Source organism: Biomphalaria glabrata, chromosome 8 (assembly GCF_947242115.1).
Source record: "Biomphalaria glabrata chromosome 8, xgBioGlab47.1, whole genome shotgun sequence".
In the NCBI taxonomy this organism is placed as follows: Eukaryota; Metazoa; Mollusca; class Gastropoda; family Planorbidae; genus Biomphalaria; species Biomphalaria glabrata.
The window spans coordinates 2233542-2355680 of NC_074718.1; the positions used below are offsets into that span (position 1 = coordinate 2233542).

General features: G+C 36.9%; 3 protein-coding genes and 1 long non-coding RNA gene across 5 annotated transcripts; 2 read left to right on the forward strand and 2 right to left on the reverse strand.

Annotated features, from left to right (window-relative positions):
• Positions 1–18647: 18647 nt before the first annotated feature.
• On the reverse strand, positions 18648–20075 carry LOC129927702 (uncharacterized). The gene is made up of 2 exons (XM_056038021.1): positions 20032–20075; positions 18648–19473 (listed from the first exon to the last, which is right to left on the reverse strand). The coding sequence occupies exons 1-2, from the start codon at positions 20073–20075 to the stop codon at positions 18648–18650; spliced, it is 870 nt and encodes a 289-aa protein (XP_055893996.1).
• A 22046-nt stretch (positions 20076–42121) lies between these two features.
• On the forward strand, positions 42122–96455 carry LOC106053768 (potassium channel subfamily T member 2-like). 2 transcript variants are annotated; one of them, XM_056038989.1, is made up of 30 exons: positions 42122–42232; positions 42433–42653; positions 48329–48397; positions 51187–51266; positions 52853–52949; positions 54965–55045; positions 55597–55705; positions 55828–55902; positions 64080–64166; positions 65296–65399; positions 65860–66046; positions 67461–67625; positions 68189–68389; positions 68942–69050; positions 69673–69775; positions 70925–71074; positions 71655–71742; positions 73331–73436; positions 74720–75070; positions 75718–75778; positions 76995–77100; positions 77727–77893; positions 78282–78353; positions 79254–79391; positions 80374–80470; positions 80961–81149; positions 82595–82774; positions 88431–88590; positions 89800–89881; positions 92308–96455. In XM_056038989.1, the coding sequence occupies exons 2-30, from the start codon at positions 42481–42483 to the stop codon at positions 92435–92437; spliced, it is 3717 nt and encodes a 1238-aa protein (XP_055894964.1). In that variant the 5' UTR covers positions 42122–42232; positions 42433–42480; the 3' UTR covers positions 92438–96455. The 2 variants fall into 2 exon arrangements, with proteins under 2 accessions (XP_055894964.1, XP_055894965.1); XM_056038990.1 differs by lacking the exon at positions 48329–48397.
• Positions 81143–87272, reverse strand: LOC129927786 (uncharacterized). Its single transcript, XR_008779462.1, has 3 exons — positions 85735–87272; positions 82643–85334; positions 81143–81685 (listed from the first exon to the last, which is right to left on the reverse strand). It is a non-coding gene; the product is annotated as an uncharacterized LOC129927786 (long non-coding RNA).
• Positions 96456–99239: 2784 nt separating the features above from the next.
• Positions 99240–118254, forward strand: LOC106052546 (uncharacterized). Its single transcript, XM_056039557.1, has 4 exons — positions 99240–99499; positions 102047–102747; positions 110806–110992; positions 115525–118254. The coding sequence occupies exons 2-4, from the start codon at positions 102137–102139 to the stop codon at positions 116299–116301; spliced, it is 1575 nt and encodes a 524-aa protein (XP_055895532.1). The 5' UTR covers positions 99240–99499; positions 102047–102136; the 3' UTR covers positions 116302–118254.
• The last annotated feature ends 3885 nt before the right edge of the window (positions 118255–122139 follow it).

The window sequence follows — 122139 nt, forward strand, 5'->3', positions numbered from 1 at the left end:
AATTTAATGGTACATTTATGCACACAATTTCCTGTAACATAGTACCAAAGACATTGAATGTCCTGGTAACCAAAGCCTATAAAAAGAAGGGTTAGAGTTGGAAAAAATCTCCCCCCCCCTCCACTCCAAAGTTCTGGATCCGCTAGTGTAGGGAAGAAGGAGCATTTGTACGTATTTGTCCTAGCATATGGGACGAGGAATGTGCCTTTATCTTTGTGTCTTTCTGAGTATTTTATTAAATTTTGTTCTTGTATTTGAAGATTATGGTTCAGTGTTTTATGTATAATTGCTGCTTTACTTTTGAGTCTTCTGTCCTGAAGGTTTTCTAAATGTAATGATTTTACTAAAGGTGTTACTCTGGTTAAGTGTGAATATTCGTTTGTTATGAATCTCACTGCTCTATTTTGTGTCTGTTCCAGTTTCTTAATGTTTTTTTGAGTTGAGGGGTCCCAAACGGAGGATGCCTATTCTATTATTGGCCTAACCAAGGCTTAATAACATTTTAATTTGATGTTCTTATTTGATTTTTAGAAATATCTTTCAAACTTTTAAGGATAATCGCAAAGCGACTATGGATCAGCTCATTTAGATGATATGTCTGTCTAGATATCAGCTATGGTCGCCAACATTTGAGACAAAAGAAAATCCACTGCCAAGGACACCGATGTCGAAAAGAAAATCTTAATTAACAGCCGACGGACAATTGTTATGCTTGTCCTGGATGTGACGAAATATCTAGGTCACAGATGGGCTGTGTAGCCACGAAAAATACTGCATGGCTCATTAATCTTTGGAAAAGCCGTATAATTATTGTTAGCTAGGGTCGCCCACACAGACGTTCCTCCTTCTCCACGCAGCCGAAGTGACGACAAAGTTTGGAAATAAGCAGAGTCGTCACTCAATGATCTTCTCGGTGTCTTGTGTCTTTGTGTTTGTGTGTCTCTGTGTCTTGTGTATTTTTGTCTTGTGTCTTCGTATCATCACTCAAAGAACTTCTCGGTGTCTTTGTGTCTTGTGTCTTTGTGTCGTCACTCAAGGAACTTCTCGGTGTCTTTGTGTCTTGTGTCGTCACTCAAGTAACTACTCCGGGTCTTTGTGTCTTGTGTCTTTGTGTCGTCACTCAAGGAACTTCTCGGTGTCTTTGTGTCTTGTGTCTTTGTGTCGTCACTCAAGGAACTTCTCGGTGTCTTTGTGTCTTGTGTCTTTGTGTCGTCACTCAAGGAACTTCTCGGTGTCTTTGTGTCTTTGTGTCGTCACTCAAGGAACTTCTCGGTGTCTTTGTGTCTTGTGTCGTCACTCAAGGAACTACTCGGTGTCTTTGTGTCTTGTGTCTTTGTGTCGTCACTCAAGGAACTAATCGGTGTCTTTGTGTCTTGTGTCTTTGTGTCGTCACTCAAGGAACTTCTCGGTGTCTTTGTGTCTTGTGTCTTTGTGTCGTAACTCAAGGAACTTCTCGGTGTCTTTGTGTCTTGTGTCTTTGTGTCGTAACTCAAGGAACTTCTCGGTGTCTTTGTGTCTTGTGTCGTCACTCAAGGAACTTCTCGATGTCTTTGTGTCTTGTGTCTTTGTGTCGTCACTCAAGGAGCTTCGCGGTGTCTTGTGTCTTGTGTCTTTGTGTCGTCACTCAAGGAACTTCTCGGTGTCTTGTGTCTGTTCACTTTTGTTTGAATGTTGATGGTGTTGTTGTGTATAAACGAAAGTAGAGTGCTTATAATCACAAAACTTCCAATAAGCATCAAACAAAGCAGACTTAGTCTTAGTCTTCTGAACTATCATTGCATTATACACCAAGAACAAATTCGTACAGGTGCTCTTTCTTCCCTAGTGCCTTTCTTGCGTAATTTTGGGAACCTTGTTTAAAAGCATCGCAACATTTACATCCACAACTGGTTCACTATTAGCATCTAGCAGACGTTTTCACCTTAGAAAACAACGAACAATCTATGAACAAATGCTTCTCTTCCACTTCCACTGACATGTGACATATTTAAATTATAAATTATAGTTTTTATATATAGCGCTACTTTCATGCTTATAACATGCTCAGAGCGCTTTGGTCCAATCTCATTAGTGGGGGAGGGGGGTGTCTGTGAGATGGTTTTCCGTTTTGCCTTTAGGCGCTCAGTAACCACAACTCTGCCCGAGTCGGGTGTCGAATCTCGGGTCCCCTTCATAGGTAGCCAAATCAAGTCAAGCTCAAGCGTACTTTTAGCCACTCGACCACGCTTCACACATCTTCCATGGGCAACAGATTTCTAAATTATTCACCGTTTTTGCACTTAAAAGGTGTCATCCCCAAAATGAGCCCATAAGTTATTTCCCAAGCCTTGGGCGCAATGTGCTTATTATAAAGATTTATGAAGGAATCCCAAAACGCAGTTAAAACTTTTACCTGTCCTGATTCATATTCTTTGAATGAAGATAATAATTCCTCATTAACCCTTATAAGTGCCAATATTATATTAAAAATTAATTTCAATTTTGAAAATATTTAATTCTCAGAAGCTTGTTAACAAATTGTTTGTTTTTATATGTATAAAAAAACATACAGAAATACAGTCATTCATATACAGACGTTTACTGTAGTATTATTGTTTTGATATATTTGTCATTATTATGTAATTGAATTTTCAGAATTCTGTGCACTTTTCTTTTAACGAAGGCTAAGAAACTGAAGCGTTAGTTCATTTTGGGGGGCGGAGTGGCTGAGAGGTATAACGCTTGGCTTCTGAACCTGGGGTCCTGGGTTCGAATCTCGATAAAGGCTGGAAATGTGAAAGGCGAGATATATACCGGCGTCCCTGAGCTAACACAGCGCTAATGGATACTTGACTTTAGTTTTGGGAAACTAAATACATTTGGTCGTTGTGCTGGCCACGTAACGCCCTTCTCGTTAACCGTTGGCTAAAGGAACACACGACCTTGACACAACCGAGAATTTACTCGTTCTGGTCAGCTGGTCAGCCAGTAATTTTCTAATATGCTTGCTCGTCTCAGGTTCCTCCTCCGGTTCCGCAAATTGTCTGCGTGTAGGATCTGTACACACAACAGACAATACAAACATAATAAGTCAGTCGCGAGAAATTCAACCATCCTGACGCAGAAAAGACGCACAGACTCCGCAATTGCATATTTTGCAAGCCGTTGTTGAAATTATTTGCATGTATTCGTAGGGACGTTTTGAATTAAAATGATCAGACGCCTCTGGAGAAAACACTTTTAAATGGCCCCAACTAAAGACAGACGCCTCTAGCGAAAACACTTTTAAATGGCCCCAACTAAAGACAGACGCCTCTAGCGAAAACACTTTTAAATGGCCCCAACTAAAGACAGACGCCTCTGGAGAAAACACTTTTAAATGGCCCCAACTAAAGACAGACGCCTCTGGAGAAAACACTTTTAAATGGCCCCAACTAAAGACAGACGCCTCTGGAGAAGGCACCTTTAAATGGCCCCAACTATAAGATATTTTATTTAATTATTTTTTCTACAATGATAGTTATTTAGAATTCTTCTTGAATAATTAAAAAATATCTATATAAAAACTGTGTAAAAAAAAATTGATATTTGGGTTTTTAAGCCCCCCCCCCCGCCCCCCCCCCCCCGTTTTTTTTTTTTTTTTTTTTTTTTAAATAAAAAAAAAATAAAAAAAGCAGTCAAAATGTGAACTATTGTAAACCCCCCACTATTGGCAAGGGAGATAACTGATAAATTACCAAGACAATATTCGTCGACTAAAAATTTATGTCCCCTTGTTGCACCCTGCTGTCTGCGTAGGCCTGCTCCGTTTTGTAACGTTGAAACTGTTAATGTTTGTTGAAGAAATAGTGGCTCTATGATACTTTGAATAAAACTTATAGTCATGCTATATTATACTTTTATACAATTTTTAAAATGCTATAATAGAATATGCATCCTCTATTTGGAGTCCTCTAACTCAGGCATGTCAAACTCATTAGGGCGTATGGGCCGCATAAAAACTTACTATGACCTGAGGGGCCGCAGCCAAAAATCAGTTGCAAAACAGCCTATTAGTTTTGTGTAAATTAGAAACAATACAATAGAATGCAATAATTAATGTCATACCGGTCCCTTAGTTAGCTAAATTTGTAGTACCATTTGGTAATTAAAAGTTAATATGATTACGCATTATTTTCTTTGTTCTGATGCTTGACATCTTTTATGGGATACAACTTCATCAATGTCATGTTGAAGTTTGTTTTCCACTGACACTTTCATCACTGATGACAAATTTTGATGACATAATCTCGAACGGTGAGGTGATTTGTAGCTTTCATTATGGAAAAGAACTGCTCACAGAGATCAGTGCTTGCAAACATAGCAAGAATTCTGGCTGCAAACTTCCGCAATTCAACGTACCGTTCAGGGTAAATAACTGTACAATTTTGGCACAGCTAATTCTATATACTTCAACAAAGAATCTGACTGCAATTCTATCAGCTCTAGTTGCACATTACCAGCAATTTCAGAATCAAATGAGAATGGAGATACAAACAACGAAAATTCTTGCTCGTATGAAACGAAGTCACGAAAACGGTCATTGAAAGCATCTACTAACGATTCCAGGAATATTTACCAAATGTTGTAGCCGTATTTAATCTTTTTAGTTCCTGACACGTTGAGAAGTGAACAAGATCTCCTCTTCATATTTGGTTTATCCACAGTCGTAATTTTGCTTGAAAGCATTTTACATGATTACACGCAGTTGTCACAATTTTGTCTTTACTTTGAAGTTTCAAATTCAAGTCTTGCAGGTGACCAGTGAGATCAACTGCAAATGCCAAATCCCGAACCCATTCGTCAGTTTGGAAATGTTCCACAGGTTCACCTTTCATGTTCAGAAACAATACAATTTTCTCACGCAGTGCAAAAAATCTCTTCAATACTTTATCACAGTAGAGCCAGCGGACTTCTGTGTAGTAGCGAACACAATCAAATTCGTGTCCAAATATGTCATCCAGAAACATTGAAAATTAGCGATGATTTAAACTACGGGCACGAATAAAACTGAGAGCGACTAATACCGGTCTTGGATTTGAGCCTCTCAAGCCCTCACTCTAATGGAGTTTGATGATGATGATGACGATATCGGTCTTATGACATGTTGGAGCTGTAATGTTTCTTGGTGAATGATGCACTGAAAATGAGCAAATTTAAACTTAGCATCAGTCTTATTTTTGCAAGTAGCTTTGCATCAAACCATTTCATTTTATGGTTGGTGGGCCAACATTTGTTAGACTAGCTAGCTTTACCAAAAGATAAATTGTACTGCAATATCCCCTCCTCTAATTTCTCAAAAACATCCTCGCTTGTTGTGGCGTTATGCATAGTACAGAACTGTAGTAGTTCCTCGTGTATGTCAAAATTCCTGTCACAGGTCTTTATGAATATAGCCAACTGTGCTACACCCGTTACATCAGTTGACTCATGGAGAGCCAAGGACAATAATTCAAAATCTTTAATTGCTCACATAAGCTGACTGACATGTCATTTATTCTATCTGCCACAGTGTTGCTAGTTAACGCTATTTCTGTGAATGATTTCACCATTTCTGGACAATAAACTTCGGCAGCTTTAACGACACACTCCTTCATAAAATCACATTCACTAAATGATTTGTTATGGCTTGCAAATAAGTTTGAACAAAATGTAGCTGGCTTTCACTGCAGACTCAATCTCGTTGTTCAGTTTAACAAATACTATTTTTAATTCAAGCAGCTTGTCATCTCTTATTTTCCAGCGTAACAGTTTAACATTATTTTGATAATTTTTAGGTGGCTAAGCGGGCCGCATGCAAGGTGGTCGCGGGCCGCGTGCGGCCCCCGAACGCCGTGTTTGACATGCCTGCTTTAACTCAAGAAAACACAAAGAAACTCGAACAAATACAAAACAGAGCACTGAGATTTATAACAAATGAATGCTCCAATTTGATTAGTGCGACACCATTAGTAAAAGACACTCCAAAAGATGAAAAAGTATAAGAGCTAAACATTAGTGACTCAACTCAAAGAGTCTGAACTATAAATTACAAATAGAAAATCAAAACCTAATAAAATACTCAGAAAGACACAATGACATTTATCCAAGTGACAATATTGATAAAACAATGAAAAATAACGTATCACGTGACAGCCTTTATAAATTGCGTAAATTGTATAGATGAGATAGAGAACCACGTGGCTAGATGTTGTTTGTTTCCGATTGGTGAATGAGGTCCAATCCATCGCCATTTTAGTTTCAATGACAACCTTAAGGAAATAGTGGCGTCGACAATAACAAAATTACGACAATAACAACATTACGACAATAACAATATTACGACAATAACAATATAACGACAATAACAATATTACCACAATAACAACATTACGACAATAACAACATTACGACAATAACAACATTACGACAATAACAACATTACGACAATAACAACATTACGACAATAACAACATTACGACAATAACAATATTACCACAATAACAACATTACATGAATAACAACCTTACGGAACTAATTGTGATTATAAGCACCCTTCTTTCATTTATACACAACAACACCATCAACATTCTACAAAAGACACAAGACACCGAGAAGTTCCTTGAGTGACGACACAAAGACACAAGACAAAAATACACAAGACACAGAGACAAACAAACACAAAGACACAAAGACACAACACACGTAAACACAAGGCACTAGACACATAGACATTGAGAGGTTCCTCAAGCGACGACACAAAGACAGAAGACATCGAGAAGTTCCTGGAGTGAGAGTGTATGGTGTATCTAGGAGGTGTAGCACCTCTAGCGGACAGGCAGTCGTACCCTCTTTTTGAGTATAGCTTGGCTCACTCTTGGGCCCCACTCGGTACCCAACTCTCACCTGTGGCTCCCAGAAGCTGTAGCATGCGCAGCGGCCACACCCAGGAAACGGCTTTGACTGGCCGGCTAAACCAGGTAGAGGGTATCTGACGTGTCCATGGCACTCAGTATATTGAGGGACTGTCAAACCTAGCATGTGAAGTCTGGACTTGGCGGCCTGTGCGTAAGGTCACAAAACTAGACTAATTGGACAGAAAGGCAAGTACCAGCACATTGCTGTGGAGCACTCAAGAGCAGGATAAGACACACAGAAAGTCTCTGGTCATCCACTGCACCCAAGCTTGTCCCCCGGACGTCTTGACCAAATCTTGCTTTCGGAAAAGGACGGGCTTTAGGGCGAGAGAGTGAGGTCGACGTGTTGCGCGAATCCTCCTCACTTTAATCCAAATTCCAGCACAAGTCACTTGTCATCCCCCCCCAGCCTATAGAAGATCCCAATCACAAACTAGCACAAGAGCAAGAGCATGTCATTGAAATAACCTTCAACGAGGAACTTTAACCAACGTCTGAAAAAGAATACCGAAAATCCTCGTTTGAAAAATAGATTTAAAATTTTATATCTAGCATTATGGGTGCAGAAGTTGTTGACTACTTTCGCGTCTTCTTGTGTAGTGAGATCTGGATTTATAGCAGTAATGAACTTCATCACAAATCAAAGACATAGACTGTAAATGTTGAGAATTGCGTTTGCTAACTACAAACATTGTGCCGGATATAACACACTCATACAGTCTCATCAATCACATCCAAGTCATTCATTTTTGTAAATTTTATTTTAAACAAGAGTTAATATGTCAATACATTCTCCTTCAATTCCATTTAGTTTTTGTTAACATTCCATTTGTAACCTATGTACTATATATTTATGAGACGCGGTGGCCTAGCGGTAGAGCGCTTGACTTGTGAACCAGAAGTCCCGGGTTCGAATCCTGGTAAGACTGGAAAGTTTTAATTTCGTGATTTTTGGGCGCCTCTGAGTCCACCCAGGTCGTTGCGCTGTCACTAGCCGTAGACTACAGATGAAACCTTTACATCACATATCTCTATAGGTCATGGAGACCAAAAGATTTGAAAGGGTAAATTTACTTGTTTACTTTAAGTTGCGTTTATGTTTTGTTTTGTTTTTTCACTTAGAGGTCCTCGGGCAAGTTTAGACTACATAAAGATGTCCCCTTGTCAAAAAAAAAGAACCACTGTCATAGTGCATTGATAAAGCTAAAAACCTGAAATTACCCTAAACAGTAGCTCTATAGTCTATTCGGTACCAATTAGTTAATTAAACAGTGGTTATTAATTGTTATGGTATGATAATAGAAATCTTCAGTTAGAGTAGCAGTGTTAAAACGGAAGCTCTATAGTCTAATGATTTAAATAATACACTTGTAAGCTTAATATTACACCAAGGAACACTGAACTATATACGCGACGCCAACACTAGACGCTGGATACATCAGACTATTTAACAACACACTCTCACATAATACAGGTTACACACAACACTATATAAGCTTTCATGCCAAGTGGAATAACTCTACATTCAAACAACAACCACAAACAAAGAAACATAATGTCGGGAAAGAGAGAACGAGGGCAAAAGAGATTAAAAGAGAGATAAAGAGATACAGGGAAATAGATAAAGAAAATAGAAAGAGAGATAAAGGAGAAACACACACACACACACATATATATATATATATATATATATATATATATATATATATATATATATATATATATATATATATATATGATTTTTTGTTCTTGTAGAACTGCTATCTTTCAGTTTGTTTTTCCAATGGTGTAGAAGCAAAGGGAGAGAACTAGGATCAATCCACAGAAATGGTTAATTCGTGGATTATTTACCTTGTCTATTTACCGTGTTTAACTAATCTTCATCGTTTGAAGATCAACATGTTGAAGAGCGTCTACTCCCTTTATCTAACAAGGGAAATGTAAAATATCTCAATTTTGAGAATAACTTTGTTTCACATCTTACTTTATGACGCTGGTGTTGCTATTGATGTCTAGATGACACTCTGTACAGTAACTGTTAATAATTATTGTTTAAATTAAGAAAACAAAAATAAAACTCTGACATTTTTATAAATGATGTCACGCATTTTTAATTATTTCTTTTCGTTGAATGAAAAATAAAGAGTAAAATAATTAGACAGTACGAGGATCGAACCCACACGCTACAGCATGACGCTTGAACAAATTAGTAAATTTCCCGTTTCAAACAATGCGGTCTATAGGGCAGATGATGTTAAGTTCATCTGTATCTTAGGCGAACGGTTAACGAGCAGGGTGTCATGCGGCTAGCACAACGACCAACCGCCTTTACTTTCTCTCAACTAAAGTCATTAGAGTTAGGTGGACTCTGAGTGCAGAACTAGAGAGGAGGATCTTATCTATTATTATTATAGCTTTTATATAGCGCTACTTTCATGCGTATAGCATGCTCAGAGCGCTTTGGTCCAATCTCATTTGTGGACAAGTGGGGGGGAGGGAGTATCTAGGAGTTGGTTTTCCGTGCTGCCTTTACGCGTTCAGTAAACACAACTCTGCCCGAGTCGGGTGTCGAACCTCGAGCCCCCGTCCATTCTTTTATGTTGCCTTCTCACCACTGTCTCTGTCTTCCTCTTCTTCTTTTTCCTGGTACTGTTCCTTGAAGGAAGGTCTTTGCAAGCCCTGCGACCAAGGGATCAGTTGAAGAAACCGACAAGACTCAATGACTATGTGTCTTAATGAACTATTGAATGTTGAGTTTTAAATGTGATATGTTTCATATTCATTGAAGCGTATACATGTATGTTATGTTTTGTTGTTTATGTTGTGGTTTTTGTTTAATTTTTTTTTTATGATAATCACCTGAAATGTTTTATTTTTCTTATATTTTTTTTTAAAGAAAAGGGAATGTTGATATGGTGCGCAAAGGTGCACGCGTTCAATATAATAAAGTATCATTCTCCGCCAAGACATTAACGGTTGTTGTTTGTTTATTGCTGACTGTGAACTTAGATCTTAATTAACAGCCCCCATTTTAGACCTTGCAATCTATCTAAGGCAGATAGTGTAAAGATCGTCTGTTTCTAAGGCAAACTGTTATCGAGAATGTCATATGGCCAGGTCAACGACCAACTGCTTTTACTTTCGCGAGCTAATGTCAGGTACCTATTAGAGATAGATAGATAGATAGATAGATAGATAGATAGATAGATAGATAGTTAGATAGATAGATAGATAGATACATAGATGATAGATAGATAGATAGATAGATAGATAGATAGATAGATGATAGATAGATAGATAGATAGATAGATAGATAGATGATAGATAGATAGATAGATAGATAGATAGATAGATAGATAGATAGATGATAGATAGATAGTTAGATAGATAGATAGATAGATACATAGATGATAGATAGATAGATAGATAGATAGATAGATAGATAGATAGATAGATAGTTAGATAGATAGATAGATAGATACATAGATGATAGATAGATAGATAGATAGATAGATAGATAGATAGATAGATAGATAGATAGATAGATGATAGATAGGTAGATAGATAGATAGATAGATGATAGATAGATAGATAGATAGATAGATAGATGATAGATAGATAGTTAGATAGATAGATAGATAGATACATAGATGATAGATAGATAGATAGATAGATAGATAGATGATAGATAGATAGATAGATAGATAGATAGATAGATAGATAGATAGATAGATAGATAGATAGATAGATAGATAGATAGATAGATGATAGATAGATAGATAGATAGATAGATAGATAGATAGATAGATAGATAGATAGATAGATAGATAGACAGATAGATAGATAGATGATAGATAGATAGATAGATAGATAGATAGATAGATAGATAGATAGATAGATGATAGATAGATATATAGATGATAGATAGATAGATAGATAGATGATAGATAGATAGATACATAGATGATAGATAGATAGATAGATAGATACATAGATGATAGATAGATAGATAGATAGATGATAGATAGATAGATAGATAGATAGATAGATAGATAGATAGATAGATAGATAGATAGATAGATGATAGATAGATAGATAGATAGTTAGATAGATAGATAGATAGATAGACAGATAGATAGATAGATGATAGATAGATAGATAGATAGATAGATAGATAGATAGATAGATAGATAGATAGATGATAGATAGATATATAGATGATAGATAGATAGATAGATAGATGATAGATAGATAGATAGATAGATAGATAGATAGATAGATAGATAGATAGATGATAGATAGATAGATAGATAGATAGATAGATAGATAGATAGATAGATAGATGATAGATAGATAGATAGATAGATAGATAGATAGATAGATAGATAGATAGATAGATAGATAGATGATAGATAGATAGATAGATAGATGATAGATAGATAGATAGATAGATGATAGATAGATAGATAGATAGATGATAGATAGATAGATAGATAGATAGATGATAGATAGATAGATAGATAGATAGATAGATAGATAGATAGATAGATAGATAGATAGATGATAGATAGATAGATAGATAGATAGATAGATAGATAGATAGATAGATAGATAGATAGATGATAGATAGATAGATAGATAGATAGATGATAGATAGATAGATAGATAGATAGATAGATAGATAGATAGATGATAGATAGATAGATAGATGATAGATAAATAGATAGATAGATAGATAGATAGATAGATAGATGATAGATATATAGATAGATAGATAGATAGATAGATAGATAGATAGATAGATGATAGATAGATAGATAGATAGATAGATAGATAGATAGATAGATAGATAGATAGATGATAGATAGATAGATAGATAGATAGATAGATAGATAGATAGATAGATAGATAGATAGATAGATAGATAGATAGATAGATAGATAAACAGATAGATAGATAGATGATAGATAGATAGATAGATAGATAGATAGATAGATGATAGATAGATATATAGATGATAGATAGACAGAAAAAATAAAGCACTCTTTTTAGACATTGCAATCTATAAGGCAGATAATGTAAAGATCATCTGTTTCTATGGCCGACGGCTAACTAGAGTGTCATGTGGCCAGCACAACGACCAACCACTTTTACTTTCGCGAGCTAATGTCAGGTACCCATTAGAGCTGGGTGAACTCAGGAGCATCCTAAAATCCCGAAATTCCTAACTGACTCTTCACCGAGATTCGAACCCAAGACCCATAGGTGCGGAAGCCAAACCGCCAAGCCCCCTCGGGCAAACATCAGGCATTTTTTTTTAATTCAATTTTCCAGATTGGCCTAAATTGATGGTATGCAATCTCCCATAACAAATATTGTTCTATTACTTTGATACTGTCATCTGTGTCTAAAAAAAAAAGTATAGTTTCCCTTTCAGACCTTGCGGTCTATGGCGCAGATGGTGTTAATTAATGTCATCTGTTTCTGTGGCTAACAGTTAACGAGCAGGGTGTCATGTGGCCAGCACAATGACCAACCGGCTTTACTTTCCCCAACTAAAGTCAGGTACCCATTAGAGGTTGGATGGAATCAGGTGCGCCCTAAAAATCCCGAAATTCAAAATCCAAGTCTTCACCGAGATTCGAACCCAAGACCCATAGGGAAGCCAAACCACCAAGCCCCCTCGGGCAAACATCAGGCATTTTTTTTAAATATAATTTTCCAGATTGGCCTAAATTGATTGTATGTAATCTTCCATAACAAATATTGTTCTATTACTTTGATATTGTCCTTGTAAACTTTAGAGGTAAGAAAGCACAGACCTATATATGTCTGTGGTAAGAAATATAAACTTTAGTAATAGTTTCGTTCCCCTAAGACTTGAAACATAAAACTCGGCATGACTCGGCCACATTTATGTCTACAACATAAAAGCTACTTCAAATTCCTTTCTCCAAAATCTTGTACAAAAATAACTGCTGTTTAAAACACAAGAGACTATAAAATTCAGGAGCTCGGGGTTCTTATAAATATTTATTCAGGAACTAATTATGCATACATTTTGTCTCCCTTTATTTAATAAACAAAAAAAGGGCTATGTGTAATCTAAGTTTCTCTAGTAAATTTGAAAAAAAATAAAAAAAATCAACTTTCGATTTCGATTGGATCTATTATAGTCTAAGGGAGGAATTTTTTTTTTTTTTTGAGTACTGGAGGAGTGTAGAGTGGATCGTAATCTTGTAACACTGATCACTATAGAACATTGCGATAAACCAGGAAAAAAAAAGCACGAAATTTTCCCGCGACTAACATAAAAGCATTTTAAAGGGGTGCTTAGAAACAATAAACACTCCACCATCTTTACATCAACAACGCATATTTAGACTTGAATTTGTCGTCTTCTAAAGACACAGGGCTATAAAAGTAGGGAGCATTTATTGATTACATTAGTCCAGATTTTGGTAAATGAAGAAGTCGCGAGCACGCTACTCTGCCTCATCGTGGCGCTCGTGTGGAAACGATCATTAGAGGAAGTGGTTAGGCTAAATGGGTAGCAACACAAGACTCCCGTGGGGATGTCCACGGGTAGACGAGAGTCCACCTCTTGCAAGGGCGGGGTTGTAAAAAAGTCCCCACAAACCTGTCACACATCCATGCGCTGTTCCTCAAAGGGATGGTTACATAAAATGGCGGGTCCCGCACAGTTAGCTTGGTACAATGAAGGAAAATGGAAGAAGATCCCGGTGCATTCTCGGCCTTCGGCCGTGTCTAGTCCACGCGTTGGGGGCCAAATGCATCGGTCAACAGCAATGCTTTACATAGGCATTGTCTAGGGTCTCTCCCAAACAGAACTGTGTTCACACAGGTTTTTGTTTTTACTATTTGGCGTCCAAGCAGGTTTTTTTTTCAAACTTAGGGCTCGAAGAGCCTTCGGCTCAGCCCTTAGACATCAACAAGGTTGCGTCGGTTGAGAGGTCAAAGGTAAAGGTTCAGGCCTTAGACATCAACAAGGTAAGGTAAAAGACTTATCGAGGTCAAGCGTTGTAGAAGGCTTCGCAACCTATGGGCAGTTTGGACCAATAGCTTGTTGCCACGTCAGACACAAGGCATCTAAAGCTACTCGAATGCTTCCATTAAGGGTGCCTTCGCTCTATAAATGGGCTTGTGCTGGTACAATACCTTACTAATAGCCATGTTCTGCTGGAGGCCGGTGTGGACAGTATAGAAGCACTACTTAACATTCGATAGCTGCGAAGAGCTGGACACTTATCCACTATGCCAAAAGGCGATTTTTTTTTGTTTGTTGGCGAACTTAAAGGAAGACGGCATAAAAGAGGCGCCCTGCCATCTGAATAGCTATAAAGACCAACTCTGGCGCCATTTTGCCCTCACTGGCAAAACAGCTGGCAGCAGATGGTCTCTGAAAAAGTAGGTCAGGTTAGACACATTTGAGACGAATCATAGACACAAAATAAACCACTCATCCTTAATCTTTGAAATGGAAAAACAAATTTTTAGTTTCGCTTTTGGTAGGGAGCATTCATTATTTAATCCATCCCAAAGATGTGCAAAGCTATAAATAGGACACATGAAGTAAATTAACAATATGTGTTACGCTTTTGATAATTATTAACATTAACAAAAAGTAAAGTTCCACTTTTTAGACCTTGCGATGTATGGGGCAGATGATATAAAGGTCATCTGTGTCTTTGTAAAACAAAAGGTAAAGTTTCCCTTCCAGACATTGCGAGCCATGGGGCAGATGGTGTTAAGGTCATCAAGTTTAAAAGGACAATATCAAAGTAATAGAACAATATTTGTTATGGGAGATTGGGTGTCATGTGGCCAGCACAATGACCAACCGGCTTTACTTTCCCCAACTAAAGTCAGGTACCCATTAGAGGTGGGTGGACTCAGGGGCGCCCTAAAAATCCCGAAATTCAAAATCCAAGTCTTCACCGAGATTCGACCCCAGGACCTCAGGTTCGGAAGCCGAGCGCTTAACCGCTAACCCATCGCGCCCCCTATCTGTTTCTGTGGCCCTCGGTTAACTAGGGTGCTATGTGGCCAGCACATTGACCAACCCAGGACCTAATGCATAAAAAGAAATGAGAAAAATGGAGTGGGCGAAGTGCAGAAATGTAGGACTGGTCTATCGGTGGCAAAATGAATCCACTGCGTAAAAGAAAGTCTCATGAGTTTTCACGTGATCGTAAAGTTATGTTTGAAAGAATCATAAAAACATTGATCCAATCATTTCCGAAACTAATAATAGTTGGATTAAAAAAAACCCATAAATACTGAGGCAAAGGATAATGTTATGATATAAAAAAATGAGGCAACAGATAATATGATGAGAAAGACTGAGGCAACTAATAGTTTCTAGTGAATTATGACTATGACCAGCAGCGATTAAGTCATGCTGATCATTAATTCCATATGCTAGGACAAATTCGTACAAATACCCCTTCTTCCCTGGTGCTGTAAGAGCATGGAATGGGTTGCCTGAATCAGCCGAAAAAAAAATGGGCTGATCAGGATGGCTGCCTGGTCTCGCGAAAAGCGCTCTGGACTGTCGTCTCTAGGGTCATGTCCCACCGCCATTCCCAGTAGTCAACTGGAGGTTTTGGTCAGGATGTTATAATCTTCAATTCTGAAGGAACAACGGGGGCGCGGCGGCTGAGTGGTTAAGCAATCGGTTTCTGAACCTGAGATCCTGGGTTCGAATCTCCGTGAAGGCTGGGATTTTGAATTTCGGGATTTTTAGGGCGTCCCCGATTCCACACCATTTTAATGGGTATCTGACTTTAGCTGGGGAAAGTAAAGGCGGTTGGTCGTTGTGCTGGCCACATGACACCCTGCTCGATAACCGTTGGCCATAGAAACAGATGACCTTAACATCATCTGCCCCATAGATCGTAAAGTCTGAAAGGGAAAACGTTACGTTGCTGAAGGACAACAAATCATGTAAAACAAAGAAACATGCTCTGGTGCTTGCGGTATGCGCACTGGACTGTCGTACAGTCGACTCGATGCTCCCGGGGTCAAAGCCTGCTCTCTGCCTTCCCCCTTCGTCTTTCAAGGGGCTTTGGACAAGGAAGTAGAGCTTGGACTAGGAAGTAGAGCTTGGACTAGGGAGTAGAGCTTGGACTAGGAAGTAGAGCTTGGACTAGGAAGTAGAGCTTGGACTAGGGAGTAGAGCTTGGACTAGGGAGTAGAGCTTGGACTAGGAAGTAGAGCTTGGACTAGGGAGTAGAGCTTGGACTAGGCAGTAGAGCTTGGACTAGGGAGTAGAGCTTGGACTAGGGAGTAGAGCTTTCAACTAGGGAGTAGATTATCTTCAACTCTGAAAGAGCATCAAAAACACGTGAAACAGTTTACAAACTAATTTGTGGGGGGAAAAAAAATAGGCTAAAAACAAGACTTCTTTTGGGGCAACAGCGACTTTAAAAAAATATAAATAAAACTAAAACCTCACCACCCAGTTCAGTTAGATTGCAAGATTGAAAAACAAAATCTGCAGTTTGAAAAGATTCATGAAGTTTTGAGCTTTCGCCTTAGTCTGTTGGACCAATTGAACAATTGTATTTGTTTTGCCACAAAGTACAAGTACTACAAAGGCAGTCATTACACATAATTACAGCGTATAAAGAACATACTCAAAATAATCAAAATGAAGACACAAGAAAAGTAATAAGGTTGTAACTGGTACATAATATTAGAAATACTACAACTAAACAAAGGGCTATCTGGCTTGATATACTGAGATAATCTCTAGGTCTAGTTAGGACTGTTGAATGGTTCATTTTGAGATTTGGGGCACCACACAGGATCAGTTGACCGTCGTTCTCCATTTCTCTCTGTTCAAAACACACACACGGAAGACACAAAGATAATTCTGCCGATCACGCTCCACTGCACACTTAGTCCAGACAACAAAGTAGGTCAGAAAAAAATAACTCGTTAAGACCTTGACCAGTTGCAGTGAAAACAAATTTACTGACCAGCAGAAACAAAATATTAAAAAGAAAGTTTAAAGAAATAAGGTCAAGAATTATTTCAGTTTTTGATAAGTTTTCTTTAAGTTTCTAAGAAGGACAGAGCAAGATATTGGGGTTTTAGTGTTCATTGTTGGTCAGTGTTGATCAGTTCGTACTTTAAGTCCAGTTACTGTATTATTGCATGAATACTCAAGTCTGCTTATCACATTCGAGGCCCTATGTTCCACGAGGAACGCAAAGGGAAGATGGTGATGACTTATTACATTCACCTATCAAGGCACATTCCTGATCAGAGGGTGGCGTTGATAAAGTCTGACAGAGTAAAGTACCAACAAGTTTGTTTTTTTGTACCGCTCTGTTCTAGTCTTGAAATGTGGTAATGTTGTGCGTGTGATTTTTGATGCCCTTTTTATGATGTTTTCTAGGCGGCGCAACTGTTTAGATGAAGCGTTACCTTGCCAACAAGTTATTCCGTACGTTAGCATAGTCGGTATGGAGAGTATAGATGGACTTCTTATAGTCCGACACTTACTCTGGGCAGGACATGTAGCCCGTATGGGGGACGAACGTATTCCAAAGCCAGTCCAATTTGTTGAGCTGAAAGTGGTCGGCGTAACAGCGCTTCCCCACGGAAGCGTTTTGAAGATCGTATTAGGCGCCAACTTGCTATAACTGATATAGAAGAGAGCACCTGGCTGAATGCCAGCTGGAGATCACTCACGAAGGCCGCAGGATACACATTAGAGACCAAAAGAAATTCCGCTGCCGGAGGACAGGCGTAGACTGCAAAAAAAATCTTAACCAACCAACAGCGGACATTGATTATGCCTGCGCTAGTGTGGCAAAATATGTAGGTCACAGCTGGGCCTGCGTATCCACGGAAAAACTGCATTCCTCATTAATCTTCAGACTTGAAGACAATCTTTATATTTAATGTCATGTGCATGTAATATAAAGCGGATTTGAAATAAACCCAACATTTTGCAAATGCATTTTGCATTTCATCTACTAGATTTTTATAAATTCCTAATTGTTATCAATACTTTTTAAAATCTACTTTTTGTTTTCATTTGCAATGTGAATATATTGTTTATTAAAACTCTTTTTAGTTTTTTTATTCAACATGGACTTTTTTTTTTAAATGGGTGTCATATCAGTGGCACTAATATTCGTACAGTGGCCTGACAGGAACAAAGTATTCTCTCTCAAAGCGCAGGGCCCCTTCTAAGTCAGCTCTATTCTGCTTTGGGATCATGCTAGAACGGTGCATTTATTTTTTTTGGTGCCGATAAAAATTTATCCCACTGAGACATGGATTAACACATTATTTACTTTGTATTTCCTGTCTTTTCCGTTTGTCATTTATCTACGTTACAATTTCAATTCCCCCTCCCTTTTTCCCCTACTCACCCTGTATTATCTTAGAACTTGAATAGATTCTAGTTCTTATTTGCATAGTTTTATGTTTTAAATGGCCTTCCATAGCTTGGCTAAATCTGCACACGTCACCGAGTTATGTAACGCTTCAGCCGCCACCACCCTCCCCTCCTATAAACAGCTGTTTACAACTATCGGGTATTCGCGATAGGTTTACATTGTTTGAATAATTAGTTTCTTTTCCTCCTCTACTGGTAATGAAACTCCCCCTCCCCTTCCCAGTTTCCTCTCTATAAGTTTTTTTTTTTGGTTGCGAACAAAGGTGCCCACATTTGGTGGGCAAAATAGGGTAATATTAGTGCTGGATTTGAATAAGTGGAGGTCCCGAGATTTTAATTAGTGGAGGTCCAGAGATTTGAATAAGTGGAGGTCCCGAAATTTGAATAAGTGGAGGTCCAAAGATTTGAATAAGTGGAGGTCCCGAAATTTGAGTAAGTGAAGGTCCAGAGATTTTAATGAGTGGAGGTCCAGAGATTTGAATAGGTGGAGGTCCAGAGATTTTAATAAGTGGAGGTCCAGAGATTTTAATAAGTGGAGGTCCAGAGATTTGAATAGGTGGAGGTCCTGAGATTTGAATGAGTGGAGGTCCAGAGATTTGAATGAGTGGAGGTCCCAAGATTTGAATAAGTGGAGGTCCCGAGATTTGAATAAGTGGAGGTCCCGAGATTTTAATAAGTGGAGGTCCAGATATTTTAATAAGTGGAGGTCCCGAGATTTTAATAAGTGGAGGTCCCAAGATTTGAATAAGTGGAGGTCCCAAGATTTGAATAAGTGAAGGTCCAGAGATTTGAATAAGTGGAGGTCCAGAGATTTGAATAAGTGGAGGTCCCGAGATTTGAATAAGTGGAGGTCCAGAGATTTGAATAAGTGGAGGTCCCGAGCTTTGAATAAGTGGAGGTCCCGAGATTTGAATAAGTGGAGGTCCCGAGCTTTGAATAAGTGGAGGTCCAGAGATTTGAATAAGTGGAGGTCCAGAGATTTCAATAAGTGGAGGTCCAGAGATTTGAATAAGTGGAGGTCCCGAGCTTTGAATAAGTGGAGGTCCCGAGCTTTGAATAAGTCGAGGCCCCGAGCTTTGAATAAGTGGAGGCCCCGAGCTTTGAATAAGTGGAGGTCCCGAGCTGGAGTTTTGTGAAGCTCCTCATCTCGTCAAGCTTTAATGTAAATTAACTTAATAAGTTGCTAAAAACTTATCTTATTTTATAAAATACAGAAGATGATTACGCGTCATGCATCATGCTTGTTAACCAATGACTTAAATTCTGCCAAGGTTTTCCTGGCAACCCATTCCATGCTTTAATAGCACTAGGGAAAAAGGAGCATTTGTAGGCCTACAAATTTGTCCTAGTTTATGGAACGAGGGGTATGCCTTTATCTTTGTGTCTTTCTGAGTATTGTTATAAATTTTGTTTTTGTATTTGAAGATTATGGTTCTGTGTTTATGTATAATTGCTACTTTACTTTTAAGTCTTCTGTCCTGAAGGCTTTCTAAATTTAGTGATTTTACTAAAGGTGTTACTCTAGTCAAATGTGAATATTCGTTTGTTATGAATCTCACTGCTCTATTTTGTATCTGTTCCAGTTTCTTAATGTTTTCTTGAGTTGAGGGGTCCCAAAAAGAGGAGGCATATTCTATTATTGACCTAACCAAGGTTAAATCTTTAACAATAATGCCTTACAATTCGAAAATTCTCAAAAGCGATATTCCTTTCAAGAACGACATAGTCCTTTCAACACCGATGTTGGATCTAGGGCTATTTACTTGAAAAATGATACGGTTAAACTTGAGTTTTTCCCCGTGTGTCCAACGAGCTAGTAATGGACCTCATTCACCAATCGTAAACAAACAACATTTAGCACGTGTTGCTCTATCTCTTCTATATAATTTACGATCTCATGTTTAATTCATGATGGTTGTTACGTGACAGTTTTTTTGCGTTCTTTTATCAATAAGATCACGTGACTAAATGTTGTTTGTTTACGATTGGTGAATGAGGTCCATTCTTTTCTCAGCGGTATACATCAACTGTTAAATTTCTAGAAAAATAGTTAGAGCCGTTTTTGAGATCAGTGTCCAGGTTTCACCCACCATCCATGAATTTCTGACTTGAATAAAGGTATTGTAAGAAAATAATAATTGTAACTATTGAGGCCCTGGGCGGCTTCACGGTTATGAACTGTCACATTGTGATACTTTATGTCTAGAATACGATCTGCATCGTAGATATGTTGAGAGAAAGAGCGCTTTGCTGTCAAGATCGAATCCTCAAGGATGATATTTCCATTCTAGAATTACAGTCAGTGCCGGATTTAAGTATGTAGAAACCCCGGGCTGCAGCTTAACTTGCACTAAATTAAATCCGGCCTTTGAACTAAACGTTTTGTAGATCTCTGACAGTGGTGTTCAAAACTATGGCCCGCGGTATTATCCGACCCCTTGAGACTTCTATCCACATTACATAAAGAAGCCTCAGTAACTTACGACTCTTTTAGGTCTACAACATACGTCCGGAAAAAGAAGGATATGTCCTCCTTTTTGGGGTCGTGTCCTCCGTCTGGGAAGGTTTTGGCCTAACATATGAAATTTGAGTCTTTTAAAATATTTATTTTGTTGTTTACAGCACTCAGCTATTATTTTTCACTCTGTCTGTCTGTCTGTCTGGTAAAGAGTTTGAACGTGTTTTTTTCTCCCACTTCCCATTCTCAGATCAAGTTGAAACTTTGCACCTTGACAAACCATGAATCCGTCAAAAAAAAAATTAAGTTATTTTATTGTCGGTGATTAATTATTTTGTTTGATTTTGAAATAAGGAGAATAAATACTATTTAATGAGAGATGTGGATGGTGCACTTTTTTGAATTTTTTTTTCGGAACAAAATATCTTTCTAGGATTTAAATCTACAGTTGTTATTTTTAAAGGTAACCTTGCAATATTTGTAGGACCCCAAATTTGGACCGCCTGCATGCGATTCACACATTACACAATAAGTCACGCTTGCCCCTGAGTGCAAGTCTAGTTTTTAAGTTTACTTTGTCATTGCGTGTGTGTGTGTGTCCTCCTTTGTAGGCCGTGTCCTCCTTTTTGTCCTCCTCTGGGTAATGCAGGTGTCTGGTAACCCTAAACCTCTGTCCAAGGCTGAGTTCATCTGTAAAGCTAAGCAAACAGGCCTGCAGACGAAAGGTGTCCTTGTTGGGGGTTTCGTCTGTACATTGCGAGAGAAAACAATGCGGACATTTGCATTCTATTTGCATACACATTAAAAGATTGAAGTGTTAGGAAACAAACAATATAACGGAAATTTGTGTCAGAAAAAAGTGTCAAAGGTCATGAGTTCAATATGTTTTCAAAGCGCTCCCTACTTGAATGTAAACAATGCTATCAGGAAGTTCTATTGTGGACCCTAATGGTTAGCCCCCCTTTATTCCTTTGCACCTATTTTTTTTTAGCGCCATGTTTTTAATCTTCGAATTAAAAAAAAAAAGGCTTTTGCCAAAATTGTGTAAATAATGGGCTCCACCCACCATGAACTTTTAAATTATGTCACAGCTTCATTCAAACTCGCATATTAATGTTGACATTATTAATGTCATCTGGAATCAGCTCGCTTTATTAAAATCCAAGATCCAAACACCCGAGGAAAAAAACAACCCGAACTCATTCATTCATTCATTCATTCATTCATTCACTCATTCATTCATTCATTCCAACATTTTCTTGTGGTGCGCTAGGTCAGCACGACACAGCAACAACAAGCTTTATGTTAAGAACATTAATACATGTATAGGACACAGAGGAGAGTCTCCAATCATAGAGTTGCGTCCCTTATCTGTTCCATTCGTCGAGTTGCGTCCCTTAGCTGTTCCAATCGTCGAGTTAAGTCCCTTAGCTGATTGTTTGGCACTGACTCCATCAAGGCCGGTCTTAGGCCACTGCAACCTATGCGGCCGCAGTGGGCCCCGCACTTCCATAGGCCCCGTGTAAATTATTAGAATATACCATTTTAACTTATTATTAAAGGGTTCCTGAAATTCTCCTGAAATAGCAAATTATACGAAAAAGTCATAAAAATCTCCTGAACACTCATGCAAATCTCCTTAAAAACAGACAAAATTGTCATTTCGAGGTGTCATTCAATATGGTAAACAACAATCCTGCTCATTTAAAAAAAAAAAAAACGGCATTGTCGTTTAATAATGTGGCGAATTTTTTACGAAAACTAAAGTTCAAATATTTGATTTACTTTTATAGTCACTGGCATACAAATATAGATCTAAATCTATCTCGACCTCTTAAAAAAAAAAAAAAAAGTGATAGGCCTATTTTGCTAGTCGATAGTAAATCTAAAAGGCAGATCTGAATGTTTATCGGCTTTTTTTTTTGTTGGAAAACTACTATCTACTGTAGAAGGCTCGTAAAGTTAATTTGACAGTGATTTTGTACTTAGTAAAGTATGAATAAAATGCAAAGACGAATTTATTTTCTAAAACAAAATCTTAATTTTCACTTATTATCCTTATCCCTACCCAGACTGCGCCCCGCGCAATCCGTTTCGCATAGGGCCCCGCAATCTGTAGGACCGGCCCTGGACTCCATAGTCGTGTAATCTGTCATTAATGTACACGCTTAATGAAGTTCAGGAGCGTCTAACATGCCTTTCCGACACCCATGTCCACCCTTGTCATGGAGCAAAGGAATTCTCTCGGTAGACTAAATGTCATGAGCATAATAAAATAGAGTCGACAATCATGTCCGCTAAGTATGGCTTTAACTCTTTCTCTCCGTTATTATTTAACACGTTCTGATAGAATCAACGTTGGTATCGTCAGTTGGGAGAGAAAGAGTTAATACACTGCATGACTACATGGCTACATCTCTAACGATTCATGAACACATTCTTACGGACAGGTTACAAGCTCATGTACATATAAGAACGACAACCGACACAGTTTATAATTTTCAGATCACTAAACAATGTCAAGGACGCTAAAACAATGTTGCCAACTAAAAAAACAACAACTGAGCTTCAAACAGAAGAGCATAAGAAAACTAGATTCTGCAGTGCTAAAATAGTGCATCAAAGTAATTGCATACCGGTACCTTTAAAAAAAAAAACCCCACATTTCTTGTTAGAACTTTCTTACAGGGCCGGCCTTAGATAATCGGAGGCCTTAAGCGAAGTGAATAGGGTGTCCCCAAATGAAATAGAAAAAAAAACAACAGAAAATTAAGACCGATAAATACGCAATGAATAAAAAGAAAAACCTCCCTGTATCTACATCTAAATCAAGAATTCATATAACGACGATAGCACAATAGCACAAAAAACTTTTCGAAATTTCACCAAAAGAAAGAAAGAATGGTCTTCTAACATATGAAGTCTAACAAGTAGATCTAAATATTCATGAACAAAGCTTGAATCGTAGTGGAGACTTAGAGCGAGGCTAGTAGACATAGAGACACAGAGTTCTGCTATTTTTGAGAACGAGGCTAGTAGACATAGAGTTCTGCTATTTTTGAGAACGAGGCTAGTAGACACAGAGTTCTGCTATTTTTGAGAACGAGGCTAGTAGACATAGAGTTCTGCTATTTTTGAGAACGAGGCTAGTAGACATAGAGTTCTGCTATTTTTGAGAACGAGGCTAGTAGACATAGAGTTCTGCTATTTTTGAGAACGAGGCTAGTAGACATAGAGTTCTGCTATTTTTGAGAACGAGGCTAGTAGACATAGAGTTCTGCTATTTTTGAGAACGAGGCTAGTAGACATAGAGTTCTGCTATTTTTGAGAACGAGGCTAGTAGACATAGAGTTCTGCTATTTTTGAGAACGAGGCTAGTAGATATAGAGTTCTGCTATTTTTGAGAACGAGGCTAGTAGACATAGAGTTCTACTATTTTTGAGAACGAGGCTAGTAGACATAGAGTTCTGCTATTTTTTCCCAATTTTTTTCTCTAAAAAATGTTCTTTGAGTCCTGTTCAAGCCCCCACCAATTGGGCGGCTGCCTAGTTTGACTATGCCTAAGGTCTGCCCTGTACTTTATTTCTTATTCCATATGCTAGGATAAATTTGTACAAATGTTTCTTTTTCCCTAATGCTATTATAGCATGGGATGGGTTGCCTGAGTCAGCCAGGATAAGAAATGACCTGGAAGAGTTTAAGTCTATAATTAACGTGCATGACTATATTAACAAAGGATTCGCGTAGGACGTAATTATCTTTTTTAAAGTAACGTCTGTAATTTATAAGATAAGATTCCTTTATTCTATACTCCGGATACACCACGACAAAAGTTGTTTTTTTTTCTGCGTTGATGAAAATCTCCAACAGATGTCAAATGATGTATTTTATTCATTTCTACGTTTAAATTGAGAAACACTTAACTGGCCCTTCTGAAGGAGGCCTTCCTGGCATAATTTTGTCGCTAGCGTTTTCCTACATGACCTATTATGTGGCGCTCAATCTGGCCACTTCACTAGGTTTCGTAAGGAATATGCTGCTACTTCAATACACAATCAATTGATAGGTACGAGTTCTCCAATTGAAACCCTCGTGCAATAGAGTAGGATCAAATGGAAAATGTGCACAATTATTCATTGTCATGAACACCACATGAACCAATAAAAAAAATAATATATAAAGTTGTGTTGTTTAGTTTTTCAGATGTGAGCAAATGAACGGATGGCAATGTAAAAGTCATTGTTTCTGTGGCCCACGGTTGACGACGGTGTCATGTGGACAGCGCAACGACCTACCGCATTTACTTTTCCCCAACAAATGTGAGGTACCCATTAGAGCTGGGTGGATTTAATATAGAAAACAGATAATAAATCTTGCATTTGCCTAGATATGACAGTAACTGTGTGGTTATTTCTCTTATGTAGACTTTTTAAAAAAAAAAGTATTTTGTTTAATTTGTCTTAGCAACAGGAAGTATGCCTAATATATATATATATATATATATATATATATATATATATATATATATATATATATATATATATATATCTGTGGCATTTTACGTCTCGTGAGACGATCTTTTCCCTTTGCAACTTCTTGTGTGACTAAAGAGGCCAATCCTTGATACACAGCTGCGATCACAGGTTGGGCATATAAAATCACCAGGCGCCATTGCATTTTCACCCTTCTTTCTGCTTCTGTTGTGTATGACATCTGCAATCTGTGACCCTTCCTTTATGCTCTCTCTCCATGTGGATCTGTCCAGTGCCACCTCTTCCCAGTTGCCAGTGTCAATTTTGAAGAGCTTCATGTCGCGTTTGCATACATCCGTATAACGTAAAAGTGGGCGACCAGCGGCTCTCCTGCCTTCAATTAGATCGCCATACAGGATGTCCTGTGGAAGTCGACCTACTGGCATTCTACGAACGTGGCCAAGCCAGCCAAGGCGTCTGCTGCTGATAACAGAGCGGATGTCCTGGCATCCTGCTCTATGTAGCACTTCCTCATTTGTTATCTTATCTTGCCACCTTATTTTAAAGATCCGCCTTAGGCATCGGAGGTGGAAGACATTCAGCTTTTTTTCCTGCCATGAGTAGGTTGACCATGTTTCACTTCCGTACAGCAAGGTGCTCAACACACAGGTCCGGTAGACTAGGGCTTTAGTACTGCTAGTCAGCAATATGTTGTCCCAGACTCTTTTCTGCAACCGTGACATGGTTGCCATTGCCTTGGCTATCCTGTTGTTTATGTCTTTATCCAGTAGAGTGTTGTTGGATATGATGGAGCCAAGGTAACAAAAGTGATCAACAATTTCTAGTGGTTGGCCATTAATGCTTACTTGAGGTGCAGTGTTTGTGTTTTGGACAAGTATCTTAGTCTTGCTTTGACTGATGTTTAAGCCGAACTTCTGGCAAGCAGCAGATAGTTTGTCAACCATGGACTGTAGCTGAATATCAGAATCAGCCACAATAGCTGCATCATCAGCATACAGGAGTTCCCTGACGAGTAGCTTCCTAACCTTGGTTTTTGCCCGCAGCCTTGATACATTAAATAGTTTTCCAGAGGATCTTGTATGGAGAAACACACCTTCGTTTATGTCGCTGTACGCATAATGCAGTAGACAGGAGAAGAATATGCCAAACAGAGTAGGTGCGAGCACACATCCCTGCTTGACACCACTGCAAACCTCTAAAGGTGCTGATTGGGCTCCATTGAATTTGACAGTACATTTAGTTTCCTCGTGAAAACATTCAATTAACTTCAGTAGTTTGGGAGGGCAACCTATTTTCCTCAGGAGTTTGAAAAGGCCACTTCTGCTGACCATGTCAAAAGCTTTAGTCAGATCGACAAAAACAATGTAAAGGGGTCTGTCTCTCTCTCTAAATTTCTCCTGCAGTAGTCGTAGAGAAGATATCATGTCTATAGTGGACCTACCACTCCTGAATCCACACTGAGACTCTGGGTAGACTCTAGAAGCTATCACTTGCAGCCTGGATAGTGCCACTCTAGCAAAGATCTTGCCCACTATACTGAGGAGAGAGATACCCCTATAGTTGTTGCAATCACTCCGATCCCCTTTGTTCTTGTATATTGTGACTATAGTTGCGTCACGCATGTCCTGTGGGACATGACCTGATTCCCAACAGCGGCAGAGGAGAATATAGAGTTCAGGGAGCAGGAGTGATTCGTTGACTTTCACTACTTCCACTGGGATACCATCACTCCCAGGAGATTTTCTATTTTTTAAGCAGTTAATGGCTTTTTTGAGGTCACTAAGGCTCGGAAGCTCATCTAGGCATTCCAGTACTGGAAGATCTGGTAGAGAAGCCAGGGCGACATCGTCTACTGTATTCTGTGTGGCATAGACTTCGAGGTAGTGTTCTGTCCATCGTTCTAGCTGCTTGGTTTGATCTGTAATTTTTTCTCCTGATTTGGATAGAAGGGGGGCAGGCTTAGACACTGCTGGACCCAGGGCCGCTTTAATGACATCAAATAGAGCTTTGCTATTTCCTGAGTGGAGACTGTCTTGGATTCTGTTGCAGGTATCCCTCCAGAAGTTGTTAGCACATTTTCTAGCCATTTGTTTTGCCTCTTTATTAGCACTTTTGAAGGCCTCCAGAGATTTTGGATTAGGCTTTGTCTTGTGAGCGAGGTGTGCAGATCGTTTTTTCTCGATGCAAGGTTCCATATGTGCTAGATTCGCCTCAAACCAGTCTACATTTTTGTGTTTTTGAGGCCCAAAGGCGGTGATTGCCGAACTGGCTAGCATTTGTGAAAGGGGAGCAACTTTGTAAGTCTCTCTTGCCAGTACATAGCCTCTCCACAGCAAGTCCTATGCAGTACCTCCTCGTGGTGGCAGATGGAAACTGAGGCTGCGAAGCCTCAGGCTAAACTGCAAGGGTCTCGGAGGAGGTTTGGCCCCAAGATGTGAGGCAGGCATGGCCCGTCGGCGTGCGGACACGCCCTGCTGCCCACAAACCAAACCCCTAGCTATAGGTCAATAGCCGCACTGCCTTGTGTGTGTGTCCCTGTAAGGTCTAAGGCTAAGGGAGTAAACCCTAACAGAAAATCCGGTCCTGGAGCCCCGTAGGCGGGGGGACAGAAGTAAGACTACTGCTCTCTGGCAAACTCCTGCAGCCACCTGTCCCCAAATTGTGATGGCTCGCCATCCCTTTGGACCCGGTCAGTATGGAAGAGAGGCGGGTGCTGACGTGTGGGCAGCCCAGCACTCGCAAATTTACCGCCCAGGCTTTCCCCCAGCAATGGAGAGGTCACTCCATCTCTGACAGTAATGTCTTTGAAAAAACACGGAGAGTGGTAGTTACCGGTGATAAGTTCCTAGCTGATTGGCGTAAGCTGGAACGCCAGGGACCACTCTTGACGGTAGGAGGGGCTTTTTAGCCTCACTGGATAGCTACTGCCTGCCTTAAGCCGAGCAGCCCTCGGACAATAAAGTGCTATCCCGCCACAGCTTGCCGCACCACTGGGTGCTTGGTGCTAAGACAAAATCAAAAAGCAAGCTGCTCACCCGCACCTGCAAATAAAATGAAAAGAAAACCCTCAACATTAATGCGTTTAGCAAGCTGGAACATACGGACAATGTGTCCTGGCTTCAATACTGACCCTGAACTCGTCACCGACATGCGACAAACAGCTATCATCGACAGAGAACTCAGCAGACTAAACATTGATGTGGCCTGCCTGCAAGAAACCAGACTGGCAGACAGTGGATCTCTTACAGAAAGCAACTATACATTCTACTGGCAAGGAAAACCAGAACAAAGCCCTAGAATACATGGCGTCGGCTTTGCAATAAGAAACAGTCTCGTCCCCTGCATTGCAATGTTTCCCATTGGCAATGAAAGAGTAGCACACATGAAATTTGCATCACCGCAAGGCAAAGTTAATATAATCTGTGCTTACTCACCAACCCTTGCTGCACCAGAAGAGGACAAAGACAGATTCTTTCAAGCTCTAGAGGACGTAATTAAAAGTATTCCAAAGTCCGAGCACCTCTATATAAATGGAGACTTTAATGCCCGTGTTGGTGATGGAAATGATGCATGGCCAAAATGCTTGGGACCTCATGGTGTTGGCAAAATAAATGACAATGGCCAAAGGCTACTTGAGTTCTGTAGCTCTCATGAACTGTGTGTAACAAATACATTCTTCTCTGGCAAGGAACGCCATAAAGTCTCTTGGCAGCACCCACGCTCAAAAAGGTGGCACCAGCTTGACCTCTGCATCACCCGAAGGATGGATCTGAAAAGTGTCATCCACACCCGTTCATACCATAGTGCGGACTGCAACTCAGACCACTTACTAGTGCTAAGCAAAATCAAACTACTTCTCAAGAAGGCTTACACTTCCACTCAACCCAGAACTAGGCGAATTAACGTCAACCATGTAGGTGACCCAGAGAAGTGTGCACTCTTTGGCGAGCTCCTGAACAGTTCAATCCCCTCGTTAAGCGATGAAGAAGACATCTCGATCAGATGGGAGAAATTAAGATATATATATATATATATATATATATATATATATATATATATATATATATATATAGATAGATAGATAGATAGATAGATAGATAGATAGATAGATAGATAGATAGATAGATAGATAGATAGATAGATTATTGGTTCACAATTTATTTCGGTCTTTTTACCTTTACCTATCCCTTAGTCTGTTGGACCGTTGGGGCACCAGGGAAGATTTGTCGACCGTCTTTCTCCATTCCTCCTTTTTTTTTGCCTTGTTCAGAACCTCTCTCAATGGCAGGCCTGTCCATTCTTTAATGTTGTCCTCCCATCGCTTTTTCTGTCTGCCTCTTCTTTTTTCCCTGGCACTGTTCCCTGAAGAAAGGTCTTTGCGAGCCCCGTAGATCTCGTAATGTGGCCAAAGGTTTTAAGCTTTCGTTTTTTCACAATAGTAAGCAGGTCGTCATGAGCTCCGATCGCTACAGTAACCCTGTCTCTGATTTCTTGGTTTGTGATGCGGTCTTTGAATGTGATGCTTAGGATCCTTCTGTCTAGGGGGCCATATAAAAATTAACCCACGAGTCATGGGCCCTATCACAAAAAAAAAAAAAGTAAAAGTTCCCCTTTCAGATCTTTGCAGATGACGTCATCTGTTTCTCATGGGACGACGTCACAACTTTCTCGCTCTCCCCAGCTGCTGTCAGGTCGTGACCTATATCGAAGGAGTAGGTCAGGTACCCGTTAGAGCTGGGTAGACTCAAGGCGAGGCCAAACGTCCTAGAAGGCTTAAACACTGACTTGCAACGTCGCAGCCTATGGGCAACGGAGACCAATAGCTCGATGCCACGTCGTACAAACCTATCTCGTGGCCACAAGCTATTGGTCTCCAATGACCTTCACATTGCGAGGTCGCAGGTCAGTGTTGAGGCCTTCTATAACAAATGGCCTCGCTTAAGGGCGACCTTTTAATCGTGAAATTTAAAAAAAAAACCGCCCTTCGCCAAGATTCGAACCCGAGACCCCTAGTCAAGCGCATTACAACTCAGCCCCCCCACGCCCGCCTCACATCAAAAAAAATCATTGTAACTCAATGGAACCGATTCTCTGCATGGAACCGATTCTCTGCATGGAACCGATCCTCTGCATGGAACCGATTCTCTGCATGGAAATTCTCTGCATGGAACCGATTCTCTGCATGGAACCGATTCTCTGCATGGAACCGATTACCTGCATGGAACCGATTCTCTGCATGGAACCGATTCTCTGCATGGAACCGATTCTCTGCATGGAACCGATTCTCTGCAGATTCATTATGCGTTGTGGGGAGAAGTTTGAGGGACCGAATTGCACAGTCATGGCCGGAAATGACCCTCGGGTCGTAGTTTCGGCATTGCTGTATTCCCATCATTATTATTTTTTTTATTATTTTTATTCTTGTTCTTATATAACACAGTGTTTCCCAGACCTTTTCCTTAAAACTTCGCACTTTTTGAGTATTTAGCGGAACACTTTGCACTTTCTGAGTATTTAGCGGAACACTTTGCACCTTCTGAGTATTTAACGGAACACTTTGTTTAATTTTTAGAGAGATTGATTCACGTGGTGGCCTGGTAGTGAATTATTCCAGTAGCTCGTGGAACACCTATTCAGGCCTAGCGGAACACCTATTCAGGCCTAGCGGAACACCTATTCAGGCCTAGCGGAACATCTATTCAGGCCTATCGGAACATCTATTCAGGCCTAGCGGAACACCTATTCAGGCCTAGCGGAACACCTATTCAGGCCTAGCGGAACATCTATTCAGGCCTAGCGGAACATCTATTCAGGCCTAGCGGAACATCTATTCAGGCCTAGCGGAACATCTATTCAGGTCTATCGGAACATCTATTCAGGCCTAGCGGAACATCTATTCAGGCCTATCGGAACATCTATTCAGGCCTATCGGAACATCTATTCAGGCCTAGCGGAACACCTATTCAGGCCTAGCGGAACACCTATTCAGGCCTATCGGAACATCTATTCAGGCCTAGCGGAATATCTATTCAGGCCTATCGGAACATCTATTCAGGTCTATCGGAACATCTATTCAGGTCTAGCGGAACATCTATTCAGGCCTATCGGAACATCTATTCAGGCCTAGCGGAACATCTATTCAGGCCTATCGGAACATCTATTCAGGCCTAGCGGAACATCTATTCAGGCCTAGCGGAACATCTATTCAGGCCTATCGGAACATCTATTCAGGCCTAGCGGAACACCTATTCAGGCCTAGCGGAACATCTATTCAGGCCTAGCGGAACACCTATTCAGGCCTAGCGGAACACCGGTGTTCCGCGGTACACAGTTTGGGAACCACGGATGTAACGGAAACGATTTTTTTTTTTTAAAAGCCTACTTGAACTAGCATTATACTCAGATGTTGGCTGGTCAGCTTTAATCTGTGAATGTCGCTAGGTTACTTTGAGTCTTTTCTTTGCCATGAGACTAAACAATGATAGGAGCAGACGGTAAATCTGATTGGTTCGTTTCCCTTTGTTCTCTGACATTGATAAATACAATGACTTGTGCGAAGATGCCAGTCCGATTTTTCGGTTGCCCTGACATTGACAGGAAATAAACACCCCAGACGATCACCCGTGACCTTCACATTTCTTCTAACTGTCGGAAATAAAAGTCAAAATTTTACGACATTCAATCATTTGCTTTGTTTCGGATACTGACAAGGAATAACGGCTAGGGGGATGATGCAGGGGTGGGTGACTTAAAAAGTGGAATTTCCACCGGAGGCTTTGAAAGTAAATAATCAATTGAGCTCAAGTGACAAGAGTTGAATAGTTTCGGTAACCAAAGGCGATTGATTGTTAAGAAACAGAAACTCAGAGGTAGACAAAAGCGAGCTGTACCACGTAATCACACGAAAGTCAAATTTTAAAAAAAAGCTTATATCAACTCACTCTGTCTGTATGTCTGGTAAAAAGTTTGTACACGTTATTTCTCCGACACCCAATCTCGGATCAAGCTGAAATTTGAACAATTATTTCTTTTACCTGACAACAAAGAATTTAAAAAAAAATAGGTAATTATTTTGTTTGGTATCTCGAACAAGGGAAAGAAATTGTACTTGACTGAGGTGGTGGTATAAGCTGAATTAATCCCCTTTATAGGTAGTCGTTTTAAAGTAGGCCTTAAGTTAGAAACAAATAAGTGATCTTCTATTTTCATAAACAACTCACTAGCATAGTGGTTAGTATGTCGGCTTTAGAAGGCTTGAGTCCCACTTTTTTAAATATATATATAAATACTCTCAAAAAAGAAATTACGTTAAAATTTCCCCATATATCCTTTTCTGTCCCCCCCCCCCTTTTTCCCAATTTTCATAACTGGTCCCGATAAGTGATAGGATCATAGCGTATTGAGAAAGCTAAAAGCATGACATAGCGCTAAAACAATGTGTAAAAATATTTCTCATGGTAAAGATTTATTGTTATTGGTCTAGACCTATCTCAAATTTAATGACACGACATGAAAAGTATTTTTAAAACATTTTTTTTTTGTTTATATCGTATGTTTTCATGTTTCGAATGTGCCATCAAACCACTCAACGGACGGCGGGGGAACTGCGTCGAGCAGGATTCGAATCCGGGTATATCGAGAAGACAGTCCAGAGTGCACATCGCACGACCAGGTAGTCAATCGTATTAGCAACAGATAATGTATGTCCATATTAATATTGGATAAATTTAAGAAATTCGGAAGATAGATAGATAGAGATAAAGATAGAGAGAGACAGAGAGATTAAGATAGAGAGAGATGTATAGTGATAGAGAGAGACAGAGACAGAGAAAGAGAGACAGACAGAGAGATAGAGAGAAAGAGAGAGAGAGAAAGAAAAGCTAAATGGCTCAAATGTAACTAATGGACACTGGTAAATGCAGACGATGATACAAGCCTCTAATCCAAAATATCCCCTCATTTGATTCTAATTTGTAACTGATAGAGAGAGATGTATAGTGATAGAGAGAGACAGACAGAGACAGAGAAAGAGAGACAGACAGAGAGATAGAGAGAAAGAGAGAGAGAGAGAAAGAAAAGCTAAATGGCTCAAATGTAACTAATGGACACTGGTAAATGCAGACGATGGTAAAAGCCTCTAATCCAAAATATCCCCTCATTTGATTCTAATTTGTAACTGATAGAGAGAGATGTATAGTGATAGAGAGAGACAGACAGGGACAGAGAAAGAGAGACAGACAGAGAGATAGAGAGAAAGAGAGAGAGAGAGAAAGAAAAGCTAAATGGCTCAAATGTAACTAATGGACACTGGTAAATGCAGACAATGATAAAAGCCTCTAATAAAAAATATCCCCTCATTTGATTCTAATCTGTAACTGATAGAGAGAGATGTATAGTGATAGAGAGAGACAGACAGAGACAGAGAAAGAGAGACAGACAGAGAGATAGAGAGAAAGAGAGAGAGAGAGAAAGAAAAGCTAAATGGCTCAAATGTAACTAATGGACACTGGTAAATGCAGACGATGATAAAAGCCTCTAATCCAAAATATCCCCTCATTTGATTCTAATCTGTAACTGATAGAGAGAGAGATGTATAGTGATAGAGAGAGACAGACAGAGACAGAGAAAGAGAGACAGAGAGATAGAGAGAAAGAGAGAGAGAGAGAGAGAAAGAAAAGCTAAATGGCTCAAATGTAACTAATGGACACTGGTAAATGCAGACGATGATAAAAGCCTCTAATCCAAAATATCCCCTCATTTGATTCTAATCTGTAACTGATAGAGAGAGAGATGTATAGTGATAGAGAGAGACAGACAGAGACAGAGAAAGAGAGACAGAGAGATAGAGAGAAAGAGAGAGAGAGAGAGAGAAAGAAAAGCTAAATGGCTCAAATGTAACTAATGGACACTGGTAAATGCAGACGATGATAAAGCCTCTAATCCAAAATATCCCCTCATTTGATTCTAATCTGTAAGTGGCCATGTTAGCCTTGACCTTCCTTATTTTTAAAAACTAGAAAAAAAAAAGAAGTTTTGAAGTTTTTGTGCTTGAAGTACACTTCAGGAAGTGACCCATACAACGTCACAGCTTTGAAACGCATCACTGCATTCTTCTCAACGTTAGAGACCGTGTGCAAAACAACACAGCGAGTGTGCTTCCTTCTCTCTTATTGAATAAGGTTTGTCTTTGAGACCGTGTGCAAAACAACACAGCAAGTGTGCTTCCTTCTCTCTTATTGAATAAGGCTTGTCTTTGAGACCGTGTGCAAAACAACACAGCGAGCGTGCTTCCTTCATCCCTTATTGAATAAGGCTTGTCTTCGAGTCCGAAGATCAGTGAGGAATGCAGTATTTCCCGTGGCTGCGCAGCCCCAGCTGGGACCTACATACTTTGCCACATCCAGGGCAAGCATAACCATTGTCCGCAAGTGGTCGATTTAGATTTTCTTTTCGCCGACTGCGTCTGTCCTCGGCAGCGGATTTTCTTTTGGTCTCAAATGTGTATCGTGCGGCCTTTGTGAGTGACCTCCAGCTGTCTCGTTCCGAGGCGCATGCAGCCAGGTGCTCTCTTCTATGTCAGCCAAGGAAAGTTGGCGCCTAAGCTGGTCTTTAAAGCGTTTCCGTGGGGCACCTCTGTTACGTCGACCACCTTTTAGCTCACAAAAAAAAAATGCCTTTGGCATACGTTCGTCTCCCATACGGGATACGTGCCCTGCCCAGCGTAACTGTCGGACCATAAGAAGTCCTGTCCATACCGGCGTTCGCCAAGACATCGTTGTTTGTAGTGCGGTCTTGCCACCGTGTGTCCACGATGGAGCGCAAGCATCTTTGGTGAAAGCGCTCAAGTAGTCTTGGTTGCTTTCTGTATAGTATCCATGTCTCAGATCCATATAGAAGGTTTGAGAGAACCACCGCCTGGTAGACATTGATTTTTGTAGGTAGGCGGAGTGATTTATTCAGCCAAACTATCGCTTGAAGGATTCCATAAGCGATACTGGCCCTGGCCAGACGGTTATCAACTTCCCTTGAAAGTGAGGCGTCATTTGACACTATTCTATACACTATGTAAAGTGGTCTACCATGTTAAGGGGCTGTCCATTTACTTATTGAAAAAGTAAAATTTATTTATGCACACCTATTCGGATCCGATCCGAGACTATCACCAGTTTCATAATAGAATTTTATTCTATTTTAAACCACTTGCTTTCTGTTATAGATAGGCTATTATCATCCCTAAGACATATTTATTATCATCGCAAAGACATATCTATTATCATCGCAAAGACATATCTATTATCATCGCAAAGACATAACTATTATCATCGCAAAGACATATCTATTATCATCGCAAAGACATACCTATTATCATCGCAAAAACATACCTATTATCATCGCAAAGACATATCTATTATCATCGCAAAGACATACCTATTATCATCGCAAAGACATATCTAATATCATCGCAAAGACATATCTATTGTTGCAAAATAAAAAAAAAACTTGACGGGAACATTCTCCCTGATTGGCAAAGATCTAAATTCAATACAGTATCTTATCTTATCTTATATAATACAGAAGTTACTTCAAAAAAGAAGATGATTACGTCCTACGCGTCATGCATTTAGTCATGCATATTAACCAATGACTTAAATTCTGCCAAGTCACTGGTTTTCCTGGCTAGCTCAGGCAACCCATTCCATGCTCTAATAGCACTAGGGAAGAAGGAGTATTTGTACAAATTTGTCCTAGCATATGGGACGAGGAATATGCCTTTATCTTTGTGTCTTTCAGAGTATTTTATTAAATTTTGTTTTTGTATTTGAAGATTATGGTTCAGTGTTTTATGTATTATTGCTACTTTACTTTTGAGCCTTCTGTCCTGAAGGCTTTCTAAATTTAGTGATTTTACTAAAGGTGTTACTCTAGTCAAATGTGAATATTCGTTTGTTATGAATCGCACTGCTCTATTTTGTGTCTGTTCTAGTTTCTTAATGTTTTCTTGAGTTGAGGGGTCCCAAACGGAGGATGCATATTCTATTATTGGCCTAACCAAGGTTAAATAACATTTTAGTTTTATTTTCTTATTTGATTTATAGAAATTTCTTTTAATAAATCCTAATGCTTTGTTTGATTTTTTTGTAGTTTCATCAATATGTGGATTCCATGACAGTTTTTCATTTATTATAACACCTAGGTATTTTGCGTTTTTAGTCTGTGTTACTGGTTTGCCAGTAGATCAGTAATACCCAATCTAAGGCCCGCGGGCCGCAGGTCATATCAGACAAGTAATTAAAAAAAAAATAATTTTCTTGTACATTTAAGAAACAGTATAGATAGTAGATCCATGAACACCAACCTCCCGGCCTCTCCCAGAGTTTGTAGACATTACAACAATTTCGCTTTTAGTTTAGCAGCAGCGGTTAACATGTGAATGATTTTTTCCACCTCGAAAGTTGAACGTTTTATATTGACAATTTTGTGTGTGTGTGTGTGTGTGTACAGCTACAGACCTTGACCTTTCCGAATCTTTTTGCAATATCGACATCCATGTGAACTTGTAACTTATGTGGGTCAATTATTAAAAAAAAAAAGTTTTCTGGAAAATAACTGTTCCAATGTCCTACCCCGTGTGTGTTTGTCCTACCATCGTGCGTGTATTTGTCCCATACGTCGTGTGCTTGTCCTAGCGTCTATTTATTGTGTCCTATACTTTATATTTTGTCCTATACTCTGTTTTGTCCTGCTCTCTGTGGACTAAAAAAATTCTTTCTGGGGTTTTAAGTGAATATTCTGTCTATTGGCCGAGTGGTAAAAGTGCTTCACTTTCAAACGGAGAAGGTCACAGGCTCGAATCCAATTTCATGATTTTTATGGGTACCGTAATTAGTTGGGGGGAAGCAAAGTGACTGGTCGATGTGCTAGTCACGTGATACCGTCGTTAACCTTTGACATAAAAACGGAAAAGCTTTGCATTATCTGCCCAATGGGTCTGAAGCGAAAGGTCTGAAAGAAAACAGTCATGAGTTGGCCCAGCGGACAAGTTCACAATCAAAGGAGGACAGAAAAGCGGACGAAGTATTAAAAAGGAGGACAGAAAAGAGGACGAAGTATTAAAAAGGCGGACAGAAAAGAGGACGAAGTATTAAAAAGGAGGACAGAAAAGAGGACGAAGTATTAAAAAGGAGGACAGAAAAGAGGACGAAGTATTAAAAAGGAGGACAGAAAAGAGGACGCAGTATTAAAAAGGAGGACAGAAAAGCGGACGAAGTATTAAAAAGGAGGACAGAAAAGAGGACGAAGTATTAAAAAGGAGGACAGAAAAGCGGACGAAGTATTAAAAAGGAGGACAGAAAAGAGGACGAAGTCTTAAAAAGGAGGACAGAAAAGAGGACGAAGTATTAAAAAGGAGGAGAAAAACAAAGTAGAAAAAAAAAACAAAAACGTCGTTTTATTATTTAATTAATGAAGCTTGTCAGTAAACCAAAGGCCGTCTACAGCTTTTAGTTAAGATAAGACAATTGTTATTGGTCCAATGAAATGGAAATTCTAATTCTGACTCCAACGGACCTCATTCACCAATCGTAAACAAACAACATTTAGCCACGAGATTCTATATATCTACTATACAAATTATGTAATACATAGTGGCTGTCACGTGATACGTATTTTTCATTGTTTTATCAATATTATGACGTGGCTAAATGTGTTTATTTACGATTGGTGAATGAGGTCCATTGACCACCCCAGCGTAACTACTGTAACAATAACAATATAAATGCAAATACGAACAACATTCACACACGAAACTTATACACACTCACAACCAGCGCTTTATGAATTAGTCTTCTATGTTCTTCTCGGTAACGACAGCTGATCTTGTAACACTCTGACCAAAAGTGGGACAAAGGAGTTTTAAAATCTTTTTGTTTTGGTCCTAATGGAAAGGAGACGACCACTTCGTTCAGATCTGATGTAACAGTGGTTTAATGGATGCAGGTTATTTTTGAGAATCGTGAGTGTTTTGGAAAAGCATCTCTCGTGAAAAAGTTCCTCTGGAGAAAATAGGTAGCCGAACACATTGACCTGATTTAATAGAAAGGCTCTCCGCGCTATATAAAAATATTTCAGACTCACTTATCTTGAGGAACTCTTGAGTAAAAGGAAATTAGGAACATCACTGAACCGCCTAAGTAGGTCGTCATGCTGGCCACCACACCGTGGATTACAGAAACAGATGAAGACGTTATCTTTCTGTTCTACAAATAATTTCAAATTAGAGGTCACGTGGTCAAACAACGGAACATCGTTCAAATCAATCGCCCATTTATTATCTGCATGATCTGTCTCTCTAATGGAACAGGGCCTTGGTTAAAGCACGACACTCTCCACGGTCTCTTGCTAGTTTTTCCAGATTTTTCCTGTCTTCCTCTAGTACACTGGGTCGCCATGTTCTTTTTTTTTGTCTTGCTCTGTGTCTGTCCTCTGTTCCCTGGGAGCAGGGCCGGTCTTAGGCCACTGCAACCTATGCGGCCGCAGTGGGCCCCGCACTTTCATAGGCCCCCCGCGAATTCTAGGTGTAAATTATTAAATTAAACCATTTTAACTTATTATTGAAGGGTTCCTGGAATACTCCTGAAATTCTTAAAATCTTCTGAAAACTGATGAAAATCTCCATAAAAACAGACAAAATTGTCATTTCGAGGTGTCGGACGCGATTAAAAAAAAACAACGTCATTTTCAGCTTTCATTTAATAAAAATGTAATTGTAACCAAAACAAGAAGTTCAAATACTTAATTTACTTTAATAGTCACTGGCATATAAATATAGATCTAAATCTATCTCGACCTCTTAAAAAAAAACAAAGGCGATATTTGGCCAGTCGATAGTAAATCTAAAAAGCAGAATGTTTATTGGCTTTTTGTTGGAAAACTACTATCTACTGTTATTTGACAGTGATTTTGTACTAAGTAAATGATGAATAAAATGCAAAGACGAATTTATTTTCACTTATTATCCTTATCACAATCTATAAAAGGCCCCGCGCAATCCGTTTCGCATAGGGCCCCGCAATCTGTAGGACAGGCCCTGCCTGGGAATTCTAATCTAAGGTTGGTCTAGCTCTGTTGTTGGCATCTTTTCTTAGGGTGTGACCAATCCATTGGTTGTTGAAGATCGTTGACTTGTAGCACCAAACTGCTGGTAGACAACTAAACCGCTGTAGGCGTATTATACCTTAACTCGTAAAACTTGACTATAACTTCTTTGTGAAAAAAACTAAATATAATTTTTTAATAAAATATAGACAAACTCAACTTCCAATAAATATAGTAGACTTTAGTTATAATATAAAATGGTATTGTTATAACCCTAGTGGCGGACTGAAAGGGTTAATGTATGTGCGGCCTACTGACATACATGATTCAGGCCAATCACACAGGTCAAGGGCTGGTGAACAAGGGACATTACTACTAATGCACGCAATATGACCAATGTTATGGTCATGTGACCACAAAGCCTTTACAGACGAGAGTGTGTTAGAAAGGACAGTAGAGTCCAGGACAGCAAGCAGTAAGGACTGTGTGCTACGAAGTGAGTCCTCGAAAATGTAGCTGTACGAGCTAGAGAGACTTGTAGTGATTAGTTAGGCAGTTCTGTAGTGTAGCAAAGCATTTGAAGTTACTGTAGCCAATTGTGTTTATTGGCTGTTGTTGATGTAATTGTAAATAAACCGCCACTTTTGTTTATTGAAGCTCTTGTTGTCAAGTTGATGTTTTAGATGTGTTGTGTTGTTGGGCAGTGTTCGCAGAAGGCTTGATAGAGAAGATTGTAACAGTATTTTAAACAAAGTCTAACTCACTACAACAACTGGTCTTTTCAGTTTCACGTTCTGGAGTCGTCTGTCCTAACTAAGACCGCTGACGACAATGCTACTTATCTTGCATCATTCACCTCTTCCCACCGTCACCATAGAAACCCCCCCCCCCCCCACACACACACAACAATACCCCAATCCAGCGATGCCCGACCTGATTCGACGTGCGGGCCATTTTAATTTCCGACACTCGTGTCTCGGGGCACATGACGAATAGATACGAATACGAAACGAACTGACCTGAAACATTTCTTTTTAGAAACTTGTGGATCTAGCACTTAACCCTTAAAGTGCTGAGCTGTTTTACAATGAGTGCATACCAAAAGGAATTACAATTCTGATGTTCTGGATGGCTGCCTGGTCGTGCGGTTTGAGCGCTGGACTGTCGTTCAGATTTATCGATGGTCCAGGGCTCAAACCCTGCCCGTTCCCATCCCCCCGTCGTCCTGCGGGAGGTTTGGACTAGGAAGTAATTATCTTCAACTCTGAAGGAACATCCGAAACATGTAAAACATTTTACAACAAACAAACAATTTTAGAGACTAATATACCACACGCATTTTAAGGGTTAACATTAATTAATGAAATATCTCAAAGTTGTCTGTTTTTATACGTCGGAAATGGGCCTCATTTCTCTACTTATAATGTGAGCAGCTTTGGACTAGCTACTTCTCTTTTTTTTTTTTTTGTGTGTGCCTCTTTTAGCTAAATATTCCCCCCATCTATCCTCCAAAGTCTAGTTTAACAATCTTTTTTTTTTTCGCCAAGAATTTGGCAGAATTTAAGTTTTTGCAGAATTTTAGTCATTGGTTAATATGCATGACTAAATGCAAGACGCGTAGGACGTAATCATCTTCTTTTTTTTTTTTTTGAAGTAACGTCTGTATTATATAAGATAAGATAAGAATGACGTCATATTGTTTTTAAAAGTGCCGTTTATTTCTTGTTCAAGTTTCTTTAGAAATAAAATATTTTGGCTAAACAGGACTTAGTAGAGCATGTTCCACACAAAAGAAATAAAAAAAGGAAAGATCCGTTCACTTTTCATGGTAGTTCTAAGTTCAGAATTCACTTGTAGTTTCTTCAGCTCTCTCATTTCAAAAACGTACGAATGGTAAAGGTTATAGTTATAGTACCAATCCACCAAAGTGAAAGTGAGTACCCTAACGTTGGTAAGATACATTTAAATTACCCTTTTTCTTCTGGAAAAAAAAAGGGGGGGGGAGTGAGTTCTACACTCTGTGCCGACGTCTCGGCGGGCCGGATGGAACCACGTCGCGGGCCGCGCGGGCCGTATTTTGGGCATCACTGCCCCAATGTAATACCTACCTAATTCTGTTGTTGGCATCTTTTCTTAGAGTGTGGGGCAATCTATCTCCACTTTCTTTTTAAGGACCTGCGCTTCTATATTCACTGTCCACTTGTTCTATTCTCTGTGTTTTGATGGTAGAGATGCACAAGTCATTAACTAGATACTATGGTAGTCGTACAGGAAACGACAGCAGAGAACAAGATGAACAATTTTACATTTTAAAACTTCTCCTGGCGTCTGATAATCCCAGCAGTAATGCGACAACAATAAGGTTTGTGTGAGAGTGGCTCATGTCCCAATTTCTATATTTTGAGATCACTCTGAATTTTAATTCCCCTCTCTCTTCACATCCCTCTTTCCAAACACTTTCTCCCTCTCTCTCATAATAATAGATAATTATCTCCCCTCCATTAAAAAACAAAACAAAACTAGACGCACTTTCTTTCTATAAATAGCTTTAAGTAGTTAGGTTTTAAAACTTGAACCACTACTATCCTTCTATATTTCTGCTAAAGATAGTTAGGTTTTTAAACTCAATGCAAAGTTACCCGAGATTACATCATTATTTGTATTTTTTAACCAAGCTTTTTCTTTTAAATTTATGGGCCTGCCTGTTTGGCGTTTTAGAATTGTGCTATATGCCTACATTTCTATCGACATTCTGCCCGTCGTTACGCAAGCCACGTTGTGATAATTCGCTTAGGTTCCAAGCTTTTAAGAACTCTGGTCAGATTTTTCCCATAATGTAAGTTTCATTCGATTAAGTTTAAAAAATATAACAGGAATGAGCTTGGCAGAGAAATATCAACTATTATAATTGTTCTTTTGGTCACCACATCATTAAATGTGACTGATTTTGTTCTTAAAGAGATTTCCCCCCCCCCTCTTGTACTTTCAATATAAGATTTATCTTCATTACGTGTTCCTACAATTGTCATGCACTAGAGTGACAAGACTGGATGAATCATTGCTGAGAGATCGTCAAGTCGTGCAATGACTACACATCGTGCCAGGAGTTCCGAGGTGCGAAGAGCTTCACTGACCAGCATACACTCATCAGACTCTTCCTTCGTGGAAGAAATCTTCGCCAACGACGACACGGATGAGGACGACTACGAGGCATCTGGAGACGGCAAGGAGAAGTCCATTTTTACCGTAGGCAATGGGTAAGTTTATGTTTACCGTAGGCAATGGGTAAGTTTGTGTTTACCGTAGGCAATGGGTAAGTTTATGTTTATCGTGGGCAATGGGTAAGTTTATGTTTACGGAAGGCAATGGATAAGTTTATGTTTACCGTAGGCAATGGGTAAGTTTATGTTTACCGTAGGCGATGGGTAAGTTTATGTTTACCGTAGGCAATGGGTAAGTTTATGTTTACGGAAGGCAATGGATAAGTTTATGTTTACCGTAGGAATGGGTAAGTTTATGTTTACCGTAGGCAATGGGTAAGTTTATGTTTACCGTAGGCAATGGGTAAGTTTATGTTTACCGTAGGCAATGTGTAAGTTTATGTTTACCGTAGGCAATGGGTAAGTTTATGTTTACCGTAGGCAATGGGTAAGTTTATGTTTACCGTAGGCAATGGGTAAGTTTATGTTTACCGTAGGCAATGGATAAGTTTATGTTTACCGTAGGCAATGGGTAAGTTTATGTTTACCGTATGAATTGGTAAGTTTATGTTTACCGTAGGCAATGGGTAAGTTTATGTTTACCGTAGGCAATGGGTAAGTTTATGTTTACGGAAGGCAATGGATAAGTTTATGTTTACCGTAGGAATGGGTAAGTTTATGTTTACCGTAGGCAATGGGTAAGTTTATGTTTACCGTAGGCAATGGGTAAGTTTATGTTTACCGTAGGCAATGGGTAAGTTTATGTTTACCGTAGGCAATGTGTAAGTTTATGTTTACCGTAGGCAATGGGTAAGTTTATGTTTACCGTAGGCAATGGGTAAGTTTATGTTTACGGAAGGCAATGGATAAGTTTATGTTTACCGTAGGAATGGGTAAGTTTATGTTTACCGTAGGCAATGGGTAAGTTTATGTTTACCGTAGGCAATGGGTAAGTTTATGTTTACCGTAGGCAATGTGTAAGTTTATGTTTACCGTAGGCAATGTGTAAGTTTATGTTTACCGTAGGCAATGGGTAAGTTTATGTTTGCCGTAGGCAATGGGTAAGTTTATGTTTACCGTAGGCAATGGGTAAGTTTATGTTTACCGTAGGAATGGGTAAGTTTATGTTTACCGTAGGCAATGGGTAAGTTTATGTTTACCGTAGGCAATGGGTAAGTTTATGTTTACCGTAGGTAATGGGTAAGTTTATGTTTACCGTAGGCAATGGGTAAGTTTGTGTTTACCGTAGGCAATGGTTGAGTTATGTTTACTGTAGGCAATGAGTTTATGCTTAGTGTAGGACTTGGGTGAGTTATGTTTCCAGTAGGCAATGAGATTATGCCTACTGTAGGCAATTAGTGAGTTTATATTTACTGTAGTCAAAGGGTGAGTTTATCTTTACTGTATGCAATGAGTTTATGTTTGCCATAGGCATTGTGTGGTTTATGTTTATTGTAGACAATTTGTGAGTTTATGTTTACTGTAGGCAATGAGTTTATGTTTGCCATAGGCATTGTGTGGTTTATGTTTATTGTAGACAATTTGTGAGTTTATCTTTACTGTATGCAATGAGTTTATGTTTGCCATAGGCATTGTGTGGTTTATGTTTATTGTAGACAATTTGTGAGTTTATGTTTACTGTAGGCAATGAGTTTATGTTTACTGTAGGCAATGAGTGAGTTTACGTTTACTTTGGGCAATAAGTTCATGGTTACTGTAGGCAATAGGTGGGTTCTCTGTTTGCTGTAGGCAATGGGTGAGTTCTCTGTTAAGCTTATCTATTATTATAGATTTTGTATATACCGCTACTTTCATGCTTATAGCATGCTCAGAGCGCTTTTGGTCCAATCTCCTTTGTGGACCAGTGGGGGGGGGGGGGGGGGGGAGGGGGTATCTAGGAGTTTCCGTGCTGCCTTTAGACGCTCAGTAAACACAACTCTGCCCGAGTCGGGTGTCGAACCTCGAGCCCCCTTCTAGGTAGCCAAGCCAAGCTAACTTCAAGCGCACTTGGCCAGTCGATCTTCAATGTATTGCTGTAACTTATCCAACAGCTAAACATAATAACCTCAAATAAGGCTGTACAACAATACTTGTTTACTAATAATAAATCATAGTGAAACATAATATAAATACTATTGCTTCCATGTTTACAGCCTCAAGAGATCCTTAAGAACAGAAGAAATAAAAAGTAAAGTGGCACTAATCCATTTATATACATAATTTTCTTCATGGCCCACGTTAAAGTCATAGAAAGATCACGCTCTTATTTCTGCAAGTCGGACTAGAGTTACCCCATTATAACTTTTGCCTCGACTCAGCTCAGAAAAAAGAAGGGGGGGGGGGCGTATGCTACGCCGCGGCTGGCCGGCTCGTACTGTTATAATCCTGCTTGCACACTGCCATCCAAGCAATGCAAGCAGTGCCCTATAATAAACATTCATTATTCTTGCACACTGGCCTAGAGAGAACCAATGGAGTTAGCCCACGTCTATGGAACTGAGAATCAACTGTGCTAAAGGCCCACTTTTATTATATGTTTATCTAAAAAAAAAAAAACACATGACCTCGTTGAATTGCCTCCCTTAGATTTATACCAACAAATGTTGTTATAAATCTTAATGAAGGCAGCTTGTCGAGGACATTTACAAGGTATCACTAACACTAATCAAAACAGTCTGTCTTTAAGCTCGGCTTATTTTAGGCCCCTGTCGTGAATTTTTTTTTTTTTTTTTGTCGATTTTCACCGATTACATTTGTAAACTCATGCGAGATGGTGTGTCTATTGCTACCCGTGTCTTGACCTTTGCTATGTGTGTAGTTATATTCGTCATTAGAGTAAAAAAGCTTTAGTTATTAAAAAAAAGGATATTTTGTAAAAAAAAAAAAAAAACACTATTATTACGACATAAATAACGAGGAGTTGAAGCTTATTAGACATCTCTAATCACTACTCTTAGCTACGCTTGCCATGACCTGCAATCATCTTTACTTCAATCTTATTTCGAGACACCGACACATTATTTGTCTCTTTTGCTTACCGCCCTTGTTTTCTAATATACCTCAGAAAAGAAATCTGTCTATCTAAGTTTAAGTTTAAGTTATAAAATGGTTTAATTTAATAATTTATACAACTTGAATTAGCGCGGGTCCTATGAAAGTGCGGGTCTTATGAAAGTGCGGGGCCCACTGCGGTCGCATAGGTTGCAGTGGCCTGTAAAATAACGGCGTATGCCATGCCGCCGGTCGACTAGTATATATATAATTCTCTTCGTGGCCAAACCATGCGGGACACCACGCTAGCACGCCGAGTCTTTAACCCTCGATGAAAAAGTCATGGAAAGATAACTCTTTTATTTCTGCAAGTCGGACTAGAGTTACCCCACGAAACTTTCGTGGTGAGAGCGAGGCTTATGGATAAAAAAAAAAAGGGGGGGGGGGGAGAACCAGTAATCTTTCTCTTTATACATGCTATATTTGACTACATTTATGTGTGTATTTTATACACACGTAAATATCTGGTGGCATTAAAATATTTGCATGTTTTTTCTGTAGCTTTGTTTTGATTTTGCCCCTTCGTATTGCCCTTCGTTTCCTAACCATGGCCACCGCTTCACATAAATTTCGTGGAGTCAACAGGTCTTTCAATGTAGTCGAAATTCCTGCATCGGGTAACTGTTTATTTCTATCAGTCGCATAGTTCTGGAAAAAAATCTCATCGACGAAACTGTTGCTCTCGAATTTCGCAAGATGGCTATAAGTTGTTTGCAAACATCAGGAAAACTAGGCGACGCCCTGTCCGTTGTTCTTATTCACGGAAATACAGTCATACACTCTGCTCGACAATACACTGCGTCGCTGCCTATATGAATACTTCCGGCGTTTATGAGGGCGAGGCTAAACTGGTGTGGATGTCTCAAATACTTCCCGCTACTATCACTATTCACTTCCGAAAACGTCAGGAAATGTTCACCCGTCACTAAATAGTGGTGTATGCTACGCCGCGGGTTGATAAGTTATTTAATAAATAGTGATCAGTTTAAAGCCAAAATAGACCCTGAACTCTTCTTAAAAGCCAATCTTTTATTCAAATTTAACGTTGGAATTTACTAACTTAAGCCATGCAAATTATTATACAAGAAACACGGTCTTCTCAAATTCTTTTGGTCACGCGATATATAGTTACTTCCGAGATGGGGATAATATGAAAAATTACTTGTTAATTGTTTTTTAAAATTATGTCCAACTTATATGCATACTTAATAGAATTTTTCTCTTTAAAAAAAGTAAAAAAAATTTTTGTGTGTAAATGTAGTAGTTAGTATAACAGAACTTACTAAACTTAGCAATAAAAATGTAAAAAATAAAAATAAATCTTTTGACAAATAATCTAAAACCGTTTGCATAAATGTGTTTAAAATATGGTAAATAGTTAGCTCCCCTACTTAAGAACCTCCGGTGTTTGTTACTATTAATAGTGAATAGTTGTAAAAGTAGTGTATTTTTTATGAAATAACTGCTTGCATAAGTGATTTAAAAGCAGCCGTTGTATCAGTACTTTGAATGGTCTACTCTAACATATTATGATGTCGGATTTTCAATATCTTTTCTAGTTTACGAGATCTAAACGGGACGTACGGACGGACGGACAAAGGGGCGGACAGACATTCCGCACAAAAATAATAGTGTCTTTTCCCTTTTCGGTGGCCACTAAAATATACTCCGTACAGTTGAGATCAACAGGGGGCGCTGTTATCATTAAATGCTTTCATTTTTTTTTTAATATTAATTACTGGTCACGTTCCTGAATCACTGGCGGACCCTGAAATCGACATTATCTATTATTATCTTATTATTTATATTATTTTTATTTTTATTTTGCCCGCATACGTTATCAGTGGTTCTCAAGTCTTATACAACAAAGAGCTGCTAACTCAAAACAATGTATCAATGTATCAGGAATCAGTTAAGTTGAAGACCGTTGAGATTGCTAGCTATATATAACAATCTTTTTTATTAAAGGATGCGCGGTGGCAGAGTGTTAAAGCTTTTTGGCCTTCGGACCAAAGGACCCGGATTCAAATACTTATCTCTAATGGGTACTTGACATGTTGGGGTAAAGTGAAGGCGGTTGTCAACATGGCACCCTCGTTAACCGTGGATCTTGACATCCTCTGTCCTGTCGATCACAAGGTCTGAAAGGAGAACTCTACTTTAGCGTTTTAAACATTTCCTATTCCATACGCTGGGACAAAGTCATAGAAGTGCTATGCCTTCCCTAGAACATGGAGTGGGATGTCTGAAATCAACAAGTAAACCAATGATTTAGCAGAGTGGATCAAGCACGATTAGATTGACACACAGATACTCATAGAATGCAATTTACCTTCTTAGAAGAGACGTCTGTCAATTAAAAGAAGAAGCGGTCTTAGCAGTTCGCGGGGCGAGCGTCATATCAAAGCCACGACAAAGTGTACGAAGGGCTGGCGGTTCCCTTTATCGCGGGGTCCCCTAAGGCACGGGGCCTGGGGCTTTTTACCCCACTCGCCCACTTTCTTAAGGCCGCCTCTGACAGGAATGTGTGCTGCTGGCTGTCACCATCTTCCAGCAAGGGAAGACACCGGTGGTCATCAAGATATGACATTTGCTTCCCTTCTGTAAAAAAAAATAGTAAATATCCAAATACTTTTCCTAACTAATAATCATTTTTTTTAAACAAATATTTGTTCCATTAGATATGGCCTGTCCGACGAAGAGAGAAATAACTTGGCCTCGAGACCGTCACAAGGCTACAGAGATGACAGGTTAGTTATATCAATCAATCGATAAACCATTACGCGGGCCAATCAACCGATACGATTGACCGATTAGCAAACGTTGGCTAGTCGACCATTGCGATAGTAAATCGCTATTGTTTTGTCTAACCTTTAATTTTATTGTAATTTTGAGGCCCATGTTGCTGAAATGTCTAATAAAGGCGCTAGTTAACAAAAAAGGGGAATAATGAAATTCTTGAAGGCATATTATTATTATTATTGTAGCTTTTATATACCGCTACTTTCATGCTTATAGCATGCTCAGAGCGCTTTTGGTCCGATCTCATTTGTGGACCAGTGGAGGGGGGGGGGGGAGGGGGGTGCCTTTAGGCAGCTCAGTAAACACAACTCTGCCCGAGTCGGGTGTCGAACCTCGAGCCCCCTTCTAGGTAGCCAAGCCAATTAGTCTTCGAAATCGAGGACAGTGTCATAAGTATGAAACAAAAGTGTTGTTTTTTAAATGAGTATAGTAGCCTACTATTACATACAACCAAACTGGTCAACTAGTGTGTAGAGAAGTCAAACATTACTTTACATTCTAGTCTCACGATAAAGGAAAATGCAGCGTTAGACGCTAATACTGTTACATAAACAATTCATCTCACCATTCAATTACTCATTCAATCAAATGATAGTAAAAATTAACACTGCATAATGACACGAGAGAATTTACATAATAGATGTTTCCAACGTCCTATAATTCAATAGTTATCTAACCTCAGTGCCGTATTTATACTTGAAAAGGCCCTAATTTATTTGAGATATGGGGTCCTTTTATGGGAGGAGATGCCAGAGGGCCGTAAGCTAGGCATCAGTGCCTTAATTAATATCTCCAGCCACCCCCCCCCCCATTCTCACGCCCAATGAACTAGTAAAGTTCCACTTTCAGACCTTGCAATCTATAGGGCAGATCGATGTAATGGTCATCTGTTTCTGTAGCCCACGATTAACGAGGGTGTCATGCGGCCAACACAACGACCAACCGCATTTACTTTTCCCCAACTAATGTCAGGTACCCATTAGAGCTGGGTGGACTCAGGGGCGCCCTTGGGATCCCGAAATAAAAAAAAATCCCAGTCCTCACCAGGATTCGAACCCGGGACGGAAACCAAGCGCTCTACCACTCAGCACGCCACCTCCGAATGAACTTACAGTAAAATAAACTATTGAAGCTACAGAATTTGAACATTCTGGATTCTTTCTCGTGGCGGTGCTGCAATTGAATGTCCTTTCACTTATATTATCTTATATAATACAGACGTTACTTCAAAAAAGAAGATGATTACGTCCTACGCGTCATGCATTTAGTCATGCATATTAACCAATGACTTGAATTCTGCCAAGTCACTGGTTTTCCGCTTCGCGTCATGTACATATGATTATGAAGATAACATGTCAGACCACTGATTATTTCCCCCTGTCTTCTGCTTGACTGATGTAGGCCTATAGATATATAGGGTCACATGTCAGAAATCATGTAAATATATTCCACATTGATATTAGTATTCAATACAAGCGTCGGGCATAATAATTAAAATATCGAAATTTCCCGATGTCACGTCTGAGGGAGGCGGGGTGGGTATTAGAAAAAAAAATATCACGCGAGATTCAACACATCTTAAACACAGACCTATTCTATAGTTATAGTTTTGACACTCTCTGACGCAGAATTATTATTATGAAGGGTGATTGAAAAGTTAGGCCAATATGTAGGTCTAGATTGTTATACACGGTTGTGGACAAGATAGTTCACCTATTAGACCCTGCGATCTATAGGACAGGTAATGTAAAGGCAATCTGTTAACGAGGGTGTCATGTGGCCAGCACAACTCTCTACTATACTGCAACAGTCGAATAATTAAAGGGATCCCTCCATGTTTGGCCTCATTCGAAAGCTCGTCCTTTTGTCTGTAAAGTCATAGGCCTACTATAAAATGACATCCAACGAAACAAATAAATTGTTGAAAAGAATTTATCTTTAAACTTTATAAATGCTTTTCTTGGCCAAAAAATTTAAAATCTGTCTTCACCTGGATTCAAACCCGATACCCCTTGCTTCGGAAGTCAAGAGGCTTAGAGTTCAGCTACTCCGCCCCATAGTACACAAGATTACATAATTTACTTTCAAAAAATTACAGTTATCGCATCGTTCAATTTCCTCAATTTCGATAGCAATTTGGGCAGAAGTTTTGAGGGGTCGGTCCTCAACTTGTTACGGGTCGCAGCATTTTGAACAAAGAAATGTGAATTAATTCTGTATCTTTGTGCTTTGCTGAGTATTTTAGTAGGTTTATGTTTCTGTATTTGTTAGTTAATGATTTAGGCAGTGCTCTAGGCAACAATCTAATGCTTAGGACTTATTAGGACCCCCACTTACTTGGGGCCCTTCAAATAGTTTCCAGAGATATTTTTAATCATTTTGAAGAAATGGACAACTTTGGCGTAATGTTGATTATAAGGGGCCCCCTATCTCAAATAGCCTAGTGTCCTATTTAAGTTTAAAATCCGGTCCTGATTTAGGCCTATATTAGTGCTACTTTGCTTTTAGATATAGATCAAGTACTGGTTATGACTGGATACGGCAAAATATGTAGGTCGCAGCGGGGGCTGCGTATCCACGTGAAATATTAATCTTATTAATCTACTGACGAGAAGTCAAGCATTTTTATTATAATATCTAGTAATTATTAAAAGTGCATATATTTGTTTCATTTTTATATAGATCTAGGCCTACATTATTTTTAACAATGTTTTTTCTTTCATGACATTAAATTCAGACGAGCACTGAATAATCTGGGGCGAAGAGTCTCCTTCCGGGGTCAACTTCGAAAGTTCTTCATTCGAAACCCAAACACGCGTAAGTTGATGACGTCATTTGTTCACTTTGATAATACGAGCTAAATTTAACCTTCTAATCATTTGTCTCTTCAAAGGATGTTGTTTGTGTGTTTTAATCAATTAGAATGACAATACATAATTAAGCTCTTGGTGGCCAGATAACAGTTGTTCTGATAAGTCTTAAATATGATGGAATGATTGTATTAACTTTTTACTATCGATGTGCTTAAGAAGAAATACATAGAAATGATTTAGGAAAGAATGTATTCCCCTTGAAAAAATCTGGCCACATGAGTTAAACTAAGAGACCAGTAGGCCTAAGAGTTGGATATTTTCAGTCATGTGACTATAAAACCTGTAGAGCCATATTCTGAAACATTATCTACCACATATGCAGGTTGATGTGGCGCTCGCTTTGGTGGTAGCGGGCCAACCGTTTTATATTTGGCAAGCTTTTGTTCCAGAGCCAAAGACGGCCTTAGGGGGTGTCGAGTGGGAAAACATTCCCAGGCCCGGCGCATTTGATGGGCCCCGCGATAAAGAAAATATTTAGTCACTGTACCAGCCCAACGTAAAAATATTAATATCCCAGATATGACACTCTCTTTATAACAGGGAAAGAACCCCACATTTACTGTCATATAGCTAAATACTGCAAGATTAATCTCCTCCATTCAATATATAAAACAAAATTAATTTGTTATCCCTATTTAATTAATTAATTAATTAATTTGTTTATGTTTTGACTTCGAAACTGAATAATTGTGCAAAGTTTCAACTTGATCCTAGAATGGGATCTTATCTTATATAATACAGACGTTAGTTCAAAAAAGAAATTTAAATGATTACGTCCTACGCGTCATGCATTTAGTCATGCATTCTGCCAAGTCACTGGTTTTCCTAGCTAGCTCAGGCAACCCATTCCATGCTCTAATAGCACTAGGGAAGAAGGAGTATTTGTACAAATTTGTCCTAGCATGTGGGACGAAGAATGTGCCTTTATCTTTGTGTCTTTCTGAGTATTTTATTAAATTTTGTTTATGTAGGGGATGTAGGGGAAAACCTGTACAAGATTTGTACCAGACAGACAGACAAACAGACAAAATGAGTTGATGCTAAGCCTTGTGAAAAAGTAAATAATTGTAGGCCTAAGCATGCAAGAAGTCTCACAAAGAATTTAGAGCCATATGTAGATCTAGATTTATGTAGGACTTTCGGGGAGTCGGAGAGGCATGGCGTCCCATAATCCCTTTTGGTCACTTTGAAATATTTATCTCAACAGAGGTGGGGACTGAGTCACCCGTCACAGCTAGTCCTGTCTGGAGATTCCACAATGACATCGACTATTATTTTGGGCTATGAAGGAGCAGAACTATTCAAGTTTTACAGCTATAGACCTATTTAAAAATCGCAAACAGTTTCTTGATTTTACGTCTAAACGTTATAAAAGCGTTTGTTTCCCCCTCTTGTTATTATTCATCCTCTTTGGTTAAGAAAAAGAAAGGTTGAAGGTCATGGTCGCTTTAGTTTTTTTTAAGTGTTCCAGTTTAAAAAAAAAAACAACATTTCAAACTTTGTCAATTTTTGTGTTTTATTGTATTGCAGGTTTGACCTGCAGTTTTCTTGACCTCGCTGTTCGCCTTGTGTTGTGTGTGAACTACGTCACCAGAGTGTGTTTGGATGACGTCAGCCAATACGAATGGTAAGGAGTTACATGACAGTCGCATCGGGTTAAAAACATGTGTACACACTTCCGGCGTGTCGACTTTAACATCTTTGTATGATTTGAACTCATTTACATTTTCTTTGAACTTGATATTGTCCATGAATCGGAATGTGGGTTGTTGTGATGTAGGCTACTACTTCTACTACTAATAGGGGGGCTTGGTGGCTGAATGGTGAAACTCTTAACTTCCGAACCGAGAGTCTTGGATTCGAATCTCAATGAAAATTTTTAGATTAGGTATTTTTAGGATGCCCCTGAGTTCACCCAACTCTAATTATAATTAGTGCAAAGAAAATGAAAGTAGACCCCAATTAAAATTATTATGATTTTTAAGTTTATCTAGTATGCAAAACTTTAGGCACTTAGAAAACAGATCTTGAGTCAGATCTCTAGTTAACATAGGGATTCGAGCTCGAAAAGTTTTCTTTGGGGGGGGGGGGGCAGTAGAGCGACACATCCCAAGTTTTTTTTTTTGGCTTTACCTTGACCAATCCCTTAGTCTGTTGGACCGTTGGGGCACCAAGCAAGATTTGTCGACGTCTTTCTCCATTCCTCCCTGTCTTTTGCCTTGTTTAAAATCTCTATCAATGGTAGGCCCGTCTATAGTTAGCAGGTCATCATGGGGTCCGATCGCTGTCCGATCGTCATCTGTCTTGTTTGTAGTCACCATGTGCTCTCTTCAATGTCATTTAAAGCAAGCTGACCTTTAAAGCGTTTCTGGGAGAGGGATGGGGGCTTAATTTGACCACCTGTCAGCTCACTAAAAAAAAAGATTGCCTTTGGCATACGGTCGTTCCGCATACGGGTTTCGTATCTATCTATCTATCTATCTATCTATCTATCTATCTATCTATCTATCTATCTATCTATCTATCTGTCTATCTATCTATCTATCTATCTATCTGTCTGTCTGTCTGTCTGTCTGTCTGTCTGTCTGTCTGTCTGTCTATCTATCTATCTATCTATCTATCTATCTATCTATCTATCTATCTATCTATCTATCTATCTATCTATCATCTATCTATCTATCTATCTATCTATCTATCTATCTATCTATCTATCTATCTATCTATCTATCTATCTATCAGTCTGTCTGTCTGTCTATATTTAATCATGTTTATTTAGGCTACCGTTTCCCTGGTAGTCAACTAAAGAGACTTTAATTTAGGGGTGTGGCTGGGTGATAGTATAAAAAATGACGTGCATAATTTCTAGTATTTTGTAATCAAGGAAAGAAGAATTACTTCCCCTTCTAGAACTTGCCATTCTAAGGGCAGATAATATATGAAGCTTATCTTTTTCTATGGCCGACGGTTAACGAGGGTGTCATGTGGACAGCACATCGACCAGCCGCCTTTACTTTCTCAAACTAATATGTCATCGATCTCTTGCACCAAGAGCTATATCGTTATTATAGGCCTGAGTGCTGACCTGTGACGAAGCAACGAGCTATTGGTCTCGACTGACCACTTGTTGTCACTGACCCCGCTAGTATTTTCAAATCACATGAATTGATAACGCATTCGTTGAGAGAACTTTTGAGAGTATCGATGTATGAGCACTTTTCAAAGCTCCCTGTAGAAATAATCCTGAATTAGAAAACCAACCAACTAGCAGAGTTTAAGTCTCAACATGAACCGGGGGTCCTGGGTTCCAATCCTGGTGAAGGCTGTGCTTTTTTAACTTCGGGATGCTGTAATCATTTTCTCTTTTGAAAGAACGTCTGTAATGCATTTAGATCTTATCTTATAAAATACAGACGTTACTACAAAAAAAAGAAGATGATTACGTCCTACGCGTCATTCATCTATTTATAAGAAAAGAAATGTTCCCATTCGGGCTGGGTGGATTCAGGGAGATCCTAAAATCTCCACGTTCAGAATCACTGTCTTCACCCGGTTCCGAGCACGCAGACATTGATTCATAAGCCAAGGGGTTAACAATTCGGCCGTACGACTAAAATAAAAAGGTTTCTATTTTGTCTTCAACAGTTATGGATCTTCCTGTGGTCAAGTTGGCAACACGTCGACTAATGAAAGAGAGGCTCTATTCGCTAAGACTGACATCAACTGGTTTGTTGACACACTGATCTATTTATACAAAGCTTATATTAACCCACTGCGTCTGTCTGTCTGGGTGGTTTCTTTAATATTTTTTTTTCACTAATTTATTTTCGAATCAAGTGGAAATTTCGCACTATTATTTATTATCTTATATAATACAGACGTTACTTCAAAAAAGAAGATGATTACGTCCTACGCGTCATTTATTGTCAATCATAACACATGAATTAATAAAACACTTTAACAATTAGTTAATCAATTGATTAATTTGGTTGTTTATAGAAAAAGAAGAGATAAACCTTGCAATATTGAGAATTATGGCCGCGATTAAAAGGGAATCTCCTTTCTCTCACTGAAAGCTTTTTTTTTTTTTTTTTTAAATAGGCCTTTTTGTTTTTGCTTGTTTTAACTTTTTAATTCCGCCATTTAACATCTCTAGCCAAATGTTGCTTGCTTGCTGTTGTCTAAGGTTATCATGTTTTGTATTCTTAAACCATTTACTTACAAGCTTTACATAGAAAATACAAACTACAACAACGCCTTTGATTTCTCTTTGACAGGTATGTTTTACTTTGGGTCCATCGGACTTTGGCCATTAGGATCTTAGAAATATCATTGACACTAATTTGTCTTTTTAAAGCTTTCTTGTTGATCGCTATTTCCAGAAGAGTAAGTTTTTTTTTTACTTTCTCTAGCTTCGTGTAATTTGATTTAGCACATAGACATAGTCTGTGGATTAATCTCTCGTTATTCTCATTAAGTGTAATTGTTTTAATTTCCCTTGTCAACAGGGTCATCGATTGGAACAAATTCTAACACTCAATTTTGTTTTGGAACTCTTCTGCGATTTGCCAATATTAGTCATAGTAAGTAAAATGATCTTGTGGTGACTTGGCTAGTGTTGACTATTATGTTATAGAGAACTACAAATTATTATAAATTATTTAAAAAAATTCTTTATTCTTGTTCAAGTCCCGTAAAGAATATTTGATATTCCCAGATATTTTAAATCTTCAATCCTATTATGTTTTTTCTTACAAGTAGACTATAGCTATTATATTGTTGTTATTTTCTACGAATGACCAAAATGCATAATGTACAACATGCATAACTAACTAAAATACCTAATTGCCCAAATACCTAAATTCATAACAGTTCACAACACAAGTCACAACACCAATTTACCCAGCATGCATTTCAGACTAGATGGCTAACTGGCCAGGCCAATGCACCTCCGTTGAGAATGATTCCACGCTAAAAAAAATAAACAAAAAACAACAAAATGTATGTTACTGTTGTTGGCGGCGCGATAGGGTTAACTGTGTCTGATCAGCTGACATACGTGACACAGGTCAGTAATACAGTTTAACGAGCTATATCGAAGGCCAAGGGACAGTACTGCTATGAACTTTGCACGTGAATATCACCCGTGTTAAGGCAGTGCAGTTCAAGACAGGACAGCGAGGAGACCGGTACTGTGAGTCGGCTATGAAGTCGGTCCTGGCGGAGTCCTCAAGTGATTGTAGGAGTCCAGGAAGAGAAAGAGACAGTAGAGTTTTGTATTGTTGTGTACAGTGTAACATTTTAGTAGTTGATTGTGTTGCCAATTGTCTAGTATTGGCTGTTATCTATTTGACCATTATTAAAGGACCAGGATTATTTGGAGCTCTTGTTGTCAGGGTCTTGTGTTGTGTTGTTGAGCAGTTGTTTACAGAAGGCCTGATTAGAAGAGATCATAACATTACTAAATAGTAAAGTTCCCCTTTCAGACCTTGAGGTCTATAGGGCAGATGATGTAAAGGTCATCTGTTTCTGTGGCCCACGGTTAACAAGGGTGTCATGTGGCCAGCACAACGAACAACCGCCTTTACTTTTCCCTAACTAATGTCAGGTACCCATTAGAGCTGGGTAGACTCAGAGGCGCCGGAAGATCTAGAAATTAAAAATCCCAGTCTTCACCAGGATTCGAACCCCGGTTCCCAGTTCGAAAGCCAAGCGCTTTATCGCTCAGACACCGCGCCTCTATTGCTAAATAGGCAGCCACCCAAAAGACCAGACAGCCTTGCCAGTTTGCCTTTGTATCTGTCTGCTATGTTTGCTAAGTGCCTTGAGCCTACATTATGTTTGTCAACGCCGCTATATAAATGAAAGACATACACCGCAGCTTATATAGACTTCTACAACAAAATAATACTAATAAAGGCTATTGAGCCCAAAGATTAATGAGGAATGGAAGTGTGGTCGAGAGGCCAAGTGCGCTTGAACTTGGCTTGTCTTGGCTACCTAGAAAGGGGGCTCGAGGTTCGACCCCTGACTCGAGCAGAGTTGTGTTTACTGAGCGCCTTAAAGCAGCACAGAAAACCAGCTCCTAGATACCCCCCCCCCCCAACCTGTCCACAAATGAGATTGGACCAAAGCGCTTGAGCATGCTATAAGCATGAAAGTAGCGCTATATCAAAGCTATAATAATAATCTCCCGTGGCTAAAGTCAAGAAAAATCTTACACATTACCAACACCAGCTACACCACAGCTACGTCAAATCGTCTGAAGTGAGCGACGCACTTCTGTCCATTTAGGCAAGAACTAAACGCTATATAAACACATTTGTTCTTTTCTCAGTCAGACTGTATCAGCACTACTCTGTGAGACTGTATCAGTGCTACTCTGTGAGACTGTATCAGTGCTACTCTGTGAGACTGTATCAGTACTACTCTGTGAGACTGTATCAGTGCTACTCTGTGAGACTGTATCAGTACTACTCTGTGAGACTGTATCAGTACTACTCTGTGAGACTGTATCAGTGCTACTCTGTGAGACTGTATCAGTGCTACTCTGTGAGACTGTATCAGCGCTACTCTGTGAGACTCACTACTCTGTGAGACTGTATCAGCGCTACTCTGTGAGACTGTATCAGCGCTACTCTATGAGACTGTATCAGTGCTACTCTGTGAGACTGTATCAGTGCTACTCTGTGAGACTGTATCAGTGCTACTCTGTGAGACTGTATCAGTACTACTCTGTGAGACTGTATCAGTACTACTCTGTGAGACTGTATCAGTGCTACTCTGTGAGACTGTATCAGTGCTACTCTGTGAGACTGTATCAGCGCTACTCTGTGAGACTCACTACTCTGTGAGACTGTATCAGCGCTACTCTGTGAGACTGTATCAGCGCTACTCTATGAGACTGTATCAGTGCTACTCTGTGAGACTGTATCAGTGCTACTCTGTGAGAATGTATCAGTGCTACTCTGTGAGACTGTATCAGCACTACTCTGTGAGACTGTATCAGCACTACTCTGTGAGACTGTATCAGTGCTACTCTGTGAGACTGTATCAGTGCTACTCTGTGAGACTGTATCAGCACTACTCTGTGAGACTGTATCAGCACTACTCTGTGAGACTGTATCAGTACTACTCTGTGAGACTGTATCAGTACTACTCTGTGAGACTGTATCATCACTACTCTGTGAGACTGTATCAGTACTATTAGGTTTTGAATGTTTTGGTTCAATATTAGGTTTTAAGATTTGATCTTTTATTAACTAGTTGAAATGTTCAACTGTTAAATCGTTCGAATCTTTTACCGTTATCAATTAGTTCGAATGTTTCCCCGCTGTTTAATAGTTTGTATGTTTCCCCGCTGTTTAATAGTTTGTATGTTTCCCCGCTGTTTAATAGTTTGTATGTTTCCCCGCAGTTTAATAGTTTGTATGTTTCCCCGCTGTTTAATAGTTTGTATGTTTCCCCGCTGTTTAATAGTTTGTATGTTTCCCCGCTGTTAAAGGTTTTTTTTTTTTTTACTTTTAAACAGGCACGGTTGCTGAATGATAAAGCGCTTAGCTTTAGACCCGGCGGTCCTGGTTTCCAATCCTGGTGAAGGCTCTGCTTTTTTAACTTCGGGATATTTAATGCGCCTCAGAGTCCAGCTCTAATGGGCACCCTACGTTAGTTTGGGAAAAGTAAAGGCGTTTGGTCGTTGTGCTGGCCACATGTGGCATTTTACGTCTCGAGAGACGATCTTTTCCCTTTGCAACTTTGTGTGTGACTAAATAGGCGAATCCTTGATACACAGCTGCGATCGCAGGTTGGGCATATATAATCACCAGGCGCCGTTGCATTTTCACCCCTTCTTTCTGCTATGTTGTGTATGACACATGCAATCCGTGACCCTTCCTTTATGCTCTCTCTCTCCATGTGGATCTATCCAGTGCCACCTCTTCCCAGCTGCTAGTGTCGATTTCGAAGAGCTTCATGTCGCGTTTGCATACACATGACACCCTCGTAAACCGTGGGTCGCAGAAACAGAGGATCTCTACATCATCCGCCCCATAGATTGCAAGGTCTAAAAGGGGAACTTTACTTTTGTTTTAATTTTTTTTTACACCTTTATGATGAGAACGTGGAAGATGAAGATCATAAACATATTTTATATATAGTATATACAGCTATATCTTACCCTATCTTATAAATTACAGAAGTTACTTCAAAAGAGAATTTCGTGTGTCAATTTGGTATTGGATGTTAATCAATGACTTAAACTCTGCCAAGTTGTTGGTTTTTAATATAACTATATATAATACGATATATAGATTTTCCAAGCTACAAAATGAATTTTGATCTTGTAGTTTCTTCTATATTTAAAATCTTTCATCAACTTTTTTTTTCTTGTTCACGTTTCTCCTCGGGTCACTCTGACATGAACCAGCCACAGAAACTAATTGTAATAGACTTGATCCATAGATTACTCAGGAGATGTTTAGGTTTCTTGTACGGGCGTATTAGATGCGTTTAAAACTACTAGGAACAAGGCCTATCACAATAACAAGATCAAGAACTAAGGCATATCACAATAACAAGATCAAAAACTAAGGCCTATCACAATAACAAGATCAAGAACTAAGGCCTGTCACAGTAACAAGGTCAAGCACTAAGGCCTATCACAATAACAAGATCAAGAATTAAGGCCTATCACAATAACAAGATCAAGAACTAAGGCCTATCACAATAACAAGATCAAGAACTAAGGCCTATCACAATAACAAGATCAAGAACTAAGGCCTATCACAATAACAAGATCAAGAACTAAGGCCTATCACAATAACAAGATCAAGAACTAAGGCCTATCACAATAACAAGATCAAGAACTAAGGCCTATCACAATAACAAGATCAAGAACTAAGGCCTATCACAATAACAAGATCAAGAACTAAGGCCTATCACAATAACAAGATCAAGAACTAAGGCCTATCACAATAACAAGATCAAGAACTAAGGCCTATCACAATAACAAGATCAAGAACTAAGGCCTATCACAATAACAAGATCAAGAACTAAGGCCTATCACAATAACAAGATCAAGAACTAAGGCCTATCACAATAACAAGATCAAGAACTAAGGCCTATCACAATAACAAGATCAAGAACTAAGGCCTATCACAATAACAAGATCAAGAACTAAGGCCTATCACAATAACAAGATCAAGAACTAAGGCCTATCACAATAACAAGATCAAGAACTAAGGCCTATCACAATAACAAGATCAAGAACTAAGGCCTATCACAATAACAAGATCAAGAACTAAGGCCTATCACAATAACAAGATCAAGAACTAAGGCCTATCACAATAACAAGATCAAGAACTAAGGCCTATCACAATAACAAGATCAAGAACTAAGGCCTATCACAATAACAAGATCAAGAACTAAGGCCTATCACAATAACAAGATCAAGAACTAAGGCCTATCACAATAACAAGATCAAGAACTAAGGCCTATCACAATAACAAGATCAAGAACTAAGGCCTATCACAATAACAAGATCAAGAACTAAGGCCTATCACAATAACAAGATCAAGAACTAAGGCCTATCACAATAACAAGATCAAGAACTAAGGCCTATCACAATAACAAGATCAAGAACTAAGGCCTATCACAATAACAAGATCAAGAACTAAGGCCTATCACAATAACAAGATCAAGAACTAAGTCCAGACCGTTAGATACTTGGATGAAGTTTAATTCCTAAAGGCCACAGTCGAGTCTCTGTCGATGATAAGATGTCGCTTTGAATTCCTAACACCAACTGAAGAGTCCTAACATCAAAATGGTAAACCCCACTAAATGTGACGTCACTAAATGTCGCATCTGAAGCCCATCAACTGCGGTGCATCTCTATACTAAGAGCCTAACATTATATCGCACATTCCTTGTTCCATACGCTGGTAGAATGTGCCTTTATCTTTGTGTCTTTCTGAGTATTTTATCCAATTTTGTTTTTGTATTTGAAGATTATGGTTCCGTGTTTTATGTATGTATCTCTTATTTACTTCTACTTAAGAAATGGGTTGCTATAAGAGTAGGACCTACTTAGTATCTTATCTTATCTTATCTTATCTTATAAATTAGAGATATTTCTCAAAAAGATAATTACGTCCTAATCGTATTCATGTGTAAAACTAGTCACGCGAGTTCATTAGGGACTTAAACTCTTTAAGTCTTTGGTTTTCCTGGCTGATTCAGGCAATCTATTTTATGCTCTAATGGCACTATGGAGAGGAAGTACTTGCAAAAATGTGTTCTAGTAAATAGGATAAGAAATTTGCCTTTATCTTTGTGTCCGAGTTTCTTTTTTATTGAGTTGTATTTTTGCATTTGTAAGTTATGGTTCAATGTATTATTGATAATTTATTGTTATTCATCTGTGCTGAAGTGTTTCTAAATTTTGTGATTTTACTAATGGTGTTTCTCTAGTCAGATCTGAATATTTGTTTGATATAAATCTCTCGGCTCCATTTCGCTTGTGTTCAAATGTTTTCATGTTTTCTTCGGTTGAGGTTTGTAAAGTATTTTACATTTTTCGAATGTTCCTTCAGGTTTGAAGATAATTTCACCCTGGCTCAAACCTCCCGCAGTTCTACGGAGGATGGCAGCGGGCAGGGTATGAACCCACGACCACCTGGACCATCCGAACGACAGTCCAGTGTGCATACCACACATCCAGGCAGCCAACCCAAACAGATGAAGCATATTCAGATATACTGATTGAGAACGAAGAAGAAGAAGAAGAAGAAGAAGAAGAAAGATATACTGATCTCACTTAAATTAAATACACGATTTGAAAACATAACCTAAGCCGAATAGTCTGAAGGAACTTTTTACATTTTTTTACATCTTGATAAAGTTGGCAGCTTTGAAAGATGTGGTCTTGGGGGAGCTACCACCTTCTACCAAGCGCGTCCCCAGGTGGTGGATAGGGTAAAAACCCTTAGATATAAGGGTTAGCTGTGAATAGCAAATAAACAGCCGCGGACCAACTGGTTTGCAGTCATGGAGGATGAGGTGAAGTATTCCAGTGGTTAGAATATTTACTAAAAACATCTCAGAAATCCAGGGAAATGATTGCAAAAAGCGAATATAGGGCGCTCTAACTCTAAACCCGGGTAGATGAAACTCGTTAGCTAGGGATAGCAGTTCATCTAGGAGAGAAAACTCCGAAAATAAACACCTGCTGCCTTGCAGATGATCTTGGTTGATCAAAGGCTATGGGAGCACACCCAGAAAGAAAAGCAGGCTGAAGTCGGAGTCAATGGGCCTCCTGGCGCATAACACATTGACACGCAATCTCATCTATGTTGGAATGAGAACGAAGAAGAAGAAGAAGAAGAAAGATGTGGTCAGCGATCATTACAGAAATAATTCCCAAACTGTGATCCGCCGAACCCTGGTTTTTTGCGAGACCTAACTAGGTGTTCCACGAACTACTGGAATAATTAACTTGTAGGCCACCACGTGAATTAATCTATCTTTAAAAAATAAGCAAAGTGTTCCGCTAAATTCTCAGAAAATGCGAAGTGTTCAGTTAAGGGAAAGTTTTGGAACCACTGCTCTAAAGACACAAGTTTAGTTGTTAAAGCAATAGCGATGACTTGTGTCTAGGTTTACTCTCAGTGGACAGTGACTAGAAAAACCCTCCCCTCTTAACTCTTTCTCTCCTAATCGACGATACCATCGTTGATTTTGACCTCATTAAATTAAATTAATGTTTACTTTTTTAACTTTACTTTGAATTATATAAAAAGAGCATGCATTTCCCTTTAATTCTTTACCAAATACAACATTTTCTGATAACAAACAACAAAGCTATTGAAGCCCAATCATAACAGGGGTAGTGAAATAGTAATGAGCAACATGAATTCCTTTCAAAACGTGGAAAAATAATTACGGAGAGAAAGAGTTAAAAATTAATATATGAACAAGAAAATACAAAAAATATTTTTAGAAAAAAAGAAGCAAAACAAAACACAAACTGTACAAACTTTTTACCAGACAGAGTTAATATAAGCTTTGTAAAAAATGGGTGGCCGCCTGTTCGAGTGATATTGCGCTTCAATGGTCGCTAGTTTGAAACCTTGATCGTCGTCAATGACGTCATCCTCTGAGGTCACGCATGAGACTCGTAGAATGATCTTCATTTCAAAAGAAGTTTCCGAAACCTGAAAAAAAAAACAAACAAACAAACACGTTAAATTGGGAGATCACTTACACAATCAACCTGTCTTTACAAAGCTTATATCAACGCACTCTGTCTGGTCTAAAGTTTGAACACGTTATTTCTCCCACACATATTCTTGGATCAAGTTGAACCTTTGCACAATTTCTTCTTAACCAATCAGTCAATGTCAATAAAGTACTGGTAATTAATTATTTTGTTTAATGCCAACAAGAGAAATTCTTCAACATTCAAAGATAAGGCTAAATATTTAGGGTTTCGTCCCATTTGATAATTGCACACGTTATTTCTCCCACATCCATTCTCAGGTTGAAACTTGAAACAATAACTTTTTGTACCTTAAAAAACATGAATCAATTAAAGTTATCCGATTTGTCAATTGGTTATTAATTATTTTGTTATCGAAAAATGGAAATAGCCTCTACAATAATGAAATATATAGATGCAAATGTGAAGCTCTTCCCCAAAGAAAAGCTTTTTTAAAAAAGTATTTTTATGTTTTGCTTTTTTCTTGTTCCTATTCTTGTCTAGATAGTGTATCCAGTACTTCTGAAAGACCTTTTTGTTCCTGGTTATTTGCATTGCTGGCTAGGAGCAAGATCACTCAAAAAAATCTATGTATGTATTGAGATGACCAAAATTTACTATACACACTGAAATTCCTGTTTTTTTCTACTTTATTTTATTAGTTTTTAGATCTATATCACGACAGCTATCACAATGACTTTTTTCAATGAAATGTATCATTTGTCAGATCTGAACATGTTAAGAGGTGTGGAAGTTAACAACGTACACAAATTCTACATTCAAGCTATGTCTAGGGCCTAGACTATTGATCTATATTTGTTTGACAGTATTCCTTCTTTTTAGATCGATCTAAAATTATTTAATTTAAGATAATCTAAAACTTAGAGCATTTAAAGTTAAAAAAAAAAAGCGAAGTCCAGAAAGTGAGTACTTAAAATTATAAATACGAATTAGAAAAAAGATGACATCCTCAAGAAGTTTTTTCTTATTGTCGTCTGCAACACAAACTTGACGAGCTATCGACTAGAGTATATTTTATAGATCTACATCTAGATCTAGATTCTAGACTCTGTTCTCTAACATTCTTTTGAGGTGATCTTCCCAATATAATCTGATCTTTTTTATAAATTTTTAAGGATTTTTCTTTCCCAAGTATGTAGCAGACTTTCTGTTGTTTTTGTCAGTCACAGTCAGTGTCCAGTCCAGGTCTCACTTCACACTTGCATACAATAAATTCATACATCTAAATCTATATATATACATAGTACATCATGATCATGATGATTGAGTCATCATTGATACATCATCATCGGATCATTGCATCTCTACTGGACTGGTCTTATCATCTTATGATGTTTATATACTTCCTTGATATAGATCTACTTATTATTATTTATTATATATTATTATTTGCGTTTAAGTATGAGCTGGGTGCTATAGAAATGCTCATCTTATCTGCTGCTAGTCATTCCTTTTATTTCAGCCTGCTTAGGACTTAGGCTTAGCAAAAGAAGTCTTATTGAGTTATTATTATGATAATTATTCTCCTCACTCCTGTGTCTGCAACTCTTCATAATCATAATGAACCAATTATTTCATTTTTTCCAATACATTCTGAGACAATGATCTTCATCTTAAAAAAAATAAAAGTATCATAAGGTGACCTCTTATTGATTCTCCTGATGATTACACTAATGAAATAACAATAATTCTCTGGCAGAATGATCTCCACCTAACAAACAGAAGATACCAAACTATCTCAGTGACTTTACTCCAGCAGATGGTGCTACTGTTTGTCAACATCACTTGTCTTTTATTTACCACGTGAGTCTCCTCTCTGATTATTATTGGGAAACAAATTTAGTTGTTTGGTTTTATATATTGTTAGGATTCTAACAGGCCACCTGTAAACACTTCTCAACACAACACATCTAACTCAAGAACTAGACAACGTGAGTAACAATAATAACAGTAGTAACATAATAATAAATAAATAACAGCCAATACTACACAGTTGGCTTAATACAAGGAGTACAAATGCTTTAATGTACATCACCATACTGCTGCACTAAACTCTACTGTCTTTATGTAATGTAAAATATATTTAGTTTTTGTTAGTGAGTTTATTGGAATAAATGATTAGTCATAATTAAGTGGCCATGTATTCTATTACCCAATTTCTAGAGTTAATAGCTTGCCTTATTTTTTGTCAGTAATAAAAATAAACACAAATAAGTTAATAGGAGTTAACTTTAAGTTTTCTTTTTGATTTCCTTACTTTAAGTATCTGCACAATTCAACACATTCAGAGAGGAAGCAGCAGCGCAAACTTCACAATTTTTGAGTCTTTTTATTTTGTTGTTGTCACATTCTCCACTGTTGGCTATGGAGACTTTTCCCCTGACACTTGGCTGGGTCGACTCTTTATGATTCTAACCATTGCCCTGGCTTTTGTTTTTATACCTAGCCAGGTAATCATGCTCAAGTCTCATTACCTAGCTAAGTTATTTTAGAATTAGTTCATAATGTAGTCTAAGTATTTTTAGAATAATTTCATAATCTCGCTTAGTATTCCTACAGTCATTTTACAATTTTTCTTTGTAATGTTATAGTTTCCCTTTCAGACCTTGTGATATATAGGGAAGATCATGTAAAGTTCATCTATTACTGTGGCCCATTGTTAATGAGGGTGTCATGTGGCCAGCACAATGACCAACTACCTTTACTTTTCCACGACTTATATCAGGTACCCATTAGAGCTGGGTGGAATCAGAAGCACCTTGTGATCTGGAAATTACTTATCCCAGTCTTTACCAGGATTTGAACTGGGACCCCAGTTTGGAAGCCACTCAGCCACCATGCCTCAATGTAATTTTATAGTTAGGGCATAATCACAGTAAATAATCTTAATGTATTTCATAATCTTATTAATCAATCATATATATCTATTTCACTATGTAGCTAAGTCAATATTTTGTAGTGTGTCTAAGTTATACATTGTTCTTTAACTATAAGATAGATAAGATAACATTAGATGATTTTTATTGATCCAATTAAATGGAAATTCTGTTTGACTACAATTTACAACCTCAGTGTAACTACTGTAACAATAACATAATAGATATACACAAATAATCTAGACAGGTACATATGGACATGTATTTGATTTGGCCATTTAACATTATAAATATTTAGTTTCATCAGTATTTAAAACTTATATTGTTGTTAGTTGAAAATTTGGTTTTATAAAAAAATGTTTTTTTTTTAAAGTTTTTTTAAAAATGTTCCATGTAAATGAAGTTTATGTACTAATCGAAAGCTCCTCCAGGGTGGCAGGAAGCCCAAAGTGCATAACATATGACCAGGGAACCATACAATAATAATTAGTTACAAACATACCTGGAAGCTTGGATGCAAAGTGGTAAAGTCCTTGGCATCCAAACTGATAGATGAAGACTGTGTTTTGAACTTCTGAAGCTGAGGATTCCTTTGAGTCCACTAAACTCTAATGCCTACCTTATATATGTTGCCTGAATCAGCCAGTGAAACTAATGACTTAGCAGAGTTTAATTCACTGATTGACATGCATGACTAGATTGACACATGAAATGCATAGGCCGTAATTATCTTCTCTTTTGAAGTAACATCTGAAATATATAAAATAAGATATAGGTTGGGGAAAGCATATAAGTGGTGGTTGTTTTTTTCAGTTTTCATGACACCCTTGTTAACCTCAGGTCAAAGAAATAGATGACCTTTACGTCGTCTGCCCTCATAAATCACAAGATCTGAAAAGGGGCTCTTTACTATAAACATGGAACTTAAACATTTTAACTCATTTCTTCTAACTGGTTCATTGTTATAAATCATTTATTCTCATTCTAGATTCAAGGAATCTTAACCACATACATGGAAAGAGTTAACTGTGGTGGAGACTACAGCCTGGGTCTATCTAAGAACAAGAAGCATGTGATTGTCTGTACTACAACATTAACCCTTGACAGTCTCATAGACTTCCTGAATGAGTTTTATGGTAATCCTAACTTAGAGGTGAGGCCATTGCTTAAACATAGAACCAGTCTAATAATTAGACTTAAACAGAGTTGTACTTGAAGCCTCTCGTAAAATAACAAAACTGCTACAGATGTGATGAGGTGGCCTCAGCTTGTGAGTCATTTTACAGAACATTGATTCTTATCAACTTGCAAAGAGGTGTGGCCAAATTTTTAAAAAAATTGACTGACAAAATAGTTAAATTTAGTCAGCTAATTAGTCTAATATATTTATGTATTCATAATTCGCTTTGATTCTCGTGGCATGTAACTTATTACAAATAAATACAAATGAGTAGTTAGATAACCACATGATAAAGAAAGGCTTGTTAACCATTACCACAGTAACAGATAAACTTTATATCATCTCCTTTGTACTCAAATCTTAAAGTCGTAATAAATATAGGTAGTTAAGATGTTGACCATTTGTTAATAGTTCAAAAGAAATTGAACTGAGAATTCCATTTGTTGGGGGAAAAAAATTTAACCCAAGAAACTTTAAAATTTTAAACTCAGTTATCTAAATTCTTATCCATACACATTACTTTTTTTTTTTTCCAGAATCGTGATGTAATTTTGCTGTGTCCCCATGAGTTGGACAGCAGTAAGCAAGTCATTTTGAAAGATCCCAAGTGGTCTAATAGAGTCATGTACATCAAGGGGTCAGCATTGAAAGATGTGGACCTGATGCGTTGTCGAGCTGATGAAGCTTTTGCTTGCTTCTTTTTGGCTGTTCGTCCAACACAAGACAAAGCGCAGGCTGTAAGATATGTTTTTTTTCTCCATTTTATGTTATATTTTTGTTTAAAATTTCTTTTTAAGATTAACTTCAGGTTTCTTCACTTAACCTCATGTGTTATGACTCTATGAGTGGTAATTCAGTGGTCATTGGTCTTAGAATGAAGCTTGCAATAATGTCCTGGTCAACTGACCACACAGTTATCAGTCTCACTTTAAAACTGAATAATGCATTAATATTACATATATAAAAGCTGTTTCCAGGAGTCACTGGTTTTTGCCCTGCTTGTTACAGTACCTTATTTTGTTCATATAGTCAACTAATTTCACTCATAAAAATGTGGACCCTAGTGCTGCCTTCACAAACTTTATAAATAGCCACTAATAATTGTGTTAAGTTTCAACCTGATCCAAGAAATAGAAGTGGGGGAAATAAGGTGTACACAATGTTTACCAGACAAAGAAAGTTGATATTAGCTTTGTTAAAAGTATATTCATAACCAAGGGAGCATTTAAAAAATTTTGATGTACATGACTCATGGATGATGTATAACTGATGTTCTTTGTATTTTAAAGGATCGGCATACCATTTTAAGATCCTGGGCTGTGAAAGACTTTGCACCAGACTGTCGCCAGTATGTTTACCTGTTTCATGCTGCCAATAAAATACATCTGAAGTTTGTTGGTAATTAGCATTATCTTCTTCATTCTATTGCTCTGCATGATTAGATGCATCAGTATGACGTTTTAGTTTATTTCATAAAAATTGATTTTGTGTAGCACACCTTTCATGTTGTGGTATGCTCATTGCAGTAAAGTCCAATCTCTGGGAGAAGGTTTCCTTATTACCTTAGTAACTTTTAGGGATTATAGGCAAGACATGGCCTAAATTGTGCCAATGTGCCAAAAATCCAAATCCAAATCCTTACTACCTTTTGGCACTCAGCAAAAAAACTGGGCTCAAGTCAGGATTCAAATTCAAGCCTCTTGATAGGTTGCCAAACAGTTTATGCCACTTTTTAACTGGCCCAGACTTTCTCAGTCTTAAAAGGTCTGGAAACTACAATTTCTTGACATGCATGGTGACATTCATGCATTACTCACACAGCAGGGTTTCTGTCCAGGGTTTTAGCCAGAGAGAATTTGAGCCTCTCAGGCCCTCACTCAAAGGGTTTCTGTCCAGGGTTTTAGCCTGAGAGAATTTGAGCCTCTCAGGCCCTCACTCAAAGGGATTTTGATGATAATTAATGCTATTAATATTTTTTTTTACATTTTGACTTATAAATTTGATTGTACTTACTTAACAGATCATATTGTGTGTGAAGATGAGTTCAGCTTTGCCTTATTAGCCAACAACTGTCTGTATCCTGGACTGTCCACACTTGTATCATTGCTGGTACACTCTCAGCAGTAAGTTGACTTTAAAACATTTCTAAGCTGTTGAACTGTTTCATAAATTAAGCTGAAAACTTCTGTCTGCCCTAGTTTGGAACTTCCTTGTCAAATAATGAAAACTTTAATAGAATAAACATGTTATTCAATGGATACCAGCACACATTGTACTAGAAGGAAATGAGAAGGCTGACTCACTTGCCAGGTGTGGAAGAACAAACACACAATCAAACAGTGCACTATCCAGAGGAAATGTAGAAACTAATAGTGAATAGAGTACATGAGAAATGGACAAGCTCTCATCTGAATCACAGCAAGAAAGATGACGTTTATTATAAGCTATCCCGACAAAATCAATGTCTAATCTTGCGCACCACAACTGGACACAACAGAATAAGAAAACATATGAAGCTCAAAATTGGAACCAGTGAAATCTGCCCATGTGGAGTGTCACCAGAGAATGCTGACCATGTCCTTCAAAACTGCATTATTTACCAAGAGGCCTGAACAAGACATTGGCCCCAAAACACCCCAATAAAAAGAAAACTATATGGAGAGCTCCCTGATTTGGAAACCACTGTGCAGTTCATCTCATATATTAGTCTAGACATCTGAATGTAAAAATTAGAACAAGGTAGAAGAATGGAATACAAATAGCCCTACATACAACAAACAATTTAAACATTTAAAAAAAAAATTTTCAAATAAAAAAAACAACACAAGACCTTTCAAATGTGTTTTACAGTTTAATGCATTGCACTGTTAGGTCATTCTAGATTTCACTAGATGTATATTTAGTTAAACTACCAACTTTGGCATTCCTTTGGGCTGCTGCTGTAAAGGGTGGGGGCCTAGTGTAATGCTTGTCACTTCTTAAGCTCACAACAGTAAGATTAATAGAAAGGCAATAACGTTTGGGGGGCCCATGATTTTTATATGTAAATCTAAGGATTTCAGGAGAAAGATGGTCAACAGATCCTGAGTGTCACCCAAATACTTGCTAGGGATAGGTAGTGAAGGAATGCAGCTTCAAAAAGAAATATCTGGATGAAGATTAACAAACATTTCATTTCAAAAGTGATTTGACATGTGTAATTAGTCACTCTGACACCAGACTCTAAAACTCTATAAGACTTTGGATACTCTAATTAGTTTTTTTCCTTCCAGTGACTATGCCACACCAGGTGAGCCATGGCAGCAGACGTATGGAAGGCATGCTGTGAATGAAATTCATCACATACAGCTGCAAAAAAGTATTTTCTTTGGTAACTATGTGGGCTACACCTTCCCACAAGCCTCAGCTGATGCTCATCAAAGGTCAGTGTATACAAGTGTACTTTGTTGATTAATACAATAGGTAAGCAGTTCTTTTACTGCTTTATTATATTTAGAAGATCCCTTTATGCTGAAAAAAAGGTTACTTTAAGATGTATTGACCAACCAGTAAGGGGAAAACAACCGTTTTATAGCCAATTAACAAAATGCTCCCCTTTTAGACCATGTTGTCTATAGGGTAGATGATGTAAAGTTCATCAGTTAACGAGGGTGTCATGAGGCCAGCACAACAACCAACCGCCTTTACTTTCCCCCAACTAATGTCAGGTACCCATTAGCGCTGGGTGGACTCAGAGGCACCCAATGTCAAGACATCAGGATTTGATTATCTATCACTTAGTTTTAATATGTGCTGATTTGATTATACATATTTTTAATAGTGATCATTTTTATATTTATTATGCATTATAGTCTAACATAATAGTAACAAAAGCTTTCACATAAATAGAACAAATACTGATCAGAATTAAAAAAAAAATAATGTAGAAATTGGAGACTTTGAATTAAATTTGAAATTAACATACAGAGCAAAGTTTTGGTTTAAAATTCATTTGTTCAACAGATTTGGTGTTGCTCTATTGGGAGTCATGGACTCTGCAGCGTCACCACCACACATTCAGCTGAACCCAGGAGCTTACTACAAGCTTAAGGTATTGCACTCTGCTTTTAGACAAAATGTTTTGCTTAGTTTTTGGAACGGATAGAAACTATTTTAACTCGTGTTTTTATTTTATATTTTGTCACTTGTGTTTTAACACTAATATCTAGGGTCAGTATTTTGATGTATCACAAAAAGGAAAAAAAAATGTTTCTAGAACTGTGTAACTAGTTTAAGAAATAGACCCAAATTCTATTAGGCTTAAAATCTTGTCAAAAAAATAAATGGAGAGAGACCATGGACATGATTTGAACATAGAAAGAAAAGTTCAACATAAAATCTATTCAATAAAAATAAGTTGTTGCTAGAAAATGAAGAAAAATTCAAAGTAGACAATTATAAAGAGAGAAAAGAAAGTGAATAAAAGCTTTTAAGTCTTTTAAGTCCTTCCCTTCCAGCTTTATGTATGTCACCATGTTCATTTTGGACTTGTGCCCCTGGGGATTTCAATCTAAGGTCTGTCTAGTTCTGTTCTTGGCATCTTTTCTTAAGGTGTGATTTCGACTTTCTTTATAAGATCTTAACCAGCACCTTTATATTTCTCTGCCCTGCCATCTCCCACAGTTTGGTTTTTCTAATTTATCAGACCCCTGTATTTTTTAAATGTTCCTCCAGTATCAGATGTTGAAAGTGTGTACTCCATGTTTTAGACCAATATAGTAGGAGTGCTTTGACATGAAATATTTTTTTTGTCTTCTTAGAAATGTGGAAAGAATTCAAAATAGGTTTTAGTTGTCTAAATGTCTGTCATGCTAGATTTTTATTACTGGATGCTGTATTGTAATGAAATGTTTCATCTATTAAACTGTAAGTCTTATCTTTCAAGTTTTCTTTGCATTGTTTGTTTCTTGGGTTTTGTTTGTTTTACATGTTTTGGATGTTCCTTCAGAGTTGAAGATAATTACTTCCTAGTCCAAACCTCCCGCAGGACAACGGGGGATGGGAGCGGGCAGGGTTTGAACCCGGGACCATCGATAAAGTTGAACGACAGTCTAGCGTGCAAACCGCACGACCAGGCAGCCATCCTTTCTTGGGCTTGTATGTGCATGCATGTATTTATGTTGTATTCAATTGATAACATTAATGTTTTAACATAGTTCCTTTAGAAATGCATGGATGACATGAGGTCATAACAACCTAAAGAAATGAACAATAACAGGGGATTATGTAGTTTCTTTGTCCATCTTTGTGGGAAGCGTGGTCGAGAGGCCAAGTGCGCTTGAACTTGGCTACCTAGAAGGGGGCTTGAGGTTCGACACCCGACTCGGGCAGAGTTGTGTTTACTGAGTGCCTAAAGGCAGCACGGAAAACCAACTCCTAGATACCCCCCCCCCCCCAAACTGGTCCACAAATGAGATTGGACCAAAAGCGCTCTGAGCATGCTATAAGCATGAAAGTAGTGCTATATAAAAGCTATAATAATAATCTTAACAATAAGTCTCAACATCAGTTAATAAGGTATTGTGGGGTGAATATTCACTAATTGTAAATTTTAGCATGCACATTCAATATGTATTATTACCAATAGGAATTATTTCTAGGATTGACATTTCTGACTCTTCATTTTTTCTCTTGTCAAGGCTTTGGACATTTGTTTCTACATGAGTGTGACAAGGGAACAGCACTCTAACTTATCAAGGAAACTTTTGGCAAATTCAGTTTTGAAAACCAATCCAGTCTTCAAAGGTATGATTAAATTAAAATTATTTGTTTAGCATCATAGACTGGGGGAAGGGATGAAATGAGTGGTTTCCATGACACCTTTAGGCGCTAACCAAACACAACTCGAGTCTGAATTTGAACTCAAGCCCTCAGCGGTTTATCTGATTCAGCCACACATCCCACACTTATGGCTCTGTAGTAGTCAGAAAAAAAGGTTTCGTTAATTGATTAATTAGACTCACATTTTGAGCCATGGTTTAAACTTGATCTCTTTATTTCTTTTGAATAGCTCAACAGGAAGAAACAAAATGTGATAAACATTAATGTAAGAAATGAGTACCAACTGTTTGATCAACATAGTTCAGTGTAATTCTGTTGTACATCCTGTTAGGAAACTGTTGACAGTTCAGTGTTCCACTGTTCCATGTTTATTTTATTTTGTTTTGTTGGATGTTTGCTTTATAGCATGTTTACATTATGGAATGTTGTTTTGTGGCTTGGTTATTTTGTTTAATGTCAACTTTATCTGCATGTTTTTAAGTTGCATGTGCAATTTTGTACTTTGTTGCTTTCATGTTTCATCGCATGCTCCTTCTTCCCTAGTGCCATTAGCGCATGGGATGGCTTGCCTGGGCCAGCCAGGAAAATCAATGTCTTGGCAGAATTTAAGTCGTTGGTTAACATGCATGACTAGATTGATCTAGGACACATGAAGGACTTAATCATCTTCTTTTTTGAAGTAATGTCTGCATTTTATAAGATATAATAAGATGTTTAGTTTGTTGGATATGTATTTGGTTGCATGTTTACTTTGTTGGATATTTGTTTTATTTACTTTGTGTTATTGTCTTGCTGCATGTTTTCTTTGTTACATGTTGTTAATATTATGACTCAGTATAACATAACTTATACAAACAGTGAAATAGTCTAACATAGAAAGTAAAAATTCTTTATATATTAAAATTGCAAAGAATCATTAAAAAAATAATTAAATCTTTATTTCCAAACACTACTGGTATTTTTGATTGTGCTTTAAACATTAAAAAAAAATTTTAACATAAAGTTGTTGACGTGAACTTGGGACAAAAATGGATTTTTATAAACAGAAAGACTTTTGATAATTGATATACAATAACTTTCTTTTTAGTTTCATTAAATATTTAATACATACAAATTATTTAATAAATTTAAAAACAAATTAATAGATACAAATTTACATTAAAATAAACAAAAATGACCAAGAGTCTAGGTAAAAAACAAATTATTTAATAAGTGTAAAAACTGATTTTTTGCATATCTTGATTCAGGTCAAATGAGTGAAAAACCCTTTAAAAAAACAGCTGGGTCTGAGCAGGCCCAAAATGTATTTGACACCATCACAAGACATATTCAGACAAGTTCTTATAGCTCCACTTCAGTCTGCAGACTGGAGAACTTACATTCTCTCATGGGGGAACCCAATCCTGATGACTCCAGATCTTCTGACCAAACAGAAAGCAGCTCAGGCCAGGCCAGTAAGACTGATATGTATCTGCGATATAACAGCAACAGCAGCAACGCTCCTCTTTTGAGCAGCAGCAGCAGGGAAGAAGAGGACATCAAAGAACTGGACACATCCTCAGGCTATGAGAACATTAATGCCATTCCTTTCCCAAAAGGTACTATTGATATAGCTTGTTTTGAAGTTAATTCAAGCCAGATGTTTCAGAAATACAACATAGCATATATTTATATTACTTTGATTCTTGTTAAACTAAGGATTTTGGTCCATACTGGTCACCTAATATGCCTAATGGACTGTCATTTGGACTTCTTGATAGTTCCTGGTTCATATCATGCTGCTACCATGACAGCCATCCATACAACATGACAGCCATCTACACAACTAAAAAGCCATCACATCTTCTCATAATTAGCTTTTGTCTTGAAAACTATATTTTTTTTTTTTTTTTTTGTTAATCGTGCAATTGTTCCATTAGGTATCTACATAATATTGCTGCTCTAACTTGGCTATCATTTTTGTTTCCTATAATCCTAAGTCTCTCAACCAAAATTCTTGGAGTAGATATTATATTATTTGTTCTGTGGCAACTTGTCATCATTCATACCAGTCAGTTTATAGCTATCAGTTTGCATCAATGTCTACCTAGTATTCCTTTTCTTTAGCCTTAAACCACACAATCATCTTGTCAATTGTATCAATGGTTTTGTGAATGCAAGTATTTGATGGAAACTGACATCTACAATAAGTATGACAACAAAATTTGGCAAGTAAAAAATAATCAACTTTTTTCTTTTTTTACAGTGAGTGGCAGACTTGAGGCTGGAAATTTATTTCAGTTTGATGAACAGTTGGATCAGCACAGGTAAACAATAGGACATGTATTATTTAAGATATTTAAATATTCTTTCCTGGATGCACATGTTTGAACATCTGCCTCCATTTTGATTTGGGTTCAGTTCCATCCATCATGTGACATTTCTCATTAGTCATGTGACACCATTTTCATTATTTGAAGTAGGTTAATAGATTATATTACATGTCTGAAAGGGTTACATAACTTTTTTAAAATACAGTACAACAGCAATATTTGAAGAAAGTAAATACATTACAGGGCAGTAGTGAGCGACTGCTGTCAATCAAAACAAGAACAGAGCGATACAAAAACTCGTTTGTACCTCACTCGGTCAGACTATATCACCGCCACTCGTTGATCAAGGTACACGAAAAGCACTAAGATGCCTGTGTGTAGTCGCTGAATGAACTCTTTATGTTGTGTCTATTGTATTTATGTGTATTTTTCTGTTGTGTTGTCTTTATATGAGAAAAGAGTCCTTGTAATCACATCAAAATTTCCGTAAGGATCAATAAAGCAGTCTTAGTCTTAGTCTTAGGCTTGGCTTCCTCAGCTAAGACTAGGATTTTAAATATCAGGATTTTTAGAGTGCCCCGGTGTCAACTCAATAGGATACCTGAAATTAGTTGGTCATTGTGCTGAACATATGACATTTTCATTAACCATTGGCCATAGAAATAGATGACTTTTACATCATCTACCTTAAAACCTAAAGTCTGAAAGAGTTACTTAATAAAAAAAACAAACATTACAACAGCATTCTTTAACATGATCATTACAACTAAACATATTCCTAGTCACAGTAATGAATACTTTCAAATGGCTTAGTGGGTATCACTAGTCTTTGGCAAAGTCACAGCAAGACTGTTTCAGAATCATAAAAACAGCTGGGACTAAGTGTTAGATTATGTCAGGGTAGACAAAATCATAGGCAAATACAATAAGTTCTTAGCAACGTAAATATGCTGTCTAAATGTAGCCTTTTTATTTCATTGTTTTAATGACCAAATGATGACAGACAATTAATGCTTGTATATTCCACTTGCTGACTTTAGCAGTATAGCTAGGACTAATAGCTAACCCTGCACTCTAGGCTTCAATCATTTCTTGATTGGTAGATCTATATGTTGATATGTTTTAGTATAGACTTCTTTTTTTTTTTGTCATTCTAAAAAAGGACATCTGTACGATAAAGTCTCTATTTTAATATATATTTTTTTTTCAGATTAACCATTGACATCCCCCCGGTGACAATGTCATCAGGTTTTGGCAAAACAAACTGTCACATCAGGCTAGAACCAAGATCTTTGTGCTGCTTAGAATGGGGAAAGGTAAACTTAGATCTTAGTTGTTATTTTTTAATATTAAATTTTTCTAAGCATAATCATAATATAACCCTATTCTTCCATAGCATAGCGTACCTGTGGTGAGCCAAAATAAAACTTGCTGCTTTGCTGGAAGTGGAAGGTTAGGGTAGCTTACACAAAATAAAAAGACAGCTATCCAGAGAGGGGAAAGGCCCTCCCCAGATGATTGTGTGCAGAGCTGATAACCTGTTATATAAAATTAATACTGTGATGAAAGCTTTAATTTTTCTAAGCACTCTCATAATATAACTGTATGCGTTTCATAACATATAGTTTATGGCCAAGATAATTAGGATATATAAGATTGATATAAATTTATGGCCAAGATAATTAGGATATATAAGATTAATATAAGTTTAAGGCCAATGTAATTAGGATGTAAAAGGTTGATATAAGTTTATGGCCAAGATAATTAGGATGGTATGCTCTAACAAGCCTCTATCTAATAAAGATAGAGAAATTCTGGAACTTATCTAAGGGCAGTAACTTAGGTCAACTTTACATATAAAGTGAAGTTTCTGAACAACTTATCCATCAATGTTATGATGTGTATTATTGATTCTATTATCCAATCATGTTTCTTTTGTCAGGACTGTCCACATTGTGCTTACAAGAATGCCACCAGGTGGCAGAACCAGTTAGTTATACTCTTGGCAGAACATGCATCGGGAGGAATATTCAACTTTATCATTCCATTGAGATCTGCTTCCATTGACCCACATGCTCTTAGCCCAATAGTTCTTTTTCTTGAAGACCAGTAAGTACAATCAAATAGTTTTATAAGTATAGACAATGAAAAAAAACATTTCCTTGGTCTTGTTATCTCATCTCTGCCTGTTGTCCTGTCTGGGGCATATGCCATCAACCATCTTCCCCCAGGAGTCTCAGTTCTGGGTAAGTCTCTCCAACTGTTCCCATGTCTTGCCAATCAAAATCCTTCCAGCTGGAGGTCCATCTTCAGCCGAGCTTGAGAACATCCTATGGTGGAGTTTTATGCTAGTCTTTTCATTTATAGTTGTTGATCTAGAATAGGTTTATAAAACAGAAATATCTTGAATTATTGTCTATGTCTATCAAAATTTTAAATCTTTTATTAAGAAATTGAATATTTTCATTATAGCCTCTTGTTTTTTTTAATGTTTCAGGCCCGATGCTTTGTTCTTGGATACATTAGCTCATTTCCCATTGGTTTATTACATGACTGGAAGTATTTGGAGGTACAGTGTCAAAAGTCTTATCAGTAACTGATCCTGTTTCTTAGTATTTACTGATGTACCCCTAGTTACTATTAATGTGTTAATCTAGTTGTTTATTTGTTCTATTTATGCTTTAATCTAGTCATTCATTTTTCCCTATCACTTCATTTCATCTGTCCCTTGAATTACAGTCTAGGGGTACTTGAAGTACAGCAGGAAATCAAGAGAGAGGCCAGTCCATTATTTTATGTTATCCAGCCAACTTTTCTTTGGACGACCCTTTCTTCATGTTCCCTCCACTTTACCTTGAAGAATGACTTTAGACAGCGAGTCCTGTCCAATACACCTAACTAGCTCATCAGCTTTCATCTCTTCACAGTATTGAGGAGCTCCTCCTTTTTGCCAGCCAGAGTCTTCTTTTCCTGGTATTTGATAACATTGCATTTGTCTGTTCCATTTACTCTCAAAGACTTGGATTCTTCTTTCAATCAACCTCTGCATTCAGTGTCAAACTTTTACAACCATATAGGACTACAGAGACCACTAGTCAAGAATAATGTTTTGTGTATTTCAATTTTAAAAAAGCACTGCTACTACAAAGTAGAAAGCACCAAACTGTGGGAGATGAAATAATACTCTTTAAAGATGAATCTATAAAAAAACAGACTTTTAGTTTTTGATTTTCCTTCAGAAATAAAGACTAGTCTATCCTAGCTCAAACCTTCTCGTGAAGGCAGCGTTAGTGTGGGAAGGGTTTAAACACAGAACCATTGAGATCAGTCTGAAGCACATATCACACAACCATTTAATCCCATTTAAATGTAAAGTCTAGTTACATGCAATTAACATTTTTGTCAGTATGTCACTATGGAATAGATCTGTTTAAATGTTGTGTCTGTTTAAATGTTGTGTCTGTTCCAGTGTGGATGATCTCCTAGTGGCAGGAATCACACAAGCCAGTCACCTAGTGGTTGTCAAAAGAAATCCTGACTCTAATTATGAAGGGGAAGAGTTTCTAGAGGATTCCTCCACCATTGTTGCTGTCCAGAAAATTGTTAGGTAATACGTTTCTTCATTACATTGCAAAGTTTAAATTTGTTTAATATGCAAAATTAATAAAACCACATAACCATTGGTAGGCATAGTATGACTGAATAATTATTAATCATTTTGGTTGACCATCCTGCACATTTTCACATTACAAGTTTCTATTATCTAATAATAGCAATATCTTAGATTGATCTAATAAAGACAATGCCTCCTTTATGAAGCTGACGACTTTTTGAAAGAGGGACTACTTTGCTCTTTATAACTAATAAATTATAGATAAAGAAGGACATTTTAACCCCCCCCCCCTCACACACTCACCAAAACTTCTTCCTCGTTCACATTATTATGTTGTTTGGTTCAGATGACTAGACCATTACATGAGATGAACTGTGCAGTGGTTTCCAAATCAGGGAGCTCTCCATATAGTTTTTTTTTCTATTGGGGTGTTTTGGGGTGGCCTATGTCTTTGATAAAGAATGCAGTTTTTAAGGACATGGTCAGCATTCTCTGGTGACACTCCACACTGGCAGTTTTTGGCTAGTCCCAATTTTTAGCTTCTGGAATATATGTTGTCTCATTCTGCTGTGTCTAGTTCTGAGGTTAAAGATTAGACATTGATCTTGTCGGGACAGCTTATGTTAGGCAGCATCTTTCTTATGATTCAGATGAGACCTTGTCCATTTTTTGTTTACTCTATTCACCCTGACAAAAACAAAACTGGTTAAATATAAATCTAGAGTGTATAAAATTCTAGCTTGATAATACAGATCCAGACATGGCAACATTACAAGACAGTAGTCTAGACTGGAATACTATGATTTAAATCCTCTGCGTACGACTTAGTGCAAATTACAAATTATTTACTCACTAGCATTAATTAATAGTTCAACTCAATAACAACATAAAAATAAGCTGTCCTGATTAGAAGAAAAATTTCTTAACAAACTAAAAACTAACAACTTTTGAAATATTTTATTTTTCTGAAATGAAGACTCTTCCCAAGTGTAACAGTATTGACAGAGTTGAGTCAGGCGTCAAACATGAAGTTCATGGACATCTCAGGGCTGACTTTGGCTTCTAAAAATCTGGTCAGTTCACAAATTGGTTAATTAATAGGACTTTTATTTATTATGAGAATTTCTGTTGACTATAAGCTTAAATAAGCATAGAGAACATAGATTTAGAACTTAGGTTTGACATGAGAAAGAACTTATCAAGGGTTGTAGTTGTGTAATATGTACTTTGGACAGTCATCAAAATGGTCCCAAGTTTGAGGCCTGATTGTTGCCATCCCTTGCAGGTCATCTGTTTCTGGCCATTGGTTAACATGCGGCCAGCACAATGAGCAACATCCTTTTTTCCCCAACTAATGTCAGATACCCATTAGAGCTAGTTGGACTCAGAGGTGCCCTTAAGATCGTAGCATTTTTAAATCCAGTCTTCATCACCCCCACCGTGCATCTGTTGTTGAATTATGAATTTGTTAATTGAGTCTCTCTTTTTATCGTTTGCAGTAAATAACTTAGACAGTGTTAAAAATGATAATGTTTCAATGGGAAAATTCTCTCTTTTTTACAGAGGCACAAATCCACCTCAGGGTCACATTTGGATGAAATTTTTCGCTTACCGTTTGCTGCGGGTCACGTCTTTTCAGCCAGCATGTTGGACACTCTGTTGTATCAGACATTCACAAAAAGCTATCTCATCTCTTTTATTCGACTTTTGCTGGGCATTGATGGAGAACAAGGTTCTGGACATTTGTCAAGTGTAAGTTTTTTATTTTTAAAATCTAAATAGAACTTTGAAGAACCTACTTGACTTAGTTTTGTGATACAGCCAAGAAAACTCAACTTATATTGAAGCAACATTTTGGCTTGTTTGTTATGTATGTTTTCAATGTTCCTTCAGAATAGAAGATTATTACATCATAGCCAAAACCTGACAGGATGGCAGGGAACGGCAGTGTGTAGGGTTTGAGCCTGAGAGGATCAAGGCAATAGTCCATAGTGCAAACCACACTACCAGGATTGTAATCTGAAATGCCTTACCACACTTGCAATATTGTCAATGCATGATGTGAAGGTTTTCTTTCAGCTTACTTACTTAGACTTAGGTCCTCCCACACCGTTCGGCGCATTGGGCGGCAAGCTGTCTCCATAAAGATCTGTCATTGGCAATGTCTGAAGCCTCCTCCCACCTGGTGTCCACTGTTCTGAGGTCCTCCATGAAGGTGTGGCATCAAGTAATACGAGGACAACCCTGTTTGCACTTTCCTCTTATTGGCCTCCATGTCAGCTATTTAACTAAAATAGACAAAAATGACAACAATTAGATGACTGTTATATCTACACATTTATGAAGATGAACTGTGTATATTTACACTGCATGAGTTTTAATATAAAATTCAAGTTTGAATTCAACCAATGAGATATTTTCAAAGTGAAATGTAGATTATATATAAATTAGCTTAACTAGTATGCCTCATGACTATTCAAAGTAAAAGTTACTAAATATAGCATTATTCAGTTATTAATTGAAAGGGGAACTTACTTTAGTTTCTTATTTTAGTAGTATTTATTTTTAATATAATTAATAAAATTAACTCTCTCTGGAGGGAATTTAAGGTTGTGCTACTGGGAATGGTATGTCTTTTTTTTTTATAGTTCCCCTTTCAGAACTTGCGATCTATAGGGCAGAAGATGTTAAAGTCATCAGTTTCTTTAGCCAATGGTCAGGGTGTCATGTGGTCAGCACAATGACCAACCATTATTTTTTCCCAACTAAAGTAAGGTACCCAATAGAGTTGTGTGGACATAGTGGTGCCCAAAATTCTAAGTCCCAGTCTTCACCGAGATTTGAACCCAGGACCCTAGGTTCAGAAGCCAAGCACTTACCACTCAGCCACCTCTCTTCATTATTTGGATTCTTAGGAAATGATCATCAAGCTCTTCTGTGCTTGTGGTTATACAAATCATTTAGATAGATGTTTCATTAATTTGAATAAGTATGTCTACAGTTTCCTTAGCTGGCTATTTAACCTGTTACTGACATAGGTGACATCTGATCAACATAATGATGTCTCTAATTTCTTCAACAAAATACACAAAGGGAATCCTCACAATAGTAAATTTTCACATTCAAATTAAAAAAAAACGTCCAGATTTGTGGATGCTATCTGAAGTTAATAAAATCCCTGAATTTTTTATTCCCAGATTCTAGTGAAGAAATCTACTGTTAGGAAGTACATGGTGTATGGTCACCTGTATGAAGCTCTGTGTCGACAGACAGGCGAAGTACCATTTGCTATCTACAGGACCCAGTCAGTGGACAATGCAGAGGTACATGCTTCAAGTTCTTCTGGACATAAAGCTGACCACAACACTGAAACACCAGTAAATATCAAATTAATAATTATAAATTATTGTCATCAGTTTTAAAGATTGCTAAAAGAATAAAAACATAGACAAGAAAAAAAAAAAGAATCTGATCAATTTCAAAGCTGGTTTTCTTAGAAGTGTCTGAAATATAATTGATCTAAAAGTATGTCAAGTTAATTAACTCAATGAGTGCGGAGCGTCTATCCCATAGACGGTCTGTCTGCCCTAAACGCACGGAACGTCTATCCCATAGACGTTCTTACCCTACCTTTGTTTCGTTGCATTTTTAAATTAAAAATTTTAACTAACAACAGTGGAACTATTTTTAATTTATAAAAGAGTTCTTCATCCTTTGTTTACATAGAAATTAGAAGCTTTTGGCTTTATTTAGACATTTATTTATTACTTTTTTTACAATGTAAAAAAACGTCGCCATGACTACGCTAGTCCAAGACACACCCACAATGTTGACTACTGAAGAAACTTTATAATTATTCTAAAAATTATCACAAATAAATAGTAATAATGAAGAATTTGATCTAGATTAGATTTCAGGTAGGTCTAAATTTAGCGTATTTTAATTTATATGATTATATCTATTATTAGTATTTAGATCTAGATAAATCTATTATTGTCAGTAGGCTAGGTGTAGTCTGTAGATCGAGATTGACTAGATCTAAGCTTTTATCTCTAGACTTGGACTCTAGATCTAGATATATCTTTAGATCTAAGCTTCTGGTAAATAAAAAGAAAGGAAATGGTAGATCTACATCAAATAATCATCCACTGTGGGCATTTTTTCCCCATTTTGTTTTTTTTTTTTAGTATTGTTTATCTGTAAAAATCTACAACATCATGGCTATGCTTGTCCAAGACACACCCACAATGTTTACTACTGAAGAAGCTTTATTATTGTTTTATTTATACTTCTATGAATTGTAATAATGAAGATCTTGATCAAGATTTAGCATAGGATGAAGCAGACTTGGACATTATTAGCATTTAGATTTAGATCTAGATCTAGTATTGCCTTATACGCTTAGGCTTAGGCCTTAGCCTTAGACTAGGGCTAGGTCTTGAATGTAGATCAAGGTTGACTAGATCTATGCTTTTATCTTTACACCTTTGTAGATTCCTATAGATCTAACCCTTAGATAAATGAAAACAACAGAAATGGCAGATCTAAATCCAATATTCATCCACCATGCTGGGCCTTTTCTTGGTATATTTTCTAGCAATTTTTTTTAGTATTGTTTTTTGGTAAAAATCATCAGCATCACTATACTGGTTCAAGTTGCACTCCAAAAGGTTTACTACTAAATAAAAGTAAAATATAAAACTATTCTAAATCCATAATTTATCACAAAGGAACAGTAATAATGATCTATTCGATGTCTAAATCTTAGGTAAAATGAATTAGGATTTTTATTGTCCTTCATCTAGTTAGAGATTCAGGCTTTGATCTCTCGCTAGCCTATGTCTTGCACTGGTCTAGTATTAGAATGAAAGATGTTCTATGGCGGAAAACAGATTGAGCTCTCAACATTCTACTTTAAGGACCATTTTTTTGACCAATTTCAGAATTACTTTTATTGACATATTATATATCAAATTTATTGCCCAAGAATAGAGGAATTCAAAAAAAATAAAATCAGAAGCAACAGACAATTATTTAACTTGAAAAAATGAGGTCAAACACACTTACCCCTAATAATGAAAAATTCATCACTCACAGAAGATATGTCCCATAATCCATGAATTTCACAAATTCACAATATTATTTATAGAAAAATATATCCCAAAGTAAAGTATATTTATAGAACATTTGAAAAAAATATAAAAACAAGTTTTTTAAGTCATTTATGCAAATTAATTGAGCCACCCCAGACCCCTTCCCCTCCGTAAAAAAAATTAGGTTGCAAATTATACTTTATCATTATCCTAAATAACAAAAACATAATCAGTTTAGACATATTATGTATCAATTTTAATGCCCAAGAAGAGAGGAATCCAAAAAAAGTAAATTCATTATCATCAGACAAGTATTTAACATAAAAAAATGAGATCAAACACACTAACCCCTAATAATGAAAAATCCATAATTCACAGAAGATATGTCCAATAATTCATGAATTTCACAAATTCACAATATTATTTTCTTAAAACTATGTCACAAAGTAAAGTATATTTATAGAACATTTGAAAAAAAAAAAAAACAACCTTAAAAAGTATTTATAATTAATAAATAAGCCCCCTCTTCGGCCCACGCTACCAATAAAAAGTCTTTTTTTTTTCTCTTATCTTCATGTTTTAACATGATACTATTTATATCAATTTTAGATAAAGGTTATAGATATGTATAATTTTAGACTAGAAAAGATCTAATATTAAATGAAATATTATCAAGATTTAGATCTATTCTAGTTCTTGATCACTTTTTAGATCTAAGTCTAGAGTACTCTACTTAGAGTTAGACCTAATAAAGCTTAACTTGCATGGTGCATGATCTATATCTATTGACTATTCTGTTTACTATCTCAAATAATCTCAATCTTTGTATCTGTAGTAACTGTTGCTGAGAAAAGAAATAAAAACAACTTTTATAATTTGGTTAATATGTGTTTGTTGTTATTTTTAACTATGTCACTATGTCTATTGAATCTCTTCTACTCTTGTTTATAATTGACTAGATCTAGATTTTTTCCACTTTAACTTTAAGTAATTTAAGATGTAGATCTAGAGATCAGATCTAATTTAACCCTACTGAGTTTATAAGATCCTATGAATTAGATTTAGATATAGATCTATAAAATCTTAGATCTAATCTACATTTAGATTCCTAGATCCACACGTGTACATCGCTAATTGACTATCTACTAGTAGTACTAGTTACTAGATCTAGAAATGACTAGATCTAGATAGTAGATTTAGATCTCAGATTTTTTTCCATGTTAAAATCTAGTCCTAAGTCTTACTATGAATTATATTTAGACGTAGATATAAGGCTATATAAATTATATAGATCTAAGACCTAGAGTCTACATTTAGACTTAGACTAGATCACTACGGTCTTGGGTCTTGATTCTTGATCCACGTGTGTACATCGCTACTTGACTATCTACTAGAAATGACTAGATCTATATATAAATATAGATCTAAATCATCTAGTTCTAGATCTAATCTATCCTGATAAGAGAATTTAGATCTAGATCAGTAAATATTTAAATAATTTCACGCTTATTAACTCTAATGACTAGATCTAGACTAATCTAATCTCAGAGTCTAAGTCCAGTGACCTAGATCTAGTCCTAGACCTAGAGATCGATCTATGTCTAACTAATCTAAAAGCATTTCGCTAGATTGATTTTAAAATATGGTTAAGATCTAGTCTTTATAGATATAGATCTGTAGAAACTATTATAGATCTAGAGATAGATTAATTTAGATCTAAAATCTAAGTTCAAAATGTGCCCCCCCCCCTCACGCTGAAACATCGCATTGCCGGGCCGATTTTATGACGCATGCAATGCACCAATATTAAAGTAAAATAATTGCCGTAGTAGTCGATATTAATTTAAAAATTATAGGTTTTTAGCTTTTACAGACTAAGATCTCAATTCAGAGGTGCGCCTTCAGGTTGACTAAGTCAAAACGTGTGTTTGTTTGTTTTTATCGCGCGCGCCTGGCTAAAGATAGATACCCGTGTTCCCGTCCTTGAAGTTAATTATTGAAGAAAACGACATCCTATTATTAAAGCAGAATAATTAACTAAGCAGTTGATATTATGAACTGAATTATCTGTAATAGATTCTGTCTATAATTACCTTTGCTAGAATTATCGCTTCGAATATTTCTGAGCGAATGACAAAAAAAAAAAAGCACTTTGAACGGGAGGTCATGAAGTCAATTCCGGCGACCTCCATTCTGATTGGTGTTAAAAAAAACGAGATTTTATAAATATTTTTTTATTTTAAATAGCCAAAAAATAAAAAAAATAATTAATTATGATGATAGAAATACAAAAATAAGTGTTTTGAAACGAAAATCGGCAAAATGTAATTTATATTAAAAAAAAAATGTACACATTGTTTGGCGACATCACAACTTCAAAAATTGCATCGAGGCTATTTTTTTTCAAATTTAAGACAAAAGAAGCATTTTATTTACTTTTTTTTTTCTTTATGGTGTATAACAATCATTTTTAAATACTAAGTATGTATTTTATACATGAGTTATATTTCTAAAATATGTTTCTTACCTTTTGAAATGGGATCACATAAATCCAGAAGTAAATGTTGTCTGTCTTTTTGGCAATACTTCATGATATTCACAAATGCACAAATTCCATATAAAAACGAATTTCAAAAAAATTTTGCTAATGAAGCTTCCAGAAACATAGATCTATCCATCAGTAAAAGCAAATATACCACAGATGGTCTATATTCAGAGATAATGAATATTGAACTCGAAAAATGCATTTTCAATAGAGAATCTGTTTTCCGCCCTATGCAAATAAAAAGAAGACAAATCTAGATCTATATCCCATTGATTCAAATGTACATAATATTTGTGTGCATTTGGTTGATAGATTTAGTACTGGTATCTATTGTTATTGGTAGTAATGAAAAGCGCAATAATTTTCACTTTTTTTCTGACTAAAAAACAAGGTAAAAATAATAATATAATCAATGATTCATCATCTTTTATTGACTGTTTTATCACATTTCTTTTTGAAAATGCTGTAAATAGTCTAAATATGCTGTTTCAACAGTAATACAAAGAACAAAATCTAAATTTAGGTCTCAAAAGTTCTAAAGTTGGCATCCATTTTTTTTCTGAGTGTCATATTATTTAGATTATAATTTGTATCTTATATTTAAATAGAAAGATGTTTACATTTTCACATTCTCCATTCATTTACCTTTACTTTGATACCAAATATGTTACTATAGCATCATTGGTACTTAAACAATAAATTTTTGTTTTAGCCATGTTTGGAACATTTTCTTATTTTTTAAAAAAAAGTAGCATTTTTTTGAAAACAAAACACTGCAGTCAATGAGTTAACTTAGGAATCCAGAGACTCTCTCTTAGGCTCATAAAATGTCATAAGTTAATTAACCTTCTTATTTAGTAATACTCTTAATCTCTGCTTGACATTTACAGACTGTAGTGATTTACATCATATTCTATAGATTACAAATGTTACTTCAAAAAAGTAGATAATTACATTCTACACATTTTACATTTCAATCTAGTCATGCATGTTAATCCGTGACTTAAACTCTGCTAAGTCGTTGGTTAACTTCACTGATTCAGGCAACCCATTCCGTTCAATAATGGCACTAGGGAAGAAGGAGAAGTTGTACGAATTAATCCTAGCATATGGACTAAGAAATGTGCCTCTATCTGTGTATCTAAGTATTTTATTAGGTTTGGCTGATCTAATGGAAGTCATGAATTTTTTTTAGAAAAAAAAATAATGAAGACCAAATTATTTAATAACAAACAAAAATATGTCCAGAATTTTTTAGCATCATACTCATAAATTTACATTTTTTATTGCTTTTATTTAATAATCTTTAAATTTGGTTCTGCTCTTTCACTGCCTTTATTTCATGTGAAAAACTGTTTTATGCCAACTTCAAAATCTGTTTGTATCCTTCACTAGATTTCAATTGTCAAGACCAAAAAAACGTCCAGTACTTGGGTAGAAAAGCAACATAGACGTCGTAAATCCTCAGCACCATGTCCTCCACAAGTAGTGGACTTCAACAAAATGATTCTGAAACGAGCTCAGTCTCTTTCCTTGGCATTTCACAATGAAAACAGTAAGTGGATCTGAATGTAATGTGCCTTTTATTTGTGGATCTGAATGTAGTGTGCCTTTTATTTGTGAATCTGAGTGTAGTTGAACTTTTAATTGTGGATCTGGTGGATCTGAGTGTAGTTAACTATTTATTCAAGTCTCTTTGATAGTATTTAAGTGTTCTATTAGACCATTAGTCAAGTTTCTCTATCAGAACGTCTGACTGCTTGGTATGAGCTATCATCAATGTCCATTATTTTGATCCTTTTTTATCTTGGTTAACTTTTCAGTAACTCAATCTCATAATTCCTTTCAGAGTTATTGTGATGGTAACACAGGCTTTTTTTCAATTTTTTTGATTTCTTAGAATGTAAAAACTGTTACTTTATAATTGTATCCATGTCTCATAAATAAAATACATCCAAGATTAACATGACGTATTTCTGGATTCATACAAAAAGTTTAAAAATAAACCATTTTCTTTTTATATTTTAAATGAAAATCAGAAGTTAATGCTAAGAAAAGAAGAAGAAGATGAGATGTTTAATCCCCTTTGTTTAAATAAAGCAGGATGGAAAATTTACATTGTATGAAGCTGTCGTAGTTCAAAGATAATGAAACTAGACATCATTGTTCTATTTTTAAATTCTAATTTTCATTGAAATGTGTGTTTGCTGAGAACTACTATGGGGGATAACAAAATCAGAAACAATGAGCTAAAGACTCATCCAAAGCAAAGGGGAGAGAGTAATGTAGAAAGACGGTTGACAGATCTTGTGTGGTGCCCCAGCGTTTCAACGGACTAATGGACAAAACACTTCTGTTAATAATTTTGATCAAATTAGAAATATTGGTTACAAATTTGATTTTATTCTTCATTGGCTGCCTTCAGTCATAAATTGACTGTAGCTCATCTCTAGGAACAGTTCTTCCTGTGGCTGTTAACTCTTTCTCTCGGTAATTATGTAACACATTCTGGTGGAATCAACGTTGGTATCGTTAGAAAGAGAGGAGAGGAAGAGAGAAAGAGTTAAGCCTTTTGTTTTTTTGAGAGGCATTCTTGCTACATACATTATACACATGAAAGTAGAACCTGACTGTATGTTCAAGTAGTCAGTCTTTTTCTGTTCAACTCACTGTCCTTTTTTTAAAAAAAAACAAGAACAAAAAGATAATTTTTTAGGCAGATGTTTGTAAGACAGAAATCAAGTTCAGTTTATATATATTTCAGGGCTGAAGGCTGCTCCGTCATCACTGGCCTATGTCATCACCAACCCAGCATTCAACTGTAAACTCCTTGCTGGGGACATTGTGTGAGTAGTACTGTTGTTTAGCATTCATGCCATTAAAGTTACATTTGTTTAGTGGGAGGTCATAAACTAAAAGTTTTTGTTAGACCTAGCAAGTCTAAACCTAGACTGAAAAGAAAGGAGAAAAGTGGTTCAGGAAGTTTAAGTCAAATAAACTTAGCAATCAAGAAAAACATGAAAAATACTTTATTTAAAAGACAGTGCCTCCTCCAATACAACTTATAGATGGATTGTTTTTCTTTTAATAACTAATGAATGTTAGATTAAAAAACAATGGAACGTTTTTTACACTGCCCCCATCCCCCTGAGAAAGTTTTTTCGTTAAGCAAATTTCTTAAGTTCTCCAAGGAATGCAGAAATACCCAAAGACATATTCCATTCTAGATTCTTCTTCTTCTTCTAGCCAGCTTTATTGCTGCTGAGCTGTGAGCTCTTTTGCAGATTGTGCCAAGGAAAAAAAGTGTGCTGTTTTCTTCAGTTGTTCAGTACTGCCGTACAGGGTGTTGGTTATGTTGTGCTGTAGTGGAAGTGGGGTCTGCCTAATGTGGATTAGGGAGGGGCATTCAAAGAGGATATGGTTTACAGTTTCAAAGGGGTGGGCACAGTGACTGCAAAGGGGGAGTTGTGTGGAGTTTATTTTTTTCAGGTGGTAATTTAATAGTGGTGTGTGTCCTGTTCTTAGTTGTAAAATTGTAGATTGTTCTTTGCGGGGGAGGAAGTTAATACTGTCCAGTTTGTTAGGCGTAGTCATTTCTCTGTACATGGCTCTGCCTGTGTTTCCTGATGCCCATTGGTTGAGCCACTCCTCTTTGTGATTGTTGATTAACATTGACCTTAGGGTGAGGTAGTTAACAGGTCTATCTGGTTGTTCCATAGATGAACCTGCCTTTGATAGCTTATCTGCCTTTTCATTTCCCATGATGTCTATGTTTAGGGATCCACTGTAGTGTGATATTGATATTTAATTTTGATATCATCTGGTGGATTATCACAATGAGTGTTGTCAACTCTCTTGGGCTGTTTGAGGTGCTGCTGTTAAGTGCTTGCAGAGTAGATTGGGAGTCTGTAAAGACAACAATATCTGATGGTGGTTGCACTCCTTCATATAATTTGTTTTCCACTGTCTGGAGTGCTATGGTAATTGCCTCAATTTCGGCTTGGAAGTTTGAGCAGTAATCACCACAGGGTGCGCTTATCTCAAAGTGTTTATTTTTAGGCACCAAGACCAGCATTGATGGTGGCTTTGAAAGCCGATCCGTCTGTATAAATATGGATAGCCGTTTTTTGATAGCTTTCAATTGTTTCAAGCGTGCCTACTTTGAGCTCCAGTGGATTTAATTCTTTGTTAAGTTGTTATTTAGTAAATGTGTTTTGATGGTTGGTTGCTTGTAGTTTAGTCCGGGTGTAATGTTTGAAAATCTGGTAATTTTTTCTCTGTTATTGGGTAGGTGGTGTTTTAGGGCTAGTTTGTCAGTAAATTGGATCAGAGTTCTTTGCTTTTTTTGGTTGTTTTTCCTATTTCTCTGTGTTAGTAATTTATTTGGATGATCGTCCTCCAACCTTCTGTATCTCTCAATAGCTTCTAATGCTGCTCTGTTGCGCCTTAACTTAAGAGGTTCAATATTGGAGTCATTTTCACAGGCTGCTGTGGGAGTAGTTCTCATACCTCCACTAATTAGCCGCAAGGCTTGGTTTTGGATTGTGTTCCATTCTAGATAAATATTTTCTTGTTCTTTAGCTAAATTAAAATTTATATTTTTTACTTTACTTTAAAAAATTAAAACTGCCACTCTAGAGTTTTCTCAGCGTGGCCAATGAGCTAGTAATTCTTTTCTCATTGAAATACATCAACAGTTAAATTTCTTGGTTATTCTTTTACAAAGTGACAAATTGAAAGAGATATTGTAAAAAGACATGCTGGGTTTAGGAAATATTGAAATATGTTTTTGAAAATGAAACAAATATTCCTTCAAGCTGCAAAGTTTGGAATGTGCATATAATGAATATAACAAAGTTGCCTGTGGCTTGGATAGGGTTTCTTAGTAATGTGGTTATGTGCTCTGGACTGTCATTTGTTGGTCACATGTTCCATGTTCAAACCCTACCTTCTGCCATACTCAGCCGCAGGATGTAATTATTTTAAAATCTAAAGGAACATCTGAAACATGTAAAACAAAGAAAACAAGATAGGTCTAGTGAAACAAGTTCTGTTTTTATTTAATGAACATTTAATGAACATTTCCCTGTTGATTGAAAGAAATTATTCCCTATTGATTTAATGAAAACATTCCCAATCTACTTAATACTAACAATCTCTATTTACTGACTTAAACTACATTAAATTTATTTATATTACAATGTCATTAAATGCCATTGATGATGAAAAGAAAATGTTTAGCAAACAATCCATTATTGGTTGACTATTTCAGTTATGTCCTTCAACCAGCATCAATGTGTGCGACTCCAAGTGGTCTCTCCAGTGTCTACAAGCATTGGAGCAGAAAACAAGGTGACAAGATGGAGAAGGGTCAGTCCACTCCTAAAAGCAGCAGACTCTAATGAATACACAGGTGTTTGTGTACAACTTGTTGAAGTTTTCACTCACATCTGATCTACTTTAGTCTCATGATGGGCAGCAAAAACATAAGCCTTTAACTGACTGAGTCAAGTCTTAGGCCATGAATAGTTTCATGTAGTGTGAGTGTCATCATCATGTTCAAGGTTAAAATATGGACAGCTGTCAATAAACCCTCACCAGAGGTCATCTGGCTAGATATATTTTTTATAGAGTATAGGTACTTACAACTTGCAATGTCCTAATGAAAAGTTTTTATATAAATAATTTGGTAAAGCACTTTTTAAACACAGATAATAAAACACTTATTAAAAACAGTTCTACTAACTGATGCCATTTCTTAATGATGCCAATGTAATGTTGATTGTTGGGTAATGCTCTTGTGGTTAAAGCTTTAGAAAATATGCATTTATCTTTTTGACATTTTTTTAAAACTTGCATTTACAAGTGTTATTCTAGTTTTTTTTTTAACATTTGACTTTTTAAAAATATTGTGTGTTATCATTTCCATTGTAACACCATATTGTGTATAAAACATATATTTGATGCCATATTGTGTTCAAAACATAAATTTGATGCCATATTGTGTTCAAAACATTGAAAGGCATTTTTGTTATAGAAGTCCTACAAACTTTTTTTTTTTGTAGTATTCAGTACTGTGGAGTCTTTTTTCATTCTGTATGATGAAGTACTTTCACATAGATTTTTACTGTTTTATATCAAAAGTATTCATGTTTTTGTCATCTGTATTTATTATTTATATCTACTTCCTCTTGTATGTTTTGACATTAACCCATTTATGCCGAGCGTTCCACAAATGGAACACCGACCCCTTGGTACTTTTTTATATCCTACTGTTCAAGTCCACCTCGGGAATGTGATTTTTTATTCATGTAAGCTTTCATGGGATACCCCTCATGCACAGTGCATCACAACATTGCAGAGATTGGTGCCCAGCAGCCTTGTAAAAAAAGTCATGAACTTTTTCTGAACATTTTTAAAAACCTATCTGAAGGCAAATGAATATTATAACTTTTCTGAACTATGTCAAGTACTGACACATTTTTTTGGTTCTATTATTTCTGTAATACTGATGCTATTGTGCTGTGGAAAAAAAACTATAAAAGTTGTAATTGTTGTATTAGTTATAGGTTTCTAATTTTGTATGTTCCATTTTTGGGACACTAGGCCAATCCAGTACCAGTATCACTAATAATAGCTATTCCTGCCATGAGACGTGATCGCTTTGTAACCATAGTTTCAAGCTTGTGTGATACTGGAAATTCTAATTCAGATCCCATGGACAAGTTTTCCAGTCTATGACCTCCCCTAAAAGAACTCAATGAACTCAATACAGAAAATTTATTTTAAGTAAAATATATTACATTTCAGCCTTGATTAAATCATCCATGGTACATTAACTTGGTTGTCATGGATGCATACAATTTATTTGTATAAGACCATTCAATTTGGTTTCAAGCTGGCCTGGTGTCACTAGTCTAGGAGTTTCTTTTTCTGGTCTCAGCCAGATTTGAACAATACCCAGCTACTAATTGTGAGGATTGGTTCCCGCTCACTTCATCCCCGGTCACTTCATCCCCGGTCATTTCATCCCCTGGTCATTTCATCCCCTGGTCATTTCATCCCCTGGTCACTTCATCCCCCGGTCAGTTCATCCCCCGGTCATTTCATCCCCAATTAAATATTTTATATATAAATATGATTATGTAGAATGCTTTCTTTTTGACATTTTATGACATATTACTAATGCGTTTATAGTGTTTCCTATTCCACTTTGTATTCTTAATAAGAAATCTAATATTATATGGTAAATCTGGATGTGTACTTATCTATAGCGTAATGATCAAAGGCCAAGGTGTAGTGCAAGTAGTGGGAATCTTTTGATAGATAGAAGTGCGATTAGAATAATTATGACCTTGCCGCTGATAACTTATCATCAAAGGCCAAGGTGTGATGCAAGTAGTGGAAATCTTTTGAGAGATAGAAATGCGATTACAATAATTATGACCTTGCCGCTGATAACTTATCATCAAAGGCCAAGCTGTGGTGAAAGTACGACCATGTTTCACTTTATTTAATTTTTCAATCGCTCTTTCTTGAAAATGGGCGAGTCATTTTTAGCCTTGTAATAAGGTTTAATTTTTTTCTAGTAAAGGCGGACTTCCTTTTAAACATTAAAGTTACAAATTGTGTGATTGTTCTTTATTTCTATCGATATTTCATTTCTACATGTATATGTCAGTATGTATTTTGTTTATTGATATTCACTTTAGATATCGAAACTGGTGGGGGGCCTCTAGTTATGTGGACATACCCGTCATGATAAGGTTCTTATAGCCTTAAAATTTATTGTTTGAGTGCTTATTGGAAATAATCTTGCATGTATATTTAGGGTGTGACTCTCTCTCTCTCTCTCTTTCTCTCTCTCTCTGTCATTTAAATAAAAAAGGAATACATTACATATTGCTCTTTTAATGCTTTTTAAAATTACAATTTGTTAGATAAAATTATCAGATGATGAAAATATCAGGGGATGAAGTGACCGGGGGATGAAGTGACTAGGGGATGAAATGACCGGGGGATGAGGTGACCGGGGGATGAAGTGACCAGGGGATGAAATGACCAGGGGATGAAATGACTGGGGATGAAGTGACCGGTCACCTCAAGCTGGCCTGGTGTCACTAGTCTAGGAGTTTCTTTTTCTGGTCTCAGCCAGATTTGAACAATACCCAGCTACTAATTGTGAGGATTACAGTGTCAGTGCACTTCTTGTCCTACAGTTTAGTGAGGCTCTTCCTGGATAATACTATTTTGTGTTTGATACCTTTTTCACTAGCATTTCACACTTGGTTTTGCCCAGTTCAATGGGGGCAATAGGTACAGTTAGAACTATTGCACTGACAAATTGCCAAATGTAGTACTCAAGAAAATATAAAGAGGCACATTATCTCATCTTATAAAATACAAACGTTACTTCAAAAAGAAGATGATTTTGTCCTAGGTGTGTCCCTAGATCAATCTAGTCATGCATGTTAACCAATGACTTAAATTCTTCTTAAAGTCCTTGTTTTTCCTGGCTGGCTCAAGCAACCCATTCCATGCTCTTATAGCACTAGGGAAGAAGGAGCATTTGTACACATTTGTCCTAGCATATGGAACGAGGAATGTGCCTTTATCTTTGTGTCTCTGAGTATTTTATTAGTTTTTGTTTTTAAAGATAATGATTCATTGTTATATGTATAATTGCTACTTTATATTTCATTATTTAATTGATGGCGAGGCAAGATTGTTTGCAGGTGATATGATAAGTGTTGTCCATGAAGGTGTTGCTTATCCCAAGTGTTCTATGAATTATTAAAAAAAAACTAAAAAAGGAAATCCAAGTACAGCAGCTAAACATAATCAGAGTCTTAAACATTATCAGAGTCTAAAAGCATTTCATTAGAGATGTAGACAGAGCTGATGAAAACATTGATATGCATTGGGCATGATTCCCTGGAAATTAAATTCAAATCCTCTGTTATGTTTCGAACTGGCTTAAAAAAATACATGGCAACTGAATAAGACATCCTCCTGACTGTGGTGAAAAAGGAAGATGTTCTCAACAGCACAACAATGGTTCATGTTATGATGACCTGAATGTGATAATCAAACAGGAAAAGCACAGTGTGTGCAATGTTATGAAAAAACAAAACATTTTGATCTGAACATTTTATGCTCCCTTATTTGTGAAATGCTTTGCTGCAAATCACAGTAGCAGGTACTTTTATTTATTGTTGTAGTGGATTGCTTAGTGTTCTAATTTTGGACACTTATAACTCAAAAAATGGAATACAATACAGCTTTTTTTTTTTTTTTTTTTCAAATCCATGTTTCTTAAATTTTTTCTACAAAACATATGTGAATTTCATGCAGAAAAATACTCAACCCATTGCAACCTTTGGCATAAATGGGTTAATATTTAGTCCTAGAACAGTTCAGTAACACTTACATTATATATACTTAAGTATTTTTATTTTAATTTTACTTTAAGTATTAAAATAAAAAATATATACAAGTCTTGTTTATGTCTTCTTCTGTTTTTTTGTTGTTTTAACTGTGTTCATGCATTTCGTGTTAGACTTCCTGACTTTGATACCTTCTATTTCCTTCCACTATGTGTCTTTAAGTCTAGAGAGTTTCTAGTGTAGACTTAGTCAAAATGATCAACAACCGAATGAACAATTTAGTACAGCTCTCGTCTCAACATCTACAGTGATCGTCCAAATTTGCACTTGGCTCTTGCGAAATAATGGACATGCTTTTAGTGCTGACAGCGATTCTGAATAAACATGAGATGTGACATATAATAATAATAATATCAGCACTAAGGTACATTGAGTCAGCTATCAACCACCAACAGTGGCTCATTCTTCTAAATTTCATTACTATAGCGCTTCGAAGCTATATATCTATATGTTATGTCGTCCTGTTATATAGGCCTATATATAGATCTTCCTTCGTCATCGAAGATGAGCATATTTCTCAAACCCTATGGACTCGAAGATGACTGTAAAGTCCTATCCTCGCTTTAAAAAGCCGGCCGCATTCGTGGCATGGGTAGGTTTGGTCAGTTTCAGATGGGCCTGCTTCTTCTCTCTTGTTTTATTATTAGAGAGAGATAGGCACAATTCAAATAAAGGTCGTTAGGATTGTCTTTGTCAATATGCGTTGACCCTTATATATAATTGTTTGTGGTGCAATATTATGGATAGTAATGTAGGCGGGCTGGGGGGGGGGGGAGGGGAGTCGGTCACAAATGCTCTTTTTTTTTCAGAGAACGGGACAGTGAGAGTGTTAGAATGATACATGGTTACCGACTAGACGATAGTGCCGTGTCAGTTCAGTGATTTGAGTTCTACACGGGACATGTCTATATTTTTTCACATTTAATTTCTTCTCTGTAATTTTTAATTTCGGTATCTTTGGGCACCTCTGAGTCCACCCAATTCTAATGGGTACCTGACATTATTTGGAGATAGAAAAGTCGGTTGTTGTACTTTTTACTCTTCTCTCAATAACCTTGCTAGCTTAGTGCCGCTATTATCATAGGTTATGTGTCATGGTTCTTGCGACACATTTAAATCTTAATAATGTTTTAAATAAGTTAATTCTACATTCATATAAAAATAGCATAACCAGAGTTGATACAGGTGCAGGCACAGATGCTAAAAACATGAGAAGCAATAACAGAAAAGAAATTTTAAATTATATATGGATGTGAAGAAAATTTGTTTATTGAAGTCTTAAAAGAAGAAATAATTTTCTATTTAAGCTACAGCTATTGGGGAATATATATACATAAATGTAGGCGATTCAGTGTTGTATTTAATTCTGTTCATGTTTAGTTCCATATTCTACTAATATAAAAGGTGCACAGTAGATTAAATAGTAACAAAATATGAACTATAAATATTGAATGAAAAATCACTCAACTGTTTCTCCAATTGAAATTGACAATTCTTTTTGAAGCTATATGTGTATGCTGCCAAAGACTTTTAACAAAAACTATAAAGACCTACTTGAATTGTTGACTATAAGGTATTCAAGCGCTTGCTATAATAAAGTTGAAAGTCTGTACCGTTATTATAAAGTTTGAAAGCTTTATTGCTATTTCGGGATTTTTAGGGTTTACCTGATTCAATCCGACTCTTATATTATAAGTACCTGACAATAGTTAGGGAAAAGTAAAGGCGATTGGTCATTGTGACACCCCTGTTAACCATGAGCCATAGAAACAGATGCCTTTAATCATCTGCCCAATAGATTGCAATTCTATATGAGACTACTTTTTTTTTTTTTTTACTTTAGACTACCATTATTAGACTAGGCCTACTATTATAGTGAAGCCCCACCTACTATTTCCCTCTATAGGTAAATTTCTAATAAATCTAGAATTCTATATCAAGAAATAGAATCTAGATCTACTAGAATATAACATGCGCTTCTCGTATTGGCCTCTTTAAAAAAAAAAAAAAAAGTAAAATTCCCTTTCAGGTCTTGTGGTCTATGGGGCAGATGATGTAAAGGTCATCTGTTTCTGTGGCCTACGGTTAACGAGGGTGTCATGTGGCCAGAACAACGACCAACCGTCTCTTGGCCTCTTTTAATTATAAGAAATTTTGCAAGTGATAGGTCATATCTTGAGACATAGGCCTATATAGGGCCAGCGCACAAACCGCACAACCAGGCAGGAAAGTATAGGGCCTATATAAAGACGGTTGATCGTTGTGCTGACCACACAACACGCTTGTTAACAGTCGGCGATAGAAATCAAACAGATGACCCTTACAACATCTGCCCTATTCTTGATTCTTGATCGCTTATCTCAATACTTCTCAAGATTTCTTTCGTAATAGATCTATTTAGCTGACGTAACTTGATGATAAATTGATAAAAACATAAATAGGCAGAGTTATTTATAGCTTAAAATTCAAATTTATTCTTGAAACTATAATATTTCATTGACAGGTCTGGATATCTAGTTTTAATAGATCTACAAGGAACGGCGAAAACTTTATTCCATTTGACTCGCGTGTCCGAACTTTCAAATTTCAGTCCGAGTGAAGTGAAAAAAAAATTATATAGGCATGTGCCATGATGTGTGTTTAGAAAAAGAAATCCACTTGTTTTTATAGCATTCATTGTTCTTTATATTGATCTAGTTTATGCTGACAATAAATGCCTACATTATTATTATTATTACTGAAGATGAAACAAATCATTATTTTTATTCTTAAGATTCCGTGAGGAGAAATATATTCAAGACTCTAAGTTTATAGATCTAGTTGTACAGCCATAGACATATGTACAGCATTCTCAACATTTCTCAGGCAACTTTTTGCTAATACACCGTTATATTATTGTTGACAACGGCAAAAGCATCAATAATGGCGGCTCACGTTGTATTTTCTTTCCTTTTTTAGCCATGGGGAAAGAAGAAAGAGACAAATGACGTTCTTTTGTTCACCAAATGAAAATTACCGGTATATTAATATAACTTGTTAGTTGTACTTTTTGTGTGTAAATTCTTTATGTTTTTTTTATTTTTACATGTTTGTTTGTAAAATGTTTTACATGTTTGAATTGTTTCGGATGTTCCTTCAGAGTTGAAGATATAGTAACTATAGTTTACTTCCTAGTCCAAACCTCCCGCAGGACGACGGGGGATGGGAGCGGGCAGGATTTGAACCCTCGACCATCGATAAATCCGAACGACAGTCCAGCGCGCAAACCTCACGACCAGGCAGCCATCCAGTCATTGAAATAAAACATTAGAATTCATTAGATCTAGATCTAGTCATAAGTCATTCTAGCTAGATTATGATATATCATTATGTAGATATACTCACTGTCATATAGAGTCTAGTCTAGAGAGTCTCTATACTACTCTATAGACATAGACAGTAAAGAGTTAGTAAATCAGTAAAGTATTTGCTTTTTTGTTCTCTAGACTAAATGTTTGATTAAAATGTAGTGTAGGCCTACTGTCTATATGTAACTGTACAATACAATACAAATAATAGGCCTACACTAATAATGTAAATGTTGTACTTGTTTCGGATGTTCCTTCAGAGTTGAAGATAGTTAACTTCCTAGTCCAAACCTCCCACAGGACGACAGGGAATATATATGGAAGTGGTCAGGGTTTGAAACCGGGACCATCGATATATCCAAACGACAGTTCAGTGTTGCAAACCGCACGACCAGGCAGTGGTACGATGCACTACAGTCCCTATATTAACTTATAAAATATAAGCCTAATATTTTGAATTTAGGCTATTTATATCATATGTAAGTTATTCCATCATTATAAAAAAATGTTCTAGAAGGCTGGTATTACACTGTAAATTTTATAAAAAAAATATTTACTAAAAGGTAAAAGGACCCCTTTTACAAAAAAATATTAAAAACTTATACAGGCCTTAATATCATTCAAAGGGCCTATTCAGTGTTGTCCACTGGCCCAGTTGTAGTGTCTGCCCATCAGGCATTTGCCAGAATGGCCATTAAGCCAGTCCATCTTTGATTTGATAATACTAATGACCTCTCTTTTAATAGCTATATGACGAGTGTTGTTAAAAATAGTATAGTTTAAAATGAGCATGAAATTGGTTGCATGAATCAGCCAGGAAAACCAATGACTTAGCAGAGTTTAAGTCACTGATTAACACTGATTGACAAATGAAATTCGTATGCTGTAATTATCTATTTTTTTTGAATAAACGTCTGTAACCTATATAATTAAATAAGAGGGACACTTGGTTTACTGTGTTCTATTATACAGGAAGTGAAGTACAGTTATTTTAGAGCCTTGCTGATTTCTGTATCTAATCTTTACTACTGTCACTTCAATGTATTTTGTATATTCCTAGATATAGATAGTATTTTTTAAATCTGCCTTTAATAAGCAATTTGTGCAATTTGATTGAGAAGCCTTGTTTCAGAATGTAAATATTCTACCATTAATTTTTTCCTTCAATCTATCATTAATATAATTCTGGATTTGCATTTATCCAGTGTGATCTTTGACGTTTAGAAGTAAATAGAACTAAGCACTGCAGCTAGTTCTAGTTAACCCATTCATAAGTTTTCAATTAACCAGTAATTGTAAGTTGAGTAAGTAGTTCTAACTCTACTCTGCACAACCACTAGAGAAGCATATAATATACTTATAATATACAGACAGCTTGTGAAATTAATTGAATTATATCCATAGTAAGATAAAGTAAAGTTCCCCTTTCAGACCTTGCAATCTATAGGGAAGATGATGTAAGGGTCATCTGTTTCTGTGGCCCACAGTTAATGAGGGTGTCATGTGGCTAGCTCAATGACAAACCACCTTTACTTTCCACAACTAATGTCAGTTACTCGTTAGAGTTAGGTAGGTGCCCAAAGATCCTAAAATTTAAAATCCCAGTCTTCATCAGTATTTGAATTGGGACCCCGGTTCACAAGCAAAATGCTGCACCGCTCAGCCACTGTGCCTACACATTATAGCCATGGCTTAATAATAAATTCTTTGTGACATGGTGGCTTTAGTGGTAAAGAGCTTAGCTTTTAAACCAAGAGGTCTAGAGTTTAAATCCCTGTTAAGACTGAAATTTTTAGGACCCAACTCCATTGTGGACCTAATATACATTGGAAAGGTAAATGTGATTATTCATTGTGCTGGCCAAATGACATCCTCATAAACAAATGAGTTTCACATCATCTGCCCCTATATCTGAAAGGGGAAGCTATTTTACCTATAATAAGAAATTATAATTAGATATGCACCTTCACAAACACCAGAGATGCAGCTTTAGACAATGACTGTATAATATCCATAGCTTAGGTAGAAATTCTACATTACATTAATCTCAAAATACATTTGAAAACAATATTGTAAGGCTACCAGCTAGTTCTTCTAAGTTTAGATTGAAAACAAGATAGACCTTTAAACCTTATATTATTAAAGAACAAACAATTTGAATTGAGCTTGTCAAATGTGTACACGTAATATGAAATAATTCAACTTTTTCTTCTTGCAGGATTTGCTCATAAAGTCTTTCAAAGTTTTCTTCAATGTTGTGATTAAACATCAATTGTATAAAACAAACATCTACATAAGCTCTCCAGTGATGGAAAGAAACACTAACAATTATAAGACAATGAAGATACCAAGTGAACTAAGTGATACAGATGAAAATCATGCTCAATATGAAGGCAAGAATAATGAAATTGAAGAACGTAGAGCTTCATCAAATGCGGATTTTCCCATCAATGCTGTAAATAGTCAGATAAAGCACACAAAAAGGGATGTAGAAGTTTCAAGATCACTCATTGATTCAGATGATGATCAGGTAAATGAAAGTCATGGGGATGAAAGTATTGTTTCAGAATTATCTGATCCACAAGACCAGGAGGTCATACAAATACAAAAACCTTCTGATGATTTACAAACATTCAAAGAAGCTGAGTCGTCAAGTGATGAGGATGAAACAAATGACCAAATTCAGCAAGTCAGTGTTGAACCTAGGACTGTCAATGAAACCATTACAGAACTAGTTTCTGATGAGGCTCAATCCATGCTAAATGAGACAATTAAAAGTGACGAGGAATATACGAATTATTATGCACACAACTTACGGCCATTGACTAGCAGTACAGTCCAGGATCTGCCAGGAGGATTGAGAGCAAAACCAAACACACCAGCAAGCCAAAATATTTTTATCAAACAAGACTTTAGAAGGTAAGTGTTTTATTTATATATTGAATAGTATTTCATGTTCAAGCTGTTACTATCAAGTTACATTTTATTTGACAGTGGCTGAAAAAAGAAATGAAAACTTGATGCCTTGAGCATAACTACCTGGGGATTGGGGCTGCCCCTTTCAGCTCTCTAGATAGCTGACTTTATTTTTGGGTAAGGTGCCCTAACTTTTGTGGATCCCTCCACATCCTGCAAAATTTTGGTCCACCCCTGGGTATTATATGTCTATGTCTGGTTGTCCTTAAGCAAGCTGTATTTACTTGTGTAAGGAAACACCCTCAGTGGAAACTCAATTAGCATTCTGCCACAGAAATGTGTAAACCTTGCTTGTCATAGGGCTCAGATAAAAAAACAAACATTTAGTAATTTTTTAATTGTATACTTCAAATTAGTTTTTAAAATAGCTCAAGAAGGCTAACTTTAGGCCCAAAAATATTTATTGTCCTCAACTTGTTTAATTTTTTTTCCCTGTGCAAATATTTCTATTTTCTATATTATATTTCTAGCTTGTAATAGTTTGATCAGCTAGCCCATAAACATTATAGAAAACTTGATTGCTGGAAACTTTGATTTTCATCTTAAGAAATGTATGCGACATGAGATATTACAACTTTGTGTTTTAGGGATTCCTTTGTTAATTGAAAGGAAAGAGGAACAATTAGAACTAATAGATCATTAAATTAACTAAAAAATTTACAATTATTGAAATTTGTGTGCACACTAGAACAATTCTAAGTACCTTTAGGCTATACATTATTATTAACATTATTAGGATATGCTAGTTTACAATATGGAGTTTGGTGTGTAAAAAAAAGTTAAGTTTCATTTTGTTTTGTGTATTAGGTTTTATATAGTGACAATAACATCATGATAAAAACAAAGACCAGAGTTTGACATGAAATAAAGACAGTTCATATGTTAGCTTCTTTGGAGGCAGTCAAGCTTTATTAATCAAGAAGTTTTTGGACTTTGTTATTTGGTTAGTGGCAGTGACATTGTTTGACCAATAACATCTTACCACCATTTGTCAGATCAGGCTAAAAATGTATTTGACACATTTGAAAATTTGAGTTTCAAGTTGAGTTGTTTTTCAACTTGCTACCAAATCTTTCACTTTTGCTCAGCTTTAGTTTCATCAGTGTTACTGTAGATTGGATATAATTGAAATTTAATGAGTCAACCTTTTAACAGAATTTAGAACTTTTTTAAAAGCTTTTTTTAGCTCACTTTGTCTGTCTTTTTGAGCCCTTTCAAAGTTCTGATGCAACGGCTACTTTTTCTTTTCAGAAAGTGAAAAATTTAATTTGATTTAATTTTTGAAAAACGACTATGCAAGCAGTTTTTTTCATAAAAATACACCATTTTTACAAATGTTCACTATTAATAGTAACAAACACGGGAGGAGGATTTACTATATTTTTAACAAATTTATGCAAACATTTTTAGATTTTTTGTCAAAAAAAAATTTTTTTTTTACAAATGTATTGCTAAGTTAAGTAAGTTCTGTCATACTAATTATTACATTAAAAAAAAATGTTTACTTTTTTTTAAAGAAAAAAAAATTAATATACATATAAGTGGAACATAGAACACTTAACTAAAGGAATTTATTTTTTTCGGAATTTTTTTTTTCTTGAGGCTTTGAATAAGAGATTGATACTTTACAAAATAATTAGATCAATTAGATAATCATTATATGTCACCATTTAGGCGAGGTTCACATCCAGTTTCTCCTTCACTTTCACCTATCTCTGGTCTGCTGGATCGTTGGTGCACCACATAAGATTGGTCAACCTTCTTTCTCCATTCGTCTGTCATTTGTCTTTTTATTATAGCTTTTATATAGCGCTACTTTCATGCTTATAGTTTACAATATTATAGCATGCTCAGAGCTTTTGGTCCAATCTCATTTGTGGACCAGTTGGGGGGAGGGGGTATCTAGGAGTTGGTTTTTCATGCTGCCTTTAGGCAGCTCAGTCAACACAACTCTGTCGAACCTCGAGCCCCCTTCTAGGTAGCCAAGCCAAGTTCAAGCGCACTTGGCCTCTCGACCACGCTTCCCAAGCTTTGATAGAATTTCATTCTGATATTCTTTCTGAAAATATTTAAACCTTCATTTTACCATCCAGGGTGTACCATTTCGGGGGTCGATTTTGAGTTTGTGTTTCCACTGAAACTGTCTTTGTAATCTTGTTAGGTTTTGTTTTGTATTTGAAGATTATGGTTCAGTGTTTAATGTTTAATTGCTATGAATGGTACTATCAGTCACCACCATCTGTTTGAATGGTACTATCAGTCACCACCATCTGTTTGAATGGTACTATCAGTCACCACCATCTGTTTGAATGGTACTATCAGTCACCACCATCTGTTTGTATGGTACTATCAGTCACCACCATCTGTTTGAATGGTACTATCAGTCACCACCATCTGTTTGAATGGTACTATCAGTCACCACCATCTGTTTGAATGGTAATATCAGTGACCACCATCTGTTTGAATGATACTATCAGTCACCACCATCTGTATGAATGGTACTATCAGTCACCACCATCTGTATGACTGGTACTGTCAGTCACCACCATCTGTATGGCTGGTACTATCAGTCACCACCATCTGTATGACTGGTACTGTCAGTCACCATCATCTGTTTGTATGGTACTATCAGTCACCACCATCTGTTTGAATGGTACTATCAGTCACCACCATCTGTTTGAATGGTACTATCAGTCACCACCATCTGTTTGAATGGTAATATCAGTGACCACCATCTGTTTGAATGATACTATTAGTCACCACCATCTGTATGAATGGTACTATCAGTCACCACCATCTGTATGACTGGTACTTTCAGACACCACCATCTGTATGACTGGTACTGTCAGTCACCACCATCTGTATGACTGGTACTATCAGACACCACCATCTGTATGACTGGTACTGTCAGTCACCATCATCTGTATGACTGGTACTGTCAGTCACCACCATCTGTATGACTGGTACTATCAGTCACCACCATCTGTTTGAATGACAGCATCTTCAGCATAGGGCCAGAATTATACAGAATAGTCTAGTACTGGTATACTTTGTCACATCAAATCTTTTGTGTATTATCACATTAGACATAGTATGCACTGTCACATCGAACTTATATTTGTGGTCACGTCTGACATAGTATGTATTGTCACGTCAGATATAGTATGAGTTGTCACAAAATAAAGTACCTTTTGAATTCAGCACTAAATTATGAAACACTTTGCAGCTGGAATCTACGAAATTTGAAGCCACTCTTGAAAAACCTTCAGATTGAAGAAATATTTGGTGAAACTTATAGACCCAATTGCTTTTCACCCACTTGCCACAAATGTAAAATTCTTTCTTAAGTTGCAGCACGAACTTGACACCTACAGAAGTTACCATCTACACATTACCTCCCTTACCTTCTACGTATTAACTTCCTTACCTTCTACATATTACCTCCGTTACCTTCTACATATTACCTTCCTTTAGCCTACTTACCAACAATTTTTGTATGTGAATAAAAAGATTTATGTTACATTGAATAAGGAAAAAAAATCCCATAAAGTTTTTGATCTGCCTATCAATCAAATTCTATTAACTTGTCTGTAGCCTTAAAATGTGCTTGTGGCATGAGAACAGGTCTTTAATCCACACTGAAAGGAGTCACAATTTAATGATCTGCCAAAGTGAAGTCTGGCATTCATTCACCTGGTCAAATCTAGGAACTTAATTCGTGGCTGTTCATTCCAATGGCACATATTGTCTGGAAGTCTATTAGCGGTTACAAAAATCTGAAGTGGAACGCATTCAGGTCTATAATTCAAGTTGTCGCTGAACGCTTGCAGCTAAACAAAAATGAACATCAAAGAATAAGAGTTACACTGACATAAAAATAGAATGCCTACCAATGAGGACTTTTTTTAATTGGTTCTATTTTCTTTTTGTTAAGATTGAATTCGTTCATCATATTTATTTCACATTATAACTATTTAATTGACCCTCATGTTTTCATGCAGTTTGAAAATGTCTTGACTACATGGTAGATTAATCCCATGCCCATATTGTGTTTATGTTGTCTGTAGGTCTTTAAAACAGTGAGTTGTGCCACAAAGCATTTTTACAAAGTTTATATCAACTCACTCTGTCTACGATATAAGATAATCGTATTGGTGAGTTTTTACATCTTTCTGCTCGAGTCTTAACGGAGAGGAGATGACCACTTCGTCCAGATCTGATGGGTGCAAATTGTCTTTAAGAATTTTGCGTGCCATAGTGATCCTTCTCAAAGCTGTGGCAGTCAAGTAAAGTAAAAAAGTAAAGTTCCCCCTTTCAGACCATGTGGTCTATAGGGCAGATGATGTAAAGGTCATCTGTTTCTGTGGCCTATGGTTAACGAGGGTGTCAGGCGGCCAGCACAACGACCGACCGCCTTTACTTTTCCCTAACTAATGTCAGGTACCCGTTAGAGCAGAGGCGCCCGAAGATCACGAAATTAAAAATCCCAGTCTTCACCAGGTTTCGAACCCCGGTCCCCGGTTCGGAATCCAAGCGCTTTACCGCTGCGCCTCCATGTGGCAGTCAAAATGACAGTACAAATAATTGAATTCATAAACACATTTATTCTGGTCAGCATCACGAATTGGTTCGCGCGTTGCTACGCAACCAGTTATTTGTTTCTTTCCAGCCTAACGAGCTGTAGAGTTATCTTTTCTGAAAAAAAAAAAGCTTTTAAGATTTTCCTTCATATAATTTCTATACAGAGCTATTTTGTTGGGCTGAGGTGAATTTAAAAGAACTGTTCTTGAACATTCTTTTCTTGTATAGTATCGCTTCCTTGATTTCTTTGGTCATCCAGGGTCTATTATTACTGAATGTTCTAGAACTGTGCTCCAAATTATTAAATGGTTCTACAGTTGTGCTCCAAATTATTAAATGGTTCTACAGCTGTGCTCCAAACATTAAATGGTTCTACAGCTGTGCTCCAAACATTAAATGGTTCTACAGCTGTGCTCCAAGCATTAAATGGTTCTACAGCTGTGCTCCAAACATTAAATGGTTCTACAGCTGTGCTCCAAGCATTAAATGGTTCTACAGCTGTGTTTCAAACATTAAATGGTTCTACAGCTGTGTTCCAAACATTAAATGGTTCTACAGCTGTGTTCCAAACATTAAATGGTTCTACAGCTGTGCTCCAAGCATTAAATGGTTCTACAGCTGTGTTCCAAACATTAAATGGTTCTACAGCTGTGTTCCATTTCAATTAAATAATAAAAGAAGTTGAAGGAATCTATCAAAATTTAAAAAAAAATCCCAACCTTTTATGACACGATTTAAACATTTAAAAATCGCAGAAAAGATAAAAAAAAAAAACAACAACAACAAGTACTCATTTGTTCCCCTGTCAATCACATTTATTAAGTCCAACTTTCTGATATCAACTTCACATCCAACTTTCTGATATCAACTTCACATCTAACTTTCTGATATCAACTTCACATCCAACTTTCTGATATCAACTTCACATCCAACTTTCTGATAACAACTTCACATGCAACTTTCTGATATCAACTTCACATGCAACTTTCTGATATCAACATCACATCCAACTTTCTGATGTCAACTTCACATTCAACTTTCTGAAGTCAACTAGACATCCAACTTTCCAATGTCAACTTCACATCCAACTTTCTGATATCAACTTCACATGTAATGTTTAAGTGAAACTGTGGTATAAACGTTAATTTTCCTGAGTCAGCCATAAAAAACAATGACTTGGCAGAGTTTAAGTCATTGGTTAACATGCTTGACTGGATGACCTAGGGACACGCGTAGGACGTAATCATCTTATTTTTTTCGAAGCAACGTCTGTATTTTATAAGATAAGATAATGTTTTTGTTATGTGGAATGCACAATTGTAAGATTAATTTGCTTGCGTAATAAAGATGTTTTATTATTTATCTGTATTATACTAACTTTAACAATTGCTAACAAAATAAAACACTAATTTTAAAACGAGGCCCTTAGACACACCGTGCACACACCCATATGTCAAGCTTTGTATGACGTCATTCTCGCGTGCCATGTACGTGCCCCTACACTTTTTAATGTCTATTCTAGCTGAAACAGTGAGACACATGGGAGTTTCTCTGGCAGGCCGGGTGAGAATACCTTATCTTCTCAGCTTGTGCAGATATAGAACTTTGCCCACTTCCCATTCTCAGTTCATGCGGCTATTCTATGCTTGAGTGTTTTTTTATGCTTGGGTCCTTCTTCTCTTTTCTTTATGTCTTCACTAAGACCCCCCTTCACACTTTGATCACTACTACGCCTTTGTCTTATGCGTCTAACATACAAAGTAAGCTAATTTAAAGGCCAAATTAATGTGTTTTAGGTGTTTCTATCAACCAGTAAAAACCGTTTGTTTATGCACAACAGACACGGAATTTTCAACACTTAAGGTTGAGCTGCGCCAAACATTTTTTTTCTAACTTATCTTTTCGGTAAATGGAACAATTAGAATTTTATAAGCATGGGTAGTCTAGTAACCAGAAATCAAAATATTTGTAATTTCACAGAGCAGGGGGGTTGACAACCTCTTTGTTTCTCATGCACATTATATTTTGTTCACTTCTGATTCAGATGCACGACACCAGATTTTACACCCATTGAGTCCTTTAAAGTTTGGACAATTAGAAGGATGGCTGCCTGGTCGTGCGGTTTGCACGATGGACTGTCGTTCGGATTTATCGACGGTCGAAGGTTCAAATCCTGCCCGCTCCCATCCCCCGTCGTCCTGCGGGAGGTTTGGACTAGGAAGTAATTATCTTCAACTCTGAAGGAACATCCGAAACATGTAAAACATTTTACAAACATATTTGGCCAGGCATATATATATATATCCAGTATAATCATGTGAAAACTAGAGACTATCATGTGACACTGGGCAAATGTAGCTGCTGTAGAGTGAAACAAACAAATACGCAATAGAAAAACTACAACTTTTTAAAAAACAAAGCTTATTTAAGAGAGAGAACCTCTAATTACTGCCATTTTTTTTCTGAAAACTACAGGGTTCGGCTCCCGTTCTGCTATATAAATTAAAATTAATTCAATAGTAGTTCAATAGTACTAAATGATAAACTAATTGGTTAATTTTTGATTGATTCGTGTATAGTTGTCGACTATGCAAAATTTCAACTTGTCCCGAAAATAAAAGTGGGAGGAAAAAAAAACGGGATTAAATCCATATATACATCCATCACTCATTAAGGAACATTTATCCCTATTATTTCTATATTCAACAAAATAATTAATCAACAACAGTTAATTAACTTTTTAAAATTGATTCATGTCTTGCCAGGTTTAATGAAAAAAAGTTGCAAAATGTTGTAATACTAAGTAGTTGGGGCAGTTGGTCGTTGTGCTGGCCACATGACACCTTCCTTAACCGTGGGCCACAGAAACAGATGACCATTACGCCATCTGCTCTAGATTCCAGATCTATATATTACTTGATCTGAGAGGGGAACTTAAAGTTAGTTATAGCCCCATAGCTCACGTCTACGCCATGTTAAAACTTAGTTCTATAGGCCGTCTTACCTTCTTCGTGACCTCTGACAAGACACTATTGTTCAGCTTGCTATCCACCTGCACCATTTTAGTAATACTTATCGATCTGGCAGTGTTTGTACACCGCGTCACTCCAGATTTATGCCAAGATCACCAAAGATCAATCAGGTGCAGATCCAGCGTGGACCGAGACATACAAATATCGGATTAGTAGGCGCCGGTCACACGGGGCTGACTTTCTCCATTTTGTCGTCTGCTTTTGTTACTTCCGGTGCTGAGAGCAGACGATTCATAATGTAAATTAGTAGGGGAGAGAACTTGATCTTCCCACTGAGTTAATCCATTAAAAGGCTTATAATGATATTGTGAATACACATTTTCCTCATAATATCGCGATAGACTTGATAGAATGAGTTCAACAACGGATTTGTTATTTTTCTCTGCAGTGGATTGTCTAGCCAAGCGTCGGACAGATTAACTCAAAGTATGAGTACCGTGAGGTCCTCCCAGTCATCAGGGGCGTATAACTGGGAGGAAGACATCTTTACCAGCCACGAGCTTCGTTTTGGAGTTCAGACACCTCATTATTTTTACGTCAATCAGAACAAACCATCACCAATGCCGCCATTACCGGTAAGATTATTTTGTTTGTAGGAGAGTCTGCTTTCTCTTTTGTGTGGGAGTGTAAAGTGTCTCTGTGCAGCAGTATAAGATCATTCTCTCTGTGATGTCTGTGTGAGAAAGTAAGGTGTCTTTCAGTAGGAGTGTAAACTGTCTTTTAGTAGGAATGTAAGCTGTCTTTTAGTAGGAATGTAAGTTGTCTTTTAGAAGGAGTGTAAGCTGTCTTTTAGTAGGAATGTAAGCTGTCTTTTAGTAGCAGTGTAAGCTCTCTTTTAGAAGGAGTTTAAGCTGTCTTTCAGTAGGAATGTAAGCTGTCTTTTAGTGGGAGTGTAAGTTGTCTTTTCATTAGCAGTGTAAGCTGTTTTTAGTAGACGTGTAAGCTGTTTTTTTTTTAGTAGCAATGTAAGCTGTTTTTTTTTAGTAGCAGTGTAAGCTATCGTCACTGTGTAAGCTGTCTTTTAGTAGGAGTGTAAGCTGTCTTTCAGTAAGAGTGTAAGCTGTCTTTTAGTAAGAGTGTACGCTGTCTTTCAGTAGGAGTGAAAACTGTCCGTGTTAGAGTGTAACCCGTCTCGGTATGACGCTGCAGTGACTGTATAAGAATATATCAACACACACTGGAGTCAAGTGTATGCGTTTCGTTTTCCTGTTTTGTCGACCTATCTCTACAACACAAAAAGGTATCATGTCAAATGATTATACAGTGACAAACTATCGGCACGTTAATTAATCAAATATTTTAAAGACATTGATCATGAAAACAAAAAGTTACTAAGATAGGCGTCAGCCATATTTCTCGGCAGCGCTCTGTTGCTAAGTACGATTCCCCCCCCCCCTTAATTTGTAAACTGTTTCTGTGTAGGAGTGTCATTGTGTGTGTAAGCGGTGTAATTATATTATATTCACAAACTTATTGCTACAGTTGTATTTCTTTTTTTTTTTTTAACAGTAGAAATATAATGATTCTTGATGGAAAACATTGTGAATTTGTACTTTTGTGTTTGTAGACCTATGTGTGTGGGTGTGTTCATCTAGATTGTTATTGTTAAATAGTAGTTATTCTTGTGTGGACAATTCAAACTTTACGAGCTTTTATTTGCTTGGATGTTACGGAGTGTGTGTGTTCTTAGGTGATTATTGAATAAAGGGAGCATTAATTGTTAGATAATGAAGAAAGGGAGTATTAATTGTTAGTTTTGTAGAATGATGCGAGATCCAAGAAGCTCTATTACAATCCAATGTTCATATTGAGATATCAGAGTTTAAGAACGTGTTGTTTTTTTTTTTCAATATCAATTTCTTTTATCTCAATTTAAATTTGTATATAGTGTAATAAAAGTTTTATTTAGTTTGTTTTTTTTCACCAAGAAGTTATTCAAGTTTTATAAGTTAAAATATAATATGCTACAGCGGTGTAGTTGTCTACCAGCAGTTTGGTGCTATAGGTCAAAGACCATCAACAACATAGGACCAATACAATTATCTTATCTTTAGTCTACTTGAGAGTCTGGAAATATTGAATAGTTTAGGACAATGAAAGCTACAGCATATGTCTACTGATGACCCTATTAATTTTTAAACTGAAAATTAAACTAAGATAATGGACAAGAGACATAATTTTTTGTCTCAGTTTTAATGCCAAGCATTTTAGCACGCAAGTCTACCTTTAGCTGATTACTTGCCCTGACCTCGTTAACTGTGTGTTCTTGAACTTGGCTCTGCTACACGTCTGACACGCACAATCAAGTGATCTAGCAGTCTTAGTTGACATGCGAAAAAAAAACACAAAAAAAACTCCACTAGATTAGGATGGCTGCCTGGTCATGCGGTTTTCACGCTGGACTGTCGTTCAGATTTATCGATGGTCCCGGGTTCAAATCCTGCCCGCTCCCATCCCCCGTCGTCCTGCGGGAAGTTTGGACTAGGAAGTAATTATCTTCAACTCTGAAGGAACATCCGAAACATGTCAAACATTAACAATAACTAAGCCTTAGAATTAAAATAAATAGTTTTAAATTAATTCCATGTTTATAATGTTGGTAGTACGTTATTGTAATCTATACGGACCATACGTCTCTAATCCAGTAACTAGATCCCTATAGTATCAACTGTTCAACCTATTATGAGTACTATTCGATGTAACTATTAAACTACAGTTTGGATGTGCTAATTTTGGTGGTGCCTATGAGAGCTTCTATATGTTAAGTGTTTATGTTGTCCACTTGTCATTATGAGAGAGACACAATTACATAGAGCCATTGTTTGTCTAATGCATGCCTAACGTCTGTCTGTGTCGGCTCTATTGAAGTTGTTGGTGAACGGATGTGGCGAGGTGGGGGAGGAGGGGCTAGCTAGGTCATGTGACCATTGACCACTGGGGTGGTAATTTGCATACGAGCGAAATGACTCTGGACCAGAAGAATGTTTTTTTTTTGGACATTCTGATGGTCTAGAGGTTAAGTTCGCTTAGTGCGTTATCGCTAGGCGATTGTGTCGTTTCCAGTGCAACTGGTTCGAGCCTTGGTAGGCGCAGTGCCTTATTTTCGTCGCCTTTAATTCACTACTTTCTAACATTTAAAAACTTGGTCCCTGGTGCTGCTGTTTATTTATGTTTAATATATGCCTATATGAATAGCCATTTCAGATTTGCCGTTTTTCTTCTGGCATGGCTTTTTGTTATTCATTTGCGCTTTCTTAATAAATAGTCTACAAAATACTTAATCAGCCTTTTTTTTTTCGTTTAAATAATAGGACTTGTGTGTGTGTGTGTTGGATTACCTCCTCTTAAAAAATGGGTACTAATCATTCAATCAAATGCGGTAGTGGGGGAGGGGCAAGGGGGCAATATGCCACACACGGGTTGGGGGCGCCACACGCAGGGAGAAGCCAAATAAAATTATTGTAGATATTTTAGTTAGGTAATACATTCTAAGGTTCTTTGTATTATATTATTTTTAAATAGTTCTACTTTTTATCTTTAATCCTATATTTCTATTTGATATTAGCAAACATTAAACCAAATAAAGCATAAGGTGTACTTCAAGGAACCGTCTTAGTTCCACTCTTATTTGCTATTTACATAAATTATTTACCAAATTGCATTAGTTCAGGAACAAGTCAGATCATTTGCAGACGATTGCATAATATATAGAACAATAAAAACAACACAAGACACAGATATTTTACAAAGAGAATTAGATGAATTACAGAAATGGGAGTCAAATTGGAGCATGTCTTTCCACCCAGAAAAAAATGTCTGTTATTAAGAGTAACAAAAAAACTAAATTCTACTTTTCTTATTCATGGTAAACTTCAATCATCTTCTTTTTTTAAGTAACGTCTGTATTATATAAGATAAGATAATATCTTATCTTATCTTATATAATATAGACGTTACTTCAAAAAAGAAGATGATTACGTCTAACGCGTCATGCATTTAGTCATATTAACCAATGACTTAAATTCTGCCAAGTCACTGGTTTTACTGGCTAGCTCAGGCAACCCATTCCATGCTCAAATAGCACTAGGGAAGAAGAAGTATTTGTACAAATTTGTCCTAGCATATGGGACGAGGAATGTGCCATTATCTTTGTGTCTTTCTGAGTATTTTATTAAATTTTGTTTTTGTATTTGAAGATTATGGTTCAGTGTTTTATGCATAATTGCTACTTTACTTTTAAATCTTCTATCCTGAAGGCTTTCTAAATTTAGTGATTTTACTAAAGGTGTTACTCTAGTCAAATGTGAATATTCGTTTGTTATGAATCGCACTGCTCTATTTTGTGTCTGTTCTAGTGTCTTAATGTTTTCTTGAGTTGACGCGTAGGACGTAGACTTCTTATTTAAAGTAACGTCTGTATTATATAAGATAAGATGTTCATGGAAAATGGATTTGGGGGGGGGGGGCAATAAAGTTTCTTGCCCTAGTGGACGTTTTGCTCACTACGCCTCTGCATCCAATGATTGCTTTCTTTGCACTATAGCTTTTGTATTTTGTTGGATTACCTTTCCTTGAATGGATTGTTACTAATGCCCTAATGAAATGCTTTCTCTGCACTATAGGCTTGGCGAGGTTATAAAGGTAACGTCTATTTTGTACAAATGCTCCTTCTTTTCTAGTGCTATTAAAGCATGGAATAGGTTGCTTGAGCCAGCTAGGAAAACCAGTGACTTGGCAGAATTTAGGTCATTAGTTAACATGCATGATTAGATGTATGACGCGTATGACGTATTAATCTTCTTCTTTTTTTTTTTTAAAGTAATGTCTGTATTATATAAGAAAAGAAAAAAATGGGTTTGGGGGCGCCAATAAAGTTTCTTGCCCCTGGGCACGTTTTGCTTACAACGCCTCTGCATCAAAGGATCGCTTTCTTTGCACTATAGGTTTTATGTGTGTCGGAGTACATTGCCCTTGAATAGATAGTTACTAATGATCTAATGAAATGCTTTCTTTGCTTGCACTATAGGTCTTGTGTGTATCGGAATATATCCCTTTTAATAGATAAGTTACCAATCATCTAAAAAACAATGCTTTCTTTGCACTATAGGTTTGGCGAGGTTACAGAGGTAATGTCTACTTTGAGCCAATCTCCATCACCAAGTTGAACTATACACCACCACAGTCTGCCAAGGAAGAGAGGAGCCCCCAGCCGTCCAGCAAGCCCTATCGTCTGATTCACTCTTCCAATCAAGTGTACATCCTTGACAAGCAAGCCGTGTTTAGCTCCATTAACAGCCGCAGCCGTGATGAGTTTAAGTTCATAGAGGGCGTACGGTCCACGGGGAGTCTGGCAGTTCGACCTGCCAGCGCCCTTCCACAGCCTCGTAATTCCAGAGCTTCTAGCAGCAGATCTGTGTCCAATGTTAAACAGAAGATTCGCAAGGGGAGTAACTATCACTCCAGCAAGCCTTCAACAAACAGAGTTGGTGCCCATAGCGCGCCGTTACAAAGTAAACAGTTTTATTTGGGATCATCAAAGTCCAATAACTCTGCTACAACTTTGTCTAACACTGCAGACCCAAAACTTGTTGTGAATGGAGGCAAATTAACTTCCAGAACCTATGTCTACCCCACTGCCAGAAGTCCTACAGTTCTCTCTTTCAGTACACAGAAAGCTAGGGTAAATACCCCAGACCTAGGTGGAGGATTTGAAAAACTTCCAACACTAGAGAGAGTATCGTCTGTTGACCTTGACATACAGGAAGAAGATAACTCATTCAGAAGTGAGATTCAATCTAGGGCTTCAAACTATTCGGAAGAAAATCGTCAAACACCAACACATTACACCCCAAAAGTGAACGTTCGCCATTTAAGTTTAAAATAATCTTTTTTTTTTGTTTGTTAGTTTCATTTGTTATTAAAACAATTTTTGTGTGGACTAGATTTACTATTTATACAACTAGCAAAATATCGTTTTTTATAATGTTCATGTTTACATGATAAAATGTTGATTAATATTGTTTACCTTATCTGATGTTTGTATTAATTGTTTGCATTTAATTAAAAGAGACATTTTATTAGATGTGTTCTATCTGTTGTTGTATTGTTTCAGGAATACATTTCAGAAGAATTGGTCACACATTTATCTGATACTTGTATATTTTTTAAATTATTTTTTACATATTGTTATCATGCAAATAAACAGTTTAGATCAACTTTTATTTAGCAAGTATTTTGAAAAAAAAAAGGAACATTTTGTGTTCTATAATCGTATATTACTGTTACCCTTTTCAGACCTTGCAATTAGTAAGGTCAATGATGTACAGGTCATCTGTTTCTATGTTAACAGCTAATGTCAAGCACCCATTACAGTTGGTTTGACTTATGGGTGTCGTAAAAATCCGCAAATTCATTGCCAAAGTCTTTAATGATATTCCAAGCCATGACTCCTCGGATCAGGAGATTACCACTTTACAACTCAGTCCCAAAACGAGTTTTTTAAAATATGGAAGAATTCAATTAAAAGAGATTTAGGTGTATCTAAAACTGCATTAAAAAACACAAATTGCTTTTTTGTTCTACTAAGTAATTATTAAGTTTATATTGAAGTTGCGTAGCTAGGGTATTTGATGCCCTGTGCGGCAGTTCCTCATGATTCCCTCCAAAAAAAAACAAAGTCTTAAATAAACGAAAATGTTCTAATTTCAAAATAAAGTGTATTCGTTATTTAAGCATCACTATTTCTCAAAGAATTAATTTTACAAAAAATATAAAACAGGTGAATCTTACGTACTTTCTCGCCAGCAAACTATCCCATAATTTTATCCAAATCATTTTTTCCACTAGGTCTAGTTCCTAAGACAAAATTGTTATAAATTCATCATTGTTGATTGTAAGTATTTCTTCATCAAAGTAAGTCTGGAAAAACTTCACTTGCATGTAGCCATATTAGAATCACGATGGCAATATTCGGGGACTGACATTTTTTAAAAATATAAAACTCCAAAGCTCAATAGATTCTTGTTTTAAAAGCTCGAAGACTTCTGGAGAAACTCAGACAATTACTTGGAGCTCCCAGACAAAATTTGTTTTTGTCTATGTCGCTGGGAGAACCATTGAAATTGATTTCTGAGGAAAGGCGGGCTTAAATTCATATTTACCATGATGTTGTTCTTATAGGGTTATTATTTGATGAACAATACTGGGGTTATTATTTGATGAACAATACTGGGGTTATTATTTGATGAACAATACTAGGGTTATTATTTGATGAACAATACTGGGGTTATTATTTGATGAACAATACTGGGGTTATTTATTGATGAACAATACTGGGGTTATTATTTGGTGAACAATACTGGGGTTATTATTTGATGAACAATACTGTCTAAGGAAGGAATTTTTTATCAGTATCTCTTTCTTGTGTGTCGATAGAAAATCTATCTTCATCTTTTTTTCGCCGGCAATTTTTTCTTGTGGCCAATAGGTCTTTGAGATTCTGCAGGACAATGTACAATAAAATTATGATCCAGATTTTAGATGTTAGTTGTACTGTGGATAGTAATGGAGAAATTTATTTTTCTTTATTATCCCCGTAAAAGTTATGTTTCGTTTTAGTGAGCACTTATATTACAATAAGTTGGTTTTTATTTTGGTGGGACATTTACGCATTCTGTCTCATAGGAATGGATCGTACTTGGATTGTAAATTGTAAAAGTGCTTTGCCTTCAGAGATTTTAAACAAATCTGGTGGTAAAATTTGATTTAAGCTGGTCTACAGCTCATAGTTAATTTAATGTAAAAACGAATATAGGACATAACTAATTATCAAAACAAATTAATGTGTTTGTTTTTATTTCTGTAGTTACAATGCATAGTTTTGCTGGGAAAGTTTGTCCTAAATTTTTAATCAGTAATCGGCAAGTGATATCTCAATATTGCCTGCTTGACATTATTATAGATTTAGTCTATATTTGCATTATTATTTTTAAAAAAACTTGCTCGATCTGATGTGTTTTACATTTAAGATCTAATTCTGTGTAGAAAAAAAAGTTGAAACAAATGTTTTTGACCAAAAATAAAGAGTTTATTCGTGCAGAGGCATATAATATAATTTTTGGCCTTTAGACATTTAAATGTTGGCTTTAAAAAACCTATTGGGTCAAAATTGCTAAAAAAAAAATTGCTACGATTTCATTCTTGAAAATAACGAAGTTGTTATTTTGTTTGTTTGTGCAATAACAGGTTAAATTGTCATATTTTGCTGTCGAAGGGAATTGAGAGACTTATTGATAGTCAGTCCTCAGGGCCACGAATTTTATATTGTACATTGAGAATAAAATATGAATTTATAACTTCAATGCAAATACAGCCCCACGTTGCTACATGACGCGATTTCCCAGAGGGCGCTCCACAGATTGAATATTTTTAGCGGCCCCCGAAAGGGGGAAAAGATATTGAAAATTGGACATCACAATATTTTAGACCATTCAAAGTTCACATGCAACGGCTACTTTTTTTTTTCTGAAAGCGAAAAATCTAATTTTTAAAATAAGTTATGCAAGCAGTTTTTTTTTAATGAGAAAAAGCTAATTAGTATGCATTACAAGTTAGACCTAATTTAAAAAGAATAGTAATCTTGTAAACTTCATTTTTGTGAACTTTTTTTTATTGCGGAATTAATTTTTTTTTTTTTTTGAGGATTCGAATAAGAGATTGAGCCTTTTCAAAACAATTAGATCAATTATAAGAAATCAGTTAGGCCAGGGGAGTCGCGGTGGCTGAGCGGTAAAGCGCTTGGCTTCCGAACCGGGGGTCCCGGGTTCGAATCCTGGTGAAGACTGGGATTTTCAACTTTGGAATCTTTGGGCGCCTCTTAGTTCAGCTCTAATGGGTACCTGACATTAGTTGGGGAAGAGTAACGGCGGTTGGTCGTTGTGCTGGCTACATGACACCCTCGTTAACCGTAGGCCACAAAAACAGATGAACTTTACATCATCTGCCCTATTGACAACAAGGTCTGAAAGGGGAACTAGTTAGGCCAGGTTCACATCTAACTTTACATTCACTTTCACCTATCCTTTGATCTGCGGGACCGTTGGGGCACTACACAAGATCTGTTAACCTTCTTTCTCCATTCTTATCTCTCATTTGTCTTTGATATATTTTCATTCGGATGTTCTTTCTGAACATATTGAAGCCTGCCTGGGTGGACCACTTCGGGGGGGGGGGGGCCTATTTTGAGTTTGTGTTTCCACACAAACTGTCTTTTTTAACCTTGTTTTTTTATTGAATAAGTACCAGATGACAGCGCCTCGCTTGGCTGAGTGCTTTGTTTCCCAGTTAATTTCGGAGTTATTTTTTTTTACTTAACTTTTTTTCGGAAATGTCTATTTATAGTGTCCAACTCAGTCTTAATGAATTTTTTTTTCTAAAAAAAAAGGAGGGGGGAGGGGTCGGCATTTTTTTTTATTTATTCACGCGGGCGGCCACAACCCTCGTCGACAGTCGAGTTCTCGCGATGTGGCCAATCAGCTGAGCATTTGTCTCACTTCTTTGTGTATACCAGGGATTCTCAACCTGTCGATTGACGATTTGCCAGGGGTCGCCTAAGACGATCGAAAATATGGATTTTTTTTGTCTACTCCTCTATTGCTGTATGTGTGTGAGCGGGAAGGGGGGTCGCGGGGGAGTGGGGGATTGAGAAAAGGGGTCGCCGAGCATAAACGGTTGAGAACCGCTGGTGTATACGTTGAAAGATCAAAGAAAATCGCCAGAGCCGTTTTCAAAATCAAATTTACATATACGAACATTCAAGCACTGCTCGGTTAATAGTTTATGATAGGGGTGTGCAAATTACGGAACGCGGGACACATGCGGTCCGTAGAAGTGTTTTATGTGGCCCGCGGACACCTACAGGAATCATGTGTGCCTATAATATATACATATAAAAACTCTAATATATAAATAATAATTATAAATATAAAAATTCTAATTTATTAAAAATAATCATAAATATAAAAAATTCTAATATATTAAAAATAATCATAAATATAAAAAATTCTAATATACTAAAAATAATTCTAAATTTCTCTATAACTGATGGAGACTCAATCTTTTTTAAAAGCTTCAAGTAAACAAAGGTTACTTTTATTGGCTGTTCTTCAATACATTCATTCTAAGACACAATCTCAGGCCAGTATTTATTCAATGCTATTAAGAACTGTGTTGAGTGTTTGGTTTGCTTGGAACCAGATGGCAAGTGTAACAGCTGATGGAGCTCGATCTTTGACTGAGAAACATTTTTTTAAAGAATATCCCAACCATAAACTCTAAACACAAAAGTTTGCACAAAGCTGCATGATATATTATCATAATTGTTGCTCCAGTAATACAATAACTAAACTCATCAGAGCTAGGGGTTCTTACCCGCAGGTTTGCACAAAGCTGCATGATATATTATCATAATTGTTGCTCCAATAATACAATAACTAAACTCATCAGAGCTAGGGGTTCTTACCAGCAGGTAGCTTACAAAAGTACTTGAAGATTTCATTGGCCTCCTTCAGTCGCAGAACGACTATGGTTCATCTCAGAGCACACTTCCTCATGTGGCTGTGGAGCCCCATTTTGGAGAGACACTCCCGTCCACAGATAGCGCAGGTTAAGGTGGCTTTTGCTTCGGTGGTAGAGGAGCTGGCCGTTTTTCGGATTGTGCGTTTTTATACTGGGCTTAGACCCATGTACTTTCACTGTCCATAGCTTTCTTGGTCACTAAATATTCCGATGTATCCGTTGGCTTAGCATGGACAAGGTGATGAGAAAAATTTCAAGGAAGAAATTTCTATGTTCTTTGAAGGACATTGACTGTGACTTTTTTACTCATATTTCTAATGAAGAGTAGAAGACAGAGTTCATGTTTTTCCTGGCAGCTATTGCAATGAGTTGCTTGCACAATAAATGTAAGTGCATGTCAAATCTTTTCAAACAACGCTTTACAATTTCTCCAGGCCAGGCATTTAAGTGAAAACAGGTTTTATCATTTTCCTTTGTGGAAAGGCAAAAATATTTTTAGCGAAATTGTTAAAAGTAACAGACTCATTTGGATTCCTTAATTATGGAATAAAAAAAAAATCAAATTTTAAGACTCCAAGAACAAGTTTTCAATACCATCAGCTCACCATTTAGCGCAGAAGCTGATTCAGCTTTACAGCACATAACTCCATGCAAATTATGACCTGCAAGAATTTCCAGTCATTACATCTTCGGTAACTTAATGGGTGCCAGAAGCTGTATTTCTACTTTTAGGAAAACTTTGCTGCTAAGCTTCAACTCTTTCTCTCCGTAATTATTTACCACATTCTGGTGGAATCAATGCTGGTAGCGTCTGTTAGGAGAGAAAGAGTTAACATTACTTGGGTACACATACCTGTGCGAACAACCTTTTTGTTTGTGTGGAAAATAATGAAGTGCAATCACTAGTCGATACTGACTGGCTATAATTTGACAGCAGTCACAAGTATAACAACTAGTAAGCTAGGATGGCTGCCTGGTCGTGCGGTTAGCGCGCTGGACTGTCGTTCGGATTTATCGACGGTTCAAATCCTGCCCGCTGCCATCCCCCGTCGTCCTGCGGGAGGTTTGGACTAGGAAGTAAACTATCTTCAACTCTGAAGGAACATCCGAAACATGTCAAACATTTTACAAAACATTTTACAAAAGC

What these genes read in the sequence shown, in the direction of transcription:
- LOC106053768 (XM_056038989.1), top strand. Translation starts at nt 42,481, where the DNA reads ATGACTACACATCGTGCCAGGAGTTCCGAGGTGCGAAGAGCTTCACTG. An exon ending in GCTGTCCAGAAAATTGTTAG is followed by an intron (nt 79,392 to 80,373) that starts GTAATACGTTTC and finishes TCTGAAATGAAG; the next exon opens with ACTCTTCCCAAGTGTAACAG. An exon ending in ACCACAACACTGAAACACCA is followed by an intron (nt 82,775 to 88,430) that starts GTAAATATCAAA and finishes ATCCTTCACTAG; the next exon opens with ATTTCAATTGTCAAGACCAA.
- LOC129927702 (XM_056038021.1), bottom strand. Translation starts at nt 20,075, where the DNA reads ATGTCGTTCTTGAAAGGAATATCGCTTTTGAGAATTTTCGAATT. An exon ending in CTTTTGAGAATTTTCGAATT is followed by an intron (nt 19,474 to 20,031) that starts GTAAGGCATTAT and finishes ACAAAACTCCAG; the next exon opens with CTCGGGACCTCCACTTATTC.
- LOC106052546 (XM_056039557.1), top strand. Translation starts at nt 102,137, where the DNA reads ATGGAAAGAAACACTAACAATTATAAGACAATGAAGATACCAAGTGAA. An exon ending in ATCAAACAAGACTTTAGAAG is followed by an intron (nt 102,748 to 110,805) that starts GTAAGTGTTTTA and finishes TTTTCTCTGCAG; the next exon opens with TGGATTGTCTAGCCAAGCGT. An exon ending in CACCAATGCCGCCATTACCG is followed by an intron (nt 110,993 to 115,524) that starts GTAAGATTATTT and finishes TTTGCACTATAG; the next exon opens with GTTTGGCGAGGTTACAGAGG.